The 137,484-nt window shown below is 41.8% G+C and overlaps 1 protein-coding gene across 1 annotated transcript; it reads right to left on the bottom strand.

Annotated features, from left to right (window-relative positions):
• Positions 1–18,577: 18,577 nt before the first annotated feature.
• On the bottom strand, positions 18,578–76,849 carry LOC126419068 (farnesol dehydrogenase-like). The gene is made up of 6 exons (XM_050086149.1): positions 76,671–76,849; positions 67,065–67,227; positions 47,558–47,687; positions 44,321–44,450; positions 30,719–30,877; positions 18,578–18,701 (listed from the first exon to the last, which is right to left on the bottom strand). Exons 1-6 carry the CDS (start codon positions 76,806–76,808, stop codon positions 18,660–18,662), a joined length of 762 nt encoding a protein of 253 aa, XP_049942106.1. The 5' UTR covers positions 76,809–76,849; the 3' UTR covers positions 18,578–18,659.
• Between the last annotated feature and the right edge of the window lie 60,635 nt (positions 76,850–137,484).

The raw sequence follows: 137,484 nt of genomic DNA, 5'->3' as shown, positions 1-137,484 counted from the left end.
TTAATGAATTTAAACGTGGTCGGGCAAACACCGAAGACAAAGCGCGCTCCCGCCGTCCAACTGAGGTCACCACAAAAGAAACCATTGTCAAAATCCATGATGTGGTAAAGTAAGACCGCCGGCCGAATAGAAGTTCGTGAGGTTTATGCATACCAACTGAGCGAGTTCATTATACAGGTTGTTCAAAAAAAAAGAGCCGAATAGAGTTAGTTCTCATCGAAACAAGAAAAACAAGTCCAATAAACCTGCGTCCTGAAACGCATACTTTCCGAGATAAACAGGTGTTTATAGGAAAGACTGCGACGCTTGGTTGCGGCTATTAGCACAATTGTTACATTGGCGCTCCGTCAGATGTGTCGGCAGGGTATTATGATGCCTTACTCACAGTACTCTACCTACCATTAGGTGGTCTGCAGTCAGCTGTGTGGTTCAAGGCGTATTGTAGGCCACGTTAGTTTTCGTCATGTTTGTGTGCCTTATTGTACAGTACTATCAAACCTGAGAATGTGTCATGATGTTTTGTCTTTTTCCAAATGGGGATTCACTGACTTGTTTACTTTTTTACGATGTTTGTACATACAAATGGTGTAGTACATTTACATTTTCTCTTTTACACCACTTTCTGGCAATGGAAGCCTACTGCTCGACAAGTGGAACGGCGGATATGATATTCTGCTATGGCTTAACAAATGGATGTAGCATGCGAGCCCGTGCCCTCTACACTGAAAAACATCCATAGAGCAGAGTGACCTCTGATAAGGTGTTCGCCAGACTTTTCCAGCGTTTGAGGGACACAAGTACCTTCGGTATTCGGAAGACTGACAGTAGAGGGCCCCGGACAGTCCACACTCCTGACTTTGAAGAGCGTGTGCTACGTTTCGCGAAAGAAACTTCCGGGGCTAGTATGCGACGATTAGCAACAGCAGAAGGTGTGTCTCACTTTCTTATCTGGAGGGGTTACCTCCTAAACAATTGCTCTGCCAATATCATGTACAGCACGTTCAAGCCCTAAGGCCACAGGATCATCATGGCAAATGCCATTTCTGCCAATGGCTGTTGCAGAAGCGTGCTGAAGATACACCGTTCATATTCACGATTTTATTTACCAATGAGTCAGGGTTCACAACAGATGGTGTTGTGAATTTCCATAATCAGCATGTATGGGTAGATGTAAATCCGCAAGCAATTCGGGGAAGAGGGCATGAACACCGATTCTCAATCAACCTTTGGGTTGGTGTACTTGGCGATAGATTAATAAAGCCATACGTATTACCACGAAAGTTAATTGGGGGGCATTATTTAGACTTTCTCATTAACGTACTGCCTACCTTTCTGGAGGATGTGCAATTACAACAACGAATAGAAATGTGGTTCATGCATGTTGGCGCACCAGTACACTTTCATCACAATGTGCGCCAACATCTGATGCAGGCATTTAAGGTTCGTTGGGTTGGTCTGGATGGAGGGAGAAGGGGCACATCTTGAACTCCTCGTTCCCCATACCTCAATACCCTAGACGTTTACACCGAGCGAGGTGGCGCAGTGGTTAGACACTGGACTCGCATTCGGAAGGACGACGGTTCAATCCCGCGTCCGGCCATCCTGATTTAAGTTTTCCGTGATTTCCCTAAATCAGTCCAGGCAAATTCCGGGATGGTTCCTCTGAAAGGGCACGGCCGAATTCCTTCCCCATCCTTCCCTAATCCGATGAGACCGATGACCACGCTGTCTGGTCTCCTTCCCCAAACCAACCAACCAACTTAGACGTTTTGGTTTCTACACCATGCCGATCAACGATGTGCGCACACTACAGGATCACGTCCTAGACGCGTGCCAGCGGGTATAACAACAACCAAGTACACTTCAAAGGGTACGTCATTCCTTATGCCATAGTAAAGAGGGATGCATTTTGTTTCTCGCAGAAAGTATACATTTCTGGACCCGTGTTTGGTGGACTTGTTTTTCTTGTTTCGATTGGTACTACCACCTCTGAAAGTATCAGACACTTTATTTTAACACCATGTATATTGCACAGAGAACTGGCTATGAAGAAGCTGTCCTCTTAGACGACAAAAATCGCATCCGACACAGCATTTCAACACAATGTGTGGCGATGTTTAATCGCAGTCTGCAAGACATTTTGCGCCGATTTGTGACTGCTAGTGTAACCTGGATCCATCATTAACACCACAGTCAAAACGGCAATCAAAACAGTTGACAAAGTCTCGTGAAAGTGTACTGAAGAAGGCAAAGACCATTTTGTCTGCTGGTAAGGTGATGGCCACTATTTTTTGGAGTTCCTAAGGGATAAACATCACAAATTGCGTGGATTGAGGCAGAACCATAACTGGAACCTATTATGCTTCATAGTTGGATCATTTGAAACTTTCACCAGACTTAGCCCCAAGTGACTTTTCCCTGTTCCTTAATTTGAAACTTTTGCTTGCTTGGAACAAATTTTCATCAAATGAGGAAGTGATAGTTACAGTCAACGAGTACTCGTATATTGCAGAGTTTGACAGAAATTATTTTTCCCACGGGATTGGCAAGGTAGAGATCTCTGGAACACGTGTATAGTCCTCAGAAGGGACTATGCCGAAAAGTCAGGTGAGTTGTTTACGAAATAAATTTTTTTTCTTGCCTTTTTGCCAGATTTATCAAACCACCCTCATATATATCTTGGGTTTTCTTAGTTGTTACTCTGTTCACTGGAAATTATGGCGATTCCTTGGTGCGACTGCGATTTCGGGGCTTATCTGTAGTCAGGACGGACAGAAACCTTTACAGGACGGGGCCTAAGTAATGACGTCAGTTTTACTCTGTCCCATTCCCGTTCATTCCTTGCCGAAGAACAGAAAGGAGCCGGTCTAACACCCTTGCGCACGGATTCCGTCGCCGATGCCCAACACAATAAACATGGCAGCAGTGTATGTACCAACCCCCTGTCGTCATTTCTCGTACGGACGCTCTCTCCCCTTAATGTGCAACGAAATCACAACTGCAGTTTACCAGTTGCCAGTGGAAAAAGAAAACACATGACGGGTTGCTGATTCTGCATTCAGTTTTACACGACAGCTCTGTCACGTGGTACACTAAAGAATACGACCATGGTATACTGTAGGTCTGTACATCTACATATCTTCAATACCAAACACATCAGTCGAAGAAAGAAAATACCATTTTGTGCACTAGCGGATTGTGGAAAGAGAGTGAAATTTCAAGATCTTAAAAATGTTCTCACCAGGATTGGGACCTTATCAATGACTAGGAATGCAACATAGCACCATGTGCGGTCACAGATCTACGAATTCTGCATTTCAATCGACACGTCGCACAGCAGAAACTGGGGAGACGACAACTGCCTCTGTTCAGTCCTAGGCTGCTAAAAGATGTTTGCACCGGCCAATTCCAGGATGATTTCGGCTGGTTTCCACATTCATCAAGTCGTATATTGGCCCTAGACTCCACTTCACCTGCACAACCCAAGAAATGTAGTTTTCAAAACACATTTCAGTTATACGATATTCCAGTGCTTTTGTTGTTGGGAACTATGATGCAGTGTTCCTTCAGACATGCACGAATGTCCAGAGGAACCGGCACTGCGGTGACTACAGCCGGTATGAAATACATGAAACGTATTAGCAGTTGCGAATATGGACGACCATCCGCTGTATAATGGAATGAAGTCAATGAAAAGTTGGGCCGGTAGAACATGGCGACCACGAGAAAGCACCTGGGAGCACAGCCGACCAAACTGCGGAGGCCCTGAACGGTCCACGTCCGCTTCTTCGGTTGCTCGCGGACCACACGGCGCCACTACAGCATCCACCCATGACTCGGGCAGAGGGCGTACAGGCGCTTTCGTCGTGAGTGCATTGCAAGGCGGCTGTGCTGGAATGCGGGCTGGGCGGTCTGGAGGACTACCGTCGTGGTGTGCTTTACTGCTGGAAATAAACAATTAATGCTACAACTGTCTCACTGTGCGCCCCGGTGTAGATCAGCCCTCTCCCGCACAATTTCTCTCATCATTCCTGAGGCGTAGTGGCCAGAAATAGGCCAGGTCGTTACATTTTATTACTGATGCCGAGTACAAAAATACTGTATATACTTGATATAATTCTGAAGGACAGACACTTATCAGTTTAACTTTTAACTTTGGACACACATCTGACTTATAATAGAAGCGCTGGCGCATCTGAGCTATATTAACGCTCTAGTCTTCATTGACGACCACAGAGTGGGGGCGGGCGGCAGTGCTCTCTAACGTAAGTAGTCTCCTGGCAGCTGCGACGTATGGAATCTCTTGAGGGGTGTGCCCTTCCCGTCTACTTTCATGCGTGGCTGGGTCTGGCAGCGACTGTCTTTAGCTTGTGGTGCCATCGTAAGGTACCAACTGCAGCCTGTGACCTCACTCTTTGGACGACACCACAGAAACAGCATTTCTCGCAACAGGAATTTTTGAGCGAATTTTTGACGCACCTTTATTCATCTTCCTTCTTTATTTTCTTTTTAATTATATTATTAGGTAGTTTAGTCATTGCCGAGTGTCGTGACCTCATCCAGTCATTCATTTCTTAAGCAACTGAATCTTTGACTATACTGTTTGCACCAAAGTAGAGCAATAACCACGCCAGCAGTGCCTTGAGCGTCCAACATTTCGAACGAGACTGACTTTCGCACAATACTGTTGCACGTCTTTGTTGAACAACCTAAGAGAAGTTTCGCTATATGTTGCGCATTATTATTGTACTATATGAAGACGGGCGCATTAGTTGTAGAACTGATTAGAACTATTGCAATGTAGTGCCGCAGTATGGAGGTAACGTTGCCGTGTACCAAGGATGCGATGATGGACGCTGAGGCGCCCCAGTGGGGAAACGTAAACTTCTCGAAACACTCGCTCTACCTGTGGCGGGGCGGGTTGATCTCTCACTATCCTTTAAGTCATCAGTCTACCTACCTGGGTAGGTTTCAAGTTGTCTGCTCCTTCACTCTACGATGGTAGATACTAGTTTAGCCGACAAAAGCAGCGTTGACGAAAATTCAGCTAAATATCTACCATGCAAAAGCCGCAGAACTCCAGTCCGTGGGCAGTAGTAAACTATCGAGCGTTCGTGATTCTTGCATGACTCGTTTGAAAAAATGTCTAAAATTTCGTTTAAGTTGGTTTATTGTCTTTAAAACACGAAAATGGCTATCTAGTCCGTAATTAATACCCCAACATCTATCGTGCAATGTTAGTATGTCTGTTCCAAGTTCACACCCGAAAACAGCCAATGATATTTCGTTCGACCCCATATTTCAAAAGGCCTAAACAGTCACTGACCCATGACTACTTACGAGTTCAAAAAGGGTTCAAATGGCTCTGAGCACTATGGGACTTAACTTCTGAGGTCATCAGTCCCCTAGAACTTAGAACTATTAAACCTAACTAACCCAAGGACATCACACCCATCTATGCCCGAGGCAGGATTCGAACGTGCGACCGTAGCGGTCGCGCCGTTCCAGACTGTAGCGCCTACAACCGCTCGGCCACCCCGTCCGGCACTTACGAGTTAACACAGTTGTTCAGTGGGCTTCTGGTAAAGAAGTGCTTGCCATAATATCTCGTAATCTGCACGAAACACGCCACGCGAATTTTGTGGACGACGTGAAATGTTCACAAGGGAATATCTGCTAAAATAAGTCACTCACAAAGCTCAAACTTTCACAAAATACTCAACACTACAATCTCTTTTCGTCAGCACACGAGAATCGATCAAACGAGCGGATTTCTTCATTTTGGTAAAATCTGATCAGCACTATTTAACAGACGTATTTAGCAGAAGACTGCTCCCGAGCGACTATCTCGACTAAATAGATATGAGGCTCAAAGCCCTACTCAAACGCGAAGGAAAAGCTGAATTCCTACTGGCTAGTATGTTCAGCAGCCAATCAGATCATGTCGAGCACTTCTATACTCGCGGTATTTCTAATGCCAGCCAATCAGATTACCACAAATAATTTAGACTAGAAATCCCGTAATTATGAAAATAAATATAATTTAATGAAAAAGTACGATTCCTTTCCGAAAAATAAATTACTAATAAATTTAATACTCAATTCACCTTCTGGCTGCCTTTTACAAAATCAATCTCACTCGAACACACGTCATAAATTCCCCTATTGCACAACAACTTTCTCATGCATACATTTAAATAGTTTTGATAAAATATCACATTCTCACTTTACGTATGTTCTCCATTCACTCTCAGTCTCTCCAGAACACTAACACAATCAAAACACGATGAAATAATAATTTTCCAAAGTACTTTTAACTACGTCAAAAATCTGTGGTAATGAAACTAAAGAAAATTCCAGAAAATTAGATTATATGAAACTAACCTCTTGGTTGTAGTTTCAGTTGATACTATAGATAAATACATTACAGTCCCTAACTCCGTTTCACAACGTTAGCACGGTTATTATGTGCTTTAGGTAAAAATTTGTGTCTTCGAAAGTATTGAAGTTACTGATTTGAAATATGAACAGTACGGCTGTATTATAAACAGAATTTGGTATACTAAGTATGAAAAAGATTGATTAATATTTGGTAGTACTTCTTCAGACTCATAGAGAGCGTGTGTAACGTACTGCACGCAATGTTAGAGAAGTACACGGCTCGCTCGGCCCAGTGGCCACCGTCAACTGCTTTCCTCTCGACTCCACGGCAGGTTCTCTTTCGATACAAGATGAGAAGTTGTAATAATTTTCCACGTTACATACCGAAACTTCACTATAGCGACTAGTCGACAGCGGCACAGAACACTGGACGGTTAGAACTAACCATGAATGCCTTTATGCGTTTCATCTGCAACGACCCTCTAAGTAACCACGACAGTGCTTCTTATGCGCAGTTCGGTTGGTTGCTGCGACACAAGTTACGTGACTCCCACACAATATGTCAAATTAGTCGACTCCTCAGTGCCCATGCACCGTAGCACCTCGCAGCAGGGATTAAGTACTTGTCATCTCATCATAATCAGAACACAAGATCTCACTGAACTATAACCGTAGGAGTGCCAAGCCATAAAACAAAAACATTTGCAAATTCCTCTGTTGCTGGTATCTGTGTGTGGAACACTCTAAAATATAATCTGCCCACAGTTAAATGCCGTCTTGCTTTTAAGCACAAGCCAAAGCACTTCCTCCAGTCGCCCTCATAGTGTTTCCCGAAAATACACACATATCGCTAGTTTCCCCTTCTGTCAAACAGTAACGCAAGCGAACTCATCTGTTAATGTTTCTTCCTGTCTCATTTCTCAGTCAGTCACGTCACTTTCTTTTCCCCTATGTTCATTCAATGTCTTTTATCAACTTCTTTCTCTGCTTCTTCCACCCTTTCCCAAAGTTCGATAGCTGCTACCGCTTACAGTTTGAAAGTACCTCTAAGCTGTCTCTGTTGTTGTATTCATGAACGAATATAAACTTTGTTTATTCTTATTCCACTTTCCGTACTATAGTAATTGTGGATTGTTTTATAACGTGATACACTACTGCCTTTAAAATTGCGACACCACGAAGATGACGTGCTACAGACGCGAAATTTAACCGACAGGAAGCAGATGCCGTGATATGCAAATGATTAGCTTTTCAGAGCATTCACACAAGGCTGGCGCCGGTGGCGACACCTACAACGTGCTGACATGAGGAAAGTTTCCAACCGATTTCTCATACACAAACAAAAGTTGACCGGCGTTGCCTGGTGAAACGTTGTTATGATGCCTCGTGTAAGGAGGAGAAATACGTGCCATCACGTTTCCGACGTTGATAAAGGTCGGATTGTAGCCTATGGCGATTGCGGTTTATCGTATCGCGACATTGCTGCTCGCTTTCGTCGAGATACAACGACTGTTAGCAGAATATGGAATCGGTGGGTTCAGGAGGGTAATACGGAACGCCGTGCTGGATCCCAACGGCCTCGTATCACTAGCAGTCGAGATGACAGGCATCTTATTCGCATGGCTGTAACGGATCGTGCAGCCACGTCTCGATCCCTGATTCAACAGATGGGGACGTTTGCAAGACAACAACCATCTGCACCAACAGTTCGACGACTTATGCTGCAGCACGGACTATCAGATCGGAGACCATGGCTGCATCACAGACAGGAGCGCCTGCGATTGTGTACTCAACGACGAACCTGGGTGCACGAGTGGCAAAACGTCATCATGATGGCTGCATCCGTGTTTGGCGACATCGCGGTGAACGCACATTGGAAACGTGTATTCGTCATCGCCATACTGGCGTATCACCTGGCGTGATGGTATGGGGTGCCATTGGTTAACGTCTCGTTCACCTCTTTTTCGCATTGACGGCACTTTGAACAATGGACGTTACATTTCAGATGTGTTACAACCCGTGGCTCTACCCTTCATTTGATCCCTGTGAAACCCTACATTTCAGCAGGATAATGCATGACCGCATGTTGGAGGTCCTGTACGGGCCTTTCTGGATACAGAAAATGTTCGACTGGTGCCCTGGCCAGCACATTCTCCAAATGTCTCCCCAACTGAAAACGTCTGGTCAATGGTGGCCGAGCAACTGGCTCGTCACAATACGCCAGTCACTACTCTTGATGAACTGTGGTATCATGTTGAAGCTGCATGGGCAGCTGTACCTGTACACGCCATCCAAGCTCCGTTTGACTCAATGCCCAGGCGTATCAAGGCTGTTATTACGGCCAGAGGTGGTTGTTGTGGGTACTGACTTCTCAGGATCTATGCACCCAAATTGCGTGAAAATGTAATCACATGTCAGTTCTAGTATAATATATTTGTCCAAAGAATACCCGTTTAACATCTACATTTCTTCTTGGTGTAGCAATTTTAATGGCCAGTAGTGTATATTACACGGTCCAGTCAGATTACTGTGACCACCACCTATGTTCGACGACAACGTGAAATAACCGCTCACAGACGGCAGGTGGCAGCACTAGCAACGGAAGGTATATAAAGTGTGTCTGGGAGACACGGAAAAGTGAGTGAGAACGCTGCTCGACTCGCTGCGGCTCACTTCGTTATCGTCGGTCGTCTACGTGTTTAGCACTTCGCCAGTCGAAATACCCGGGCGTGGAAGAAGAGGTCGGCTCGCTGCCGCGCTTGCGTTCCTGTTGGAAGCCATCGGGGAAGGTCGCAGCCGCAGGCGGCAATCGAGGAAGCGCACGTTGCCCCAGTGCTTCAAAAATAGTTTAAATGGCTCTGAGCACTTTGGGACTAAATATCTGAGGTCACCAGTCTCCTAAGACTTAGAACTACTTAAACCTAACTAACCTAAGGACATCACACACATCCATGCCCGAGGTAGGATTCGAACCTGCGACCTTAGCGGTCGCGCGGTTCCAGACTGAAACGCCTAGAACCGCCCGGCCACCAGTGCTTAAGTGTCAGCGCACGGACCATGTTGCGGTAGCTTGCACGAACCGGTACCGTGTTAGAGGTGCGTCCAGGCACACGACACGCGCAACTGTACTAAGCCCAGAGGCGTAGCTGCCCAGTGCGAGAATTGCGGCGGTGCTCACGCTGCCAGTTCCCGCAGTTGCAGCTGCCTCCGAGGATTCTGTAGGCAGAAAGCCGCCCCACGCCCTGCGTCGGTCCCTGACGCTGGGAGGGTCGTTTCGCCTCCTCGCTCTCGTGAGGACGGCAGATCTCGTCCCACCGCCGCCACGGACGAGGCGTTGGCCGCCTTCAATGCTGCTTTCGCGGCCGAGAGGGCCGCCATGCAGGCGGAGCTCGTTGCTGTCCATCGCCAGCTGCAACAGCTGCGCGAGGAGCTGCGAGCTCTGCGGAAGTCGTCTGTCCCTGCTTCCGTCTCCACTGTGAAGCGGCCTGTGGGGGTGGACGCCTCTACCACGACCTGTCGCCCGCTGTCGCACAGGGGGCTCCGTGAACATTGCTGGATATGGATACGTCTGCTCCTCCTCCCAATGGGGAGGCTGATCAGCAGGCGCAAGTCGTTGAGGCGCCCGTGGCGACGCCACCTCTTTCTGAGGCGGTATCTCTGCCCGTTCTGCGGTCTCAGCCAGGTGCGTCTTGGCAGAGAAGTTCTGTTCGGGTCAGTGTGAACAATCTTCGCACAGCCCACCCCAACTTCCAGGTTCTGACCTTCTTCCCGAGTCAATGTGCACAGTCCTACGTAACCAGACCTACCCAGACCTACATCAACTTAGACGAATTCCGTCTACCCAGTCCATACAATCCGTGAGGCTCCCGCCCCCCCTCTCACATCTTTTAGGTCCTGCAGTCACAGCATGCCAGTGCTTATCTTGCACCCACTCGTGCCTTGTGTTGGCATGTTAGTCAGCCACCCAGCCACCCAGCCACGGAAAAGAGTGTACTCATTGTCAAAACGCGAAAACGGAGTAATTCATCTGACTTCCTAACGAGCAAGACCATTCGCTTTCCGGCGAAGTGTGGAACCATTTCAGAAACGGCTAAGTCTGTAAACTGTTCACATTCCATCGTGGTTACGGTATTTAAAATATACCGTGCGTCGAAAACTGTTGCTAAGCAAATCCTGCGCTGAGGCAACTGTGATGCACCACGGGTCGTAGATGACAGGGGCGAAAGACAGTTGAGCATCTGATCACCCAGATGAACCAAGGGGCTACCAACAGTGTTTCCTCAGCCACAGTTCTGGCTATGAGCCTCCGCATCAGGCATCTGGTTCATGCTCCCATGCTGACTGCTGTTCATCGGCGACGCATGTCTGGAATTTGCACGCCAGTTCCCCAACTGGACGTCCACTCACTGGCGACGTGTAACCTCGTCAGATGAATCATGTTTTATGCTCCATTGGACATGCCGTTGGCATGTACGGCATGAACCATTTGAAAGCAAGCACCCTGTAAGAATCGTCGGAAGAGGAATGTTTTCGAGGCATTCCCTGGGTGACACAGTTATCGAAGAAGGCATACTGAATCAACACGGATCTATCCTTGGGGACCACGTCCACCCCTATAGACATTTTGACATGGCATCTACCAGCAGCACAATGCAACGTGTCACACAGCTCGCAGCATACATGCTGGTTCGGAGAGCACCAGGATGAATTTACCATACTCCCCTGACCACTAGCTCGCGGGTTAAAACACAGTCGACAATCTGTGGAACCACTTTGTTTGGGCTGTTTGCGTTATCGATCCTCAACCGAGAAATCTAGAATAGCTGGTCACGGCCCTGGTGTCGGCCTGGATCCATATTCCTGTCGGCACCTTACAGAAAGTCGTTGACTCTCTCCTTGCACGTCTCGCGGCGGTGCACGCTGCAAGATGTGGTCATTCAGGCTTTTGGCGAGTGGTCACATTATGACTAGACAGTGTACATGTAACTTACAACATGCTTGCCGTAATGAATTAATTTCAAAATGTATCGAATGCCAGCTGGTCTCAAGAAAAAAAAATCGCTTCAGGCAGATGCCAGGATGGTTACTCTTTCAAAGAGCACTGCCGACTTCCTTTCCCATCCTTCCTGAATCCGATGGGACTGATGACCTCGCTTTTTGGTCCCCTCCCCCAAATCAAGCAACCTACGTAACGGTATAAGGTATATCCGTAAGCGCCCTGCGTATATCATTCCACAGTTAACCCAGACAGATATGGTCGAAACGTAACATGGATTTTGTGTATGCCATTGACGTGCATCTTAATAAAGTGTATTCGATATCTGAATTGGACGTGGCTCAAAGCTTTATAGAAATAAACGCAAGGGCATCTCGCTTCGTGATGACAAGTGTTACAGCTGAGGTAACGGTAATTTTTTGTTTTGTTTTGGAAAAAGAAGGCACGGATACCGGTACTTTTTCAGTTTTGTATTGCACATCATTGTGTTACTGAATGTTTCTTTTAATAAATTATACTGTGGCGGCGTTGCGAAACTGCTTCGTAGCATGTCAAAATTGCAGCGCCCGAAAAACTCGATTTGGAGCTATGGCATGCAGAAAATTTGCGATTTATCGGACTTAAGCATTTAAGGACGAAAACCTTTGTTATCACTTTGTAGGATAATCTTTTTAACATTTGTTCACCCGTAGGGGAAACTTTAATATTAATCACACATAGTTGATAATAGTACACTTCCCTACTGTGACTGATTTAAAATACGAATAGCTTGGAGATCTATATGCGCCAGTGGAAATGAATAAGACTGTCATATACAAGTCTTTACCTGCATGAGGTCCGCCCTGGTAACTGAGTGGTCAGCGTGACAGACTGTCAATCCTAAGGGCCCGGGTTCGATTCCCGGCTGAGTCGGAAATTTTCTCCGCTCAGGGAGTGGGTGTTGTGTTGTCCTAATCATCATCATTTCATCCCCATCGACGCGCAGGTCGCCGAAGTGGCGTCAAATCGAAAGACCTGCACCAGGCGAACGGTCTACCTGACGGGAGGCCCTAGCCACACGACATTTCCATTTATATTATCTGCATGAGAACACTGCTCGAAAACGAGCCACTTACAAGGATGATGACCAAGATAGATCTATGTGGACTTACCTTTGAAAAGTCACTTTCTGTCATTCGATGTACTTCGATTTGCATCCCTTGCAGCAACAGTTATTCGTCATTGCTGTTATCAACAACAAAAACGTGTGGAATCTGGGCAAATACGTGTAATCTGAAATTTTCAACCTTAGCGCAAAGTACAAACGAGCAACATTATACGAAAGTCACGCAGCAATCCCTGTTTGTCATTGGCTACATGTACAGTACACATGTGCTGTGCTTTGCTCGCGCACGAGAATCCGTGCACATGTAAAATAAGCGAGCTATAGCTACGGCTTCTTCAAAATTAGATAGCTGCTCTTTGCACCGAAGATTATGAAACGTGGTACGGTCGAATGTTTGCATTTCATCAGCTGACAAGCACAGTGCTGTTCGTCTCAATCCTCTCATGAGATTACTAGATTCTGCTCCTGATGTTAGAATTAGCACTGGCCTCAGCATAGTGCCCTGAGCATTTAAATGCTTTCTTTATAACAGATGTGTTATCCCGAATAGGAGTCCTTATCTTAATTTTTTAGACCCTATAAATTTATACGGTGTCATGTTGGGAGTCAGATCTGGAATCTGGAGAGATCTGTAGAGATTTAATAATAATCCCTAACCGTTCTTTCCACCAACCTGTCGTCTTCTAAAGTTGTGTCCCCCAGGGCAAAAGACAGCTCGTCGGTCGTGGATTCTTCTTCGACGGAGGCTGCTATGCTGTCATCTCGAACTTGAACCAATGTTTTTTTTTTTTTTTTTTTTTTTTTTTTTGGGATGCCACTTGCCCAGGTTAGTCTTCGTATCTACAGAGGGAAAGATCTGTAGAACTGACAATGATGGTAGGGGACACCGTTCATTAATGTATCCCGTTTGTTTATATTTCAAAATACCACTTTTTACACTGTCTTCTACAACACTCGACATAGCTTTCTTAATAGTACGATATCATTTCTGACAATTTCCGATATAGAGCACGACATGTCCGTCCAAAACAGAGATACACGCCCGGCTCTGAAGAACGCCCGAAACAGAGTGACTAGCGCAGCCGAAGTTCTTCGTCTCCCAGGCGCGACAAAGTGTCCCGAAGGTGTCCAAAGCACTTCGGTTGTAATATCATTACTTTTACGTTTCTCAAAACTAGTGAAATTTAATAAACAAACACGTTAGACCCGTCGGGTAACCATGAGATACTGTCATACTGAAAACTGGGTTAAGTACAATAAAAAGCATATAAATAATTAACAAGAGAAGTTAAACATTTTGGCGCCTAACACCCGAATGTGCCGACCAATCAGAAGCAAGTTCAGTACAATTGGTGGACTCTCCCACTGGAATGGTACATACTGCACCATCTGCTGCTTGTACCACACTCACACTACTTCACGTGCATCACGCTGCATCAGGCCGAGCTTCTAGCAAAATAAAATACTGGCGGCCACAGCCAGGAATACCATAACCCTCCTGGCCATTCCACGACGATGCGTCCATACTTCAGCAGCACCTGCACTACGGCAGCACAGGCGATGCCGGCACTGGCGCCAGTAACTAGGGTCACGCGCACCTAGTATTTCTCGATGTCTATCACTTTGCGAACTCCGCTTATTGGCTCGGTTGTGGGACTAGTTAGACGAGTCCACGGAGACTGCAAACACTACTGACAGTACCGGCGATTTGCCGATGTAACGATGGCGGTATTACGTCACATGTCAAAGCCACGTGCCCGGTTGTCTCGGAAGCATTGTGTCGGTATCGGCGATGTGTCAGAGTAACCATAAGCGATAAGCGTGTTACGGCACGCGACAAGGTGAACGGTTCGTCTGTCTCTGGAACTCTGTGCAGCCAGCAGTACAGTCCTGTACCCTGCAAACTCTTATACATATTTGAGTTGCAATTATTCTTGTGTCAAGAGAAGTTCTTTTTCCATGTAGCTGAACAGTAGTTCATTCACGACCTAGTAAATGACTTATGCGATGTATCATTGGGTTAATTGGGTTTTAAGGAGATATATAAAGGTTTTTCACAAGTAACGGGATGTACGAGGGCCATTCAATAAGTAATGCAAAAAATGTTTTTCTCGGCCAATTTCGGTTGAAAAAATGCAGCATTTGTTGTAGGACATCGTGGAATATTGTCGCTTGAGACCCTGTAGTTCCATGAAGTTCCGATAGGTGGCGGCGATATACGTATCTTTCAAAACGGCGTCTGAAACGGAGGTATTTTCTCAGCAGAGAGCTGATATGCTTTGGTGGAAAACAAGAGCATTGAAGGTACTCATAGGTCCTTGAAGAATGTCTAAAGAGACCTGGCGGTGAACAAAAGTACGATGACTCGTTGGGCGAGGCGTCGGTCATCATCGCAGAAATGTCGCGTAAACCTGTCCGATTTCCTGTGTGTACTCAAAGCCGTGCGCCCGCTAGGTGCCTCGTGGCCTAACAGAAGACCGTAAAGAACAACGAAGTACCATCTGTGCAGAATCCCTTGCGTGTTACGAGGCTGATAGTGACAGTTATCACTCCGAACCAGAAACAAAACGGCAGTTCTAGGAGTGGCGGCAAACGACCTCCCCTCTGAAGAAAAACTTCAAAGCCGGACCCTCAGCAAGTAAAGTTATGGCGACGGTCTTCTGCAACTCTGAAGGGGTTGTTCTATTTGATGTCCTCCTTCATGGTACGAAGATCAAATCGGAAGTGTATTGTGCGACCCTCAGGAAATTGAAGAAACGATTCCACCGTGTTCGTCGACGCAAAAATGCAAACTAACTGCTCCTTGTCCATGACAACGCAAGGCCTCATGCAAGTCTGCGCGCCCGAGAACAGCTCACAGAACTATTGGACTATGCTTCGTTATCCACCCTTCAGCCCGGATCTCGCACTTTTCGACTTCTACCCGTTTGGAAAAGCAGTAAGTGGACGATGGGGAGGTTGCTGATCTAGCAACACATTGGCTACGACGTCAACCAGTAGAGTGGTACAACGCGGACACGCAGCTTTCCCAATAAGGTGACGTAGGCCGTCGCACTGAACGGAGAAAATGTTGAACAATAGGGTTTTGTAGCCAAAAGAGTGGGGAATAATATGGTGTATTGGAATCTTGAACAAAACTAACCTAATCTCAGGAAAAAATGTGTTGCATTACTTATTGAATGCCCCTTGTATTAATTGTAGTTAAAGTTTGTGATCTCTGTTACACTGCTCTTTATTTTCAATTAGTTATTACTTACATTTTTCGTTCTGGTGGTTCTATCGTTCCTATGTTCCTGGACCCAGTTCAGTCAAGAAGACAAGTAAAATATAGGTACTTGGTGAATTGTAAGACAGAACTGCATATTGTTCGTAAAGCTTTTTATTTCACTACAGCATTTTTTGTCCATATTTAGAATTCGGAAGAACAATACTAGAGAATTATATGAATTGTCAAATTAATTTTTATTTGGCAGACTTCCAGGGTCATCTAGTAATACACTAATTTAAATTTGTTTGTAAAAGAAAGATAAGTTTCCATAACGTATTTGCAGTCACACGAGCTGTCATTGCATGCTTGTTGCTCCTATTCTTAATCACATTAGCACCCCTGCTAACGCAATACCTGACGTTTTTGATTTCCTGTCCCATTACTCGAGAAACATTGGCGCACGAAAATTCCGTTCTTTTCAGAATACTTTAGATATGCTTTCCTTTTTCCTTCAGTCTTATCCCTGGTTTGATGTGGTCGGCCATGTACTTTTCTCCTCCACCAAACTCATAAACTCCTTACTAGGAGTAGTACTTACACACAATATCTTCCATTATTTGTTTGATATATTCCAATCTCTTTCATCCACTTCAGCGTATTCCCTCAAGTACCACAGAATTTATTCCGTGATGTCCTACGATCTTTTTTTATTTATTCGTTCGGCATTTACAAGGCAAATACTAAAAGAGATTACAGCATAAAATAACACAGAGTCAGTACTACATAACACAAAATTTTACACAATAAGACTTATTTTTAGGCCACTCGATGGCATTGTCCGGAGTTAATGTGTGTCCTCAAGTTCACCATTAAAGCCATGCAGAGTGCACTCGGTCAGGTCGTCCATCCATTGGTTGAGTTCACACTGGCACTGAAGGACGTCCGAGAGTTTCCGTATCGTCATAATCTTCCTACCTTCTCTGACGTCTCTCCTCAAGCGGTTTACGGTAGTCCATACTCTTCCCGAAAGGTTAAAGCTCTCTGCTAGTATGTTTGGATCGTAAACCAGGCTTCTATTCTTGACTTTGTGTATATTCCACAATCTTTTCCATTACTTTCCTGGATCGCAGGACAACACCTCTTCACCTATTTTCCATATGGTCAGGCCTTAGCGTTAGGAAGAGTTGGATTCGACAGTATTTTACTATATTGTCTGAACAGTAACTGATTTTCTCTGGTTTCAGGTGGTCCTATTTTAGAAAGGTTCTCTGAAACTAGTATACAAACCGGACTGCGGTTTTTAGACTCGACGAAATTATAGTAAGGCAGAACTTGGGCAAAGGTGCGAGACATAGTTAGAGCGTAGCCCTTGTGCCACTCTATCTGTACTATGAGCGAGCAGTTCAGGATACCAACGAGAAATTTGGAATGGGGATTAAAGTTTAGGGAGAAGAAATAAAAACTTCGAGGTTAGCCAATGACACTGTAATTCTGTCAGACACAGCAAAGAACTTGGAGGAAATGTTGATGCGTGAAGAGTGGTTACAAAATGAATATCAACAAACATGAACGAAGATTAATGGAACGTAGTCAAATTAAATCAGATTATACTGAGAGAATTAATTAGGAAATTGAAACACTAAAAGTAGTAGATGATGTTTGCTATTTGGGTGGCAAATAAGTGACAACATGAGAAGAAGAGCGAATATAAAATGTGGACTGGCAAAAGCAAGAAAGGCATTTCTACGAAGCAGAAATTTGCTAACACTGGCCGGCCGGAGAGGCCGTGCGGTTCTAGGCGCTACAGTCTGGAACCGAGCGACCGCTACGGTCGCAGGTTCGAATCCTGCCTCGGGCATGGATGTGTGTGATGTGCTTAGGTTAGTTAGGTTTGATTAGCTCTAAGTTCTAGGCGACTGATGACCTCAGAAGTTACGTCGCATAGTGCTCAGAGCCATTTGAAGGTATTTGTGTGGAGGAATTGACAAGTGTACGATTAACGGGTGACTCCGATAACTAATGAATAAGTACTGACAATTGGGAAGAAAAGGAATTCATAGAACAACTTGGGTAAAAATAAGTGTGCGACTGACAAGATATAGTGATGCATCAAGGAACTGTCAGTTTGGAGCTGGAGGGAGATGTCGGTCGTGAAAAAAGTTAGACTGAGGTTTAAATACTTCAAGAAAGTTCGAATATTCGAGGTTGTAGTAGCCACACAGAGATGAACAAGCTTGTTCCGTTAGTCTAACGCGAAAAGCTACATCAAACCAGTCTTCAGACTACAAAGATAACAACAACAATGTATGGAACACAAAAATATGAAGTGCCTACTCAGTGTCTGATAACGTGTTTATGTGTGAAAAGAGAAAAATCGACTGTTTGTTCAGTTCCTGCCTTGTACCTACTTGTGCAGAAGTTATAGCTAAATTAGTAGCTATATTTGGCACTTTATACTAAATAACACTTGCAAAGTGTTAGCCTGCACTTATCAATGTGGACCTAAAAGATCACTAAAAACTTGAACCGACAGTTTTAGAAATTTCGGCTGTCGTCCTATAAACATTTTTTGGGTCTACTGATGAAGCAGCTGTCACTCATCTTACAAAATTTGCCACAGAAGGAATGGAAGTCCAATATGTCATGATCTATGCATGAAACTCATCGATTACCTACGTCCTCTTGCCTTGAAACAACTTTGAATGACATAAGTTATCAAATACAATGTACAAACTCGCATAATGTAGACGAACATTCTGAAATGTAGTATACTTGTACCTATTTGTGGGAAGTCTGGCTGGGTATAAAAAAATAACACACAGAGACACACTATTTAACAAGGAACTATTTATTGTATAAGACATTTCCAATTATAAATAGTAATATAGCATTATTGTTCTCACATCACCACTAAGAAATATTTGGTGCTATGCAATCTTTAACAGATGGATACAGGATGTATCTTTATCTTAGATCGGTTGGCCAGTTGGCATTACAATTACATCGTGCACCTGCAACAAGAAGTGAGAATGGTGTTAAGGTCTTGCAAATGATTAAGTTTTATACCTTTATACGCTCAAACAACTGAAGAAAAAGGACTGCAATTTTATTAAAAAATTTGCCCTCTCTATTTTATGGAAGTGAATCGGAAGTGAATCATCGGTATTGAATAAATAGGAAGGAAAACAAATACAAGAAATAAAAATGAGATTTATTAGAGCGGCGAAGGAATGAAAAAGAATAGATAATACACGAAATGAAGATATTTGTAGGCAGTTGAAAATCTGGAGTGCAATAGAATTGGAACTTTAAACCAAAAGGAAAACGAGATCCTGGCAGCCCAAGAAGGAGATGGAACCCGTAACAGACCTCAATTAGCCTAATACTAAAAGACAGCCCTAGTTTTTACAAGACAGTCCCAATTTTTTAAAATAACTTCCATCATATTTGTTTCATGTTTTTATCAGTGGAATCCACTCACTATACCATTTTTCTATCCAGATGTTTTCTGATAACTGAGCATATTAACAATTGCACCACCATAGTAGCCCTTTGTCCATTGAAAATTACTCACCTTCCAGACGAGTCACTGTATAAGCGATGCATAGTCACAAGCAGCAATGCCTGAAGACATAAGACGTGTGACCTAGAATTTTTGGAGCCTGTTACAACTAAATATAAAAGTAAATACTTGATTGGTAGCGCCGAACATTATTGTGGCTAAGAAACCAGCTGTCAGGTCTTTATGTTTACTAGTTGGCTATGAGTACCTGCTGTGAGTCTTGACGATCTCTTTTTAGTGCGCCGAAATTTTCCTTCCAATGCACCTTCCTCTTTGCTACTAGAACTGTGACAACCTACGAACACCACTGCAACGAAGAGTGGTTTCGTCGTCTGAAGCAGGTGTGGTCGAAATTCGGTTCACTAGCTGTGTCCTGGTGTGTGTGCCATGGCGCTCAGCCTTGATGCACACTTCCCCCACCAGCACATCACGCTGTCTAGGCATTAGGAGGGGAAAAACTGTGAGCACACTGCATTTCAATGGCAAAGCAGTCACACTGCAAATGACTTGGTTTTGCATTTCACATTTCTCAAACACAAAACAAATTTTCAGTGCTATTTAATTATTTTTGGCATGCTGAATACTTAATATAATTTTTATCTGGTACAAACTGTCAGCTTGTAGGCAGACGCAGACGATTTGCACTCAAGTTGCGATGTAAATCTGACTTATTCAGATTCATAATCGAGAAAAGGCCTCTCACACACGTATGGTGATCGAAGTATTGTATCCCTTTTGCAATATAATTACGGAGACGTGGAAACTGTACTTGAGGAAAACAAGTAGACGTCCTGCAGAATTTTAGCATAAACGGATTTGTCTATGAAATGGGAATTACGCTGCAGACCAGCCAGTTACATCTACAAACACACAGGGGTGCTTTCAACTGAAAAGGCAAACGGTCTCGGAAACAGCTTAAAAACAGATGTGGGATTGGCAGTGCAGTCAAAAAGTTTAGAAAAAATCCTTGCAATTCTTTCAAGGCGACAATGGACACTTAAGACCTCGAGTTTTGACCTCAGTGAGCTTAGCGATCTGGTGTGTGTTTGTCAGAATTTGTCCCATCTACAATGTGAGGTCTGCAATCCATTCTGGATGTTCTCATTTTCATACTTCTATCTTTGTACCCACTTTGCTGCAAGGGAAGAGAGACCCTCAAGTTAAGTTTCACAATGTTGTTTCAAAGTCTAAATTGCTCTATTATTGCTCTATAACATGAAAAACACATGTGCCTCTCTTTATGGATACTGTGGCTGTAACTTATGCGTTCAGTTATACTTGCCGACTACAGTAGTTCAAGCTTTGCACCCCACTAGGTACGGTGCACATAACCCGCAAATACACTGCTAAAATGCTATTTTCAGATCTAAAGTATCTGTATTATTTGTTATAAAGTCGCCTTAGTCTGGATAAAACTGAAACATCACTTACAAGAGTCTGATGATCAAAGTGCATGCAGCATGTATGTTGATGGGAGGTTCCGCCTGCCCAATACTGGAAGCCACATATACCACTGTGCAACACTTCTTGTAGCTAAGAGAATTTAGGACTTTTAATTTTGATTTGTATCTCATCCATAGTAATATTATTAAGCCATTCCACATTCTCTATGGTGTTTGTTGTCAACTCTTCCCTATACTGTCGCCAAATAATAACCGTTAAATCTGGTTATTCTATCACATCTGAACACTGCAAATGACTTTTCTGTTGTTAGATACGCTGTGTTCAGACCACTACATTAAGATACCATGTGACCATCTTTTTTAAACAAATCAGAAACGTACGAATGTTCATAAACACATGTCATATATCCTCTAATGTAGTATATGTCTTGGATCCAGTGCTTTCTGTGAGTATTTCAAAATATGGCCACTTTCCACAGTATTCTTACTGTAAGTGCTTATATCCTACATTCCCGAGATATGTTCAGAGTTTTCCGTATACGTTGTTTAAAATAATTTATAAGCTTTGCTTGCGCAACTACAATGGCTTGTTCTTTTTCCGACAACACTCTGTATTTTTTGATCTGTTCCATACTTACTTTTCTTTTGTACACACATAAAAAGTAACTGCACTTAAAGGGGTAATTTCTGTACTATGGAACAGTTTATGTATTTCTAATTCATTGCTTCTTTTTCTTAGGACCTGCAGAATAACATTAATTGTTGCAGTTAATCTTGATTTAGCATTATCTGTATTTGATGGAGCTCCTGGTTGGAGAAAGTTAGGTTTCTCCACATTTAATACAACACTTATTTTGTACTTGTTGGAGTCTTTTTTAACAATCACCATATAATTTAAAAGTAAATAATTAAAACTATAGGGAAACAGAACATAGCTTATAATCTTTTCTTAATCTGGACTCTCTGGAAAGTTCACTTGAACGTCAATCAACTTTTGTGTACTCTTATTATCACGATAGGCATATTGCAGAGCTCTGTTAACCACAATGCTGTAAATGTTCTGTAATCTATTTGACGGTTTACAACACAGAGAAGTGATTTGCATGGAGTACAATAGACCACATTGTAAATACGGATTGTTGACTTTTAATACCTTTACAGGCTTTCACAGGGTCGAACACATCATCCATTCCGAAGTTATAAATTATAGCTTCCCCTCTCATCCCTCTTTGCCACATGCTTGTAGCACGAAGGGTATTGAGCTAAGAAATGTATGCATGCAAGTCAGCAAGGAAAAATAACACGCTATTGCAGTTATGCAAGCAAGGCCTATAGATTTCATGTAGTTCAAACACAGTATACGAAAAAATCTGGATACACTTGTGAAATACAAAATATTAGCACTTACTGTAAAAATGCTATGGAAAGTGGTGGTATGTTAAAGTTTTCCTAGCAAACATAGAATTCAAGGACGTTTACTATATTAGAGGAAATACAACAAATTTGATAATAAACCTACATCCTCCTCTGAATTTGAAATATAGGTTTATTATCAGATGTTTTATTTCCTCTAATATAGTAAATGTACTTGAATCGTATGTTTGCTAGGAAAACTTAAACATAACACTAGACGGCCCTGCCCCAGGAGATCCCGTGCCTATCTCAATGACGAACCGCCTCAGGAAATACTGGCAGCGTACCAGGCGCCCGTTCTATAAACTGCACGTCAACAGACTCCACGGTATAATACGGAAAAAAGTACAGACATTTCGAAACGAACAATGGGGACAGGAACTCGCAGGGCTCACACGTCCTGACGTGTGGATGCTAGCCAGACACTTCACCAGGGAGAAACATTACATTCCCATTCTACAAGAACGAGGCAGCCCAGCTTGCTTCGCGACGGAGAAGGCAGAGCTTATGACCACAACACTTGCAGCGTCTTTAATGCCGAATTTGGCTACTTCAGATCGAGTATTCACACCTGAAACGGACCAGGTTACACGACTTGTAGCCCAGCCCACGCGCGACGAGATTAGATGCACTATTACAAATGAAATTACATGGGTTATCAAAAATTACAATGCCAGGAAAGCCCCTCGGCCCGATGGCATTCAAAACCATATCCTCCAGGAGTTCACGGATAGAGCCGTAGAATACCTTGCACACATAACGGCTCAAACGGCTCTAAGCACTATGGGACTTTAGATCTGAGGTCATCAGTCCCCTAACCTTAGAACTGCTTATATCTAACTAACCTAAGGACAGCACACACATCCATGCCCGAGGCAGGATTCAAACCTGCGACCGTAGCAGCAGCGCGGTTCCGGACTGAAGCACTTAGAACCGCTCGGCCACAGCGGCCGGTCACACATAATGAGTGCCATCCTAAAACACCAACACTTCCCTGACTTTTGAAAGGCTGTCAAGGTCCTGATGTTCAGGAAGCCAGGGAAAGACCACTCCCTCCAACAAAATTACCGACCCATCAGTCTGCCGTGCTCGCTCAGCAAGATTGTTGAGAAGGTAATATTAAAACGCATCACTAGGCACTGCGTCGCCAATGACACCCTAAGACCGGAGCAGTTCGTCTTTAGGAATCACCACTCAACAACACAACTCCTCCGCGTAGTCGAACATAATAACACTCGGCTACAACATGAATAAAGCCACAGGGGCCGTGTTCCTGGACATCGAAAAATCTTTCGGCCGTCTTTGGCACAACGGCCTTATACGCAAACTAAGAGAAGCTGGTCTTCCGGACGGTCTTGTACGTCTCATACAACTCATATCTCACGAACATATGTTTCAACACTGACGTGCATGGCAAACAATCGACACAACGCGGTATCCAAGATGGAGTTCCCCAGGAAAGCATCCTAGAGCCCATCTTCTTCAACTTGTTCATTAACGACTTCCCAGCAACACAAAACACGACGTTAGCCATCTACGCGGATGACACAGTCATCCATGCGCAAGATTGGAAACAGTCTAACATTAATTCACGAATACAGAAGACTCTCAGAACTGCCGATCCTTGGTTGAAACGATGGCGCATTTAAGTAAACGTTGACAAGTGCGAAGCAATTCTGTTCACACGTAGACCGAAACTACTGCGCAAACATGAACACTGTAGACAGATAACCCTACATACACGCCCAATACGTTTCCGAGAGAAAGTCAGATATCTCGGTGTCTGGCTGGACCGGAAACTTACATGGGGGGACCACATGGAATACGTTGCCAACAGAGCGCACGCGAGGCTCAAACAAATCTACCCAATGCTCAACACGGAAAGTACACTGAATAGGAGGGTGTCGAGGTCCATATACATGACACTGATTAGACCTCTGATGACGTACGCAGCTCGCGTCTGGGGATATGCAGCTCCTACATGCCTGTGCCGCCTGCAGATCACACAGAACAAAGTGCTACGCATCATTAGCAACGCTCCACGCTACACACGCACCGTGGGTCTTCACAACGAATGGCAAGCTAACATATACCAACAAGCGAGAAACGTCGGCAAGCCCCTGCATATCAGCAACGTTGACTGGATAAGTCAGCTGCTATTAAAGCCGACCAAAAGGCTAAAGCAGGGAAACCGACGAGCTCGCCCACTAACGCACAAACAGATCGCCAACATCACACTAAACTGTTCATCTGACGTTTGACATATCGGACACAAAACGATGATGAAACTGTTACAGGTTTGCTGATGCTGGCCGAGAGATCAACACCGGCACCCAGCGGCAGCCACCGAGTAGCAGCACCGCACAACGGCAAAGGCATGGACATGCATGATACCCTCAACTAACAAAGCCTACCCTTGCATGACCTGTCGCAGGCAACAAGACATCCGCTACTGCTCGTTTTATTCCCTTGGCTCTTGCCTTAGCACTTTTTTCCCTCTGCCCTTCAAGCCGCTAGTCGACGTTCGACTTTCGACCCAATCGATCTCCCGATTAGCGCGTATTAATGGTTAACCTTAACCAGACGTACGAAAACATCGCAATACCCACATCCTGCGATACCTCACTTTAGAGAAAACTAACTCTTTTGCAGAGATGACAGTAGACCTTTTGAGTTGGCCATCATGCCCGTGTGGGCGTGGAGGGGCTCCACCTCTATTTTTTTTAAAAAAAATCTCGATATTCTTTATCTAGCAACAAAGCTGAAAACTAATGGAATAACTTAATTTAATGACCACTCTTTTATTAAAGTGGTAAATTTAATGTTCTATACACAGATTCCGCTGGTATATAGCAAAGAATTGGCAACGTACAACCAAGAGCGCGTGGAATATCTTACTAATATTCATATACAGGAAATAGAAAGCAAAATGAATATTCCTGAATACTTTTGACTAGAAGAAGTGTTGTACACAGGACGTACACCAGCTTTGCGTGGGCTCCAGTAGTGAGGAGGGAGGCTTTGATCACCGCATAATCTGTTCTCTGATCACTGGACTCTTGCATGTAGCGTATCAGTTGTAACCAAACTAAGGTGAGTTTGTGACAAACAGTACAATTTAGATGCGAAAATATTGTGACACCTAACCTGACGCTCACTTGTGCCTTGCATCAAGTGTGCAGAAAGATCGAACAAAAGTTGTTGCATAGTGTACCTTAACCTGTAAGCTGGATCAATAAGAACAAATCATGACGTATTTTGACAAATAATACATACTTCTTTAAAGTGCTATCTTACTTTGCTGCAAAGATCAAATGACAGACATTGTCGAGCGTATACCTTAACCTGTAACGTACACCAGCAGAATCAATGAAGTGAGCCAAATGGACTAAATACTATTAAATGAGGGCGTGCTGAGAAGTAATACCTCCTAATTTTTTGTGTGAAAACTCTTAAAGATTTTTAAATAAAGCCAGAGTTATTAACATCCAGCATCTTTATTCTTCATGTGTATGTATTTTCAGCCCCCTGCCGCTAGAGGGCTCCGAGATGTAGCGTGCAACATGGCGCTGTGTAACGTAGCTCCATTGGCGCGTGAGAAACAGCGTACTACAATCGAGTTTCGAATTCGAAGAGCTCATGCACACATGGAGCAATGGAGCACCCCCTCCTTCATCATGACAACGCCAGACCACGCACGAGTGCTGTGACATCTGCAGCAATACAAAGCCTTCGTTTCACTGTGTGTGTGTGTGTGTGTGTGTGTTGGGGTTTATGGGCGCTCAACATCGAGGTCATCAGCGCCCTGACACACAGTAAAAGGAACGAATGTGGAGAGACCTAATAAAACTGAAGTCATCAATCATCCTCCATAAGGTCCTGACTTGGTCTCATCCTATTTTTATCTGTTTCCAAAACTTAAAGAACTCCTTCGAGGGCTTAACTTTTATAGCGATTAAGCGCTGCGAGCAGAGGTGAGATTGTGGCTCTGTCAACGAAGTCTAACATTCTACAGTGATGGTACCAACAAACTGGTCTCTCGTTTGCAGAAATATGTGCATCGCCATGGTGACTCTGTTGAGAAATAAATACGTAGACATGAAGCACAAAGGTGTAGAATATTAATAATGTTTGCTTTATTTGAAAAGTCTTAACAGCTCTCACATAAAAGATTCAGAGGAGTTACATCAGCATGCCCTCATAGAACAATAACACTGTTCCGTTTTTAATGGGTGGGACAATATTGGACTGTAGTTGGGAGAGCAAAACATGTGTCTATATGTGTTCTATAAGGAGCTCTCTGACTGGCCTGTTTCCAACAAAATAAATGCGGCTTAAGAAGAAGTTGGAAAATACGATTGTGAGGGCAAAATATGGGTGTGTTTTAGTGTAGAATCACTGACTGTCGTCCTTATAAGAAAGAGTCGTGGCTTACGAAGGAGCCAACCAACTCGCCCCTCCATTTGCACAACTGGGGCATGTGGCTTTGTAAGTACATATACCGTGGACCAGAAGCTCCATAATTATACTACTGAAACGAGGGAGGGGGAGGAGAGCGCAATGACCAAGTTTGTTCTGTGATCCATTCACTCTAGCTTCGTTGGTATTTCTTTCTTCTATTCCCTTATATATTGTATTATTGCTGCCTCTCCACATTATTAGATTCTTATTGATCTTCACACAATTTATTAATTTCTCCATTTTCTAAAACTTCCCCTCTGTTTTGTCATCATCAGCTGGTAGCGTGAACATGCAAACTTGGACAATAGAGGTGTGCATTACCTTTCTTTCGAACTTCAGAAGAATAGTGGTGTCACCTAGTCGAAATGTCCTACTCTGTTATCTAACTCTCTATTACACCAGCCGTTGATGTTGTTAGAGCATTGTACAAAGCTCTAATCCAAATTCTGTATTCTCCAGTCATTTGACTTCATTAATTCCTACTGTGTCTTAATTTCAGTTTGGCAATAAAACTTCATGTTTTGCAGGCTCTGAAAAATATTCAGATTTCATAATTGCACTCATAGATTCATACATTACACTCACAGATTCATACAACGTTACCAAACTGTCGTTCTTTTAGTTACGCCCCGCAAAAACTGAATGGGGGAAAACGGTACCTTTCTAAATTTTTACAAAGTTAGAGATTACCATGATACAGCTTCTAGGAAAACATACTCCTTTTCGCTGCACAGTGTGTGTATGATGTGTGGTAGTCTTCGTCGGTTCCAACATCAATGGTGGTTTTCCTATTACCAACTTTCTCTGGCTGCCATTGAGAGGGAACGTCTATCAACTCAGTTAATCGAAGTGTCGTCGCGTGAGCAGACGGTGAAGCGGTGTGACGATGGTGAGTCGGGAAACGCGCCAGTGTTCTACTAGTCTACTACCACAAACCTTTTTTTTTTAGTCTTCTGACTGGATCTGGATCGGTGCCCCCTGTGACGAATTCCTCTCCTGTGCCAACCTCTTCTTGAGTAGCCCTTGCAACATACTTCCTCAATTATTTCAATTATTTGTTGAATGATGTATACCAGTCATCCTCTACAGGTTTCACTCTCTACGACTCCCTCTAGTAGCATGGAAGTTATTCCCTGATGTCTTAAAAGATGTCCTATTATCCTGTCCCTTCCTCTTGTCGGTGTTTTCCATATATTCCTTTCCTCTCCAATTCTGTAGAGAAACTCCTCATTTCTTACCTTACCAGTCTACCTAATTTTCAACATTCTTCCGTAGTACCTCATTTCAAATGCTACGATTCTCTTCTGTTCTCGATTTCCTACAGTCCGTCTTTAGCTACTACAGAATTCTGTGCTCCAAATGTACATTTTCAGAAATTTCTTCCTCAAATTAAGTCCTATGTTTGACACTGGTAGACTTCTCTTGGCCAGGAATGTCCTCTTTGCCAGTGCCAGTCTGCTTTTTATATCCTCCTTCTTCCGCTCATCATGGGTTATCTTGCTGCCTAAGTAGTAGATTTAATTAATTCTGTTTACTTCGTGATCACCAATCCTGATGTTAAGTTTCTCGCTGTTCTCGTTTCTGCAACTTCTCATTACTCTCGTCTTTCTTCGATTTGCTCTCAAATGGTTCAAATGGCTCTGAGCACTATGGGACTTAACAGCTATGGTCATCAGTCCCCTAGAACTTAGAAGTACTTAAACATAACTAACCTAAGGACATCACACAACACCCAGTCATCACGAGGCAGAGAAAATCCCTGACCCCGCCGGGAATCGAACCCGGGCGGATTTGCTCTCAATCCATATTCTGTACTCATTAGCATGTTCATTCCATCCAGCAGATACTGTAATTCTTCTTCACACACCTTCAACTAGGAACACTATTGCTTGGTTTATAGCTAAGTGTTTTCCATGCTTGAGCGGGGAAAGTCAGTCCCTTAGGCCAACGGAATAAACCCCACAGTTCCCGCAGTGACAGTCACATATGTGCCGCCTACGTATTTGATGATCCCTGTCTGTAGTTGATATCAGTTAATATTACATTACGACAGCGTCTGGTAAACAACCTTGAAAGTTGCTGAATGTTTTTAGTTTCCTGGAGTTTGCTACCGGTTCAATCCGTTGCGTAACACAGGGCGAAGGAAAGTGACAGATCTACCAGTAAGCACGTGATGCGGAATACCTGGTGCCGCTATAAGAAAGTACTCCCGTAGGAGAAGTTCGGGTATAGTCGGGCATGGTGGTAAAACTAGGAACCCAAGTACTTGATAACATTCTTTTTTTGACCTTAGAACATGAAGACAGCCAGCAATTTCATTACCGCCATGAGGCTTGGTAGCGTCAGACGCATTGTTGTTGAGCAAAATAATTTGTTAGATTTTTGTGGTTGTTTACCTTATTTTGTGATGTTTTGTACTCAGAAATGGACTTATACCATCGTATTACAAGTAATATAATGAGTAATACCTTTTAACAGGCTTTATGAACGCATGCCATGTTAAACGATTCTTCACCTTCTTTCTTATGCAAAAGGAACTTTGCAGATAAGGTAGAGCTGGGGTACAACGGGTAGCAGCAATGGTGTAAAACTGGAATTTCCTGATACATTACCCCTTGACTTCGTTACATATAGCTCATATTTGTAATATATGAAGTACATGCTTTTAACGGCGTGGTAGTTGTGTGTACACGTCTTAATAACGACAATTTAATAATTATACCCGACAGTTTAACAATTATATCTCGAGTTAACATGATTTTGCGCCAGTTTGGAGATTAATTTTGTCACTAATAATTTGATTAACTACTCATTACTGAAGAGGTATATTTTCATTTGAGCTGGGACCATTAAGCGCTTTATACGGTCAGGAAATTGAGACATGGCTTATTAGCCACATGGGAACGATGGTAACCCAGTATCAAATAGCTCAGTTGTTCGGACTTGCGTATAGTAGAACAGCAACAATGCAAAACGACCTATTTGGATTTAAAGAGACGGGTATTTTCCTGCTTAATGCAAATGCATTTGGCAGGAAGGAATATGCACCATCAGATACAACAGAATGAATAACGGTAGATTCGCAGAATACGATAGAGTCAGTTACTGCTTCTTCTCCACATCCTGGTTCGTCGACTGATGTACAAACACAATCCTAATTCAGTGTTTCACCGCAGAGTGTAAGGCCAGTTCCTCATTACGACGGACCATGACCAACCGGGTGAAGAGGAAAATGCGCCGTGGTCACAGCCTCCCAGCAAAACTGAACTCAGTGCAAGAAAAGCGTCTTCCCGCCGGGTTAAAAGAAATTCTGGACTCCGGGTCTATACCGTAAAAAAGGGTCAGAAGAGTAAGGCAAGCAGCTGTTCTGAAGATGGGAATGAAACACCTTGTCTTCTTAGCAAAGAGACCTTCTCGTCAACAAGAAAATCAGATGTTGGGTAAAATGTTTATAAAGTGTGGCCATGAGGCTCGCACAGGTTGGATCGAAGATGACTTGTGTAAGTATCGGTGGTCCCATGCCTCAGACAGAAAATTGAACATCGCCTGTTTGTGCTCCTCAGAGTACCTGTGTATGTTGTATAACCGTATATTGCACAGCGCTGAGTTATGTTAGATGTAATTTAGACCATCAAAATAAGTCCTCGTAATTCAAATTTGTTGTTCATGCCTTGTTTATCTATCACTGAAATAAATTTGAAGCCCTAACAATAAAAACAGTCATTGTTATCTACCTTTTTCCTAAGCTACCCGATCATACCTCAGCTTTTCCTACAACGCCTCCTAGCTACGCGTCATAAATCCATGGTAATCTTTATGGAAATTCACAGAAGTGCCTGGATTTGTGCTCCTGGATTCCTTAACACTAGATAGTTATCCTATAAACATCTCACCACCCGAGATTATTAGGAAAAGATGGACGAAATCTGAAATTATTTTAGTAAAGATCTGTTGATGACCATGTGTTATTCATCCTGTTTTGTGATAGACACTGCACTAATTTATTAATTGATCGGAAGATGACTGATTGTTCAGCTAAAACCAGTCACCAATAATTGATAAAATATTGCCATCTGAACTATTAAAGTATTTTATGTAAGAAATTCTTAAAATTAGGCAAAGTTATCAATCTACACGTAGTATGAATACAAATTTTCAGCTTACTGATTCTATATTGCAAGTAACGCACCTGAACGCGAGGATGCTGGGACAACATGTAAACAACGGCTTCCGCTATGTCTCCTGATTCCAGGGCGGGCATATCCTTGAATTTGTCAGCCAAATCTTTTGGAATAACAGCCATTGCGTTTGACACACCTTCAGTTTGAACTAATCCTGGAGAAACTTCCTGTAAGAAGATGTGTTACACAAAAAGTAAGTACAGTCACAGAATTCAAATTCTGAAAATTCAAATTTCCTCTCTCTCTCTCTGTCTCTCTCTTTCACACACACACACACACACACACACACACACACACACACACACACACACACACACGCACGCACAGAGAGAGAGGGGGGGAGAGAGAGAGAGAGAGAGAGAGAGAGAGAGAGAGAGAGAGAGAGAGAGAGAAAGCCACGCACACACGCGCTACACACACATATATACACACATATGCCCAAGCTTATATACAGAATACAGATAAACCAATCAATATATTGTCTCACTACGCCACTGTTAGTGGGTATAATTTCAGGGTGCAAAAACAATTTTAATTTATGAGTAATTTAGTATTCAATCGTGTTTTGGGAACTACTCTCAGTTTGAACTAATCCTGGAGAAACTTCCTGTAAGAAGATGTGTTACACAAAAAGTAAGTACAGTCACAGAATTCAAATTCTGAAAATTCAAATTTCCTCTCTCTCTCTCTGTCTCTCTCTTTCACACACACACACACACACACACACTATTCGAAGATGTTTTTGATTTACATTCACTTTTTCTGTCATAGGTTTTTTATGGTAGCCATCACATACCTGACAGGGAGGCGCTGATTTCAACAGCATGCCCCTTCCGCCATTTCTCAAATCCAATCAGTCACAGAGAGTAACATGGATAGCACACATGGGACACATAGGGCACGTGGTTATGAACGCGGATATGGATTTGTCTGGTTTTTTCCCGGGACTTGTAACCAGTGCTACGGGACTCTGTATGTCCATCTTTTCAGAGAGGGTTGGAGGACTCGGCTGTTCAGTACAGAATGTCAAATCAAACACCTTTCAGCTGGATAATTTCCGAACTGTTATTTTATTGGGCTATCAATATCGGTGATTTACTAGCTATCTTCAGGCCCCTTGTTCGCCTACTTAGCTAGGTGGCAACGGGCTCGCCTCCCATGCAAACGGCCCCGGGTTCGAGTCCCGGCCGGGTTGGAGATTTTCTCCGCTCGTGGACTGCATGTTGTGTTGTTCTCATCATCATTTCAGCCTCATCATCAGCGCGCAAATTATACTTGCCCTCGGCGGCCGAACTTCCTCGAATAGGGCCTCCCTTCCAACGACGCCATTTCCATTTTTTTTCAGGCCCCTTACCGACGTGTAGGGAGATACCAACCTCGATTACGGCCAGAATAGGGGCCAGCATTCAAAGACTCGTATCTATAGACTTCTGCTTGATATAGCGATGATTTCAGTCATCATCTGCTGACTCCTGATGATGTTTGAAGTGGTCGCTGTATCAAGCAGAAATCTACAGTGCCGATCTTTGAAAAAAATGTTCAAATGTGTGTGAAATCTTATGGGACTCAACTGCTGAGGTCATCAGTCCCTAAGCTTACACACTACTTAACCTAAATTATCCTAAGGATAATTATCCTAAGGATGCCCGAGGGAGGACTCGAACCTCCGCCGAGCCCAGCCGCACAGTCCATGACTGCAGCGCCTTAGACTGCTTTTTCTTCCCTTTTCTTTTTGCATTTTGTTCGTTATTGATCGTTGTGTTTGGACGTTGCGGACGTCGCAAGACATCCTGATCAAGTTCGGTGGCTGATCCTTCCACTCAGTTTTTTATTACAGAGGCCAACCGGCTCTCTGACCGAACACGCTGAGCTACCGTGCCGGCTACCGCTCGGCTAATCCCGCGCGGCGCCGATCTTTGAATGCTGGCCCCTGTTTTGACCGGAACCGAGGTTGGAATCTTCTTATACGTCGGTAAGAGGCCTTAAGATAGCTAGTTAATCACCGAAATTGATGGCCCAATAAAATAACAGTTAGGAAATTAGATGGCTGAAAGGTACTTGATTTGATATTCAGTGCTACGAGGGCCAAGTTTACTGCGACTACAGCGCCGTAGCTTCAGACTCGCCTGTGTTGTGCACATGGACTGCGCTGCAAATTACGTGGAAGGAGGTGTACGACTCTTCTAGCGACGTCAGAGCCTGAGTTCTGTTGACAGGCACAAGCGGTATAGCAATTACAGTTCACCGTGCGACTTCCAGTATGAAACTATGCTGCAGACGTTTAAACCGTCATACACGGTGCACTTCACGTATATTACATTACACCGTAAAAGAACTGAAAAGGGGAAATAAAAACTCTTCGGAAATATTGCTTTAAATGAAAATTACCTTCAAGGCGATTTCTCGCTTTGTTTTCGATCTTTGCAGCCTTAGATCTTGATCTAAAAAAAAAAAAAAAAAAAAAAAAAAAAAAAAAAAAAAAAAAAAAAACAGCTTTTGATTCTCGTTGTACAGGAGAACATACATTCACGAGGGAAAACTATTAAGGAAAAGACTAATCAGTAAACAAGAATCTGATTTTATTTGGAAAATTTTAGTAATTTCCGTCCGCTATTGTTTACATGTCGGTTGATCCTTATTATATTACTGTATATGAAAAATTTCGCAAAATGTGACATTTTTTAAAGCGATTTCGTTCACGTCTTTACCACAAGCACGTATCTCAGAAAAGCGAGTACAGTCAGTCATTCCAAAAGCTGTTTCAACATTTCTCCGTGACTTGCGCTGCTTAGGAACAAATTTTCAATGTCATCAAATACTAGTGTTTGAAACAGATGTTACCTGTCAACAACACAGATGGAACAAATATGAATTAACGCTGCTGTTAACCCCACTTGCATTGAATTCATCACCACTGGCTACAAGTACTTTACATGTATAGCAGCCGTTTTTGAGTTTTAAAAAATAATGTAGAACAACACACTTGTGTCATTCTTAAATGAATCTGTTTTATTTCCGTTTTCCGTGTTCGTCTTGTAATTTACCTTACAACTTGGTACATAACAGGTACGCCCCATTTCATTTACCTAGATCAAGTAACAAACAGATTTATGATCTTCGAAAGCAGGAAAAAAAAAGCTGCACACAATTAAACAAGGATTACTTATATTAAGAAAAAAGTAACGGATTGTGTGTACCATACACAAATCTAAAAAAGATATATAACTCTGACAATGCTCAGACGCACGCTATGGTTCTTGCACAAACGTTTAATACTGACTGAGAGTATGAAGTGCTCAACCGTATTCTTTCGGACATGTCTGAAAGAGCAGACAACATATATGTAATTAAGGCGAGGCTGGCCAATGTTACCTTCAGGTGCAGATGCACACCACCCTCGAACTCTTGCAGGAATCGGTGAAACGTAGTGGTTAATGAGTGTAATGGGGAGGGACACTACGTCAGTAGTGTCTGGATAAGTTGAGAATTTTGGCCTGGCGGGAGGCGTGTAGGGTAGTCTATGCAGTTGCGAAGACCACTGTGTCCGGATGGCTTAATGGTCAGAGCATCTGCCTAGTGAGCAGAAGACCCGGGTTCACATCCCAGTCCGACACAAATTTTCAACTTCCGCATTGATGTAAATCAGTGCCTACTAGCAACTAAATGTCATTAATTCTTTTGTGTCCGTATCCTTCGGGGTTAGCCGGCCGAAGTGGCCGAGCGGTTCTAGGCGCTACAGTCTGGAACCGCGCGACCGCTACGGTCGCAGGTTCGAATCCTGCCTCGGGCATGGATGTGTGTGATGTCCTTAGGTTAGTTAGGTTTAAGTAGTTCTAAGTTCTAGGGGACTGATGACCTCAGCAGTTAAGTCCCATAGAGCTCAGAGCCATTGTGCACCCACGGGGCTAGGCTTCGGCCGTAGCTCACAAGATTCCACATAGGTCTTACTGGGGCGAGGCACCGACTTCGGGAAGTCACGAGTGTAGCTGCCATTTGTCACTGGCTCTGTATCTCATAGGATACGACTGTGACAAAAGTTATGACAGCCATAATTGCAATACGCCCTGTGAACAACTGCTACGGCCTTGGCTACCTCCGCATTCAGAACTGTCTGTGCTGCGACAGTTCTGCCACAGTTTCTTCACAGATATTTACGACGGGTTTTCTTTCGATAATAAATACAGTATTACACGTGTAAAATCATTTTTACACAACTCTATTTTTACGAATAAAAACTGGACTACACTCACGTGGATATTTATTTTGAAAAAAAAAAAAATGTCAAAAACGTTAACTCACATATACGTAAAGACATTAACAACGACGTGAATTATGTGATCACTATCTCAGTACTGCGTAAAACTATCATATGCAAGCCAGCAACTCTACAACATGTTTATGTCATTTGTAAAGTGAAATCGTATATTTGAAACAAGGATGGCACTTGGTGTTCTGGAAGTGTGGGAAGACGTATGTGAAACCAACTGATGAGAAGGTGTCAATGTCTCAGTAGCTGCCTGATCTGCAGATAAAGCAATTGGTATACTGGAGACACGTAACATGTGGAATTGGAAAAGCTGTCAGATATAGTCACTTTGTGGATGATGGCAATATTTACTCATCACTGGAGCAATTGAATTGGAAACCTCGTCGACTATAGTGGACGGAGATGAGATGTATGCGAGGTGATGTGGGACGAATCATAGAAGAAAGCAGTAGACTCCCTACAATGTGCCGAGTCGACTGCAAGTCAACAGAGGGCCAGTCTCATAACGGATGACTCAACAAGCGAGGTGACACTCGGGAGCATTTCATATTCTGGAGCATGTCAGTTTAAAAACCTAGTTGGCGACACAGATTTAGGTTTCTGTGGATTCACTACATCACAATTAGGCAAATAATGGAATGGCTCCTTCCTCATTCTTTCCCAATTCAAGACAGAACTCTGTTCCAATTGTTGTCCGATTCAAGAACGACGGCGGTTCACGCTGTTCGTGGCATGGACAAGGATTGCCGCGTCGCCTGTTCCAAGTGACATTTTCGGAACGCCCATCCACGTGCTTTGCTCTTGAAGAAAGTGTATATGCTGCAAATTATGTCTCTCGCTTGCGTATATACAATTTGTCGCTTACCACCATCATCAGCGATGACAACTTGCAACAAATGAAATAAAAATTCACTAAATAACGCCACGATCACTTTAATGCTCGCATTGGATACGATATTCAGAGAAGGGGGCTCAGAACACCACTGAACGCTCATTGTCTGTCGGAGAATGCATGCCGTAGGTGCACGAACAATCCTAAATTCGTACCGCCATATTCTTGACTCCAGCTGTAATCTCATCGTACACAGTGAATTCTGCCCTAATCTGCCTCGTTCTTCAGGACTGAGTCATAGATGTGATTGCAAAGTAGCCTGACTCGAACTTTAATCGAAGTGTAATTTCTGATCATTCGTCAGAAATGGGTGAAATTAATACCGTCAAACGAAACATTGTTTCCCAGTGCAATGGTGAATTTTCATTCGACCTGCACATTTACTCATCTTCATGATGGAATTTCAATGTGTTACTCTGCTGACAAGAATTCCTTAGCACTTTTCGAAGTACTCGTGTTTGTTTAACATGTAGCAGTCTAATTCAACAGGGGAACAATGCTCGAACACACAGAGCAAAGAATATTGCTGTCGTTGCTGTTGCTGTTCTTATTATTATTATTATTGTTATTGTTGTTGTTGTTGCGGCCTTCAGCCTGTAGACTGGTTTGTTGTAGTTCTTCATGACAAGTGTGTCCTGTGAAAGATTTTACTCTTATTGAGACACTAGCCGGCCGCGGTGGCCGTGCGGTTCTAGGCGCTTCACTCCGGAACCGCGAGACTACTACGATCGCAGGTTCGAATCCTGCCTCGGGCATGGATGCGTGTGATGTCCTTAGGTTAGTTAGGTTTAAGTAGTTCTAAGTTCTAGGGGACTGATAACCTCAGATGTTAAGTCCCATAGTGCTCAGAGCCATTTGATTTTTTTTTATTGAGACACTGTACTGCATTGTCACGTCAGCATGGTTACCAACGGATTTGCATGGTTAATTTTAAGGGGTGGGGCAATGTCCTTCCTGTCACCACACCATTACCCATCAAAGGGAATACTTGTACTCTGTCTGTGGGCTGTTTTACTCATGTGAAAGTGAGCAAAAGTTTTCTGAATCTGTCCCGTGAAAGATTATCCTTTTTACTGAGCCGTTGTCCAATACCGCCGCAAGGCCGGCATGGCTATGAACGGGTTCAGCACGGTTAATTTTAATAGGTGGTCCAATGCCCTTCCTGCCCCAACACCATTACGCATCAGAGGGAATACATTTACTCCAATTGTCGGCGGGCTGTATTACTCTTGTGAAAGAGAACAAATGTTTTCTAAATCTGTCCTGAGGAAGATTATACTTTTTATTGATCCTTCGTCCCACATCGCCACAAAGTCAGCATGATTATGAACAGATGTGACATGGTTAATTTTAATGGGTGACTGAATTCCCTTCCTGACACCATCCCATGGGTGACTGAATTCTCTTCCTGACACCATCCCATTACCAATCGAGGTAAAACATGTACTCCAACTGTTCATGGATTGTGTTACCCGTGTGAGAGTGAGCAAAAGTTTTCTAACTCTGTCCTGTGAAAGATTATCCTGTTTACTGAGCCATGGTTCCACATCAGCCCAAGGTCTGCATGGTTATAAACGGATTTGGCATGGTTGAATTTAAGGAGTGGCTGGATACCCTTCCTGTCAACATACCATTACCCATGGAGGGAATGTATGTACTCCAATTGTCTGTGGGCTATGATACTCATATCGAACTGAGCAAAAGTTTTCTAACTCCGTCATGTGAAAGGTTATTCCTTTTACTGAGCCCCTGTCCTAGGTCGGCGTGATTATGTACAGATCTGGCATAGTTAATTTTAACGGGTGGCCAGATGTCCTACCTGTCACCACCTCATTACTCCTCAGAGGGAGTACATTTTCTTCGACTGTCTGCAGGCTGTGTTACCCATGTGAAACTGAGCAAAAGTTTTCTAAATCTGTCCTGTGAACGATTATACTTTTTGCTAAGCTTTGTCCAGCATCGGCACATGGTCTGAATGGTTATGAACGAATTCAGCACAGTTATTTTTAATGGGAAGCACGGGGCCCTTCCTGTCACCACGCCACTATCCGTCAGAGGGAATAAATTTACTCCAACTGTCGGCTGTATTACTCTAGTGACGGAGAACAGAAATTTTCTAAATCTGTTCTGTGAAAGATTATATCTTTTATTGATCTATCGTTCCACATCGGCAGAGGACCTGCTATGTTATGAACGGATGTCGCATGGTTAAATTCATGGGGTGGTTGGATGCCCTTCCTGTAAACACCCCATTACTCTCAGAGGGAATACATGTACTTCAAATTTCTGTGGGCTGTGTTATTCTTGTGAAAGTGAACTAAAGTTTTCTAAGTATTTGTAAATTGTGTAACGGAAGTGGGGCTTGTGCATCAGTCCAGTATTCACCTTGTGGCATGTGGGAAACCACCTAAAAACTACATAAAGGTTCTCTGGCGCACCAATACTAGTCGTTCTTCCACCAGTCGTTTTCGATTCGGGACCAACGCAACTCCCCTTCCCAGGATTAGCAGCTATCTGGCAGGCCCTGGGAAAGTTTCTTTCGACAGTCGACAGTCATTTGAATGTGCATATTGTATTCAGGCCTTGGTCTTCCTTAACAGTTGTTACTCCGCTCGCTCCCTCCCATTACGAAAGTGTCGACACTTTCATGCCTCAGGATGCGTCCTAACAACCTTTCCTTTCTTTTAATCAAGTTGTCCCATAAATTTTTTTGTTCCCCAGGTCGATTCCGTACTTCTCCATTATAATTTCGATCCACGCATCCAGTACCAAATTTCAAAAGCTTCTGTTTTCCTCTTGTTTGAACTGACTATCAACCACGTGTCACATCCGTTAAAGGCTACGCTCCATAGAAATTCGCTGACGGGAAAAAATATGGCAACAGTATAAAATAGTTAATGCGGAGTAATGAAATTTTGGGAATACATTTGCCTAGTAATATATTTAAATGATTAACATGCCAAGATCACAGATTAATGTAAGTACACTACTGGCCATTAAAATTGCTACACCACGAAGATGAAGTGCTACAGACGCGAATTTTAGCCGACGGGAAAAAGATGCTGTGATATGCAAATGATTAGCTTTTCAGAGCATTCACACAAGGTTGGCGCCGGTGGCGACACCTACAACGTGCTGTGTGTGTGTGTGTGTGTGTGGGTGGGTGGGTGTGTGTGTGTGTGTGGTTGGAGGTTTTCGGGCGCTAAACAGCATGGTCATCAGCGCTGACATGAGGAACGTTTCCAACCGATTCCTCATACACAAACAGCAGTTGACCGGCGTTGCCTGATGAAATGTTGTTGTGATGCCTCATGCAAGGAGGAGAAATGCGTACCATCATGTTTCCGACTTTGATAAAGGTAGCCTATCGCGATTGCAGTTTATCGTATCGCGTTGGTCGAGATCCAATGACTGTTAGCAGAATATGGAATCGGTGGGTTCAGGAAGGTAATACGGAACGCCGTGCTGGATCCCAACGACCTCGTATCACTAGCAGTCGAGATGACAGGCATCTTATCCGCATGGCTGTAACGGATCGTGCAGCCACGTCTCGATCCCTGAGTCAGCGGATGGGGACGTTTGCAAGACAACAACCATCTGCACGAACAATTCGACGACGTTTGCAGCAGCATGGACTATCAACTCGGAGACCATGGCTGCGGTTACCCTTGACGCTGCATCACAGACAGGAGCGCCGGCCGGTGTGGCCGTGCGGTTAAAGGCGCTTCAGTCTGGAACCGCGTGACCGCTACGGTCGCGGGTTCGAATCCTGCCTCGGGCATGGATGTGTGTGATGTCCTTAGGTTAGTTAGGTTTAAGTAGTTCTAAGTTCTAGGGGACTGATGACCACAGCAGTTAAGTCCCATAGTGCTCAGAGCCATTTGAACCATTTGAACAGACAGGAACGCCTGTGATGGTGTACTCAAAGACGAACCTGGGTGCACGAATGGCAAAACGAGATTTTTTTCGGATGAATCCAGGTTCTGTTTACAGCATCATGATGGTAGCATCGGTGTTTGACGACATCGCGGTGAACGCACATTGGAAGCGTGTATTCGTCATCGCCATACTGGCGTATCATCCAGCATGATGGTACGGGGTACCATTGGTTACACGTCTCGGTCACCTCTTGTTCGCATTGACGGCACTTTGGACAGTGGACGTTACATTTCAGATGTGTTACGACCCGTGGCTCTACCCTTCATTCGATCCCTGAGAAACACTACATTTCAGCAGGATAATGCACGACGGCATGTTGCAGGTCCTGTACGGGACTTTCTGGATACAGGAAATGTTCAACTGCTGTCCTGGCCAGCACATTCTCCAGATCTCTCACCAACTGAAAACATCTGGTCAATGGTGGCGAGCAACTGGCTCGTCGAAATACGCTAGTCACTAGTCTTGATGAACTGTGGTATTGTGTTGAAGCTGCATGGGCAGCTGTACCTGTACACGCCATCCAAGCTCTGTTTGGGTTGACTCAATGTCCAGGTGTATCACGGCCGTTATTACGGCCGGAGGTGGTTGTTCTGGGTACTGATTTCTCATGATCTATGCTCCCAAATTGCGTGAAAATGTAATCACATGTCAGTTCTAGTATAATATATTTGTCCAATGAATACCCATTTATCATCTGCATTTCTTCTTGGTGTAGCGTTGTAATGGCCAGTAGTGTATGAGAAAAGCCATTGCGAATGTGAAATGCTGGTACATTAGTAACCCATGTAATCTTCATAATATCCAATGTAACCATGCAAAAGTGCACACATTGTATTGTACAGTAGTCAGATGCCTGTTGCTGTTGGTCGATCAATACAGGGACGGTTAATGCTGTTTGTGGATGACGCTGGAGTTGTCGACCAATGATATCCCCTATGCGCTTGACTGGAGATGGATCAGGTGATCGAGCAGGTCAAGGCAACATGTCGAAACTCTGTAGAGCGTGTTGGGTTACAAGAGCGGTACGTGGTCGAGCGCTGCCTTGCTAGAAACCATCCTGAGGAATGCTGTTTATGAATGACAGCACAACAGATCGAATCACCATACTGACGCACAATTTTGCACTTACGATGCCTGGCATAACCAGGTGAGTGCTCCTGCTGTCGTGCCCATCGCACCCCAGATAATAACACCTGGTATTGGTCCAATGGGCCTAACACGCAGACAGTTTGGTTGCACGGAACTGGCCTCGTTCTAACCAAAACATGGCCATCTTTGGCACCGAGGCAGAACCAACATTCACCAGGAAACACAACAGACCTCCACCCTTCCCTCCGGTGAGCTATCGCTCGGCACCACTGAAGTCGCAAATGACCGTGATTTGGGCGCAGTGGAATGCACGCCGCAGGGCGCCTGGCTCGGAGCTGTCCTTGGAGTAAGCCATCAGGTGACGGACTGTCTGGAGCCCTTTCTTCTTGCGATCGTACATTCTCGTGATCACCGCTGTCAGCAGTCGTTTACAGCGGCTACATTCCTACGAAGTCTTACTGCAATATCGCAGCTTTTCGTAAAATCTGTTACACGGCCTCTTTCAAATTCAGTGCAGCGTTTGTAAGAGGTCCATGAGTAAGGAATTTATTGCTAGCGCACTCACGCGCTGCCTGCGATATGTAAGCTACAACAGAATCGCAGACCAGAGAGCAGTGTCGGCAGCAGTAGCAGTAGTAGTAGCTCGCAGTCGGCCGGTTGGGTCAGGTCGCTCGTAAAGAGCAGTTGTCGATTTGTATGCACTTGGGTCCTGGAGTTCGGACAATGCAGTACAGTAGTGGTGTTTTGTAGCTCGAGAAGAGCAGTAGAGTTACGGAATGACCAAGGTCGGTCGTGGAGAACGATGGCGGTGCCTGAGCAATGTAGTAAAAGGTAAAAGCAAAATATTATTTTTCTTTATTGCCGCGCGCGTATGTTTTTTGCTACAACTGATTTATGTACTATTGTTATATCAAAGTACCATGTAAATGTTTTCAAAAAATCGTTCAATAATAATTTTTCTTATAAAGATAACTTTTGACAGTAATTCATCAGAATTTAAAGTTTTTACTAATTTCTCGGTGATGCTGAGGGAATTAGATTCGGAAATGAGACACTTAAAGTAGTAAAGGAGTTTTGCTATTTGGGGAGCAAAATAACTGATGATGGTCGAAGTAGAGAGGATATAAAATGTAGACTGGCAATGGCAAGGAAAGTGTTTCTGAAGAAGAGAAAGTTGTTAACATCGAGTATAGATTTAAGTATCGGGAAGTCGTTTCTGAAAGTGTTTATATAGAGTGTAGCCATGTATGGATGTGAAACATGGACGATAAATAGTTTGGAAAAGAAGAGAATAGAAGCTTTCGAAATGTGGTACTACAGAAGAATGCTGAAGATTAGGTGGGTAGATCACATAACCAATGAGGAGGTATTAAACAGAATTGGGGAAAAGAGGAGTTTGTGGCACAACTTGACTAGAAGAAGGGATCGGTTGGTAGGACATGTTCTGAGGCATCAAGGTATCACCAATTTAGTACTAGAGGGCAGAGTGGAGGGTAAAAATCGTAGAGGGAGACCAAGAGATGACTACACTAAGCAGATTCAGAAGGATGTAGGTTGCAGTAGGTACTGGGAGATGAAGAAGCTTGCACAGGATAGAGAAGCATGGAGAGCTGCATCAAACCAGTCTCAGGACTGAAGACCACAACAACAACAACACTAATTTCTCCTATCCATAGTCATGCCAATTATCGTAGAGAAAATCAGTTGTTTTTATATATATAACAAAATCTAGTGACCAGCATTGCACTGGGCTGTGCCAGAAAAATTTCTTACAGGAGCAGATATATGCGCGTTTTCCGGCGACATCATTGATTTCAGAATGATTTTCAGAATAATTTTCAGGGCCATGACGCAGCACTGCTGACGACCAGATTTATTTACCAGTTTAGATTCACAGTCAGTTAATTATTGAAAGGTTACATTAGAGATTTCCTTTGAAAGGTTATATATGAGTCACATTTTTATTGGCAGGTTAGTCACCTTTTTATTGCGAGGTTACGGAATTTATCTGTTGGGAGGTTACACGTTGATAACTGTGTCTTTGTCGTCTTACAGGCATTCTTGACTAACTTCGACTCACCACGTCCATCCTCAAAGGTAATTAACGCTCGAGACCTTTACAGGGTTCTTTACTAGCGCCACTCTTACATGATTGGTGCGACATGTGAAGTGACGTCATCTTTCAGACTTAGAAACGCACCTACCAACTTCCGTGTATGTCGCACAACTCCTTCTTAGTGTAGCCATTTTTTCTGTCAGTGTACCTTCAGAAAAGACTTCCTAACACTTAAATTTACGCAGTGTCTTATAAAGTTCTCTTCAGTAACACGTTTCCTGGTATTGCCAGTCTGCATTTTATATGCTCCCTGTTTCGACCATCATAAGCTAATTTGATCACTAAGTAGCAAACCTAATCTTCGTTTCCTAGTCTAATTCGCTCAGAATCGCCTGATTTAGTTCGGCTATATTCCATTAACCTTGTTTTAGTTTTGTTGATGTGCATCCTACAACTCTCTTTTCAAGACACTACTCAATCTGTTAAACTGCCTTTTCTTTCAAAATGAGAATCCAATCAGCAAACCTTCGAGTTATGATTTATTTTTGCTGAGTTGCAATTCCCGTTCCAAATCTCTCCTGGGTTTCTTTTACCGCATGCTCAATGTACAAAGAGAATAACAATATGGATGGGCTACAAACTAGCCTGACTCGCTTCGCAAGCACTGCTCCCCTTACATGTTTTTCGACACTTATAAAAACATTCTACCTTCTGGAAGAATGTAGCTATTAATTCATTACAAAATATATGAACCTTAATTTTATTATTTGATCTCATATTACATGTTTGGGATGCTCACTATATCAGTGTTGTTGCTCGCAGGGTTTTAATTCAGACCCAAAGCCATCCAAAGACCAGCTTTGTAAGACAAATGGCTTTCACAACGCATGGAGCACACGGAAATCACAAGTAACGATATGTGCTGGGGGTTACGTAAATCCGCTTTGATATTGATTTGTACTAGTTTGTACGTGTACGAGATAGTCTATGTTCAAACACTGATTATTCAACTGGTATTCCTTTTTTTATTGATCATGCGTGATGTGTATTATACTTCAATTATGTACACCCTATTTGACCTATAGGTTTTTTAATTGTTGAATTCGTGTTTTTTTTCTTCATTTATGAGAAGTAGGGTACTCTGTTAGATACATTACAAAGAGCTGCTGGAATGCAAGTTCTCAGATAATTTGCAAGAACAGCTGTGTCTGGAACACACACACACACACACACACACACACACACACACACACACACACACATACAAAACACAGATTCACGACAGTACTGATACTCATCTGTCACTTACGTAAAAACATAAAGCTCCTGGTCTGCTAGGCATGAGTGCCATACAATGGAAAACTTACCCCAACTCGTATCTTGCTGCCCTTGGCGACCAGGTCTTTCCTCAGCCCTTCGAGTAGCACTTTGACGGCGTGCTTGCTGGCGGAATACATCGCCATAACATCTAAAGTCGGTGGTGCGTGTCCCACAATACTGAAAATTACGAAACAGGTTGCAACATTAGAAATAGTCTGCAACATCATAGGTGCGTGTGAAATCAGTACCTGAGCCCAGTCCTGGATTATTAATCTCAAATAATAATGTACCCGTGAAATGTACAATGCTATTTTGCTGCGTATTCCGTAAGGTGCTACTTTATCATTCATCTTCTCAATCTTTTTCCCTACTTTTTGTTATTCCTCTCTCACTACAATTTCTAACTTTTCGTTATCTAGAGCCAGTGCATAAATCAGTGGTGATGATTTACTGGATTGCTTTTAGCCCGTTCTAGGCAATGCTAATAAGCTATGGTCATATTAATTCATACCATTGACAGGAACAAATTACTTGAACTTAATAATCAATGTTGGTTAAACTTTCTGAGAGATGCTTTTGCACTCCACCTCGCAACATTCTTTGGATACTCACGTACCGATAACGTATCAGCTTCGCTTATTGATGGTTTATTGTTTCCATGGGAATAATTCCGACACAGTGTTATTATAGGAACAAAGTTTTTTGTGACGACATCATGTTTAAGATATTTTCTGTTTTCTTGCTGCATCAAATTAGAGCAGAAAGGTAAACTTTCGATCATTATCTCCATCACCTTCGTCAGAAGTAACTGGCTGCTAATGTGCCAAGAAGGCAGTGAATAGTTTATACACAGCATTGTTATAGTTACTGTTGTAAACTTTGATTTGGTCCAGTGATCGGAGAACGTGACAGAGTCCTCTTTGATTTGGTCCAGTGATTGGAGAACCTATGAGAGGTGTCTTTACTATGACCTGCTAGATTTTGCGATATCGTCCTGAGAAAGGATTCACACAAAACTGACCTGACATTTTTATACTCTAGTACATTAGCACTTACAACTGAGGCATCACCCGGCTCTCTGGCAGTTACACAAAGTCACAGAACTTGCTTGAAAGACTTAGTAGCTCGAGTGAAAGCGATTTGCACCGAAATAATCACCTCAGTCCGGAATTAAGTTCTTTACTTGACTGTTACATCTACATCTATCCTCCGCAAGCCACCTGACGGTATGTGGCGGAGGGTACCTTGAGTACCTCTATCGGTTCTCCCTTCTGTTCCAGTCTCGTATTGTTCGTGGAAAGAAGGATTGTCGGTATGCTTCTGTGTGGGCTGTAATCTCTCTGATTTTATCCTCATGGTCTCTTCGCGAGATATACGCAGGAGGGAGCAATATACTGCTTGACTCCTCGGTGAAGGTATGTTCTCGAAACTTCAACAAAAGCCCGTACCGAGCTACTGAGCGTCTCTCCTGCAGAGTCTTCCACTGCAGTTTATCTACCATCTCCGTAACGCTTTCGCGATTACTAAATGATCCTGTAACGAAGCGCGCTGCTCTCCGTTGGATCTTCTCTATTTCTTTTATCAACCCTATCTGGTACGGATCCCACACTGCTGAGCAGTATTCAAGCAGTGGGCGAACAAGCGTACTGTAACCTACTTCCTTTGTTTTCGGATTGCATTTCCTTAGGATTCTTCCAATGAATCTCAGTCTGGCATCTGCTTTACCGACGATCAATTTTATATGATCATTCCATTTTAAATCACTCTTAATGCGTACTCCCAGGTAATTTATGGAATTAACTGCTTCCAGTTGCTGACCTGCTATGTTGTAGCTAAATGATAAGGCATCTTTCTTTCTATGTATTCACAGCACATTACACTTGTCTACATTGAGATTCAATGTAGCGTTGATCGCTATCATTCTGAGTATAATAGCACACATCTACCTTAAATTGCACGATAAAAGACTGAGTTACAATATCTGAGCAAGATTTATATAGCTGATCTCGGCTGGTATTGGGTAGCTTTGGCTTTTTTACTTAGCGTACACGTCGTCGGCCGTATTATACACTCAGATGAGAACAGTCATGAGATAGCAATAAGCATAATGGCAAGAGTGTGCCGAGAATACCAAATTTCAGGCATTACTTCTCACTACGGATAACGCAGTGGCTGACAACCTTAGCAGTGGCGTTTGCATGGATTTGTCAGCGCTAACAGGCAAGCAACACTAACAGCACATTGCCTGGAGCGCCTCTCATGGGCTCTTGAGCATATCGGTCGGGCCCTAGACGACTGAAAAACCGTAACCTGGCCAGTTGAGTCCCAATTTAAATTGATAACAGCTGATGGTAGGTTTCGAGTGTGGCGCAGACCCCGCGACGCCATGGACCCAGTTTGTCAACAAGCCTCTGCGCAAGTTGGTGGTGTGGTGGTGGTCCCATAATAGTGTGGGCTGTGTTTATATGGAATGTACTGTGTCATTTATTGGAAATGTTTATGTTGAGCTACTTTGAGACCATCTGCAAACATTCACAGACTTCATGTTCCGGAACAACGATGGGATTTTTATGGATGGCAATGCACCATGTCACTGGGCCACAATTGTTCGTGATTGGTTTGAAGAACATTCTGTAGAATTCGAACTAAAGATTTGGCCAGACAGATCGCCCGACATGAATTGCATCGAATATTTATGGGACTTAATCGAGAGGTCAGTTCGTGTACGAAATCCTGCACCGACAACAGTTTTTCACTACTGGACGGCTGTAGAGGTAATATTTGTACAGGGACGTCCAATGGCTTGTTGAGTCCATGCCACATCGACTTGCTAAACTATACTGGAGAAAAGGAGGTACAACAGGATATTAGGAAGAGTCTTATGATATTTGTCACTTCAGTGTATTTTAAACTTCATTAACGTTTGTCGGCTTAAAAAGCTAAACAGTTTTGTGTAGATGAGCTTGCTCAGTTTTTTTCTCATGTATGAAGGCATTTTTACCCGTAAAAAGTGTGCTGAATGTTTACGAGATTGTATGTTAGGGCTTTACGTAACACTTATCCGTGAGAAAACATTTTAGCATCGACAATGATCTCTTCTGCTTTTTTGCACCCGATGCAACTGGTGCTCACTAAGCGTGAGAAACTCTTTCAGACGTTTTCTCACGATCGAAAATCTGTGCCAAAACTATGTATGTTAGACTGCAAGCTACAGAAACAACATAAATACGTAACTGAATAAAATTAAGAATACATTCCCGGCATAGGGCCTGCCACAAGCTCACCTGTTGATATGGATGATGAAGCCGTCCTCGACGCCCCTGCTTAGCATGTCCTGCACGGCCTCTCTGGTGCAGATGCTCAGACCCAGCACGTTCACGTCCAGGATACTCTTCCAGTCTTCCGTTTTGCCACCTGGTCACAAGAATAAAAAGAAATTTTACTGTACTAGATTAAATGCGATGTCAACTAACTCATACAACTGCTGTGGCGGACGCTAAAAGACAAACTTACTATTAATATTCAGAGAGTATAGGTTCAAAGAAGGGTCAAACAAAGTATTACTTCCTGCCACATAAACTCTGTGAACCGTCTATGGGGAGAAATTTCAATGATACAGAGGCTCACAGACGTTTGTTCTTTCTGTGCACCATCTGAGAATGGAACATCAAGTCGGGCAGATGGTAGTGATGCCCACCGTACTCCTCACTTCACTTCGTAGGATGGCTTGCAGAGTGCAGCACAATTAAGAAGCCAGGATCGAGGTGTCCATCGACCAGTGTGATTGAGCACCGCAGGATATTTACACATACAGGGTGGTCCATTGATCGTGACCTGGTCAAATATCTCACGAAATAAGCGTCAAACGAAAAAACTACAAAGAACGAAACTTGTCTAGCTTGAAGGGGGAAACTAAATGGCGCTATGGTTGGCCCGCTGGATGGCGCTGCCATAGGTCAAACGGATATCAACTGCGTTTTTTTATATACGAACCCTCATTTTTATTACATATTCGTGTAGTACGTAAAGAAATATGAATGTTTTAGTTGGACCACTTTTATCGCTTTGTGATAGATGGCACTGTAATAGTCACAAACATATGGCTCACAATTTTAGACGAACAGTTGGTAACAGGTAGGTTTTTTAAATTAAAATACAGAACGTAGGTACCTTTGAACATTTTTTTTTCGGTTGTTCCAATGTGATACATGTACCTTTGTGCGCTTATCATTTCTGAGACTTCATGCTGTTACAGGCTGGTTACCTTTAAATACCACATTATTGCAATAAATGCTCAAAATGATGTCCGTCAACTTCAATGCATTTGGCAATACGTGTAACTACATTCCTCTCAACAGAGAGTAGTTCGCCTTCCGTAATGTTCGCACATGCATTGACAATTCGCTGACGCATGTTATCAGGCATTGTCGGTGGATCACGATAGCAAATATCCTTCAACTTAGAAATGATGCTTACTTCGTGAGATATTTGGCCCGGTCACTGTCAATGGCGGTAGTATCATGTACACGAGATATATTGGCAGAGTCGTCACTTGTACTCAGGTGATTCAAGTGAAAAGTTTTCCGACGTGATTATGGCCATACTATGTGAATTAACAGACTTTGAACGCGGAATGGAGTGTGTTCAATATTCCGAGATCTACAGGGCCAAGAATGTACCGAGAAGACAAAATTTCAAGCATTACTTCTCATCACCGACAACTCACTGGACGACGATCTTCACTTAACGGCCGAGAGCACCGGCGTTTCCATAGGATTGTCGGTGCTAACAGAAAAGCAACACTGCGTGAAACAACTGCAGAAATCAATGTGGCACGTACGACGAACGTACGAGACGTTAAGCCCCCTGCACACAGGGACAGTAATGGCAGCCAGTAATACTAGCCACACTGGGAGCAAGTAATTATCCCTCCACTGTCTCCATGTGTAGAAGTATTTCGGCATCGCCGTGGAGTAGTCTGCTCGCGACCAGCAAACTCAAGCAGTTTTGAGATTAGTTGACGTCAAAGGTCCAGTAACACGGTCACATTATCTGGTGGCAGCCATTACTGGACTGTCAGTAGAACACTAGGCACTACCGTTGTGCGTGTTATACTTTCGTTGCAAAATGTCTTCAGTGTATGGAGAAGCGCAGTCAAAACAGACTGCTAGTGTAAAATGGATTGTGAACAATATAAGTATATTTTTAGAAATTTATGTAAACTATGGAACATTTGTCATTGTGATTATGCCAACAAGGCAAAGACGGAGAGTTCTGTGATGAATTTAAAGAGTGACTTAGTGGAACTAGCGGTCTCAGTTCCCGACGTGGGTTTTTTGAGAGCCCGATAAAGGCTACAAAGGCCACGTATAGAGCTGAACTCTTGAAAGTGAGTTCCTCAAGACAAGCGGAGCGGGCACTGCCATCTGCGTACCGAAGCTACCATGGTTCACTGCAGCTGGCCATCTCAATGAGAGATGTAGTCATCACGATGAGATCAGCATCGAATTTGGTTTTTAATCCTTGTGTGTGTCAAATGACAATCGTGAGCCCAGGTAAATTAGTAAATAGATATTCAATTAATTGTCACCTTCTAGTCCTAAGGTCATATAATTTCTATTATGTATTAAAATGGAAAAGAAAGCAACAACTGTATTTATAAACACAAGGAGAAAAGTATAATAACAATTACTTCAAAAGAGAACACTCTTCAGAGTATTTATTTTAATAAGATACTAGGCTACATCAAACGACTATGACTACGAAGCCATACCGTCTTAAAATATTTTGCAGCGTTTTCAGTGTAATCAGCTGTTAACATCTTGTAACCTCTCAACAGATAAATTCCGTAACCTCCCAATAAAAAAAGTGACTAACCTCCCAAAAAAATGTGACTCATATATAACTTATCCAAAGAAGTCTCGTAATGTAACGTTTCAATAATTAACTGACTGTGAAACTAAATTGCACGTCAGCAGTGCTGCGTCATGGCCCTGAAAAATTATTCTGAATAAACTGAAAATTCTTACCTCAATGATGTCGCCGGATAACGCGTATACATCTGCTTCTATAAGAAATTTTTCTGGCAGAGCCCAGTGCAATGCTGGCCACTTCATTTTGTTACGTATGAAAAACAACTGATTTTCTTTACGATAACTGGCATGACTATGGATAGGAGAAATTAGTAAAAACTTTAAATTCAGATGAATGACTGTCAAAAGTTATCTTTATAAGAAAGATTGTCATTGAAAGATTTTTTGAAAATATTTACGTGAGACTTTGATACAACAATAGTACAAAAATCAGTTGTAGCAATTAACATATGCGCGAGGCAGTAAAGAACAATAATTTTTGCTTTTACCTTATACTACATCGCTCAGGCACCGCCATCGTTCTCCACGACCGGCCTTGCTAATTCCATAACTCTACTTCCTTCTCGAGCTACAACACTGGACACAAGTGCTCTCTGTGAGCTATACAACTCGACAACTGCTCTCTATAAGCGACCTGGCCCCATCGCCCGACTGCGAGCTACTATTACTCTACTACTACTACTACTACGACTACTGCCGACGCTGCTCTCTGGTCTGCGATTCTATTGTAGCTTACATATCGCAGGGAGCAATCCATCGAAGTTACATCTGCTCGAGTGCGCTAGCAATAAATTCCTTAGTCATGGACCTCTTACTGTCTAAACAAACATTGTTACCCACTGCACAATAACACTAGTAAGACGTTCAGAACAGTTTATTTTACAGAGTTTGTCGATAACTACTTAGGGCCTAAGTACATCTGCTGTGCCACTTATTACATGCCAGCAGCATTCATCTACCAAGACATTCGTCGTTCACCCCTGAAGTACTCAGCCAGTTCCTTCCTCGTTTCCCAAGTAATTTTGCACTGTGTGTTTATGGAGCCAGCCGCTATCAGTGACGGAAGTTCTGTTCCAGTGGAACGCCGCTTGTTGGGGTGAAACAAACTGGTGTCAGTGTCATCATTTTCAACCAATTCTCTTTCAACATAGGTTGCTGGCGACGTTGTTCGTAACCAGTTTGGGGAGTACATTGTACAGTCAAATTTATTGTTTCTAACTCAACTTTGATTTCTTTTCCAAAGACAATAAATCTTGCTGCAACTATACCAAATTCGTTTTCCACTATTCTGCGAGAATGGAAAAGCACATATGAATTTACGTTCGCGAAATATCAAATATCGTTTCATTAAGTTCGGTGGCAAAGGGAAAGCGTCATCACTCAAAAGAGACTGAGGTGACTAATATCATGGAAAACTGATATACACACACACGAATTGCGGTAGTACCGCGTACACATGGCATACAAGGGCAGTGCATTGACGGAGCTGCCATTTGTACCCATGTGATTCATCTGAAAAGTGTTCGACCTTATTATGGTCGCACAACGGAAATTAACAGACTCTGAACGCTTAAAGGAGTGAAGGCAGCAAAAGACCGACACTAGTCGCCTGCAGCGCCTCACCTGGACTCGTGACCATATGGGTTAGACTCCAGACGACTGGAGAACTGTGGCTTGGTCAGATCAGTTCCGATTTCAGTTAGTAGGAGCTGATGGTAGGGTTAGAATGTGGCGAAGATTCCACGAAGCCAAGTTGTTAACCAGGCAACGTGCACGCTGTTTGTGGCTCTGTAGTGGTTTGGGATGCGTTTATGTGGAATAGGCTGAGTCCTCTGGTCCAACTGAACCGATCATTCACTGGAAATGGATATGTTCGGCTACAAGGAGGCCATTTCGAGCCATTTATGGACTTCACATTCCGATACAACGGTGGAATTTTTTGTGGATGATATTGCTCCATGTCAGCGACCCACAATTGTTCGTGATTAGTCTGAAGAACATTCTGGACAATTCGAGAGAATCATTTGGTCACCCAGATCGTCCGACAAGAAGCACATCAGACATTTATGAGACATAATGGAGCACTAATTTTGTGCACAAAATCATACACAGGCAACGCTTTCGCAATTATGCACGGCTATAGAGGCAGCATGGCTCAGTTTTCCTGCAGCGGACTTGGAACGGCTCGTAAGAGTCCATGCCTCGTCGAGTTAATGCACTAAGCCGGGTTAAAGTAAGTCTGACATGATATTAGGAGGTATCCGATGACTTCTGTAAAGTGTTTATTAGAAAAATGTTATGTAGTATTCAGTATTTTAAACATAGCTGCGCAACAGCAACGGTTCCACGTAATAAGATTAAAAACAGCCGACCAGTTGCAATGGACAAAGTAATCTTTACCTAGGTTTCGACAGATTTAAATCTATCTTCTTCAGAAGGCGGCAGTATTACATTAATATGGAATGATATGTCATTGTCGTTTTTACAAATATCTGCATAGATCCATTAGTCCAAATAAAATATAGCCCCGAAAATAGGGTTTGTCAAATAAAAAAATAAAAAAATAAATAAAAATAAAAATAAAAAAACCCTATTTTCAGGGCTATATTTTATTTGGACTAATGGATCTATGCAGATATTTGTAAAAACGACAATGACATATCATTCCATATTAATGTAATACTGCCGCCTTCTGAAGAAGATAGATTTAAATCTGTCGAAACCTAGGTAAAGATTACTTTATCCATTGCAACTGGTCGGCTGTTTTTAATCTTATTATGTAGTATTGTCTTATGCTGACTAAAGCGAGAACAATCGGAATACATTCGCGTCATTCGTTCTTCCATTGGTTGCTGTGCCCACTAACGATAAGTCATCAGGCCTCTAGTTTTGGACGGGCAGGAATGGCATTTCTCATTCCCATACCTGCTTTCGATATTTTATATTCAATTAAATTACACAGTTTTTTAAATTGTCCCACACTCATTCTCATAATTCTCTTGTATTCTAGAGAATCCTGCTCGGAATCTTCCCGAAATACTGTAGACAAAGTTCTCAGCTGATCTCTATGATGCACCGAGTCTTTAATCCAGCACGACCTATTATTGGTTTATGTTTCTTGAAGCTCTTCACTAGCACAATGTACAGTTTCAGCCTCTCACTCACAGCCTCATCAACAGCTCCCTCATACTCTTGGTCAGTCTCCTGAATGTTATCACACATCCTCGGACACACTTGCACTTATTACATCCGTATACAAACCAGCTACTGTCTATCAAATGGTTCAAATGGCTCTGAGCACTATGCGACTCAACTTCTGAGGTCATCAGTCGCCTAGAACTTAAAACTAATTAAACCTAACTAACCTAAGGACATCATACACATCCATGCCCGAGGCAGGATTCGAACCTGCGACCGTAGTACTGTCTATCACTAGAAAAGTTTCACTGGAACCCATTTCTGTCTTCTTATGTAAGCCCACTGTCCCAGCCAGTTCTGGTCGCCAGTGTTGTTCCTGTGTAGAGTGGGCTTTAGAACAGTATGGCGAAATTTCGTGTTAATGGGCTAAGGCAGTAGGCGGCCGACGCGACTGCCTTTGCCAGCAGCACGTTGCCTGCAGCACCTCTCCTGGGCTCGTGATCATATAGATTGGACCCTAGAAGACTGGAAAACTGCGGCCTGATTAGGTGAATTCCGATTTCATTTGGTAAGAGCTGATGATAGGGTTCGTGTGGCGCAGACTCCACGAAGCCATGGACCCAAGTTGTCAACTAGGGTCTGTGCAAGCTGCCAGTGGCTCCATGTTGATGTGAGCTCTGTTTACATGGAATACGAGGTGCGCCAATAAAGTAATGAGACTGATTTTCTTTGCAAGATGTGGCAACCCTGCAGGCTTGCGTAGGCACAATATCTTTCACCTTGGTCTATAAGCTGCTTCTAGTCCAAGTGGCACATCGATGCAACTGCTCAGTCTGAGTTGTGCTGTAATAAATTAACACGTGTTTGTGTCTCTCGTCATGGAAATGGAACCGCATAATATTTCGCAACGGTGTGCCATTTCTTTTTGCGTTAAATTGGGTGAAAACGTGACGACAACTTATAGTAAGCTTCAGAAGGCTTTTGGAGAGGAGGTTATGTCAAGAGCTCAAGTTTTTCGTTGGCATAAAATGTTTAGTGAACGCAGAACGAATATTGAGGACGAAGACAGCAGTGGACAACCATCAACCTCACGGTCGGTTGTCAACTTGGCCAGAGTGCGTGAACTCGTACGATCTGATAGAAGATTATGCGTGAAAATGCTTGCAGAAGAACTGAACATCAATCGAGAAACGGTTCGTCTAATAATATCTGAAGATCTTGGTATGAGAAAGATCTGTGCAGAAATGGTCCCCAAAAATCTCACACCACAACAGCGAGGAACACGAAAAAATGTGGCAGCCGATCTGTTAGAGCAAACGGAAATCAATCCAGAATTGTTGAGCCGTGTTATCACTGGTGATGAAAGTTGGTGTTTTCAGTACGATCCAGAGACGAAACGCCAAATTTCGCAATGGTGCTCAAAGGGATCACACAGACCAAAAAAAACTCGCATGTCAAAGTCTAAAGTGAAATGCATGCTTGTGTGCTTCTTTGATTCCAAGGGAATTGTTCATAAAGAGTGGGTGCCTCCTGTACAAACAGTTAAGCAATATTACTACAAAGAAATCTTAGAAAGACTTCGTAAAAGAATTCTTCGTGTCCGTGCCAACAACGCTAATAATTGGATTCTTCATCACGATAATGCGCCATCCCATACTGCTCTGTCAGTACAGCAATTTTTAACCTCAAAACAAATTTCAGTACTACCACAGCCACCTTATTCACCAGATATCACTCCGTGCGACTTTTTTCTATTTCCAAGAGTCAAGGGACACCATTTTCCAACCCACGATGTCCAAACAGCTGTGAGGAGGGTCTTGGAGGATATTACAGAAGATAAGTTCCAGAAATGTTATCATCAATGGCAGAAGCGCTGGAAAAAGTGTGTGCAATCAGAAGGGAACTACTCTGAAGGAGATAAAACTAACCTTGACTAAAACGGTAACCAACTTTTTTTTTACATCAGTTTCATTACTTTATTATCGCATCTCGTGGAAAGCGTCCTCTGGCTCAACTGAGACAGCTGAGACCATTTGCAGCCGTTCATGTACTTCATGTTCCCGAACCACGGAATTTTTATGGATGACAATGCGCCACAACTGTTCACATTTGGTTTGAAGTGTATTCTGGACAATTCTAGCGAATTATTTGGCTACTCAGGTGACTCGACATGAATCCCATCGAACATTTATGGGGCATAAACGAGAGGACAGTTCCTGCACAAAATCGTGCGTCGGCAAAACGTTCGCATTTGTGATCGGCTATAGAGACAGCATAGTTCAATATTCCTGCAGGGGGCTTCCAGCGACTTGCTGGGTCTACATCTACATCTACATACATACTTCGCAATCCACCATACGGTGCGTGGCGGAGGGTACCTCGTACCACAACTAGCATCTTATCTCCCTGTTCCACTCCCAAACAGAACGAGGGAAAAATGACTGCCTATATGCCTCTGTACGAGCCCTAATCTCTCTTATCTTTGTGGTCTTTCCGCGAAATGTAAGTTGGCGGCAGGAAAATTGTACTGCAGTCAGCCTCAAATGCTGGTTCTCTAAATTTCCTCAGTAGAGATTCACGAAGAGAACGCCTCCTTTCCTCCAGAGACTCCCACCCGAGTTCCTGAAGCATTTCCGCAACACTCGCGTGATGATCAAACCTACCAGTAACAAATCTAGCAGCCCACCTCTTAATTGCTTCTATTTCCTCCCTCAAACCGACCTGATAGGGATTCCAAACGCTCGAGAAGTAATCAAGAATAGGTCGTATTAGTGTTTTATAAGCGGTCTCCTTTACAGATGAAAAACTTCTTCCCAAAATTCTACCAATGAACCGAAGACGACTCTCCGCCTTCCCCACAACTGACATTACGTGCTTGTCCCACTTCATATCTCTCTGCGATGTTGCGCCCAAATATTTAATCGACTTGACTGTCAAGCGCTACACTACTAATGTCGTATTCAAACATTACGGGATTCTTTTTCCTATTCATCTGCATTAATTCACATTTATCTATATTTAGAGTTACCTGCCATTCTTTACACCAGTCACAAATCCTGCCCAAGTCATCTTGTATCCTCCTACAGTCACTCAACGACGACACCTTCCCGTACACCACAGCATCATCAGCAAACAGCCGCACATTGCTATCCACTCTATCCAAAAGATCATTTATGAAGATAGAAAACAACAGCGGACCTACCACACTTCCCTGGGGCACTCCAGATGATACCCTCACCTCCGATAAACACTCACCATCGAGGACAACGTACTGGGTTCTATTACTTAAGAAGTCTTCGAGCCACTCACATATTTTGGGAACCAATCCCATATGCTCGTACCTTAGTTAGGAGTCTGCAGTGGGGCACCGAGTCAAACGCTTTCCGGAAGTCAAGAAATATGGCATCCGTCTGATACCCTTCATCCATGGTTCGCAAGATATCATGTGGAAAAAGGGCGAGTTGCGTTTCGCAGGAGCGATGCTTTCTAAAGCCGTGCTGATGCATGGACAGCAACTTCTCTGTCTCAAGGAAATTCATTATATTCGAACTGAGAATATGTTCGAGAATCCTGCAACAAACCGATGTTAAGGATATTGGTCCGTCATTTTGAGGATCCGTCCATCTACCCTTCTTATATACAGGCGTCACCTGTGTTTTTTTCCAGTAGCTCGGGACTTTACGTTGGGCAAGAGATTCGCGATAAATGAAAGCTAAGTAAGGAGCCAATGCAGTAGAGTACTCTCTGTAAAACCGAATTGGAATCCCATCAGGACCTAGCGATTTATTTATTTTCAACCCATTCAGCTGCTTCACAACCCCAGGGATGTCTATTACTATGTCCTCCACTCGGGAATCTGTACGAGACTCAAACGGCGGTATGTTTGTACGATCCTCCTGCGTGAAAGATTTCTCAAATGCAAAATTTAAAATTTGAGCTCTCGTTTTGCTGTCTTCCATTGCCAGGCCAGACTGATCAGTGAGTGACTGGATGGAAGCCTTCGACCCGCTTACCGATTTTACGTAAGACCAGAATTTCCTTGGGTTTTCAGCAAGATCTTTTGCTAAGGTATGACGGTGGTAGTGGTTGTATGCTTCTCGCATCGCTCTTTTTACAGCGGCACGAGTCTCTACTAACTTTTGCCTGTCCTCATTCTCACGATCTTTCTTGTACCGCGAGTGCAACTGTCTTTGCTTCCTGAGCATTTTCCGAATTGCGCTATTAAACCACGGTGGGTCTTTTCCGTCCGTAACCCGCTTTTTCGGCACATACTTCTCCAATGCGTGATTTACAATGTGCCCATGCCACGTCGAGCTGCTGCACTACATCAGGCAAAAGGATGTCTGACACGATATTTGAATACATACCATGGCTTTTTTCACCTCACTGTACGTCCCACAGATGGCTGCGACAACAGATGGAAGTAGCGAGGAATAGTGTCTCCAAAGGTGGCATCCGGTGCCTCTAAGACACACACTACCTTGTATGTTGGGTCCCATCCATGTTGCATCTTTGATTTCATGGTTTAATGTATCTAACCTGATGAAGTGGTTTGTAGGCTATAAAACCAGTGATTAAATAAATTAATTACAATAGCTGCGGTTATTACTCAAGATGTCTCTAAGATAATCTCTACTAACGATTAGTGCAGTTGTAAATGCATCAGACTATACAAGGTAGTGAAAATGCTGTCCAATGCAGTGTGAAATTGTTGTCCAATAAAATGCAACTATGCGTGCATAGCTCTCTCATTGCAAATAGTTGAATCTACAACATCGTCACAATGTAAAAAAGACGTTATTTGTGTGGTCTTATAGTTGCACGATGATAATTTCTATTTTCATATTTGTCTTACGGGGACAGCTGTTTTTCTATAATAGTGTTTTACTGATCACAGTACAGGCAACTGTAATGAAAGGAGGCTTCATGCCTCATTGTAGTATAACTTGTCGCTCACACGTTAGTTATGGTAACTGAGCTCACGGCAAGTGAAATTATAGTAGATCTGCGACATAACAGCTCCGACACAAGTCCAACATGTTTTTTCCCCATTGACGCTGAAAATCTTCTGCTGCCGACAACTTTCACGTCATGTATTCATTTGCGAGTCGATAAACACACGTACGTCTCAAAGAGCCTATAATGAACGGTTCCGTCTGCTAGAGTAGTTTTATCTGTGCTTGGGAATTGCATTGCGTATCTCTAACCTACCAATCGTACTTTTTTTCGTCTTTTTCTCCCGTCAGTCTTCTGACGGGTTTCATTCAGCCTACCACGAATTCCTCTCTTGTTCCAACCTCTTCATCTCAGAATGCGCTTGCAAAGTACATCCTCAATTACATGTTATATGTAGTCCAGTCTCTATTTTCCTCTTCTTCTTGTCACTGTTTTCCATATGTCCCTTTCATCGCCGAGTTTGCATAGACCTCCTCATTCGATACTTCATCAGTCAACAATTTTCAACGTTCTTCTGTAGCACCACATATTAAATACTCCGATTCTCTTCTTTTCCAGTTTTCCCACTGTCTATAGTCCATAATTCACTACATACATTATTGTGTCCCAAACGTACCTTCCCAGAGATTTCTACTTCGAATTAAGGCCTATGACTAATACTAGCAGACTTTTTAGGCCAGGAATGCCCTTTTTGCCTGTGCTATTCTAGATTTTACGCCCTTACTTCGTCCGTTACAGGTTATTTTGCTGCATATCGGAATTCCTTAACTTTCTCTAATTCGTGACCAATATTTTTTATGTTCAGTTTCTCGCTATTCTCATTGCTGATACTTCTCATTACTTTCGTCATTCTTCGGTTTACTTTCAATCCACATTATGTACTCATTAGACTGTTCATTCCATTCAACATATCCAATAATTCTTCTTCACTTTCACTGGGGACAGCAATGTCATTCGCGAATCTTATCATTGATATTCTTTCACCATGAATTCCAATTTCACTCTTGATCGTTACTTTTATTTCCGTCATTGCTTCTTCTGTATATACATTCTTTTTAATACAAGATCCCCTTTCTTCGTCTTCCAATATCACTGCTCCCTCGTGGTTCTTGTACATATTGTATATTACCTGTCTGTCCCTATAGCTTACTCCAATTTTTCCCAGACTTTCGGTCAGCTTGCACCATTTTAAATTACCGTACGCTCTGTCCTGGTCGACAAATCCTACGACCGTGTCTCGATTTTTCTTTAGTCTTGCTTCCATTGTCAAGTACAACGTCAGAACTGCATTCAAGATGCCTTTACCTTTCCTAAAGCCAAACTGGTAATTGTCTAACAGATCCTCAATTTTCGTTTCATTCTTCTCTATATATTATTCTCGTCAGCAACTTGTTTTCATGAGCTGAAAAGCTGATTGTGTGATAGTTCTCCTACGCATCAGCTCTTGTTGCCTTCGGAATTGTGTGCATGATGTATTTTCGAAAGTCTTGTGGTACGTCGCGAGTGTCATAGATGATGTACACCAATCTGAATAGTCGTTTGGTTGCCACTTCCCCCAGTGATATCAGAAATTGTGATTGTATACACTCCTGGAAATGGAAAAAAGAACACATTGACACCGGTATGTCAGACCCACCATACTTGCTCCGGACACTGCGAGAGGGCTGTACAAGCAATGATCACACGCACGGCACAGCGGACACACCAGGAACCGCGGTGTTGGCCGTCGAATGGCGCTAGCTGCCCAGCATTTGTGCTCCGCCGCCGTCAGTGTCAGCCAGTTTGCCGTGGCATACGGAGCGCCATCGCAGTCTTTAACACTGGTAGCATGCCGCGGCAGCGTGGACGTGAACCGTATGTGCAGTTGACGGACTTTGAGCGAGGGCGTATAGTGGGCGTGCGGGAGGCCGGGTGGACGTACCGCCGAATTGCTCAACACGTGGGGCGTGAGGTCTCCACAGTACATCGATGTTGTCGCCAGTGGTCGGCGGAAGGTGCACGTGCCCGTCGACCTGGGACCGGACCGCAGCGACGCACGGATGCACGCCAAGACCGTAGGATCCTACGCAGTGCCGTAGGGGACCGCACCGCCACTTCCCAGCAAATTAGGGACACTGTTGCTCCTGGGGTATCGGCGAGGACCATTCGCAACCGTCTCCATGAAGCTGGGCTACGGTCCCGCACACCGTTAGGCCGTCTTCCGCTCACGCCCCAACATCGTGCAGCCCGCCTCCAGTGGTGTCGCGACAGGCGTGAATGAAGGGACGAATGGAGACGTGTCGTCTTCAGCGATGAGAGTCGCTTCTGCCTTGGTGCCAATGATGGTCGTATGCGTGTTTGGTGCCGTGCAGGTGAGCGCCACAATCAGGACTGCATACGACCGAGGCACACAGGGCCAACACCCGGCATCATGGTGTGGGGAGCGATCTCCTACACTGGCCGTACACCACTGGTGATCGTCGAGGGGACACTGAATAGTGCACGGTACATCCAAACCGTCATCGAACCCATCGTTCTACCATTCCTAGACCGGCAAGGGAACTTGCTGTTCCAACAGGACAATGCACGTCCGCATGTATCCCGTGCCACCCAACGTGCTCTAGAAGGTGTAAGTCAACTACCCTGACCAGCAAGATCTCCGGATCTGTCCCCCATTGAGCATGTTTGGGACTGGATGAAGCGTCGTCTCACGCGGTCTGCACGTCCAGCACGAACGCTGGTCCAACTGAGGTGCCAGGTGGAAATGGCATGGCAAGCCGTTCCACAGGACTACATCCAGCATCTCTACGATCGTCTCCATGGGAGAATAGCAGCCTGCATTGCTGCGAAAGGTGGATATACACTGTACTAGTGCCGACATTGTGCATGCTCTGTTGCCTGTGTCTATGTGCCTGTGGTTCTGTCAGTGTGATCATGTGATGTATCTGACCCCAGGAATGTGTCAATAAAGTTTCCCCTTCCTGGGACAATGAATTCACGGTGTTCTTATTTCAATTTCCAGGAGTGTATATCTTTTCAGAATCTCTGTTCGACCATGATGTAAGCGAGCTGGAATCTTTCTGTATCTTCTGATTTTGTCCAGGTGTACCACCTCCTCTTGTGATTCTTGAACAGAGTATTCTCCATTACTAGCTGAAATTTATTGCAGAACTCAATCTTTCTGCTCTCTCATTCCTACTGCCAAGCCCATATTCTGCCATGGCTCTTTCTTCTACTCCTTATCCCAGAACTACACTCGAATCCACCATGATTATTAGGAATTCATCTCCCTTCACGTTCTGAAATACTCATTCAATATCCTCGGATACTTTCTCTATCTTTTCGTCTTCTGGTTGCGACACCCGCATGTGTAACTGAACTGTTGTTGTCGGTGTTGGTTTGCTGTCGATTCTGATGAGAATATTTCTATCACTGAACTGTTCACTATAATTCATTCTCTCCTCTGCCTTCCTATTTATAAACGAATCCTACTTCCATTGACACATTTTATGCTGCTGTTGATATTACCTCTATTCGTCACGTCAGAAATCTCTGTCTTCTTACGATTCCACTTCACTGACACTCATTTTGCACAGTTATAGCCTTAGTATTTCCCTTTTCAGATTTTCTAGATTCCCTACCAGGTTCAAGCTTCCTTCCACGCCGCGGCTCGTAGAATGTTACCCTTATGTTCAGTATTGCGTCTTTTTCTCATAGTCACTTCCCCCTTGGCAATCCCCTCCCGGATATCGCACTGCTTAACGCGCCTAATTTCGTTAGCTAGTTGGGCGTGGTTGAGTGTACAGACACTCTCTCGTCTTCCGACTGCCGCTGTGAAAAACTTTCTTCGCTTCCTGCCGTGAACGTGCCGACTTGTAAAAAATAAACACATTGTCTTTTGATATTGACGTAGATACACTGAAGCTACATCGTCCTGGATTTTTTGTGTGTTGATTACTTGTTCACATTCCATTTGGGTAAATATGTATTATGGATTTCTTCTTCAGGTTTATGTATGTGAGGTACTCTGCAGTTGTATTGCCTGAGAGCAATGCTAGCTGTTTGTTATAATTTACACCTTGATTAGTACACTTGGGAATCATCATCTACTCTCCTTTCCGATATTTGACGATGCAAGTCGCTTATTCCGTTATCTTCCCACTCATTAAATAATTTTTCAGGCATTTGTATGGATATGAGGTTATTTTTCTGTCTTGTATAAAAATACCATTAATTTTGGCGAGAGAGAAAGGTATGATGGTAATACGGTGCTCAGCAGCGCCTATTAATGGGCAAAGTTTTTTCTTTTACACAACACCATGCAGGACTTGACAGATACTGCTTTCAATCTTCTGCAACATGAATTAGAAATGATTAGTCTTCACAGTTCTCTTCCTATTAATGATAATACATTTTCTCTCTCGTAGTACGATAGTGTCGATGACGATGCGGCTGTCGTCTTCTTGAGGATTATTCCCGCGCATCCGAAGATTTGCTGCAATGGTTCATGGTGTGTACAGAGGGGAACAAGTGTACTTGAAGGTCGTAGAAATAAAAATACTTTTCTTTCACGAGCTGTCCACTTTTTAACTGATACATAGCGAAAAATATTACTCCGTACACCACGATGGACGAGAACAGAAGAGCGTTGTTGCTTGCATTAAAACAACAGTGGCGCTCAGGGGGGCGCAGAAAGCTATGCGCAGAAAGCAACGTGTTTTCTCAGTTGTGCGCATGACGTAACGGTGGAAGCAGCTGTGCCAAACAGTAAACAGTTCGAATTGTGTGTGACTGTTTTTCTTGTGTTGTTTTGTGTTTGAAGGAGTATTTTGATTGAGTTCTTTCTTCTGAGGTACTCAGTCAACAGCGGAAACATTCGGAATTCGGGAGTGTTAACGGTTTTTGCTGTAACTGATATTTGATTCGGAACTGAAATAGTTAGCGACAGTGGACAGCGGAATCAACATTGTGTTCGCCAGCTCTATAGTTTATGGTTCGTCCTGTGAAATTCTTATTGGAGAATCTACTAGTGAGTGAGAAAACTAATTTTTACAATGCCAGGCTGTGCTCTAACGGGCTGTTTTTCCTACAACTGGAGCACAAAGGGAACTGACGTAATGTATCACAGTTTCCCGCGTAATGAAACATTACAAAAACTATGGTTGTCGAAATGTTGAGGGAAAGACAGTGTAAATGTAGCGCATGCAAGAATATGTTCTCGACATTTCGCAGGAACAGATTACTTCAGGGATTTACAGTCTGAATTGCTTAATTTGCCCCGAAAAAGAATGCTCAAGCCAGATGCAGTTCCTTCGCGCAATTTGCCGTGCAGTAGTGCGACTGTCAATGTGTCATCCGCAACAGCAGACAGAACCAAACGGTATAAGAAACGAGAACTACATAAGAAATCTCTGGAAACTCTGGAAAAGCTGTCACCAAATAAGGAACATCATAATAAGAGCACATGTACAGATGACAGTATTTTTTTTTTCAGACACAGATAAAGTTACTTTGATGAATACTATAGCGGCTTTAGAAAGAAGGAATGCTGTTCTTACAAACAAGTGTGTGTAACTTCGAGCTCTTAAGTAAATTCATTTCAATGCGATTAAATGAATAGTTTCTGATTTATTTGAGCCGAGGTTTCGAATTTCAAGTGTGTGTCAGTGTGGTTGTGATCTGACATTTTACCGATGTGTGAGGCATAAGCTGCGAAAGAATATAACTCATCAGTTTTAACTGTAATATTTTAGCAGCAGAAAAGCAGTTTAGACATCTCATTTCTGGTATAAACAAAATCTTCCGCCAAAAACTTGACGTAAACGCCCATGCCTTGTCGTCTGCTTGTGAGCGCTTGCTTCCACGCTGACGTCACTAGGCCAGCCAATGGCAGAGCAGAGCGCTTACTGTCCAACCTTATTATTTAGTAACTTTGGAGGCGCTGTATAAAAATATGAAGGTAGATTACATTAATACGGCGTAATACGAATTTATATATCTTTGGTGCAATTAATCGGCGTCTGTATGATTTAATATATCTCATTTTTCTATGCAGAGAAAACTTACAGACACCTACACAGTCTCTTGTAAATGATGTTCTGGAAAGAAACATGGTCTACCAAAAGATATTTGTACGTATAATTCATGTGACTTTGTAGCCGCCCTCGTAACAATATAACAATTCATGTTTAATTTTCATATATTTTGGTTCTGTTAAGGTATTAGTTGTCACTCCTCTGTCATTGTACAGAAATTCTGAGATGTGCTCACTTAAAGCAGGTTGGTGAAAGAACCACATTCGAGCGCATCATATTCAAATAAGCGAGAACGCGGATTGTCTTCAGCAGAGATAGTGTTTCTGATTTTAAATGAAATTTTCAGTTAACAAGAGAAGTGTGGGTCGCAGTGTATTTTCAAGACACGTTTTTTGCAATAACGGAGACCTCGAGATTTTGCTATTAAATGAATAATTTTGAATTATAAACAAGAAATGTTTCGTGTGCTTATCTTTACTGCGTATATCCTGCAAGAAATTGACAAACATTTGCAACACCATTCGCGAAATCTGCCATCTGGTCCTCCCCCTCCCCCCTACCCCCGGAAGAAAGCGACTGTATTCATCACTGCTCCAAGGCATTTATTCAGCTTTTTCAATAGGTATCGCTAAGAGGTTTTACGGTCATGTGTGCGTCCTCCAAATTCCCCGTAGACGCAGAAAAGAAATTTGAAACTTCTTGAACTGTTCTCAAAATGTTGAGGAAATCATTCACGACAAGTTTATACGTATTACCCCCACAGCAAACTTTTTAAAACTTCATAGCAATGCTAACTTTTGGCCGGAATAAGTTACTGATTTTCTTCATACAGCTTTTTACTAAGAAGCAAATCCAGTTGTAATAGTAGCTATGACTGGTACGCATTCATATGGTTTAGGATTTTTTCGTGTCAGCGTTGATATCCCGACTTACAGCTCCAGGCTCAAAGCCCTGACATGCCTGCAAGTGACATATGAGCAGTTCCAGCTCTGGAAAACTTGTAACAAAAACAAAAAATCCAATTTTGTAAAACAAAATAAATGAATCATTCTTTGAAGATGTCTTCGGAGCTGGTTGGCACAGTAAATCTCCTACGTAACTTACCCTGCAGGAAAGTTAAACATCAGTTACTTGAAAAAGACCTCGTTCTACACGATTCTGTCGTCAGTCATCAGTTATTTCATCTGACTATTGACTACAGTCAGCCGATAGGTTAAAATGTGTGCAGTAGATGTGAATGCATTATAAAATACAATTTTTAATATGTTAAGTAATTTGATAAGCAGTTCATACACCCGTCAAAGAGGCGAGAAAAGTATGTTTATGCACAATGGAAACCAAGGAAGTACTTTCCTATCATTCTACAGTTGCCTGTCCTAAGGTATGTCACGGAACAGGAATAGATTTTGGTATAACTGTGTCTTTTGACATAATCAAAGAGTGAAATAATTCCAACAAGTCGTTAAAAGTTGGTTTGTCTATTCACCGAATATTAACAAGGCAGTAACCACAGGGTTCGGCGTTATATTTCTTTCATCAGATTTTCACAGTTATACTGATCTCTATCTCTTAACTTTAATCAATGACTGCGCCTGGACCAACGTATTTTATATTATTGTTAGTACACAATGCTATAATCAATGTATGTAATGTACTGCATGTATTAATAGACATTTTCACTTGTCAAAACAACAAAATATGCTAGGACAGGATTAAGTAATGACACAAAAAGAAGAGAACAGTTAATTAAGTGAAGCCAATTGTAAATTAGCGTGTTGTTTGTCAAACCTCTCAACAGGTAACAGACACGATTAATGCTTTACAGGAAACGTATTGCAGGCTACTCCAACCAGTTCCCCATAAGGCAGGAGCGCTGGTTTGTACATAGAGTTCGTGTCCAATGAAAGTGTGGCTTGAGGTAATCCGTCACACTTCGCGACCGAGACAGAGGAACCGAGAAACACTCTCTTCCATTGTCACTGAATGATGGCGACATTAAAGACAATTCGTGGAAGCTAGTTGACCATTTCATTGGAGATCTACATTCTTTTGACAAGCAGTGGCCTCTGCAGAATCTTGAACGTCACAAAATTCTCCAAAGACGTAGTTCATAGGCTAAAGTTCAACATTCGAGAGACTCCAAGTTTTAAAGTCACCTACGTAGGGCAAATTTGAGCCCAGTTTGCTGGGTAATCTGGAAGTTTACATTTCAAATGCATTTATACTAAGTGGGACACTATTTGATACTGAAGCAAGCGGCACCTCGGAACCACATTATCTCTTGAATGGCTCATTTTCAGACCAGTGTTTACTGGAAAATTCCTGCTTCTCTTATAATATACTGTCACCGTGTCAGTTTTCGCTATTAACTGTGATATACCTCACATACAGATCTTGCACTTAGACCTCTCTGGCACCTCTATCAACGTGGCGCCCCAAGGAGAGCTTATGTCATTTGGGCCATAAACTGGCACCGTATTACTAGGAAAGTTGACAGAACTAACATTTGCGACAGGCTGCAGAACGATCCTATGGCCACCAGCATATATCTCGCGGAAGGATGTCGACGACAAAATAAGTGATATCATGGCTTGTAGGGAAGCATATAGACAGTTGTTTCTCCCTTGATCCACTTCTGAATGGAACAGGAAAGCGAATGACTAGCAGTGGTTCAAGGTACCCTCCACAATGCACCGTAAGGTGGATTGTAAAGGGTGTAGATGATGAGTACATAATTAGTTTCAAATTGGTTGATTTTGCATGTACCTTTAAATAAATGACACACGATACTCCAGAAATGCTGCTCATACCTGTAAGACTAGTAGTCGGGAATACACCAGCGTTGTTGATGAGGATGTCGACGCCACCCAGGTTGTGCTTGACCCACTTGAAGGCTGCCAGGATGCTGGACTCGTCACTCACATCCCCCGCGATCGCGTGCAGCTTACCTGGCGCGTCCTTGAGTACCAGCTCCTATTGCGAGGCACAAATACATTACTGTATACGAGAAAAGAAAAAATAAAAGGAGTCTAGTTACTCAAGTTTTGCTCTGTATGAGATTGCGAACGTACTCATGATTATGTAAGTTTTTTTAGAAGCGCTTTTTCCGTGATCCTTATAGGTCGTGCAGATAAAGCAACAAGGTATGCATTCCCTGCAATTGACCACGTCTTGTCCAGATGTGTGTTTACAATAATTGTTTCGCGAAACAGGATATTTCGTGAGACGCCTCTTTCGTCCCTTCATTGACACGGAGCGAAACATTTCACGGAACCAGCAGGGGAAGGATAAAGCCAACAGTTAGGGCTTGACAACCAATTCGACGTACTCTGTCGTACTTCCGGATATTACATCCACGATCGCAGTCATGATGATGCTGTACACATATTTCAGGAAGAGAATGGAAACAAAATAAGGCCGCCACTGAAGGAACAAGGATTTACTCCATCGCCGATGCCAGCCTGGAAACCAGTTTGTGGGGGAAACGTCAGAGGAAATTCTTGTAATTACCATCAGTAAACTCATCTGCATCGTTGCAAAAGATTCTGAATGGTTTGTATCATTTATGGATCGGAATATCGAAAAAAAAACAAGAATACGAAATTGAGAGAAGAAGTAACTGTTGAGATAGACTGTCTGTGACACTGCGATTCATTCTAAAGTTGTTCATGTTGTTGTTGCGGTCTTCAGTCCGAAGACTAGTTTGAGGCACCTCTCCACCTACCCTATGCTGTGCAAGTCTCTTCATTTCCGAATAACTACTCCAGCCTCCATCCACTTCAATCGGCGATTGTGAACCAACTCGTATCTTGGTCTCCCTCTGCAACTTTTATCCCCCCCACACTTCCCTCCAATACTACACTGACGTCTCCTTGACGTCTCAGAATACGTCCTATCAACCGGTCCCTTCTTTCCCTGTAGTTACGCCAGAAATTTTCTTTCTCCCCTATTTTGTTCACGACCTCTTCATAGGTTACGCGATCTGTTCTCCAGAAACGCTTTTCTTGCCATTGCCATTAAATTTTTTTCATCTCCTCTACTTTGGCCATCGTCCCCTATTTTATTGCCCAAATTACTAAAATTACCTACTATCTTTAGTGTCCCATTTTCTTATTTAATTCTCTCAACATCGCACGGTGTAATTCGATTACGTTCAATTACTCTTGTTTTGCTTTTGTTAATGTTATTTTATATCCTCCATTCAACTTTATTTACATGTCCTCTGCTGCCTCTGACATAATTACGTCATAGGCAAACCTCAGATGCATTATTTCTTCTTCCTGTACCTTAAATCTTTCTCAAATTGTTCCTTGGCTTCCTTTACTATTTACTCAGTGTAGAGATTGAATAACATCAGGGACAGACTACAACCCTGTCCTGCTCCTTCTCAACCACTGCTTCCCTTTCAAGCACTTCGACTTTTATAACTGTCGTATGATTTCTGACCCGTACGGAGCTTCAATATGAAATCTAAAGCGCGATACAATCTCTCTGCCTATGTACCTAAGCAACCATCTTTTTCGCGTCCCAACGGGGGTCAAGCACGCTCTTTACCGTGCTTCCTTCACCGCTATGCGCATGAGCTGAGTTTCAGCCAGTTTTCCACAGCTAACTGGGCGATGGCCAAACAAGAAAACGAACTATCAGTCATGTGGGACGTGGATACAATAAGCAGTTGCCGAAGATGAATATCACTTTTACATGCTCGAGAAGAACGCCGCTCGAATTTGGTGCAAGACGGTTTTGAAACTTTGTCTGCTGTATGGTCTTTACAGAATTCACAAGAAATGTGTGAGTGTTATTACTGAGCCGTCATCATCGTTGCCTGTTGGACTTCTTTTGTGAGCACTTTAGTTAATGGACCGCACGAATAGTTACGTGTAGCTGTCCACTGTGCCACATAGCTCTTCATACTATTTGTTTTAGGTGTGAGTTGACCCTGACTTCATTTAAAGAATCTGTCGGCTCCAACGTGGGTATGATTTTATCCATAACGGATATGAGGTCTTGGCTGTGAAAATCAATTTTAAAATGTCAGATCAGCCACCTATTTACACCGTATAAACATTAGAAGTTATGAATTTCGAAGGTCAAGGCTTTATCTCTAGAATTACTGTAAATAAACCTCTAAGAGCGTCCAATATAAAATATAAACAAAACCAATAAAAATGACAAAAAGTGCCTATTTTCCTCGCAGCAGTGGCTTCCTAATATGTATATCCACATCATCGTCAACTAATAAAACAGATTAACATGGCATGGCATATATTACGGCATATGTTATTGTGACGCTGCCAATACCTGTGGGCAACATAGGCCACTCCATTTTAATCTATTTTTTCAGTTGACAGTGATGTGGCTGTACATGTTAAATGACACGACATCAAAGAAAGTGGTCAAGTTGTTTTATTATCTTAGAGACTGAAACGTCCCCTTAGAATAATTATACATGACTGTGCTTAAACTGACACACAATATTTTTAGCGCAACGCAATCTGACTTTCAATAATCCCTACAAAAGAGTGACCCTGAGTAACATTAACCTATACCTTTCACAAATCACTTACCTCACAAAAATCTTCGTTACTCGAACTACTACATTACAGCTAGCGCCACTACTGCCAGCTAAATAAAAGATTCAAACTACGGAAGGCACTAACTACTCATAGGCATAGTTAGCAAATGAAAGATTTTAATAGAGAACAAACAATGGATTTACCTTAATAGTGTTGAAAAATCATAATATACATAGCAGTTCATGACATCCAGTCTTACAAATTTCAAAACTCCGCCATTTCTCTCCCCACATCCACCACTGCTGGCGGCTCACCTCCAACTGCGCAACGCTACGCGCTGTTCGCATCCAGCTGCCCAACACTACAATGGCGAGTATTACAACAATGCCAACCAGCCACTGACTGCACACAGCACAGCCAGTGATTTTCATACAGAGCGCTACGTAACGTTGCCACTAAGAAAACATAAACAGCCTACTTACAAGACCTCTTAGAGGTCTCTTGCACAGTAACTCTGAAGACGAAGTGTCGATCTTTGAAACGCGTCAGTTCTAGTGTTTTTTTTCAACTGTGAATATATGGTTGAGCCTACATTTTAACATCCAACTTGGCTACATTGCATTGCTAGAAGTTTTCTGCCTGTTTATCCGGCTGTTATTCCTATCTATTGGGTGTGAGCCCGCTTGTTAATTTATGAACATTATTGGTGCTGGTTTTGTGTAATTTATTTGGTATTCAGCATTAATGTAAGTTAGTTTTACTACTTGTTGTTTTAGTTGAAGTCTTGTGGGCATTGGGATTGATGAGTTCGCCGTTTGGTCCAATAACGTCCTCAATTAATCAGTCGATCAATCATGTGGGTGTTCTTGTTTAAATTTTATTTATGAAGTCTTCTATAGAAATAGCTTGAGTTTTTTCATTTTTATTTAAAGAGTTCCAGTAATATTTCCTTGATATACATAAAGCTTATATTTTAAACTGCTTTATAGGTGCTCGATGGTAGTTCTAATCCGCTGTGCTTACAGCTGTGTGGTAACTAAATGTATCGTAAAGCTTAAAGTATTTTTTTGGGAACACGTGTTAACTGAAATCTTTTATGTCTGCTCCATTAGTGCCTGAATTTATACTGTGCTTTACCGGATTTCTTCTGAGACAGAACAATGTCAAACCGCAGCTGAAAAGTGTTCAAAGTTCAAATATTGATGTTTATGGGAGTCTCTCTTGCATCAATTCGAGGTTGTCAAGTTTTACGTGTTAAAAGTAAATTCATAATAACGGATAGGAGAGCTTTAAGTAAATTTATCTTTTCTGAATGAAGCGTTATGTTTTTGGTAGCCTCACATCTTGTCACTCCAGCTCCTCGCTTCTTAATGAATTTTACCTCGCTCGCTGTATTTTACCCTTGATACCTTCAAAATTTCAAAGAGTGTATTCCAGTCAACATTGTCAAAAGGTTTATCTTAAGTCTACAAAACCTATAAACGTAGGTTGGTTTTCTTTAACCTATCTTCTAAACAATGTCGTACGGTCGGTATTGCTTCGTGTGTTCCAATATTTCTCCAGAATCCAAACTCATCTTCCCCAAGCTGAGCTTCTACCAGTTTTACCATTCTTCTGTAAATAATTCGTGTCAGTATTTTGCAACCATCGCTTATTAAACTAATAGTTCGGTAATTTTTCACACGTGCCAACACCTTCTTTCTTTGAAATTGGAATTACTACGTCCTTCTTCAAGTCTTGGGGTACTTGCTGTGTCTCACATATCTTGGACGTCAGGTGTAATAGTTCTACGACGACTGGCTCTCCAAGGCTATTAGTAGTTCTGATGGAATGTCGTCTACTTCCGGGGCTTTGTTTCGACTTAGGTCTTACAGAGCTCTGTCAAATTCTTCTCGCAGTATCAAATGTTCCTTCTCGTCTTCATTTGTTTTCTCTTCGCTTCCTATAATATTGCCCCCAAGTTTATTTCCCTTGTACAGCCCCTCTACATGTTCCTTCCGTCTTTCGCTTTTCCTTTCTTTTCTTAGTACTGAGCTCTTGGTTTTCATACAGCTTCTTCCCTGTAATCTAAGGGCTATTTAGTTTTCCTATAGGTGGTATCTATCTTTCCCTTAGTCATACATGCTTCTATACTCTCACATTTGTCCTTTAGCCATTCCTGTTTAGCCATTTTGCACTTTCTGTCAATCTCATCTTTTAGAGGTTTGTGTTCTCTTTTACCTGTTTCATTTGCTGCATTTTTGTATACTTCTCCTTTAACAAATTAAATTCAATATCTTCTGTGATATCTGGTTTTTTCTACTACTCGATGTCGTTTTACCTATTCGAACCGCTGCTACCTTCACTGTTTCATCTGTATAAGCTCCCATTCGTCTTCCACTGTATGTCTCTCTCCTGTTTCAGGAAATCGTTTTTAATACTATCTTTGAAACTCTCAACAGCGCCTAGTTCTGGTTCTTTCAACTTATGTAGGTCTCATCTCCTTATTTTACTAACTTTTTCTTCGGATTCTTCAGTTTTAATCTACACGCCACAAAATGAAAATGTCCGCCCCCGATAGCTGAGTGGTCAATGTGACAGAATGTCAATCCTCAAGGCCCGGGTTCGATTCCCGGCTGGGTCAGAGATTTTTCTCTGCAAAGGGAGTGGGTGTTGTGTTGTCCTAATCATTATCATTTCATCCCCATCAACGCGCAAGTCGCGAAGTTGCGTCAAATCGAGACTTGCACCCGGCGAACGGTGTACCCGACGGAAGGCCCTAGTCACACGACATTTACATTTACAACATGAAAATTGTGATCTGAGTCCACGTCTTCCTCTGGAAATGTCTCACATTTTGAAAATCTGGTTCCGAAATCTCTGTCTTGCTACTATACAATCAACCTGCCATACGATATCTGTTTAAAATCTCAGAGTACGATATCGGGAACTATAATTCAAAATAAGCAGATGTTTTGATGCAGATGTTTTGATGTCATCGCTGCCAATACCATTATGTGAGGCTGTTTCCCTTCTTACTCGACTGTGCAATGAGGATTCCCTTTGGCCCAAATGACGATATTTCTAGTGCTGAGCTGCGATAAGTGGCACATTCATCTGAAAACATGGCCTTGGCACGGTTCAATGAATTTGTAAATTGAGTTAAAAACGCACAGCATGCTAAAACTCTCTTATTTCGATCTGTATCCGATAACACGTTCACGAACGTCAGTCGAAAAGGTCTGACCTTTACGTCTTTATTCACGTGATCTCGCATCGTCGTCCTCGGTATACTCTGAAGCACGTTTGTGTATCCACTTCTTAGGAGATTGTTCGGTCTTAGTGCAGACTCCGCGGCCTGTCTTTAACACTGAAAATAGCAATAGCATGTCTTTCCCGATCGAAAAATGTTGGCTTTCGTGGTGCAGCCTTATTAAATCTTTCCTGGAATGTCTCATAATCTGTCTTATTGTCAACCCTGTGTGCTGTCGTTCGTGCACGCCCTCGCTTGTCACTAAACATTCCTCAATAGTGTAACTATGACCGCTCTCATCTATCACGCATCTAGCTATGCGTTCATACTCCATAGCTATGGAGTATGAACGCACGAGGATTCTGGTACAGACGTCGAGATACTGGGACAGCGTTGTTAGAGAGGCCATCGAAATTCGCACCAATGACGACCTCATAAACCGTGACTGTGGCTATAATCTTAGCAAGGCTTGGGAACCAGCGATTGGGTTAATCAAGAGTAAATCGTGCAAACGTATAGTTGTGACGACCACGGCGGACAGAGCCATCACACCGACGTCGTCTCAGACGCCGTCGCAATCTGTTCCACCGCGCGACCGTGGCGCGGACAGCGGAGTGAGCGCTCCGCGGGCGGAGGGTATTTAAATCGGCCCCGCCGCGACCGAACCCAGTTCCCTCTGAGCAGCCATAGCGTACAGATCTCTGTGCCGGCACGTTCACAGGAGCTCAGTCCGTCAGTTCACCTGATGATAGCGACATGTATGATCGCCGAAATATTCCGCCCGTTGGACACTGTAGACCGGCAGTACACCCGTGGATATTTTGATTATCAAATACGCCGGAAGAAACTCAAGAATCAGAAAATACCACACTGATTCTGCGTATCAAGGATCGGACAGTTTGTTGGTAGGTTTGTGGAGGTATGTAGCAGTAATCCGCGTAAAAAACGGGCCATTGATTTGCGTGCACTGTTATAGCGCCCGATAGCAACCCAGATGGTTTCCATAGGATTTACATCAGGCGAATTTGGTCGCCGAGACATCAACGTGAGTTCCCTATAGCGCTCCTCAAAAAATTATAGCACGGTTCTGGTTCCGAGACGCGGACCATTATACTGCTGAAAGATGACATCGACATCGGGGAAGCCGACCGGTGTGGGCGAGCGGTTCTAGGCGCTTCAGTCTGGAACCGCGCGACCGCTACTGTCGCAGGTTCGAATCCTGCCTCGGGCATGGATGTGTGTGATGTCCTTAGGTTAGTTAGGTTTAAGTGGTTCTGAGGTCTAGGAGACTGATGACCCCAGATGTTAAGTCCCATAGTGCTCTGAAGGGATGTAGGTGGTTCGCAGCTGTCAGCGTGTATTAGATTACTACCACCAGTCCAATGCAAGTGCAGGAGAATGTCTCCCACGGCATAATACTGCTCCAACCAGCGTGCGCCCGTGGCGCGCTGCGTCTTTCGAGCCGGGGTTCACCTCGGTGACGGCGTTTGTGGAGGCGACCATCGACCTAGTGTAGCAAAATTCTGATTCACCCTGTGAGGGTACTGGTGTGTAGTATCTGTAAGTGGTTGTTCTTTGGAGGGCGACAATGCCCAGTGGCACAGAGAGTCGCAAGCAGAGGCAGTTGTTGAGAGGCTGTGGAAGGTGTAGGCTGCGTGAGCCAAAGGCGGTTGCGTAGCGAAGGATTTATCTCTAAGTTTAATAGTAGTGGCACACAGTTTGAATAATAGTGTGTTTATGTTTGTGCAGTGTGATAAAGGAAATAAATTAAATTTTACCAATTCTTAATGCGTCTCCATCAATTAGTACCACACCATTGCATTTAACAATGAACGAAGTCTCGATATACACTGTCAACTACAACATGAGGATTGTAACATAATAATCATTAATTAACCCATATAATCTCCAAGGAGACGGGAGCTTATAACTCGAAGAGCAGACACGTTTCCATTGATCGACGGTCGAATCGCGGTGGTCCCGTGCCCACTGAAATCGTAACTGACGGAAGTCATTGAGCCATCATGAGTAACCACGGGTGGTCAGCTGCGGAGCTCCATGATCTAGGTACGATGAATGGAGCGCTCCGAAACACTTGTGCGTGCACAAGCAGAGAAGCTACTGATCGTCTACCCTACTTCACAGGCTAGACAAGCATCTGGACACCACGTTCTGTGAAGAGTCGTGGAAGTCCAACCATTTAGCGTCTATTGGTAGTTTCACTGTGATTCTACCTCTTTCCGTAGTTGTTCACGACAGTAGCACACTAGACCACCTTCGCCGTTTACAAGACACTCGTTCACAACTTGTGCGTAATAATAATCTGCCCTTTGTCAAAGTCGCTTATCTCAATGAATTTTCCCATTTGAAGCCCACATCTTCTCCAGAGTGATCCCCCGTCCGTGTCTGCTCCGCTTACATACTTTTGTTACACGTCACGTGCCCGCAACGCCACTAGGCGGTATCGAGCATCGCAGTGGAAAGTGGTCACTGTTGTGGCTGATCATCGTACAAGGGACGATAGAAAAGCTTCGTTTGAGCGCGTTGCTGCAGCCTGTGCGTATGGTAGGGCGAGTCCGATGCGGGTATATAAGCACCTATGTGTAGGCAAGGGACTAGTGTGGCATTCATGCTTTTCTGATGTTCGTGAGGTAAATGCAGAAACGTGAACTATGGCGACGTTATTACCAAATGCATCCAAACAAGACCGAAGTGCTGTTATTCTTTTCTTGACTGCCGAAGAGCAACACTGGTAGACATCCATTGGAGAATGAAGGATGTGTATGGGGCAGCAAGTCTCTCGAAAAACACCGTTCTGGAATGGTGCGGGACAAAAAGTGGTTCTGGTTCGTAATAATGCACGTACCCATACCCATATCTTATGTTATGCTAACTCAAGTGGGAGACACTCCAGCACAGGCCCTATAGTCTTGGTATCTCCCCATGCGATTAGGACGCCTTTGGTCTCTTAAAAATGGCCTTGAAGGTTCGACGATTCTTGTTGGAGGAGCGGGTATCTGCAACCTGGTGCGTCGGTGAGATTATTGCCTCAATGCTCACGGCTATTTTCCCTGGTTAGCATACCAGTTCTGGAGTGTACGTCCTTCGAACGGAAACTTTTTGATTGCTCCTTATATTTGTATTTAATAAAAAATTTATCCACTTGCTATTACCAATCTGCATTTCATATCATCTCTACTTAAAGCCGTGTGACATCGAATGAATGTTTTCGAAATACCCGAAATAACTTAAAATAATTTAGAGAACATCACTTAACACCTCCGGGCTGAGATGCCATGGTCCATACATAAGACTCTCCACTGACGTTTCGCGAACGGTTGCTGTGGGACTTTCATTGTTTTGTGAAACAACTTTTTATCACTTGGATGCTTTGCTCAGTTGTCACTTGCTCCATGATGAAAATAAACATCTAACAACAATGCTCATAATGCAAAAGCTATCAGGATACTAATGGGTAGGATCACAGATAACAAAACGTGAAAAAACCACGGTTGCTAACCGTCATACGACAAAATGACGGAAAATTCAGATTCGTCCTCTCTTCCCGATGGCCTCAGCATGGCGCCTTGAGCTACATCGCGATCTAATCGCTTTCTTGATAACATCAGTGTTAACTCGAATATTTGACAGTGCCGGAGAGCCCTTACCTTAACTTTTTCGACCCTCCTGGCCATTCCCACGACGGTGAGTCCATGCTTCAGCAGCGCCTGAACTATGGCAGCACCGATGCCTGCGCTGGCGCCAGTAACCAGGGCTACGCGTCCCTTGTATTTCTCGATGCCCATTGCTATGTGGACTGACTTATTGGCGCTGCTGTGCAACTAGCTACACGGGTCTGCGGAGACTGCGAACATTCGTGCCGGTCCCGGCGATTTAAGCACGTAACGATAAGCGTATTACGTCAGGCGTCAAAGTCACTCATCCGTTTTATCTCTGGAAATCTCTGTAGCCGGCAGAATGACCTTGCACTGGGTAAAAGCTCAAATAGATTTTGCGCTGAAATTATTACCATGTCAAACGAAGTTCTTTTTCTATGAAGTTCCGCAACAACTTCAATCAGGACCTAATAACTGATTTATGTGACATACCATCGGCTTACTTGTGTCGTAAAGAGCTGTACAAACCTTTCTGATAGGCAACAAAGTATACCAATGGTGCTTAAGGGTTTTGATCTCTGTACACTCCACTTCATTTTCATCTGGTTTCTAGGCCGAGATTATACTGTCAAGCTTTCTTTGAAAAAGTTCCTTTGTCAAATAAAATTTGGTAGTGTGATAAGCAACTTTATCGAAGTTAGCCTATCGTCAAATTTTCTTTGATGAAATCTAGCGTCTCGCCTTCGATTTGATGAAGGAAAGCGTTCGTCTTCTGTTAACTGAATGGAGAAATGTAACCGTTTGTAGCGTTAGCATCGCTCCAACTGTTTGCCGTTTAACGTAGTGTTTATAAATATAACCATAGCCGCAAATTCTGTGAACACACGTGATGTTGGTGCATGCGCAGTGTAGAAACTATGACGTAATATTTGATCAGAGTGTAAAACTCCGTTTAGCGCCACGTCAAAGAGCTGGACGTGGTGGCCGAGCGGTTCTAGGCGCTTCAGTCCGGAACCGCGCGACTGCTACGGTCGCAGGTTCGAATCCTGCCTCGGGCATGGATGTGTGTGATATCTTTAGGTTAGTTAGGTTTAAGTAGTTCTAGGTTCTAGGGGACTGATGACCTCAGATGTTAAGTCCCGTAGTGCTCAGAGCCATATTAACCATTTGAGCCACATCAAAGATCTTTGTCAAAGAAATATGGAGAATATGTGATCAAATTTCTTTGCCAAAGAAAATCTGATAGTGTAGTAGCGCCATTAGTAACATTTTCCGTTCTGATGATTCTGTCGTTACAATCTTCTGACGCGATTCGGTATAGAACACAGGTAACAGGCCTCAGAAGAGTAATAAGGAAGAACTACATATATTCCATAAAACTTTTTATTTTATTTGTTTCTTTGCCCCGAATTTGCCAGAGAACAGTGGTAGGGAATTAAATTTGCTAGAGAACAGTGGTAGGGAATGATCTGACTACTGGAATTAATTTTAATTCACGAAACTTTAGAAATTATCTGGAAATACAATAATTAAAATTTTTGAAAGAGAAGGACAAGTTTCTGTAATACATTGCCAGATACGTGAGGTCTTACTGGGGACTTGTTGCTCCTGTGTTTAACTATATATGACATCCCCATCTGTTGTCATAAAATGCATTTCGACGAAATTTATGTGAGATTGTACGAAAGTAGCAGAACACATTATGTAGATGTAAGGACAAACCTATTACCAAAAAATACTTAATTTTGTAAATCTTTGTACTGAATAACAGACGATATGTATCGTATAGATATATTACAGTAATTGCATTAGTGAGGATTATTGTCTAAGATTTTTCTATATAAAGAGGAGGCAATGTATGCTCCCGTTCTCTTGTTAAACAATGTACTTTCCGCTTCTCTTGTTCGTCGTCTTGCTAGTTCCTTTGTTCTCGTAAATGTGACAACAGCGTTATCGGGTCTGTAACCGTATGTGCAATCAGTTAACTGGTAAAGTAGACAATTGTTTAAAACTCATTATTCCATGCCTTTATTCCGGAGTTTTGTGTGCCCTGTGTCAATACATAACTTCAGCAGCATTGCTGAGCGAGGCTGTCGGGGCAACACGGGCCCTAGTATTACTAGGCCCGTGTTGCTGGAAAATCAAGATTGCGCAACACTGATAAGGCGCGCTGGCTCTGTGCGCGCGAGTGGGGGCCGGAAGTTCTGACGTCATGGTGCCTGATAACTGTGTCGAGATGAAGCAGCATGTTCATTCGACTCGAGTCAGCCGCACGAAGCACACAGCCATGCCGTACCGTCGTAGAAGATACAGGAGGAGGGGCACACTTCCAGTGTACAAGACAGTGGATACATTTTCAATTACACCATGCGGGAAGTTCGGCTGCCGTATTGCAAGTCCTTTTTAGTTGACGTGTTCGACCACTTGCGAGTCAATGTTGATGAAATGGTAATGAAAGACACACAACACCCAGTCGTCACGAGGTAGAGAAAATCCCTACCCCCGCCGGGAATCGAAACCGGGACCCCGTGCGCGTGAAGCGAGAACGCTACCGCAAGACCACGAGCTGCGGACTCAGCACCATTATTTCAGCGTTTATAGCAGGCCGACGGCAAAACAACCTAGCAGCGCCTGATCGAGCAGATCGCCGCCATTAAGAGGAAAAATTGAATTAACCATTTTCTTATAGCAACGCTCATATCACCGCAACTAATACTAGTACTTTCCTTCATATGACTAGGCGGATCTGGCGCGGCCAAAAATTTTATGGTTTTTTTTTTATCCAAGTAGGTGGATTTTAAATAATTTTTTGTGTTGCTTGCTGGGCTATGCGTAACGAAGAGCCATTACTACTACTTCCTCAGTTAAATAGTATGAGACCAACTAAATGAGAACTGAAGTTAATCCAAACAATCACTGTTTGCTATTTAATTTCGGTGAGAGATTTCACAGGGAATTTTGTGTTATAATGTCTGTATACGACGTAGTTGTTAGGACTAGTCACATATGTTTGTTACCCCCTGATTTTAAAATCAAGCTCTTATGCTAGCTAAGACGGAAAGAATTGTTAACTGCAATAATTCATTACAAGACTCAATGAAATAACACTGTGGCAAATTAGTAAACGACACGTTAGGTATATGGGCTCGAACCCAATGAAATTACATCAGTCGAAATTTGTAGTAATGAACTTCAACTACGGCAAACTTAAAAAGTTAAATAACAACCAAAAGTATTAATCAATAGTCGTTAAAACATTTTCCCATTAACTATAACTTTTTAGAGACATTATATTTGATGCATGCTGCAATAATTCCTCTCCTGTTCCAACTTCTTCATCTCAGAGAACCAGTTGCAACCTACGTCCTCAATTATTTGTTGGATGCATTCCAATCTGCCTTCTTCTAGAGGTCTTGCCGTCCACAGCTCCTTCAAGTTCCATGAAAATTATTCCCTGTTGTGACACATGTCCATCATCTTACCCCCTCTTCTTGTCAATGTTTTGCATAGGTATCTTTCGCCGACTATTCTGTTGGGATATTCCTACTTTATTACCCTACTAGTCCACTCAGTTTTGACCGAGCGAGGTGGCGCAGTGATTAGACACTGGACTCGCATTCGGGAGGACGACGGTTCAATCCCGCGTCCGGCTATCCTCATTTAGGTTTTCCGTGATTTCCCTAAATCATTCCAGGCAAATGCCGGGATGGTTCCTCTGAAAGGGCACGGCCGACTTCCTTCCCCATCCCTCCCTAATCCGATGAGACCGATGACCTCGCTGTCTGGTCTCCTTCCCCAAACAGCCCAACCACACAGTTTTTTATATGCTTGTCCAGCATAAATCTAAATTCTTCGAGTCTCATCCTTTTCGGTTTTTCCAGAGTACCTGATTCACTTCTCTACTACGCTATGCTCCAGATTTCGTCTTCTAAGGCCTATGTCTGACACCAGTAGAATTATTTTGCCTGTATTTATCTACTTCTCATTTCCTCCTTGCTTCGTCCGTCATGAATAATTTTACTTCCCACGTAGCACAATCATTTAACGTCTTCTATTTCGTGGTCTCCAATTTTCATGATAACTTGATCTTTAATCTCATTTCTGCTACTCTTCATTACTTAAGTTTTTCTTCGGTTTACTCTCAATCCGTTGCGTGCGCTCATTAGACTACTTACTACATTCAAGAAGTTCTGCAATTCCTGACTTTCAGTGAGGACAACAGAGTCACCAGCGAACCTTACCACCTATATTCTTTAATCCAAAACTGTAATCGTACTCCTGAACGTTCTTATTAGAGGTCCGCATCCATGAACAAGCGGTTACAACGGATAGAACACGAGAGAATGGGCATAGCATGCCAACTGCGTATTTTTAGGTTCCCGTATCTGTCAGCAAAAACAGAAACCTCGTAGGATCACTTTGTTGTCCGCAGCTCGAGGTCGTGCGGTAGCGTTCTCGCTTCTCATACCCGGGTTCCCGGGTTCGATTCCCGGCGGGGTCAGGGATTTTCTCTGCCTCGTGATGACTGGGTGTTGTGTGATGTCCTTAGGTTAGTTAGGTTTAAGTAGTTCTAAGTTCTAGGGGACTGATGACCATCGATGTTAAGTCCCATTGTGCTCAGAGCCATTTGAACCATTTGATCACTTTGTTGGCCGTCTGTCTGTCACCCCAACTGTTCAAGATACTTTTTCCAGGAACGGTTAGACGTATCAAGTTGAAATTTATGTCGTATGTTGAGGTCTATGGTCCCTTGGCGATGTAAAAAAAGTGAAGCTTCTAAGTCAGTACAATCCAAAGATACGGCCATTTATGTCACACGTCTTGGTACTCGCAAACTCACTCAACGAAACCTACAGAGTACTTCCTAATGACTGTAACCTTCCCGGAGAATTTTTTTTTTTTTGAATGACAATAATCAAATGTTAATGGGAATAGAGCCAAGTGTAACCTTCCCGCAAAAATGAAAGAGAAAATTATTTTACATGTGAATATACATCGTGCAAAGTGTAACCTCCCCGTAATTATTTTTAAATGATATGAATTGAATAAAAAATGCAAATAGACCCAAATGTTAGCTTCCCACAGTAATAAAACTCAATGATAATAACAATGTGCAAAAATATTAAGTCCCCACAAAATTAACGTTAACATCAACCTGATAAATTGATTGTGGGAGGAAAAGCAAAGGAAATATTGTTTCAATTGTAATGATTATTTTCTTAAAAGGATTGATTTGAGAACAAAATTATTATTGGGGCAGTTCTTGAACAAATTAATTACAGTTAACATACATTACATTATCAGATGTGCGCAATGCTGCTTCATTACCTTATTTAAAAAATATACCTCGTCCTAAACCTTGACCAGAGACCCATGCCGACGCCCACCAACTCCTCACACACAACTCCGACTGTCTCTCGCGTGCTACTAGCACGAACGAACTACATGCTCTCGCGACTCGCTACGTACAACAACTGCTCGCAACTGCACTGAACTCTCGCGTTGTCAAGCGCAGACTAGCAACGATAAATAACTCTCTGGTCAGAGATTCTGTCATGCCTCGCCATCGCTGTTACAGAATACATATGGAACGTACTCGTTTCATAACCCTCCACTGGGGGGGCAAAAATTTGGCAGCGATGGTGAGTCATTTGGACTTGCCATGAGCAACAATTTTTTTCTTAACTAATTAACTTTTACAATTCACAGAATATACAGATGTAGTAAATAGACAATAACAAAAAATATATACAATGAGTACATAACATATTAGCAAATCAGAAAAATGTATATACAGATCATATTGATAAATGACAAAAGTGCACACTTACTGACGTTCAGCACAAAAACATATTATCACATGACATAAGTGCACATGCACTGAAAAATTCTTCAACTTTTCTCAACAAATCTCATTGACAAATGACATAAGTGCACGTGTACTGTAGTTCAGAACATATCAGCAAATCAGAAATGTATATACAATATAAAAGACAAGAGTGCACATATACTGTACTTCAGAATATATCAACAAATCGAAAAAAAATGTCTTTAGCATTTTCACAACAAATAAACATAATGGCAAAAAATCATGTTGACAAGTGACATAAGTGCACTTGCACTGGAGTTCAGCAAATCGAAAAAATGTATAGGCCATGAATATAAATGATGTTAGCAAAAAAGATTTTCACTATGTTACAAGAATTAGGACAGGAAAGGGAAGGATTGCATCATGGTTGTAGCACTTTAGGTTGCACGGAGCTGCTCTGAAAGTCCATATCTTTCCACAGAAGTACAACACCAAGTGACACAATCTGAAGTTCTTTTCCCAGAAGTATTTATCAGCGTAACCAAGACACTGAAATGTCGTAGTAATATTCCATGTTATCATTTTGGCAGTACATCAGGTACACCAAACAGTGGGACCATAATAACGTCTCCATCGCTCACGGTGGTGGACAGCATGTCGTGTCAACACCACGCTCTTACAAGGCACACCAACGTAGAATTAGTGCAAAAACCAAATATAGTGCTCCATGATCATGAGGATGGACAGGACAAATGGATATTGCAGTAATTCAGGGTAGTTAGGTCAGTAGGTGAAGGACATTAAGTCACATACTAGTCATCATTGAGAATTACATTAGTCTAACAGCTGATTTAAGTAATTGGTGGCACTCATCGCCCAGTTACTGAACATTTCTGTACCATGTATGAAGTATTACAGAATAATGTTCATAAATCATCTGATTATATTGAACATCAGAAGTCATCATTGAAAATTAGAGTCAATTATTGGCATAGCATTAACATAATTCATTTAGCTATACTAATTATTGGCACTCATTGGCCAGCAAGTATAGTACAAAACATTTTTAATTATTCAAGTGACATATACTATATTCAAAATATAACACACTGTAATTATTACTCAACGTCTGTGACTAAAAAAAAAATCATTCAGTATTACTCAGAACTCTCTTAAATGGGTAGCATTATTTGGAACTGGTAATACATTTTTTTTGTTAGCAATGCATTGCTTTGGGTAATTATAAGGGAAAGCAAGAAGAGAAAAAGAAAAAAATTTGCTTCTGGGTTGTTCCTGTAAATGAAAATGTGTCACGTCATTCGTCATGAGTCAGCGGTAACAAGGTTATGAAACAAGTAGTGTATATGTAATGACATAGATTTAATGAACAACTGCTTATAGCACATTAATTTCATAAATAATGTCTCCTGCAAAAATATATAAAAAATGGATTATTAAGCTGAAAGAAGAAATGCATTTTGTGCTGAAAAGTAGTGAACTTCGAATTAACAGGTAGTGAAATGTGTATAAAAATGTGTTCCATAGCTGTCCTTTCCAAAACCTTCAGTCATTATACTATACGATATAAAACATACTGTCAAAACTAACTGCAACAAATACTTAAATAACTACATAGCATCTCTTAACTAACAGCAAATATATAAACTTCATCATCATTTTCATCTGCAAAGAAAAACTTCATTATCCATCACTTCATTACTTATATTATCATAACTCCATTATTATCATCACCTGTAAAGAAAAACTTCATTATCCATAGTAGCATATTCTTCATCATTATTCATCAGCATTCATTATCATCTGCAAAAAATCACTTCATTACTCATTACATAACTATTCCTTATCTCTAGCATATTTCATCACTAAAAACTAAGATGTGTAGTTCTGTCTGACAGCCTGCATCAATCGCTTCGTATTCTGACAGAAAAAATTAGTTAAGACTGCTATTCTGCGATGTGTATAGTATATTCTTGTTAATGCTTGTTAATTCTGATCCATTTACTCTTCCTCATAGGGTTTTTGCATCTTCTTTCGTTTATTACGTATGTGAACTTCCCATTTCTGTTTAATTTATTTCCTTCACACGTTATTTCTTTCTGAAAATGATGAACAAAGATTAATGTCGTGCATTTACATCATATACTCACTAAATAATGACTGGTTTACGGTAACACAATTAAGCATACAGCATAACATGACAGAAAACGTAATATGTCAAAGACATTGACAGTGTTCAGATGCAAAAAGTGTACACAGAATATCACAATGCAGCAGCAAAAAAAAAAAATCTTGAGATGTCATAGGGCAAAAAAAATGTCAAAGTCAACTGGTGTTTGTTATATCTTAACCATTTCATAGTGCATACAAACAAAACATGAAAACAATCGTACATACATAAACAAATGATGACAACTTGCCAAGAAAAAATGCGATAATCATCAATAGGTAGTCATGTGAATATAATTGCATAAGTAGTCATAAAATGTGTAACTTCATCTGGAAAAATGTGCACGGTCTGATGTGTAACGACAAGAAGAGCGACCTGCTAACCTTATCTTGTCGGGCACTTGCCAAGAAAAAATACGATAATCATCAATAAGTAGTCATGTGAATATAATTGCAGAAATAGTCATAAAATGTGTAAATGGCATCATAGCATGTTAAATCATAAAGTGTCTTCATTCAATAAAGGGTTTAATGTTAGAGACATGGTGGTTGCCTTTACTTTTTCTGGTTCTCAGAGTTTCGACGTGTACAACATTGGGGTGAGGAATGCTGCGAATCCGATATGGACCTGCGTATAGAAGTTCAAATTTCCTGCACTTACCTTTTATTCTGCTGGATAAATAGTGTGTACGTACTAATATCTTCTGTCCAATGTGAAAGTCACGGCGTGTACAAACCTGTTTTTGCTGTCTTCTCCGGCGCTCTGCGGCACGTTTGATGTTGTTCAGCGCAATGTTAATTATTTCATGGTGTCGTAGTCGACGAGATGTAGGAAAGTTTACTAATTCTGTAATTTTGTTAGGTGGTTCAACATTTTTCAGTATAACAGACGGAGATAGCATAGTGGATTCATTTGGAATGGAATTAATTACATCTTGGAATGAGAATATGTGTGTGTCCCAATCAATATGTCTTTTGTGGCAGTATATTCTACACAGTTTACCAATTTCTTTCATTAATCGTTCACAGGGGTTCGAAGAAGCATGGTACTTGTATATCTAGATCGGAGAAATGTTTCTAGCTCGTAACATGCGTGTCCATATAGCAGAACGAAATTGTGATCCATTGTCAGAAATTACTTTCATCACATGCCCTACATGAAATAGAAAATGTTTTACAAATGCTTTCGAAACAGTTTTAGCAGTAGCTTTGCGTAACGGAGCGAAAGTAACAAATTTTGAAGTGAGTTCAACAGCGACAAAGATGTAGCAAAAACCTCTATTAGTTCTGGGAATCGGACCAAAAATGTCTACAGCGGCCATATGTCTCAATTTAACAGGTACAATGGGATATAATGGAGGAATATGTGAAGTGGTGTCTGACTTAGCTTTCTGGCAAATTTTATATGACGCTAAAACTCGTCGTATACGTTTCTCCATGTTGGTAAAATAACAGTTCTGTGTCAGTATAAGAAAACATTTTCTCGCTCCGTAATGTGCATAACTTAAATGAGTGTACCAGATTAATTTGTTAACCAGTTCGTCAGGAATGCATAATAACCAGTTGTTGCTGTCAGGGTGAGAGCGGCGAAACAGAATGTCATTGCGTACAGTGTAATGGTTTCTAATCGTAACATTATTCTTATTTTGCCAAAGGTGTTTAATTTCTTTCCACACATTGTCTTTACTTTGCTCTTTTGCTATGTCCTGCAATGACGACGAAATAAAATTTTCAAATGCAACTTGCTGAATGTACATGACGCTGAAATTTGCTTTGCAGAAGTTGGTTGCGACGTCTTGCTGATTATTGCTGAGAGAACGAGATAGTGCGTCTGCTATAACATTTTGTGTGCGGGGAATGTGAACAATTGTAAAATTAAATTCCTGTAAATAAAGTTTCCATCTGCTTAACCTGTCGTGTGTAAATTTTGCGGAAAGTAAAAACTGTATCGCTCTGTGATCTGTGTAAACGGTGGTGTGTCTGCCATAAAGAAAGTGCCGAAATCTCGTAAAAGCCCAAACAACACATAACGTTTCCAGTTCTGTAACAGAATAATTTCGTTCAGCAGGTGACAGAATGCGACTTGCAAATGCGATGTTTTTAATTACTGTACAACCATCTTCTTCAATTTCCTGAAAAATATGTACGCCTAAAGCTGTGTTGGAACTGTCGGTGGCAATGAAAAAATTTCTGGTAAGATCTGGGTGCGATAAAAGTGGAGCATTCAACAAGGCTTCTTTCAGGTTCATAAATTCAGAATGTGCTTGCTTATCCCAGGACCAAATACTGTTTTTACCTGTTAATTGGCATAATGTAGGTGTGTCTAAAGCAGAATGACGAATAAATTTACGAAAAAAGTTAATTAAGCCCAAAAAACTGCGTAGTTGTTTCTTCGTTGTAGGAACAGTAATGTCACGCAGAGCTTGAAGTTTTTTCCGGATCAGGCGCAATGCCTTCTGCTGAAATTACGTGACCAAGAAATTTTATAGAAGTTTTGCCAAAGTGCGATTTACTGAGATTAACTGTGAGTCCTTGAGCATGAAAAGTTTGCAACAGTTGTTTTAGAATCAGATTGTGTTCAGTCCAGTTAGCTTCTGCGATAAGAATGTCGTCTACGTACGTCGTAATTCTGTCCTTAAGTTCTGTCGGAAGCATAGTATTCAAACCGCGAATAAAAGCTGCAGAAGAAATAGTTAAACCGAATGGTAATTTACAAAATTGATAACAGTCGCCAAAACAGAGAAAAGCTATATACTTTCTGCAATTCGGATGAAGTTGAATTTGCCAAAATCCCGATTTCAAATCTAATGTAGAATAAATAGCAGTACCGTGAAATTTCTGTAGAAGTTCCTCTAATGTCTGTGGTCGATCTGTTTCATTAATAATAATGTCATTAATGTGACGTGAATCAAGTACGAGGCGAAGTGAGCCATCTTTTTTCTTAACAATATGCAGCGGGTTTATGTACGGACTAACTGCCGGTTCAATAATTCCTTGGTCAAGCATATCCTGCAACTCTTTTCTAACTTGTTCTCGGTGGATATATGGAATGGGATAATGTTTAGCTTTAAATGTATCGTGCTGTTTGACTTGAAATTCATACATAAAACCGGACATAGTACCAGGAATGTTGTCGAAAACTGGAGCTTGCTGTAAAAGAATTTTGTGTAGTTGCGTGCGTTCGTCGTCTGTATTTGCACTACTTTGTTTAACTTTATCAGAAATCATCTGCATTACGTCGTAGTCAGCTTCGTCTGGAGTATCCGTGAACAATGTGGAATTACAGTCTATGTTACGTGATACGGAAATGACCTCTGTGCGATTAATTGTTTGTTCTTCCGCAGATAGTGAGTGCTGAAATTCTAAAGCCAATTGCACATTTTCATCTTTCAACATTAAATAGGAATTCTGAAAATCGACAACTGCGTCGTGTTGTACCAGAAAATTCGTACCTAGGATAACGTTTGTTCTCAATACAAGAACAATCCAAAAATTTGAGTGAAATGTGTGACCTGCAATACAAAATGATAAATGCGTCTGTAATTTAACATCTACACCTTTACTCGATACTGCTCCTTTTACTTTCGTTTTGCCTAAAGGTAATGTAGGATATGTATTCTCTTTGTTACACTCGTTGAAAGTTTCTTCATTTATTACTGACATAGGTGATCCGGAATCGATTACTGCTGAAAATTTCGATGAACCAATTTTAATTTCGATGACAGGATGTGAAATAGTTTTCTGAACAACTGGTCTTTCCTGCAAGAGAGTGTCTCTGATGTCGTCAAAAGTAATAACATTTTCGTGAACAACATTTTGCGTGTCAAAGGTAGTGCTTGTGTTACTGGAAGATGCGACCTGTACAGTATCTAGTCAGATTCTATCTGACGTGTTATTATTATCAGGAGGATGTTGTGGCATTTCTACTATTTGAACTGTTCTATTACTTCTTCCAGACGTATTACGCTCTGGATGATACCTACTGTCGGGTTCATTCATGAGAATAGGTTCTTGTGGATAATTTTGCTGTTGGTATGACCGACTGTTGTTAGATGTACGCTGAAAGTTGTCCTCATTATTTTTACGTCTGTCGTAATAGTCATTCCTATATGGTGCATTGCGATAGGAATTGAAATACTGTGTTTTCTGTACGTAGATGTTCCTTTGCTGCCGTGCGTTACTATTTGTTGTACCAGGGACTATACGTCCACGTGGCGAAATATTAAAGTTATGTTGACTTTGTGCATTACATTGTTGGTTAGGTATGCTAACCGACTGGTTTTGACGCTGTTGTTGTGAAAAACCTCTTTGTTACTAAAATGTGGCTCCTGTTGCTGAAAATTTTGACGATATTGATAATCAAAATTTTGTCTGCTATTAAAGTTCTGGTGGTTGTCGTTCCTAAAGCGTCTGTTACCTTTCCTATTGAAATTACATGTCTGATCATAATTGCTGTACGTTTGTTGGCCTTGGTTGTTATATGAAAAATTTTTGTTTACGAAAGAATAATCTGATTGCTGCACTTCTAAAAGCTGCAGCAGATCCCTGAATTCCGAAATACTTTCTTTTTGCTGACCTGTTAAAAGTGACACTCTTAATGACTGCAGTAATTTGGAGATACATAATTGAATGAATGCAGATTTACTATATGGTTCACTTAAGTATTGGTTTTGTTGGACCATATGCTCAAAAAATTGCGTCACACTGGGAAAATTGGAGTTCTCATAATTTGGCAAACTAATTAGTTGATCTTTAATTCTGCGTTGTGTCGTCTTCGACCAGTACGCTGACAGAAAAGCATTCTGAAATTCTTCTACCGAGTAACATTGCCTCGCGATCGGTCTCATACGAGTTGCCGGCTCGCCTTCCAAAAAACTGCAAATAAATTCAAGTTTGTGTGTTACGGGCCAAGTCGGTGGAAAAGCAAAGCTAAATTGTTGTATCCAATCTAGCGGATGAATCTGTGTTCTGTCATTTTTAAACACTTTAAATTTTCTCACTGACAGAAGATGTTTGTAATCAAAATTATCGTCTCTGTATGTTGGAACAGGTTCATGATTGTAAGAGAATCTATTTGTCTGTGTCTGTTCGGCATCTAAGTCATATACTCTCTGTTGATTACCTAAATTATACGCACTGCGTGAGTCTGACAAATGTTCACAAAGTGGCATCTGTTGTGATACGTTGTTAAGTGAAATATTTTTCATCTCTGTTACTTCTTGCTGTAAACATGACAATTTTCTACGTAAGGTGTTATTAGATGAATCGATCTCATTAACTGTCTGCTGTAAATTTTGAAATTCAGGTGTTTGATTAAATGAAACCGGTGAGGTATCGTCTGATTTGCTGTCATTATTACTTTCAATAACGTCAATACGACTGGCCAATTCATCATATTTTTCAGTCAGTATTTTTACCTGATCATCGGTTTTAGTGTCAGAGGCATTAATCTGTTTTTGCAATTTACGTGTAGTTTCGTTCAGTTTTTTAACGTCAGCTTTGACGACATCGGAATCCTGTGTTAGTTCTAATTGTTCGAGTCTGTCAGTCACTGTTTGAAAATCTACTGAGTGTGTATCTGTTTTTGATTTAAGGTCAGAAATCTCATCACGTAATTCGGTGTTCAACTGTTCGATAGCATTAATTTTGTCCGATACTGTAACAATATTGTTGTCTACATATGTTTTTGCCTTCGCAAACATTTTACGTTTGTCTTCTTGTCTCTGAGCAGTGATTGTTTCCATGACTTGACGTTTTACTTTATTTTGATCCTGAATAAATTTACGGAAACGCGTATCATTGTTTTGTATGTGGTGATTAAAACGTTCGTCAATCTGAGTGTTCTGTTGGTCGAATTTCGCGTCTATCTTTGCATCCATTGTCCGCCAAAGTTCTGCTGTCATTGCTTTAAACTCGTCGTGTAATTGTGTAGCTTTTTCAGAGCATTGTTTAGCGACTCCGCTAATTTCGTCTCTAAGTGTTTCTGTTGCAGCTGTTTGCATTTCCTTTAATTCCTGAGCAACAGACCTAATTTCTTCGCTACTTTTTCTTGAACAAGCCTCAATTTCCTCGCGCAACTGTTCCTTAGTATCATGACATTGTGCGGCAATGGCTCTAATCTGTTCACTAAGCTGTCTGGAATTGTTGTAGAATTGTTCATTTAACTGTTTGGAATTGTTGTCTAATTTTTCATTTAAGTGTTGTTTGAGATTTTCGTTATCTTGTTTGTTCTGTTCTCTAAGTTGTTGTTTGAGATCTTCTTTAAGACTGTCTTGTTTTTCATTCTGTTGTCTGACCTGTTCACTAAGTTGTTTGAAATTTTCTTTAAATTGTTTGTTATCTTCACTCTGTTGTTTGGAATTGTTATCAAATCTTTCATTAAACCGCTTAGTCATTTGTAGCAACAATGCCATAATTGGATCCGACCCAAAATCAGCATTCCTATTCTCTGTGCTGTTTAGTGCCGTACCTGCGATTATCGCGTTCTGTGTGACCATTTGGTCATTCTGTAATTTACAAAATTGTTTGCCACTCAAATGTACACTGTCGGTCACTATTTCAGAATTAAATAAATCCGTCCTACTTTGTGTATCCTGTTCATTTTCATTAGACAAATTTGTGTGTTCATCACGTGAATTTAGTAAACCGGTTGTGTTAAGGTGGGAAGCGCTCATTACAATAGAGCGCCCCGCGTCATCAATTGTCGTCAAATTAACAGAGGAGACAATTGAGTTCGTTTGTTCATCATTAAGATAAAAATCATCATTAGTGGTTGGAACGCACTGATTGTCAGTGAACGCAGGATTGTCATCATTACACTGCGTATCACAAGTACTATCGGTGAAGTTGTTTAAGTCGGTAATTTCATTCATTATACTTCGCGATACACTATTCACAGTCTTTCACAGCATTTTTACAATAGTCACAATTATTCACAAATGAAATAAGCACAATGCAAAAAGCAACAAACACAAATACAACAGAGCAACGAATTGCCGATGATCTGAGGAAAGAAAGTCATAAAATTAGTAAAAGCGTTGCGCCAAATGCTAATTATATTAAGTAAATAAGAGCAAATATCTGACTACTTCTCAGAAGATTCTCAACGAAATACGATCCTGGACCGGATGTCGCCAAGTGTAACCTCCCCGGAGAATTTTGTAAATTGACATATAATCAAATGTTAATGGGAATAGAGCCAAGTGTAACCTTCCCGCAAAAATGAAAGAGAAAATTATTTTGCATGTGAATATACATCGTGCAAAGTGTAACCTCCCCGTAATTATTTTTAAATGATATGAATTGAATAAAAAATGCAAATAGACCCAAATGTTAGCTTCCCACAGTAATAAAACTCAATGATAATTACAATGTGCAAAAATATTAAGCCCCCACAAAATTAACGTTAACATCAACCTGATAAATTGATTGTGGGAGGAAAAGCAAAGGAAATATTGTTTCAATTGTAATGATTATTTTCTTAAAAGGATTGATTTGAGAACAAAATTATTATTGGGGCAATTCTTGAACAAATTAATTACAGTTAACATACATTACATTATCAGATGTGCGCAATGCTGCTTCATTACCTTATTTAAAAAATATACCTCGTCCTAAACCTTGGCCAGAGACCCATGTCGACGCCCACCAACTCCTCACACACAACTCCGACTGTCTCTCGCGTGCTACTAGCACGAACGAACTACATGCTCTCGCGACTCGCTACGTACAACAACTGCCTCGCAACTGCACTGAACTCTCGCGCGGTCAAGCGCAGACTAGCAACGATAAATAACTCTTTGGTCAGAGATTCTGTCATGCCTCGCCATCGCTGTTACAGAATACATATGGAACGTACGCGTTTCATGACTTAATCATGAAATTTGACAAGAAGGAAGGGGTATTAGCACAAGTAAAGGAAAAAAATCAGAGGATTATTAGTCTGTAATTATATCACAATAACAAAGATATTTTTTATCATTTCTTATTCTACTACAAACTCGAAAATAAAACATTCTTGAATGTCTTCGAATCCTTGGGATCGACATCTTGACAGTATCAGTGTCGATAACAGGCAAAACGTGATGACTGGGTGTTGTGTGATGTCCTTCGGTTAGTTAGGTTTAAGTAGTTCTAAGTTCTAGGGGACTGATGACCTCAGATGTTAAGTCCCATAGTGCTCAGACCCATTTGAACCATTTTTGATAACAGGCAAAAATCGTCAGTATCCTCGATTCCAGGAATGAATGATCTGTCTATATACGTGGTGGTTGGAAATTCCCGTTACAGACTTCGAGGACTTGTAGAGGGGAGTGAGTACATCGTATTTTGAATCATCCAACGAGACTACAGGGCGTCAAAGTTATAGGCGCGGGCGTCTGTAAATATACGCATACACGGGGTGATTCCGTGATGATGTTACAGACTTTCTAGGATGATGAAGAACGATAAATGTAGTAATTTGAAGTAAGGATCCCTGTACCGGAAAGGAACGGGTCGAAAGTTATAAACGAAAACCGTTCTGATACCTCTGACAGTTGAATACATGTACCGGTTCTTGTGTTGCGAAGAGTGTAGGGTTGGTAACTTTCAGTGGTGGTAGTGTGGAAAAAAAACGAGAAAAAATGTCAAATAAACGTGGGCTCTAAAGTGCGTACCTTAACAGCTATGAACACTTGCTCAGTAGAGGAAATGTGTTTCACATTAGCGAAGATGAACGAATGGTCTCAGCTCCTCAGTTATGCAATTTAGAGCCCACGTTTATTGGACATTTTTTCTCGTTTTTGTCCACACTACCACCACTGAAAGTTACCAACCCTACACTCTTCGCAACACAAGAACCGGTACCTCTATTCAACTGTCAGAGGTATCAGAACGCTTTTTGTTTATAACTATCGACTCGTTCGTTTCCGGTACAGGAAACCTTACTTCAAATTAATACATTTATCGTTCTTTATCATCCTAGAAAGTCTGTAACATCATCACGGAATCACCCCGTGTATACGTACATTTTCGGACGCCCGCGCCTGTAACTTCGGCGCTCTGTAGTCTCGTTGGATGACGTTTCCGGACCTGGGTTCCTATTCAAAATACGATGTACTCACTCCCTCTACAAGCCCTAGAAGTCTGTAATGGGGATTTTTCGACCACTCTGTCTATAATTATGTTTCTACGGAACCCTTAGTACTAGCACCTGGTCAAATTTTTCAGTAATTCCTCGTTCAATTTATAGATTTAACAGTAGAGACTGAAGTGTACATCCTAATCTTATTTCGTTTCTAATCATGGCACCTAGTTATTTTCCTTCAGCCTCATTTTTCCCAGTGCGCGTTGCACTACTGGGTAAAGGAACCTCTTCTTTAACAGGAAATTAATGTCGTTATGATGAAATGCCTCGACAGATAACGTTAACAGTCCAAAAAAAAGACTAAACAGTGCACTGAAATGGCTATATAGGATATGGCTGTGGGTTCCTTTGCCATGTTTTGCTCAAGACGCTGCGTTACAAATGTTAAACTGACCTCTTAGATAAAGACGCCTTCTCGAATGCTGGATAATCTGTTTTAAATTTGTAGCTCCACCTTACTCATTTCAGATGGTCGATATCGCTTCCAGGAACTGTGAAGTATTACAATTTTCTCGGATTGCACAATGAGTGACGAATGTTGCACTGTATATGCAAATCGTGTTTAGTAAGTTACATGCAGCTGTAAAGCATTCATTATGTGTATCGTTTTCTTCAGAAAGGTCGCAGCCGATTTCTCTCCATACTTTTTTACTCTACCTCTGATGAATTGGATGTCAGTGGGACATTTAAATATCTTAACTTCGTCTCTTTCGAAATTAATAAATTGTGTAGTATCAAGAAAGTAATAACGTAATCGTTTACACGAAAAAAGGTCTTATCTCAATGTAATAAGAATACTGAGTAGCACTGATAACGGAGCAAAAATCTTTATTACACCATCTTCAGTAGCAGAAGAATGATTAAAAACAGCCATTTCACAAAAACTGCCGGATAAAGGACAGTTCCGAAATTACCGATTGAGGTAACTCAGTGGTGGAACGCTGGACCGATTGTAGGAGGGCCGGAAATTCAATTCCCCGTATGGTCATTATCATTTAGTTCTTTTGTGATTTCTCTTTATCGTTTAAGCAAATTTGGGATGGCTGCTTGCAAGAGGACTGATTTTTCCATCCCTACTCTTCTTGCAATGCGAGGTTGCAATCCGCCCCAATCTTTGTGACTCCTGCTTCCGGACTTCTCCGTGGAATATGGTTGTCAGATACACGCATCCAAATTGCTTCCTCATGTCTTATGTTGTCAACCCCCATTCTGCCCGAAAGTAAAGTCACCTCACTCTAGTCTTTCCTCTTGAAATCCAGCAGAGAACTTGCTTGTCCCAATTACCATCCATTCGCCTAGCTACATATTCTGCCAAACATCCTTCCCATTCTAATTACAGTAACAATTTCACCTCTCATCCCAGTCACTTCTGCGACCCATTACTCTGTTTCCTGTATCTTTTACAAGTTCTCGACAAGTATCTCTTCATTGCTCACTGAGTCACATAAGTTTCTAAATAATTTACGGCACAAATCGAAAGTAGTAATGCACACAGGTTTTGTACTCTCCATTAAAGACATACCGGAAGCTCTGTTATGTAAACTGTACCCAAAAAATCTTAGTGTGCCGTTTCAATTCCTCTTTGTATTTCTTTTCTCGGTCTTCCATTCTCTGTAATCAAATACCCCAAGCACAAAACCTATCAACTGGTTCTCTGGTTTCACTGTTGATTTCTACTCTTATCTTCTCATTATGTTATTTTCCAGGATTATTTAAAAACCCGCTACAGTAATTTCTTCCGTCACTGAGAGGCAAAAAATACAATGTCTAAGCTCCGCTTAAAATTAAAACTGTGTGATACATAAAGACTTGAACACGAACCATAGGCTTTTTCGAGAAAATGCTCTTACCGAGTGAGCTATCCAGAGTGAGCTATCCAGAGTAACGAGCAGATTAACAGTTTTTACTTCTGCCAGTTTACGTCTTTTCCTACCTTCCACAGCTGCGAGGCGGGTTGTGAGTCGTGTCTGCAGACATCAATCGGCAATACTATTTGGCCCGGTTCGAGTTCCAGTCCGACACAGTTTTAAACTGGCAGGACTTATCAGGTAAGCACTCAATCAAAGGCAGAGTGAAAATTAATTCAGTGTACAATGTGAAGCATGTGCTTCAGATATACTCCGTTATCACGCATTTCTTCTTCGTTCCCGCAGTTACAGTATTTGGTAACTTCCTCTAGCGCTGCTCAAGTTAGTTTCGGTAGTACAGAAACTCCTTGTCATATACGTGCTTCAGATCTAAAATTCCCTCTGTCATGATGCATTCTGACGAAAGCTGTGTATCGACGTGTGTATTTTTTCACTACACTGACAATGACATTGGTTGAACCAGCGAGTAATTTCTCAAGATCTGTCAATACAAATTTGGTTGACACTGAATATTCTCGAAACTTTTGAACCTCATATTCCCATTTTGAGACCTGAGAAATCTTTTGCTGTTCACTAAAATATGGATATGTTCAAATGAGCAAGAACTACAGGATTTTCGTTTTGCAGACTCTTTTGCACTGGGTACGAAGATTCAATTACGATATTTCAGTGTGTTGAGAGTTTAAGGACTAGCTGTTGATGTCAGAGCATGCGTCCTTCCGTCTTACATTAATCGCATACAGTTATATATCACGTTGCAAACTTAGATCGCGTCGATTATAAACTAATAATAACTGAAGAAATGAGTATTGTATGATATGTTGAAAGTGTGTATATTCTTTAGCCTTATTTCTAAAGTCTCTGTATCGTTCGAGATGTAATTGATATATCCAAACAAATCGTTGCAATCGCCACGAATTAAATTCCGACACCAATGGTTCACAGTCGCGCAGGTGTTTTCAGATTTTCTGTTTCTTTGAATCTGTGAAAGGCTATTTACTGCGTCATGATGTATTGTACGTTTCCAACTGGTATACTGTGGTGTTCTGGATATACATTAAAATCTCCAGGAAAGCTGTAAGCAAACGTATTGACTGTTCATCCACTATGCATTCTGTCTCACTCAAAGACGTTTCAGCGTTAACTCGCCAGCAGCAGTATTACATTATGCATAACCTTGTACCTAATCCAAACACCACTGAAAATTATTCTTGCTCTACTAACAGTCCTAATTTCATGTGTTTTTAAAATAAAATAACCTTTTTTGTTCTAAAAGGCTTCAAATACAAATTGTTAACAATGGAAATAATTAATTTTTTCTCTTTTTAGTGCATTCACATTTATTTTCAATATTGTACATTTTATTTTTTCTGTTTCTTACACATCACTCATTTAACGACGTATTGTGCCTTTCTCGTATGCCATATCGTCCTTAAAATGAGTGCCTGTAGGAAATTAAACTTATTTTTGACATTAAATAATGTCTGTATTTCAGTATGTGATATTTAACTGCCATAAAAGTGACTAGTTAAATGGGACAGTAAATCTATAGTTACGCATACTTACAGTATCAAGCTGCGGAATAGCTGTTTCGAAGATTTTAAATATCTTGTGTCGGATGTACACATCTAAGATGGAAGCGAAGCGGGTTACGATTTGATAAATGGAAGTATATTTCATCAAAATATTGGGAGTTTAAAGAATAAAGTAGATGAGCTTCTGGTTTGTTTAGAAGATTTAGAAGCTGAGAATGAAATAGATATACTATGCCTGTCTGAGCATCACATTGTTACTGATATGGATAAGGTAAATGTAAGTGGATATAAGCTCTCTGCACATGTAATGAGAGAAAATATGGAGAAAGGAGGAGTTGCCATATATGTCAAAAGTTATCATTGTGCAAAAAGTATAGATACAAAAAAGTTTTGTGTAGAGAAACATATAGAAGCATGTGCCTGTGAGCTTAAATTAAATAAAGGCACATTTATAATTGTAACTGTATATAGGTCCCCATCAGGAAATTTTCACCTATTTCTGAAAAATTTGGACTCCTTGTTGTGCTATCTGTCAGACAGGGGAAAGCAAACTATTATTTGTGGGGACTTCAATGTAGATTCTCTGAAAGAGGGTAATAGGAAAAATGACCTTGAAGTATTACTCGGTTCTTTCAATTTGACACCCGTTATTGATTTTCCTACTCGGGTGGTAAAGGATAGCAGCTCACTGATAGATAACTTCTTTATAGACCAAGATAAGTTTAACCAGATAAATGCTCAGCCTGTTGAGAATGGTCTTTCTGATCATGGTGCACAGCTAGTTACAATATATGACATAGCTCCATTCAGCAATACTAAACAGTCCTCCAAAGTAGCACGTTCAGTCAACGATTTAACAATTGCAAATTTCAGGGAAAGCCTACAGCAGTTAGACTGGGATGAGGTGTACCATGAACCTGATGCCAATTTAAAATATAATTTATTTCATGACATTTTTGTAAATGCATTTGAAAACTGCTTCCCCAAGAAAATAGTTAAATATACTCGTAAGAAACCTTGTAACAAACCATGGCTTACTAAGGGTATAAAAATATCTTGTAACCAGAAAAGGGAAATGTATCTGACAGCAAGAAAGGGTAGTGACCCAGAAACTATCAAAAATTATAAAAGCTACTGTGTTATATTAAGAAAAGTTATTAAAAAATCCAGGAGTATGTGTATCATGTCTGAAATCAGCAACTCTGATAATAAAATTAAAACAATTTGGAATATTGTTAAAAGAGAAACAGGTCAACCAAGAGCAGAGGAAGACAGTATTACCATCAAATTGAATGAAAACTTAACGAACAAAAAGTCAGAAGTTGAAAATATTTTTAATAATCATTTTCTAAATGTTGTGGATATAGTAGGATCCAGATGTTCATTAGAAGATGCTAGGCTGTTAATGGAAGAGGCCATACCTATGCAATTTGATACAATTTAAATCTCACCCACTTCTCCCTCTGAAATTAGGAAAATAATAAACTTGCTTAAAAGCAAAAACTCACATGGAATTGATGGCATTTCCAGCAAAATACTAAAAGCTTGTTCTCAACAGATAAGTAAGAGTCTCAGCCACCTGTGTAATAGCTCTCTGGAACAGGGCATTTTCCCTGATAGACTGAAATATGCTATTGTTATACCTTTGCATAAAAAGGGGGATAGATCTGATGTCAACAATTACCGTCCAATCTCCCTTCTAACAGCTTTATCCAAAATTTTTGAGAAAGTAATGTATTCAAGAGTAGCTTCACATATCTGTAAAAATGAAGTACTAACAAAATGTCAGTTTGGTTTCCAGAAAGGTTTTTCAACAGAAAATGCCATATATGTTTTCACCAGTCAAATTTTGAATGATCTGAATAACCGAACACCACCCATTGGGATTTTTTGTGATCTCTCAAAGGCTTTTGATTGTGTAAATCATGAAATTCTGCTAGACAAGCTCAAGTATTGTGGCATGAGTGGGACAGTGCACAAATGGTTTAATTCGTACCTAACTGGAAGAGTGCAGAAGGTTGAAACAAGTAGTTCTCGTAACATGCAAAGATCAGCACATTCCTCAAACTGGGGAACTATCAAGAATGGGGTTCCACAAGGGTCAGTCTTGGGTCCTTTGTTGTTCTTATTATATATTAATGACTTGCCATTCTATATTCATGAAGAGGCAAAGTTAGTTCTCTTTGCTCATGATACAAGTATAGTAATCACACCTGACAAACAAGAATTAACTGATGAAATTGTCAATACTGTCTTTCAGAAAATTACTAAGTGGTTCCTTGTAAACGGACTCTCACTGAATTTTGATAAGACACAGTACATACAGTTCCGTACAGGGAATGGTATGACGCCATTAATAAATATAGACCTTAATCAGAAGCATATAGCTAAGGTAGAATATTCCAAATTTTTAGGTGTGTCCATTGATGAGAGATTAAATTGGAAGAAACACATTGATGATCTGCTGAAACGTTTGAGTTCAGCTACTTATGCAATAAGGGTCATTGCAAATTTTGGTGATAAACGTCTTAGTAAATTAGCTTACTACGCCTATTTTCACTCATTGCTTTCATATGACATCATATTTTGGGGGAATTCATCACTGAGGAATAAAGTATTTATTGCACAAAAGCGTGTAATCAGAATAATAGCTGGAGTCCACCCAAGATCATCCTGCAGACATTTATTTAAGGATCTAGGGATATTCACAGTAGCTTCTCAGTATATATACTCTCTTATGAAATTTGTTATTAACAACCAAACACAATTCAAAAGTAATAGCAGTGTGCATAACTACAATACAAGGAGAAAGGATGATCTTCACTATTCAAGATTAAATCTAACTTTGGCACACAAAGGGGTGAATTATACTGGCACGAAAGTCTTTGGTCACTTAACAAATAGTATCAAAAGTCTGACAGATAACCAACAAGTATTTAAGAAGAAATTACAAGAATTTCTGAATGACAACTCCTTCTACTCCATAGAGGAATTTTTAGATATAAATTAAGAAAAAAAATATTTAAAAAATAAAAAAATAAAAATTGAAGATAAAGAAAAACAAAAACACAAAAAAATAAAGTTGTTATATTAACTTAAGTATGTTGTTAAATTAACCTAATTATGTCATGTATTAGAAAATTCGACTCGTTCCACATCATTACGAAATATCGTATTCATGATCCATGGAACTAGTATTAATCTAATCTAATATAATCTAATCTTAACAATGAATAAAAAAATAGGAGTGCGGGTAAGCTACTACAAACAGCATAGTGAGCGTATTATAGAGCCCAAGATAGACTCGAAGCCCATGTCTACTACAGTAGCACAAGTTTATATGCCAACTAGCTCTGGCGATGACAAAGAAATTGAACAAATGTATGATGAGATAAAAGAAATCATTCAGGAAGTAAGGGAGACGAAAATTTAATAGTCATGGGTGAGTGGAATTCGACAGTAGGAAAAGGGAGAGAAGCAAACATAGTAGGTGAACATGGATTGGGGCTAAGAAATGAAAGAGGACGCCATCTGTTAAAATTTTGCACAGAGCATAACTTAATCATAGCTAACACTTGGTTCAAGAATCATAAAAGAAGGTTGTATACATGGAAGAATCCTGGAGATACTAAAAGGTATCAGATAGATTATATAATGGTAAGACAGAGATTTAGGAATCAGGTTTTAAATTGTAGGACATTTCCAGGGGCAGATGTGGACTCAGACCACAATCTATTGGTTATGAACTGTAGATTAAAACTGAAGAAATTGCAAAAAAGTGGGAATTTAAGGAGATGGGACCTGGATAAACTGACTAAACCAGAGGTTGTACAGAGTTTCAGGGACAGCATAAGGGAGCAATTGACAGGAATGGGGGAAAGAAATACAGTAGAAGACGAATGGGTAGCTCTGAGGGATGAAGTAGTGAAGTCAGCAGAGGATCAAGTAAGTAAAAAGACGAGGGCTATTAGAAATCCTTGGGTAACAGAAGAAATATTGAATTTAATTGATGAAAGGAGAAAATATAAAAATGCAATAAATGAAGCAGGCAAAAAGGAATACAAACGTCTCAAAAATGAGATCGACAGGAAGTGCAAAATGGCTAAGCAGGCATGGCTAGAGGACAAATGTAAGGATGTAGAGGCTTATCTCACTAGGGGTAAGATAGATACTGCCTACAGGAAAATTAAAGAGACCTTTGGAGAAAAGAGAGCCCCTTGTATGAATATCAAGAGCTCTGATGGAAACCCAGCTCTAAGCAAAGAGGGGAAAGCAGAAAGGTGGAAGGAGTATGTAGAGGGTCTATACAAGGGCGATGTACTTGAGGACAGTATTATGGAAATGGAAGAGGATTTAGATGAAGATGAAATGGGAGATACGATACTGTGTGAAGAGTTTGACAGGGCACTGAAAGTGCTGAGTCGAAACAAGGCCCCGGGAGTAGACAACATTCCATTAGAACTACTGACGGCCTTGGGAAAGCCAGTCCTGACAAAACTCTACCATCTGGTGAGCAAGATGTACGAGACAGGTGAAATACCCTCAGACTTCAAGAAGAATATAATAATTGCAATCCCAAAGAAAGCAGGTGTTGACAGATGTGAAAATTAGCGAATAATCAGTTTAATAAGTCACGGCTGCAAAATACTAACGCGAATTCTTTACAGATGAATGGAAAAACTGGTAGAAGCTGACCTCGGGGAAGATCAGTTTGGATTCCGTAGAAATGTTGGAACACATGAGACAATACTGACCTTACGACTTATCTTAGAAGAAAGATTAAGGAAAGGCAAACCTACGTTTCTAGCATTTGTAGACTTTGAGAAAGCTTTTGACAATGTTGACTGGAATACTCTCTTTCAAATTCTAAAGGTAGCAGGGGTAAAATACAGGGAGCGAAAGGGTATGTACAATTTGTATAGAAACCAGATGGCAATTATAAGAGTCGAGGGGCATGAAAGGGAAGCAGTGGTTGGGAAGGGAGTGAGACAGGGTTGTAGCCTGTCCCCGATGTTATTCAATCTGTATATTGAGCAAGCAGTAAAGGAAACAAAAGAAAAATTTGTAGTAGGTATTAAAATCCATGGAGAAGAAATAAAAACTTAGAGGTTCGCCGATGACATTGTAATTCTGTCAGAGACAGCAAAGGACTTGGAAGAGCAGTTGAACGGAATGGACAGTATCTTGAAAGGAGGATATAAGATGAACATCAACAAAAGCAAAACAAGGATAATGGAATGTAGTCGAATTAAGTCGGGTGATGCTGAGGGAATTAGATTAGGAAATGAGACACTTAAAGTAGTAAAGGAGTTTTGCTATTTGGGGAGCAAAATAACTGATGATGGTCGAAGTAGAGAGGATATAAAATGTAGACTGGCAATGGAAAGGAAAGCGTTTCTGAAGAAGAGAAATTTGTTAACATCGAGTATAGATTTAAGTGTCAGGAAGTCGTTTCTGAAAGTATTTGTATGGAGCGTAGCCATGTATGGAAATGAAACATGGACGATAAATAGTCTGGACAAGAAGAGAATAGAAGGTTTCGAAATGTGGTGCTACAGAAGAATGCTGAAGATTAGATGGGTAGATCACATAACTAATGAGGAGGTATGAAATAGAATTGGGGAGAAGAAGAGTTTGTGGCACAACTTGACTAGAAGAAGGGATCGGTTGGTAGGACAAGTTCTGAGGTATCAAGGGATCACCAATTTAGTATTGGAGGGCAGCGTGGCGAGTAAAAATCGTGGAGGGAGACCAAGAGATGATTACACTAAGCAGATTCAGAAGGATGTAGGTTGCAGTAGGTACTGGGAGATGAAGAAGCTTGCACAGGATAGATTAGCATGGAGAGCTGCATCAAACCAGTCTCAGGACTGAAGACGACGACAACAACAACAACAACAATTATTATTATTATTATTAGTATCATTGCTATTATTTTTTTAATCTTCAGTTGTCTGACTGATGCGGTCTGGCACGAGTTCTTATCCTGCACCAATTTCTCTATCTCAGAGTAGTGGTTACACGCAACGTCTTCAATTATGTGTGTGATATATTCTAATCTTGGCCATACCCAACACTTTTTACCCTCTACAACTCCCTCTATTTAGTACCAAGCCAGTTATTTACTGATGTCTTAACCAGTCCTATCATCCTGTCCCTAATTCTTGTCAATGTTTTCCACAAATTTATATTTTTGTCGATTGTGCAGAGATCCTCCTCATTACTTATCTTAACAGACCTCCTAAATTTCAGTCTCCTTCTATGGTACCACCGCTCAAACATTACGAGTCTCTTCTTCTTCACTTCCCCCATATTTTGCTTCCATGCAGCGCTATACTCCAGACGTACGTTCTCAGAAATTTCTTCCTGAGATCAATACCAATATTTAATGCTGATAGACTTAACTTTGCCCTGAATGCCCTCTTTGGCTGTGCCAATCTGCTTCTTTTTTTTTTTTTTTTGTTCATATACCATCCTTGCTTTGTTCGTCATACGTTATTTTGCTTCCTTGATACCATAATAACTTCGTTCCTTCAGGTCTCCAACTTTGATGTCAAATTCATCATTAACCTCATAATTTTGTCTGTCTTCGGTTTACTCTCAGTCCACATTCTGTACACAGTAGACCAGTGGTCGTCAAACTTTTTCGCTCAAGAGCCAGTACTAATATTGTAGGGCGACATCTCCGGCCGCGTAAGCATTGGGGGAGTGGGGGGGGGGGGGGAGGTGCGGGGAAAGAGTGCGGAAGAGAGATGACGGTAAAGAGGCCTATCAACGAAAAATTGCATTTTTACCAAACCATGGGTATCGACAGAAGCTTACCACTTACAAGCTTTGAATCTAATGTGTGTGTTTTTCTAAGGGACGAAACTGCTGCGGTCACCATTCCGTAGACTTTACACACTGCGTAAACTAACTCACACTAACTTATGCCAGTGGCGTAGCGTGGTTGAAAAAGTTGGGGAGACTCTGCAGTGATTATAGGGAGACAAAGTGGTACAATAAACAATAATTTAAACAAATGAAATAAAATGTATCAAATGAAACAACAACAACTACTACTCCTACTACTACTACTACCACCACCACCACCACTACCACCGCCACTAATAATAATAATAACTTGTTCAAGAAACGATGGCAAATTTGTAGAGCTCCAGCAGCAAGAGACGAAGCACTTATATTTTCTTGTACACAAGTGCAATGTGCCCGTCTGTTCTTTGCACGAATAACTCGATCGACAAAGATCTGATCACTGGATAGCTCTCCAAGTAGTGCCTTTTCTATTAATAACGTGCTCAAACACGACAGCCGGATATTGGACATTGAATTCCTTAAATAATTCTTCACTCGTTTAAGAGTACTCATGCTTCGTTCACTGCTTGCTGTAGTTGCGGGTAGGGTCAAAACCAAACGCAGGAACTGTGTTATTTCTTCATAAACGGAGTTTAGATCATTGTTCACAATGTACTTTAAGAGGATTCTTGTAGATAGTGTTTCTTCTCATCAGCGTATATGTTCCACAGTTCATTTTCAAGTTGCTCTTGTTTGAAAAAAGGGTACTGTTCTAATAATTGAAGCAGTTTCAACTTTGGGAATTCTTTTTGATAGTTCGGGAAACACTTTTCGTTCAAAAGTTCAACAAACTGAAGTTAGGGAAAGTCTTCAAACCTTCTTTCCATCTGAATAATTTGCAAATCCAGTATCTCGTAAGTTAGTGTTCTGAGAGATGTGTCTTGACTGTCACAGAATGATAAGTTTCCATTCAAACACAAGCTGCATTTAATGCATTCATCAACGAATGTTTCCGCTGTTAATTGTCGTAAGTTTCTCAAAACAATTCTTATTTCGTCGTAGCAAGCAGTTGACTGAAGAACTTTAAAGAGATGATCAACATAAACAAAGCACCCTCGGTAGAAGCAAAGCAAGTTGACAAACGTAGGATCATCCATCCTTCGTTTCATTACCACAGCACAGCTCACAGATTCAAAAAATGGTTCAAATGGCTCTGAGCACTATGGGACTTAACATCTATGGTCATCAGTCCCCTAGAACTTAGAACTACTTAAACCTAACTAACCTAAGGACATCACACAACACCCAGTCATCACGAGGCAGAGAAAATCCCTGACCCCGCCGGGCGCGGGAAGCGAGAACGCTACCGCACGACCACGAGCTGCGGACTCACAGATTCTGGGTCCCACTGAGAGTCTGTATCATCAAATATATAAGCAAAACCTCTATATAGCCCTGAGAAATGACTACATGTTGTTGAAACTGCCCTGGAACGAAAGTTCCGGCGAGTGTTGCCTGCATGTGGCAATTTAAATCCTTTCTCAGTTAACAATACAGTTCGTTTTAATGATTTGCTGAAAACCGAATCGAATTCAGTAAGATCACTTACAAACATGCGTACTTGTCGTATGATTTTGGAGGAATGTAATAGTACCAAATTCAGTTGGTGTGCCTAACAATGAATAAACAGCGCATAGGCACAGAACTGCTTTACCAATTGCTGTAGTCCTCTTTCTCTCCCCGCCGTTACTGAAGCGCCATCATATGTTTGACTTTTCCTTCCACATTCCATTATTTCAATACTGCATGAATAATATTTGACAAACCTTCAGCAGTTTTATCTCCAGAAACATCGTAAAATCCAACGAATCTTTCCTCAATTTTGTCTGCAATACAGTACCTGAATATTGTACTCATTTGACTCTTGCATGACACGTCTAATGTTTTATCAGCCTGAATCGAAATGAAATTGCAGTTCTGAATTTCAGATTTTATTTTCTCATTATCTGCCAGAGTTATCATTTCTATTACGTCATTCTGTATATCTGGAGAAGTTCCTTTAAAGGTTGAAGATGATGACAGATAGTCTCGGATTAAACGCTCTCCTTGAACTAGTAAATCCAACAATTCCAGATAGTTACCTTTGATGCTGGAGGATTCGTCTCCTCGATGGCCGCGAAAGGCTAGTCCTTGTTTACAAAGAAATACAGTTGCCTAAATAAGACGAGCCAATACTCTCCTGCTGGATGCAACTTGTTTGTTGTATTTTATTGCTGTCAGACGAGCGGTTTCAGAAAGGGCGTGCTCAATTCTACTTTGCCTAATAACTGAAATGATTCTTTGTTCTGCAGGTGACGTTTTGATATCTGATGAATTTGTGCTTTCCTGTCAAAATTCTTTATTGTACAAATTCCCTCATTGCATCATTCCTTTTCACCACCAGAGGACATATTTAACAATATAATATATTATTGGCTACATTCGCAGTCAGCCAAGCACACTTTTCGTATCAGGCTGTCTGAAAAGTGCGTTTTTGTTTGGTTTCACTTAAAACTACACTGAATATAGGTGTAGATCATTTGTCCTTCCATTCTCACTTTTTTTCGTGCGTTAATGTAGAAAAAGGCGTTTTTAATAAAAATTCTATAAGGTGTTCAGTTGCTGGCTCACTCATGTTGGCGACACAACGAAAATATGCACTAAAATCACACAAGAATGAGTATGAACACAAACTGCGCGACTTCACTTCCGTGTGCAGAGACTAGTCTCGATATCTGTTAGCAAGTGCAGCGCACCGGCCGTCGTTGAAGGGGTAAAGTGGAGGGGAGCCGAGAATGCTCAGGCGCACACAGCCAGGTAAGGGAAGGGAGGCAGAGACTAAGAGCAGTCGAGTCTCAATCAAGTAGATACACCAATACTCAGAGTGCGGCGGCGTGGGCTAAAAAGCTGATGTCTTCGCACATTTAGTGCTCTCAGTAGAAAATTGTTTATATTTTTGTTATGAATTATTGTTGCATCTTTTTTAGGCACGAATACAGGGGAGACTTACTCTCAAGTCTCCCCTCACGCTACGCTACTGACTTATGCTAAGAACAACATATACGTCAATGCCCGAGGGAGGACTCGAACCTCGGCGGGAGGGGCCGCGCAATCAGTGACATGGCGCCTCTAAGTATTAAAAGTATTATAAGAAACCACATTAAATATCTTTAAGTGAAAAAGAAAATAACATATAGGAACTAGACACAATTTTGAAGGCTTGCGTACTTACGTAGTGAACTACTGTCCGTACCTAAGTGAACAATGTGGCCGCTGCTATTGTAACAAAATCCCATGTTTGTTGACTTGCAGGTACATTTTCCAGGCATCTTCAGGTTTATTATCTGAAAGGATACCAAGCGGTTGCAGAAGATCGTTTTCAATCGAACTTTTCTATTAGGCCAAAAATAACACAACAGAGACGGTTTTAAATAATATAATTATTTCAAAACTGTCACAAAGGGATAGGATGGTGGATGATAGCTTTGTGTATAAAAGGGCTTAGAAGTCAGTTTCATCTGTTGTATGACGCGTGTGTTTGGAAGTAACTGACTCTTAGTTTGATAACCAACTTGGTCACATTTCCCGACGAGTAGTGTGCAGATTCTTAATAGGACGCCATGTTGGCATTAGTGATCCCGAGAAGATACTAACAAACTAATGCAAATAAGAAGGAACTACATTTGTAGGCCAAAAAACGTTGTTTAAACTTTGATATACAAGTAAGGCAATAATGATAATAAAAATATAAATAACTTACCTTACATCAAACGACACAAAATAAAAAAAAAATAATAACAAATGACGGAATAAGCTTTCTCTGTCAGACTCACTGGAAACAATGGCCATAAGTATTAGAACTAGTCTGACTACTTCTCGGCTGGCAGCATTTCTGTTCAGGGCAAAAAATATGCTGTGACATTTTTCCCGTCCTGTCGACGTTACCAAACATTCCCCTTGCTACTAACTAGCATGTTGTAACCCTCAATTGTCAACGGCGTTCCCGCAATGGTAACACCGATTCCCGTCAGATCACCGAAGTTAAGCGCTGTCGGCTTCTCTAGCACGTGGATGGATGAGCTTCCGGTCTGCCGAGCGCTGTTGGCAAGCGGGGTGCACTCAGCCCTTGTTGAGGCAGACTGAGGAGCTACTTGATCGGGAAGTAGCGGCTCCGGTCACAAAAACTGACAACGGCCAGGAGAGCGATGTGCTGACCACATGCACCTCCATATCTGCATCCCGTGACGCCTATCTGCAGGGTGTGACATGGTGGTCGCTCAGCACCGTTGGGTCTTCCGACGCCTGCTCAGATGGAGTATAGCTTAGACATTACTTAATAAGAGTAACTGCAGTATCAGACAGGATCAAAAATATTTACTAATTATTTTGAATGTCTTTTTCCTCTGCACTTTGCAATGTATTACGGTTGCCTTAATTTTAGTTCATATTACTTGCCACAAACATGCACAGATGTGTAACTCTTCAGTCTTTCCCGGCGGATATGTTGTCAATAGTCTTCATGGGTTTGCTGCCGGATCACGTTGTGCAAATTCCACAATATTTTCTCGGAGCAACTGTCCGACATGTTCAGGTGGTTCAACCTTGCTGGTGGCTAGGTACGACTGACGGTATCCGCAAGTCGAGACCGCGTTTCTAGAACACGCCCGCGAAGAAGGCGCAGGCGCGGAAATCGCGCATGCGCAGTGATTTGCAGACAGATAGTGCCATATTCATAAATAAAAATCATTCATACAGCCAGTGTGGAATTTTCTTTGAAAAATGTCGAAGTTTGGCTGTGGTTGGCCGCCCTACATAACAACATATTCAAACTCCCTCTAGAGAAAATCGCAGAGCGGCTCTCCTGCGCGTGCGCTGTACACTGTGTTTGCCAACATTGTGGCCAGACGTTACTCACCAACGGCCGTACTAGACCAATGTTATGACGGGCTTGTTATCGAAGAATCTTGATTTGGGCGTCGTGATTTAATAGCAGCTAATGCAGGGTTACAGGCTGTGCTCAGTTGAAATCCCGCATCTCCTACTCGACAAGTGAAATGACGAATATGATATCCTGCTATGGTTTAGCAAATAGACGTAGCCTGCAAGTCCATGCCCTCTACGCTGAAAAATACCCACAGCGGAGAGTGCCCCGTGATAAGCTGTTCGGCAGACTTTTTCAGCGTCTGAGGGACACAGGTGCCTTTGCTCTTTGGAAGACTGACAGCAGTGGGCTCCGGACAGTCCATACTCCTGACTGGGAGGGGCGTGTGCTACGTTTTGCGGAAGAAACTGATAGAACTAGTATGCGACGATTTGCAACAGCAGAAGGCGTGTCTCACTTTCTTATCTGGGGGGTTACCTCATAAACAATAGCTCTACCCATATCATCTACGGCACTTTCATGCCATAAGGCCACAAGATCATCATGGCAGATGACATTTCTGTCAATGGCTGTTGCAGAGTGCGCCGCAGATCCACCGTTTGTATCTAAAATTTTATTTACTGGTGAGGCAGGGTTAATAAGAGATGGTGTTGTGAATTTCCATAACCAGCATGTATGGGCAAATGTAATGCGCAAGCAATTCAGGGAAGAGGGCATCAACATCGATTCTCAATCAACCCATGGGCAGGTGTACTTGCCAATAGATTAATAGGGCCATATGTGTTACCACAAAGGTTAACTGGGGCGCATTATTTAGCCCTTCTCATTAATGTGTCACCTACCTTGCTGGAGGCTGTGCAATTACAGCAACGAATACAAATGTGGTTCATGGATGGTGGTGTACCAGTACACTTTCATCGCAATGTGCGCCAACATCTGACTCAGGCACTTAAGGATTGCTGGATTGGTCTGGGTGGAGGGAGAGAGGGCACATCTTGGCCTGCTCATTCCCTTAGAGTTTTGGCTATGTGGACACTTGAAGGAATTGGTCTACACCATGCCAGTCAACGATGTGTAGACACTAAAGGGTCGCGTCTTTAATGCGTGCCAGAGCAGCGGCGCGGTTCTTTCCATCCCATTACGACGGACCTGCACCTACCTGTGAACATTGTCTCAGCAGATCATCAGTAGGGAAGCCGAGTCAAACCTACTGTACTTCGGCGTGAACCAGGCTGCAATGAAAGTCACTAATCTACGTTTCGGGAGAAAGTTTTCATATGAAATGAAAGGTTGGAAATTTTTGTCCTCAATTAATATATTCTGAAACTTAGGTGAACAAGTGTGACTGCCAAGCCCGTGCTTGTCTTAACACAGTCACTCACAATCCCTTTCACTCACGTTAGCAAGTTTGTGGTGTTGCATTTCCCGAAAACGTAATAGCTACAAAAATAGTGATTGTTTTGGATCGATAATGCTCGCCAAATATTAAGTCTGTCGGTACCAGATGCAGTCACAGTTTTTAGCCACCGACCTGCTCAATACGCCACGTGGGATATATGTCTTTTCTCGTCACAAAATTCACTTAAAAATTCCGGAATTTCTACACGCCCATCGGAGTAATTATGCCGTCACTTTACCACACTTTTGATGTATGAAACACTGCTAGATCCGGCCACTCATCATTTCCATCGGAACTACTACTACAACACGTCAGAACTGTTTCATGGCTACGCTCCCACTCTTCTCTAGAACACTCTAAGTCTTCTCTACCAGCCGAGAAAAGCGCGCGAAGAATATTGCTTTACCAATGGTCAGTTTACTCAACAGCCAATAGCAAAACAACATTCTCCCGCGTCAGTCCGCGCTTTTCACCAATAACCAATGGCAAAATAGGAAACCCAACGACTGCACCTTTTACCGACGTAATTATCTAATGTGCTGTAGTTTTGCTTATGCATAAAGTTATTTACTATTGTTATTTATACCTGAATTAACTTTCCCTTTACCAAAACTTACTTTACAAATCTATTCTAAAAAAATCCCCTTTGTCCATATCCATACTTCTTCGAAATGTTCCCACACTAAATCCTACCACACAACTCGTTAAACAATTATCTTCATATTAACCTTAAACCACACTCACGCATCATTCATACTGCAAAAACACATTTATAACGTTTTACATACACAAAAAGACATAATAACACTTTATGAAAATACTAGAACAGTTTATGAAAAACATTCTATTACTTTAGTACACTATAGTGGGCACAAACAAAACTAAAATCACAGTCTCCCTATCTAATATTGTCCTCTATCGGCGGATACATAAACTACGTGCGCGTCCAGTCTCGCGTCACCATCTGTCACTCTCCAGCTCTGAGACACATCTCCCACTTAACCGCCTCCAAGGCAGGAGTGTTATACGGCGCTACGTCTCACCAGCAGGTACAACAACAACCGGGTTTACTTCAAAGGGTGTGTCATTCCTTTGCCAGAGGACAGAGGGATGCATTGTCATGAACAGACACCACGTTGAACACCTCCTGTAAATATGTGATTCTCGTAGAAAGTATACATTTCCGGACCCACGTTTATTGGACTCGCCTCACAAAGTATGTATTTCCGGACCCACGTTTAGGGTACTTAGTTTCCCTGTTTCGATGGGTACTACGACCTCTTAAAGTATTAGACACTTTTTTTAACATGGAGAACTGGCTATAAGGAAGCTGTGTGTGAGGTGGGCACTGCAATTCCTCTTAACTGACAAAAATCGCATCCGGAGCAGCATTTCAGGACAATGCGTGGCGATATTTAATCGCAAAGTGCAATACTTTTTGCGCCGATTTGTGACCGCTGATGTAACCTGGATCCATCGTTACACGCCACAGTCAAAACGGCATTCAAAACAATGGACAAAGTCTGGTGAAAGTGTACTGAAGAATGCAGAGACCATTTTGTCTGTTGGTAAGGTGATGGCCACTATTTTTTGGTTTTCCCATGGAATAAACGTCACAGATTGCTTGGAATAAGGTAGAACCATATCCGGGACCTATTATGCTTCGTTATTGGATCATTTGAAGCTTTCACTAGACTAGCCTCGAGTGACTTTTTCCCATTCCTTAATTTGAAACTTTTGCTTGCTGGGAAGAAATTTTCATGAAATGTGGAAGTGATAGTTACAGTCAACGAGTATTTTGCAAAGTTTGGCAGAATCTATTTTTCCTATGGGATTAGAAAACCAAAGGATCTCTGGAACACGTGTGTAGTCCTCAGAAGAGACTCTGTCGAAAAGCCAGGTGAGTTGTTTACGAAATGAACATTATTTTCTTCCTTTTTTGCCAGATTTGTCAAACCAACCTCGTATATATTGAAAGGTGGCTACACTGAGTCACAGCGCCAGAGATTGCGGCACAGATTATTATTCCGCCGCCTCCACTGGTGCAGTAGTAGTTCAGAGGTTGCCGTGGGCAGTACTTGTTGAGAGGATGTCGAGGGCAGTACTAGTTCAGAGGATGTCGAGTGCAGTTGTTGTTCTGTTGGGCGTGAGAGTAGATGCTGTTCGGTTGCTGTAATGTATAGATGGAAGATGTTGCAATGAGACAGTGTATTTTTCGTCAATATATACGGAGGTAAAAAAAAAATTATTTCACATTTCTTTAATGACAATGCCTCTTGATCACCGGTTCAGTCAACAAAGCATCTGGCTCGTGTTCATGTATTAGACTTGTAATTCTGGTTTCTATGAGCAATTATAGTATTTCTGGTTTTTCAATTAGTTCATTGTAAATGGTGTTTAAAATATCTTGTCGTATTGAGGAAGAACGGTGCCAGATACGTGTACGTTGAATCACACTACCACACACAGAACAGTTACACTTGTGCTTTGTTGTTTCGTAGCTTTTATAGTTGCAGGGGACTTAATTAATCAATTGTGTTAACGGAAATTTTTTGTCATTCTTTATTGTTATTTTATGCTGTTAGATTGCGTACTAATACTACTCAGGGCCAACCGGTTACGAGACTTCGTAACCGGACACACAGCTACTAAAATTATTGCATTTTAATTAAGCCCCCCATGCAATATCTCGGGTTTTCTTGGTTGTTACTCTGTTCACTGAAAATTATGACGATTCCTTGGTGCGACTGCGATTTCGGGGCTTATCTGTAGTTAGGACGGACAGGAACCTTTACAGAGCGGGGCCTAAAGAATGGCGTCAGTCTCATTCTGTTCCTTTCTCGTTCAGTCCTAGCCGAAGAACAGAAAGGAGCCGGGCTATCACCCTTGCGCACGGATTCCGTCGCCGATCCCCAATGCAATAAACATGGTAGCAGTGTACGTACCTACCACTTGTCCCCATTTCTCATACGGAGGCTCCCTCTCCTTAATGCGCAACGGAATCAGAACTTTAGTTTACACTTGCCTGTGGAAAAAGAAAATTTATGATGGCTTGCTGATTCTGCGTTCAGCTTTACATGACAGCTCTGTCATGTAGTATACTAAATAATACAGCCATGCTATAATGTGGGTATGTACATCTATCTTCAATCCCAGAAACATCAGACGAAGAAAGAAAATTCCATTTTGTGCACTAGCGTAAAGTGGAAAAAGCGTGAAATTTCAGAATCTTAAACATGTGCTCACCAGGATTGGGACCTTCTCAATGTCTAGGAGTGCAACATAGCATCACGTGCAGTCACTGATCTACGAATTTTACATTTCATTTGACATGCGGCACAACAAAAACTGGAGAGACGACGACTGCCTTGGTTCAGTCCTAGGCTGCTAAAAATAGTTTGCACCGGCCAATTTGAGGATGATTTCGGGAAGTTTCATCTAGTCGTATGTTGGCCCTAGGCTATGCTTTACCTATCCAATCCGAAAAACGTTGTTTTCAAAACATGTTTCAGGTACACGATATCGCAGTCCCTTTGTTGTCGAGAAATATGATGCAGTGTTCCGTCAGACATGCATGCACGACTGGAGGAACCAGCACTGCGGTGACTACAGCCCGTATGAAATACATGAAACGTTTTCGCAGTTGCGAATATGGACAACCATCCGCTGTATAATGGAATGAAGACAAATTTGTGCGGTAGACCCTGACTTCCCTCTTATCGCGAGCGGTCGCCATACCAATTTTTTTAATTGTTCGTTAGTGTTTGTTGCAATTGTCACATGACTCCCGTTCAGTTTCATCGCTGATCCCTTCACTCGGTTTCTTTTTATTACAGACGGCAACCAGTCCTCTGAACAAACACTCTGAGCTACCGTGCCGGCAATCATTAAGCTATCCGAGACGCTTCACTGCCAGACCACGTGTCTAAAACCATCTGTCTAAAACCTGCACTTATGCATTTGTTCTAAAACCTGCACTTGTGCATTCGTTATGTGTATTCTCATGCAAGAGAGACAATTCACCTGAAAGTTTCTTGCCCGGTGTTGGCAAGTAAACGCAGGTCCGTAGGAGAATTGCATCGTACTTCAACAACACAGGCACTGCATTAAGGTATTTATGCGCCGACATAAGGCAAGCGATTTTCATTTAAAATGTCTCTCCCATACGGGAATATACATTATGAATGTACAAGTGCAGGCTGTAGACACATGGTTGACGACTTAGATGGATGTTTGGGTCTGGCCTTGGAGCATGCTCGGATAGCCTAATGGTAAGGGGACCGCCCGCGACAAGCGGAAAATCCGGGTTCGAGACCCGGTCCTGCACAAATTTTCATTGTCTATGTAGACATCACATGACAGCTGTCCATATTCGTAATTGTGAATACGTTTCATGTATTTCATACATTTCAGTTACGTCAGCCGACACTAAACAATAGAAATCATAAGAGTAATGCAATAAATTCATCTACGTGATGTTTTATATGCGGGAAAAGTGTCGTAGATGGTGCCAAAGCTGAATAAGCTTTATTTAAAACTTATTTCTTTTTTTACTGCTTAGAATGCTATTAAAGCGTCATTTTTGTTGATATCTTCACAGGATTTGCTCAATTACTCTTACTTTTTTTCCTATTTCATATTTTTTATTTTCTGTTTCAGCCGAACATTATGGATGTGTAAATAAATTATTTTTATGAATATTTTCTAGCTTTGCTTCATAACGCGTACATAGCCCTCATTTAATCATATGAGGATGTAATTTCTGATCTGAGTATAGAAAAGGTGGTATGCATATTCACATTACTAACCGAGAAACAAGTTTATATATCTCCAGGATGCCAGGAGTTGAAGTGGGTCCACAACTTTATCTTTAATGAAAGAAATCGTTGAAATACATTGTAAGTTGTTTTAGGAAATTTATTTTATTTATCGATGGTGACTAGTTTCGAACTTGGGTCCATTCTCAAACGATCCGTCCTCGTAAGTGACTGAAAGCAGTTACATATACATGTGTGTAACAACCACAGCAAATAATCCAAATGGTAATACAGATACTTTAGCATATAGCAGACAAGTTACACTCAATTATATCTTGTCTACTGTATGATAAGGCATCTTGAGTTGCAGTACTTGTTTTGAAGCTGTTTCCATTTCATTTTTATCGGCAGGTTTCAGTTCTTCCCATCCCAAATTCACAACATATCTTTGTGATTGATCACGCGGGCTCTGGCTTGACAGTTACTGACTGTAGGGCTTCCGATGCAAGTCCTCGAACGTTTTTATAACCTTGTGTTTATCGGTATCAACATCTTCTCGGCCACTCCGAACGTTGTTAATGATAAGCTTGCCTCTTGATTCACTGGAACGAAGGACTCTCATGTTTACATTGATTTTGATGGTCTCCTCGCTCACCCTTGTGTTCTGTGGTCACGATCTCTTCTCAACGCCTTCATTCTGTTTTTGTTGAGGTCTCTGTATTTGGGCCAGTTTCTGTCAGGGTTTCGCCTTTCTTCTGAGCAGTTCCTGTTTCGAGGCTAAATGTTTGTGGAGTGCAGCGACATTCTCTGCTGCTGTTCGAATACTGTTGCTTTCCATCATACGTTTTCTCTCGAGTTGGATATTAATATGGAATCTGGCTCTCAACAAGCCTATGGTCGCTACCTATGTTGAAGCGATTCATGAGTGATACATCTGATCAAATTCGGTTGTTCGATGTGAGGATGTAATCTGTTTCATTCTTAACTGTGTCCTCAGGCTCTTCACAGGTACACTTCCTTTTTGGACTTTCCTTGTAAAATCTTTTCGTGCAATATAAACGCTCTTCGTTAAGAAAATTTATCATTAATTAACCTCTTTGGTTTCGTGTTGAAAGTCCAAAATTTCTAATGAAAGGACGGTCTTCTGTGGACTTCAGTCCTACCTTATTAAGGAAAATGCGCTGGTTTCAGAATTTTTTGCAGTTGTCAGATACTCGTTGAACTGTTCTAGTTCTTAATCGATAGGGGTGGAAATAGGTGCGTAGGCAAAAATGATTTGAAGGCTAATCTTGGCATTCAACTCTTGGATCATATAGATCACTCTGTCTGGAAAGGACGTGGTCTTTGTGATAAGATTTTCCCTCCTGTCGTGAATTAGCAGGGCTGCGCTACCAATATATGAATATACATATGGGTTATTTTGAAAAAAGGGATGCCCAGACCTCGCTTTTGAGCCTTGTGCCATCGATTCCGACTGTGCCCCAATTGATGTACTGCAATTCATATTCTAAGCAACCGAGAAGTCCTTCGAGTTTTATAGTGTGAATATTACATACTGCAATATACAAAATTTCTTTCAAATTATTCCCATTCCCTTTGGGTCTGTTTTGTTGTTAAATTTGATTAGTCGATTTCTTGTAACCCACTCCTCTTCCCCAGAATCCATGGGGTACTATTTCCTTTGTGTTTAATTTGTTATTAAATTTGATTACTCGATTGTTTGCTATTCCTCTCCCCTTCTCCAGAATCCACAGGCCAGTCTGACATTTAAGTGCAAGATTCTGAGGCTCCATCTCTGCTTGCCTGGGGTATGATTGTTTTAAAGTTTGCAATTTTCGTTCCGGGAAGGTTTCGACCATACTTTACATACTTTTAGGTTGAGTAGAGGTGGAGAGCTGTGTAGAAATTAATAGAGATTTGGATCGATAAGGGTTTAATGCCACGTTCCTCTCTGTACATGCAGGTGAGAAAGAACTAGCGCTCGTACAGGGCAGGGTCGCCACTCCATGAGAAGATCCTTCTCCCACTGGACCGTGACAGGGCACCACTGCGACCATGGTAGACGCATTATATGCTGATAATTGTTCTATGAATGCTATAGTAGGTAGATGCATCTTTGGGGACTAAATTGATAATACTCTGCGCCGACTGTGGAGTGCTGAGCGTGGTTCTCTTTGTTTGAAAAGCTCTTCAACACAGGTGCTCTTAGATTTTATTGACAGAGCATCGGAAGTAATAATATTGTAATCAATATGAGGAGATTATTTTTGTCGTGCTTTCAATATTTTTAGACTACATTACAGTTTTGCTTAAGGATGACTTATTCTAGACATTACTGTGAATGTTCTCTGTTCGTTTTTACGCTTCCTTTCAAGTTAGCTGGTTTGAGTTTTTCCATGGCTTTTTCAATCCGCTTTTTGGGACTGTATGTTACTCATAGCTTGCAAAGTCTCTCTGTGGATGTTCACGTGTTGCTGTCAATGCCGTGTTGTTATCTATTTTCCGTGTTCCTATTTTATGAGGATAGTGCCAGTGTCAGTGTTCTTACGAAAAAATGTCATCAAAGTCTATAACGTTCAAAGGCAAGAAAACACAAATAATTGTAACAGTTACTGATTTATAACGTTTATTCTGCAGGTGACCTATGGCGTCACTGGATGCGGATATGGAGGAGCGTGAATTCAGCACACCGCTCTCCCGGCCGTCGTCGGTTTTCGTGACCGATACAGAAGCATTGCCCCAGTTTAATCACCACTCCACTGCAGAGATGACTGATATACAACAGATATTAAATGGAAACATAGTGCAGCATCAGTTCCAATTTCATTTTCTAACAGCACTACCATTTCCAAGCACCAAGGCCATTTTCATGTTGTTATGAGCTCAGCGTCGTGTAGGTACACAGATGCAGCCTGCATTGATGTCTACCCATTGTAGAATCCTTGAACACTGTAAGTAGGCTGTTTATGTTTTCTTATTGGCAACGTTACGTAGCGCTCAATATGAAAATCACTGGCTGTGCTGTGTGCAGTCTGTGGCTAGTTTGCATTGTTGTCTGCCATTGTAGTGTTGGGCAGCGGCAGCTGGATGTGAACAGCGCGTAGCGTTGCGCAGTTGGAGGTGAGCCGCCAGCAGTGGTGGATGTGGGGAGAGAGATGGCGGAGTTTTGAAATTTGTCATGAACTGCTATATTTATATATGATGATATCAAGGTAAATACATTGTTTGTTCTCTATTAATATCTTTCATTTGCTAACTATCCCTATCAGTAGTTAGTGCCTTCAGTAGTTTGAATCTTTTATTTAGCTGGCAGTAGTGGCGCTCGCTGTATTGCAATAGCTTGAGCAGCGAAGATTTTTGTGAGGTAAGTGATTTGTGAAAGGTATAGTTTAATGTTAGTCAGGGCCATTCTTTTGTAGGGAATTTTGAAAGTCAGATTGCGTTGCGCTAACAAAATATTGTGTGTCAGGTTAAGCACAGTCTTGTATAAATTGTTCAAAGGGGACGTTTCATATGTCGACCCTTAGCCTAGGATACCTCACTGGAATCTTCTGATTTTTTCTTGTAGTTTGTGTAATTAGTGTAGCTATTGTTTATTGCTAGCGCGTAATTGTAGAGAGAATCTCCTTTGTAGTTGCAGTCTTTCATTGTTGTACAGTAAAACTGTTGTGGCATGCATGTAGATTTGCACCAAGTATTTCGCAGCTGCAGTTAACTAGATATTATTTTCAGTGCTATTTTAATGTGTTCTCTTATTTTTGATCTTCAAATTGTGTTTTTCTGTGTTGTCGTGTGAAATACTGTGACAATAATGGCGTGTGAAAAACGTAATACTAGGCTCCAAAGTAAACTGAGAAATGACAGTGAAAATGAAAGCAGAGTGTTGGCGCCACAGAGTAATGAATTAACTAATGTTCAAAGTAGTAATTTGGTAACTGTGCACAGGGAAATGGAGCGGGCGTCAAACAATGGCGTGGACAGTGAAACAATTAGTGAAGAGGGAAGCATTATCGATCGATCGGTCGGCAATAGCTCGCCTCAGGAAGCCGAAATGACACGACACGATCTCGCAAATACTGTAGATTCAGGTTTTGGATCCTCACCGTTTTCTCAAATAAGTCAAGACACATTTTCTGCTTGTCAAAATGTGAATGTTTCCGGTGCAAATTCACTGCCGAAAAGCACTGAGGAACATGTTTCAGACACCAGTGCATTGTTATTACAATTAATGCAACAAATGGGACAAAAGCTTGAAAAGTTAGACACAATGGAACAACATCAGAGACAAACACAGCAACAGTTAGACGCAATGGAACAAAATCTTCACACCACGCTTGAACAAACACGTGAAGATTTAACTACTGAGTTACATAACATCGAATCGAAATGTCAAAAAGTCTGTAATGACGTAAAAACACAAATTTGTGAGCATTTCCTACCTATTTTTTCGCGTCATGAAAATGCATTACAGAATCATGAAGCAGCCATAAAAGAACTGCAAACTATTGTTCATGAAAATCACGACACCTTGCAAGCTAAAATTGACTCAGTTGCATCTACCGATTCGGTTACGCAACTTGCAAAAACTCAGGAAAACTTAAAGGACACAGTAGATTCGATTTCAACACAAATGGACACTCTGAAACTTGGTTCAGAAAAACACACTGAGGAAATTTGTTCACTATCGGAGAAAGTAGCCGAACTTTCGGATCAGGTCACTAACTTATCTACAAAGGTAGATGATGATCTGAATGACACAAGACCCGTAGCCTTCACTGACACAGAAGAGTATGAACAAATAAGAAAATTCAAACAAAATCAGAATCAAATTAATACACAACACCAAAGAGAAATCCGGGAAGTACAAGATCAGCTGACACAGGTAATACAAGAATTACGTATTTCAGAGGACACTCGCGCTCCAACACGGGAAGAGGGACTTAGAAACACGGAAAAGCCGCAAAATAATAACACAGGGCATTTCGGAAGTTATGAAAGAAATTGGCAATGTGCACCGAATTTTGAGATGGAACGGCCGACACGACCTAACAATGACCGATATGCGACTCGCCGACATGACGATTTTGACTATAAGCTGTTCATTACTACACGTAAATTCAAAACATTTAAGAATTCTGGCAACGACATTCATCCACAAGCATGGCTCCATCAATTTTCTCATTGTTTTCCTCCCAACTGGTCGTTGGAACACAGATTAGAATTTATGTGTGGCTACTTAGAGAATGAACCAGCTGTAAGAATGCGATCGGTCATTCACGATTGCCACAGTGAAGGAGAATTTTACCATGCCTTCCTCTCAGCATATTGGTCTCAAGCCACACAAGACCGAGTAAAACATGGTATCATAATGATGAAACATTTCGAACAATCTGAATTCTCCAGTCTTGTGAAATATTTTGAAGACATGTTGCACAAGAATCAGTACCTGTCAAACCCATACAGCCCCTCAGAACTCATCCGCATTTGCTTAATCAAATTACCTGAACATTTACGGCATATCATTTTAGCAGGACGTTGCAAAGACGACATTGAAGCTTTTCAGGGACTGTTACAAGAACTAGAAATTGACACTGATAATCGCGGAACGCGAAAACAAGGACACAACAATTACAGGTCACATCCGTCACAATTCCGTGACGACAGAAACAATAACTGGCCACGACAAGCCTATTCTTATAACGCAAATCGTGACCAAAACAGACACCGCCCATATGACAACCATTGGCAGAGTAATAGTTACAGAGAAAGATCGCATTTCCGTAGTAATGAATATGACAGAGATAACCATAGAAACAGACAATATGGTAATCAGAACTATTATTATCAAGGGAGACAGAATAATTTCAGACGCAACAGTTCAGCGCGCAGTTACGATTCAGGGAGAAATTCTCCACCACATGACCGACACGAAAGAAACTGTGTAAACTACCGACAAAACGACAGACCTGAATTGCATCAGAACTGGCGGGATTCAAACAGAGCAGGGCCCTCTCAAGGAGGTGAATTTGTAGAAGTTAGGCCTCCTAATCCCAGTAACGACGCGCGGCAACAAAGAGACAGACAATGACTCGCACCGCAGGCATACACGTGCGCCGGCTGGCTCCGAGAAAAATAACATTATATCTGGTACTGCTAATGAGATTTTAATGCAACATTTTGGTTTACTTGAAAATACATTCTGGGTTTAAAGTACTTTCTGTGAGATACCAGACGACACAGTGGTTAGTTTAAGTGACAACTACACGGTTTTATCACGACGCTTCTAATGAGTGACAATTTATAATGTTGCTTTTGTAGTGTTTCTGTTTTATTTCTGCACAGTTTTTCTGTTTTATTCTGCAAAGTAAAACATGTTTTAGTAGTAACTTTTGTGGTATAGCTACAATGAGATTGCCTTTTCCGTAGCACAACAATACGTTACAGCACAGTACTTTCATCATCACAACAGTAAGCGTAATAACTAAGATATCTCTACACAAAGCATTTCACTTTTGTTTATCATGAGGTAAGTACATTGACTTCTGCAGAACTTAGCTTTCGGAGGACGATAACTACGACACTTCCACAGAGATTATGTTGCAACAAGACGCACATTTAGCGCTACAGGACACGTATTTGAGTGATTAATTTTGTACTTAAAACATTTATTTTTAAAGATATTTGAAGTACAATGATACAAAGGTTTTCAGTGATACATTTCATTTCATTGCTGTAATCTGTAACACCTGAGGGTATAATTACATTAATCCTCAGGGGGGTACACGCTTACTTTGTGTACTATGTGTGTGGCAACCACAAGGAACCCTAGCTAATATGGTATTTGCTTATACAACTTTACACACCGGTACCATATTTCTCTAACACACAAATTACACAGCTATCTGATCATTTAACTGAGAGATAAACATTTTTTTACTACATCAGTGACACATGTTTACGCAATACACAGTTGGGTAACTTCATACTTATGAAACTGTATTTTGTCTGTACTTTGTAAACTGTTCATATTTTTTCGGAATCATTGTGATACTATGAGAGCTTTGAATGATGTATTTGGTATGGATTCATGATTTTTAAAGTACGTTTGTGGCAGATGACACTTTTGACATGAGCAGAGAATTTTTTTAATTATTGGAGGAAGCTACTACGATTTTGAGATTTGACTGAGGTGTTATGATGTTATTTTTACGACGACGATGTGTATTATGCTGCTGAGGTATGTTTATGATTAATAGGCTGAGGCTATATGAGTTATTTGATTATGCTTCATATTTATAATGACGAAATATTGACGAGTGTCGATGGATACGTATATGTGTAATAAGGTAAGGAGTAATGAATAGTGATTAGGGACTCTGACTTATGGAAAAGGATGTTGGAAACCAAGAATCGTACTTTAAGAGTTATGAAATGTGCGTAAATGCGTGACTGTATCACAATGCTGACGAATATTTTATTTGGACACTTATATTTATAGTATTTTCTTTCTACAGATTTGCAACGCTAATTCTTCACCTGTGAAATATTTTTATGTGAGACTGTCACTGTAGCGGAAACTGCTGTCGTAAATATTTCTGTAAGAAAGTTAAGTGACCACCTGCACGTAATGCGTCGTGGGCACCCAGCTGTGTCGGACGCCTGGAGAGAGGGCCATTGGCGCGTGCCTTTCAGAGCACAGGAAGAAAAAAAAAAGGGGATGCCATTAGCCTGGCCATTGTCATTCCTTTAGAGAAAGCATCGCAAATCCGACACGCTGATTACTTGGAAACATATCGTACTTTATGATATTTACTGAAATGCCTAATAAAATGACAAGAAATATTTTTACATCTGCACACCTGATTATGACAAGCGTCTTTCTATGAGAGTTGAGAGCTACTGACTTATGAAATGTCACATGACTATTGAATTATATTTTTATGCTTTGCTTTTTGTAGTTGCTTATTTCACTTGATATCTGGTTTCCAGCTGTGTTGCAGCATTGCTTTTATAAAATGAAATGTATTTGCTAATGTGAACACTTTCTGTCAACAGATCTATTAAATAATTATTTTATGATCCACGTTCTTTAAAAAAGGAGCACTTGGAAAGGAAAGAACAATAAGAAGGAACTAGTAACAGTAACACATAATTTTCTTTTCAAGTACATGGTAATATTTTTTTTTACAATAAGTTGTTGTGGTGCACCACTTTAATTAGTTAGACATTAAGATGTGATTATACATTTCCCTTATCTGCATTGTTATCTTTAGTGTACTATTTTTTCTGCTTGAGCTATGTCATGTTTAGGTATAAGTTACTGCTGTTTGCCAGGCATAGTGTTACTGAATTTGACTTTGTGTTACTCTGCTAAGCCAGTTTTACTACTCATTTATTTTTATTGTTGCTGCACATTGGCTCATATTAGTTGTAATTTTGCATTTTTTCTGGTAATTTAGATTTACTGTAGCTTGCTTTGCGATTTTCCATTTTTTTTGTTGCTGTTTATATTAATTGTTTTATGTGCTGCTGCATTGCCTCGTTCCTTAGTTTAGCATCTGAGCTCAGTAGATTTAAGTTAGCTTAAGAGGGGGTAGACTATATAAGAAACGAACTATGGAGAATAGGGGAAGAATGCTTTGAAAGTTACATGAAAACGGTTTGGGCCTAAATGAGTATTGTACAATGAGCCATATTTATTTTGAAAGAAATATGAATAGAATACAGAAAGCAGGTATAGATAGGACTTTTTGGGAATAATGACGAATGAAGGGAGATCTCCGAGAAATAAAGAAAGTTTTGTTTGCAAAATACTGCAGTACAACAAACCCTGTCCTTTCCTTTTGTATTATTCCGCTATATGTTTATGTACCCTTGTGTATTTGTCTTTTTCCTGTCTTTATGTGTTTAGCTAATAAGATTTATGTTGTAGAATTTTTCAAATACCATGTTATTTTCTTTGTAAAGATGTTTATACATTATTTATTCTGTTCTGTCTTAATGCTCATGTGTGAAGTTGATGTTTCGAAAGTTATTCTGATCATTTATGTATGTACTCATTTCATAATTCCTGTAACACTGACGTCTATGTCTATTTCTATTCTTTTGTAAAGCCTGTACTACAAATGTTATCTGTATTATTATGTTCTTTAATGATGTATTTTGTACCTTTGTAATTGTATTTTCATGTTGTAAATTTATAAAATTGTAATTGACACCAGTTCATCTTATTATTAACTTGTAAGTTACATTTCACTGCACACGTTTCTGTTGGTCATAGTATATGGACAATATGTGAGAAGTAGGGACTGTTAGTGTTTGCACGTGTGTTAATAATTCAGCAAGGGACTGGATAACAGCATTGCTGGTTCTAAGGACAATTCCAAAAACTTTGTGAGTGCACAAGTGGTGGTTTATGGACTTATCCGCAAGACTCTTCAATGGTGATTGTGCACCTGCACAGTCACAACAGATGGCTGCTGGCTATCTCTACAAGGACTACAGTGGGTCTGCATCTTTGATGATCCATCAGTACCGTAATCTCTACCAGGACTACAGTGGGTCTGCTCTGTGATGACCTACCTACCAATATTCTTCAAAACTTCGAATGACTCTGCTGTGGGTTTGCTCTGTTGTGGCCCATTACCTGTATGCATGTCAAGAGTCAGCACTGTCTTTCCGTTGGAATGACAACACTACTTCTTCAAGACTGCATGGAAATCCACTACTTCCGTGTGCATTTTCTTCTACTGCTCAGACTTTGAGAAAAACACTATATTTTACCGTAATGAATGATCAGGACTGTCTTTATGGACTGTGAGAAAATTTTAGCTTTTGACCAACATTGTATCAATAAGTGTGTGCATTTGATTTCTTTGTTATTGTAATTATGAAAAATTTTATCAAATCATTATTGGCCACTGCCCAAAAAAAAAATTTGTAAAATTTTTTGTGGGGAGCATGGGGGCTATGTAAGTAGGCTGTTTATGTTTTCTTATTGGCAACGTTACGTAGCGCTCAATATGAAAATCACTGGCTGTGCTGTGTGCAGTCTGTGGCTAGTTTGCATTGTTGTCTGCCATTGTAGTGTTGGGCAGCGGCAGCTGGATGTGAACAGCGCGTAGCGTTGTGCAGTTGGAGGTGAGCCGCCAGCAGTGGTGGATGTGGGGAGAGAGATGGCGGAGTTTTGAAATTTGTCATGAACTGCTATTTTATATATGATGATATCAAGGTAAATACATTGTTTGTTCTCTATTAATATCTTTCATTTGCTAACTATCCCTATCAGTAGTTAGTGCCTTCAGTAGTTTGAATCTTTTATTTAGCTGGCAGTAGTGGCGCTCGCTGTATTGCAATAGCTTGAGCAGCGAAGATTTTTGTGAGGTAAGTGATTTGTGAAAGGTATAGTTTAATGTTAGTCAGGGCCATTCTTTTGTAGGGAATTTTGAAAGTCAGATTGCGTTGCGCTAACAAAATATTGTGTGTCAGGTTAAGCACAGTCTTGTATAAATTGTTCAAAGGGGACGTTTCAACACATTCTGAGCTCAAACATAATAAGGCATCTCGACAGAATGACCCTCTAATTAACCCGTATGGATTCCTAAAACGTCGGTCATGCGAAAACAAAAAAATGGTTCAAATGGCTCTGAGCACTATGGGACTCAACATCTTAGGTCATAAGTCCCCTAGAACTTAGAACTACTTAAACCTAACTAACGTAAGGACATCACACACACCCATGCCCGAGGCAGGATTCGAACCTGCGACCGTAGCAGCCTCGCGGTTCCGGACTGCAGCGCCAGAACCGCACGGCCACCGCGGCCGGCATGCGAAAACAAACTCGAGCTTTTTGCAGATGACGTTCTGAATGCCATGCAGCAAGGCTAACAGGTAGCTGCAGGATCTCATGACTCTGAGGCACACCAAGGTTTATATTCACAGATACCATTACATTGGCTACAAAACAATATTCGTGGCTGGACTGAAAATTTTTGCGTAGCCCATAGAAGTTCATTGTGCCGTTTGCTGTTCATACTGTGTTAACAGACATGGCAGAGAATATTAACGTTACTGTAATCTCAGACTATTTGTAGATGATGCAGTTATTTGTAATGTAGTACTATCTGAAAAAAGTTGCACAGATTGTTCAGCCATGCCCGACATATTCGTAATAAGGAATGAGGAAAGCGGCATTTGTGTAGTTCATTATTATTTTTTTGCAAAAACTTTTAATGCCTAGTCCTCATTTCCAAAAGATAACTAGCTATTTTCAGTTTAAGTGACAACCTTCTTCAAATCTATAAATAAGTAAAAACGTACAGAAAATCGCCTTAGAAGAACGAAGTGAATATAAAGGATAAAAATGTTTGAAGAAACAAAATACAAAAGTATACCCTACTACTCTGGTAAAAAATGACAGTATAATAACGTCGTAGGTTCAATTACAAAAATGAACCTACGTCGCAGTCGACTTTACAGTGTTTATCGACAAAAATTTTATGGCTTTAATGTACCCTACCAAAACTAAAAGCGGCCTCAATACGACTGGATACACAACAGTAATTATCATTCTGTGACAAGGCTTCGTGTAGAAAGCAACGTTAGTAAGACAACAAGACTGACCCGGGCTGTACATCTGCAGAAATCCACAAAAACACATATCTTAGCAACAAAACTTTTACGCCAGACCAATTAGTCTTAGACATTTTAAAATAACTGAAGATGACAGCGTTACAAAGTTAAGAACGTATCAATCACAGTAAAACGTCAACATCTCACGTATACAATAAATATCCTATGTAACAGTCATTTGAAAATGAACACAACAATTGAAAGTTTACCGTCTTACCTTCTTGCCTAGGGACACCAGATGAAAGTTGATGCGGTCAAGCCCTGAATCAAAATTGCGCAACGGATAACTGGGGAGAGGAGCTTGAGAGCGCTACCTAGAGAGCGTGTCCTTTCTGTACGATACTAGGCAAGGGGCTGGAGGGCTCACACGCTGATGTGTGGGTCCCTGCATTCTATAGCTTTTATTTTAAATAAATTCCTTTAACTTGACTTCTTTGTGATTTTTAAGGTATGTTAAAGATTGATGACAGTTGATTTCCTATTTATTTTAAACATTATCACTCGACTTTACAGCGATAGCAGCAATTGTTTCAGCTTACAGATATTACACTTTTACAACTTATAGCTCGGGTATATTATATACGAATATGCACGCACATTTCTACCGGTAAGACGGAATTACGTTGGCCAAATGCATACCACCAATGTCTCCCAATATTTGACATAGGACATTCACTATGTGAGGAGGATAATGGGCAAACTGGGGACCAGATACTTTAACACAGGGGGTCAAATTTCCGGAATTAAACGAGCACATTCATTACCTTACACAATCCGAAGCTGGACATAAAAGAATTAGTACAAATATTCATCTCTTCCACGCGTGAACATTGAGACAGACGCACTGAGGGCACGTCTGCTCACTTACCCGTCTTCTGTAACACTCCTAGAATATGGCGGGCACCCGGAGGTCTTCCTGGGCCCCGGTGGAGGGGGTGGTCGAACCACTTGGTCGTGACCAACCTCTCCACCCAAAATCTTGTGACACTGTAAAGTCTTTGACTTTTACCTGCCTGTGCTGTCTCTCTGATCCCCTAGCCAGGAGTAAGGTTGGCACTACTATACTACAGAACTACTTCCCAACAAAGATTTGGCCACGCTTTACGGAAAGGTGTGAGGAGGATTGGGAAAGTTCATGTGCAGATTCACATCCACGTACAAGAAATGCACAATACACGACACATATAGATACGTATTATGAAGCCTGACACATTTCTTTCCACCCGTCCACATGGGTTCTGTTGCACTCGCGGCCGGCCGCGACGTGTAATAAAATTGGCTGCGGAGCCGCCTCTGTTTCTATTTCCCGGTGCGAGCGAGCAGCGAAACCTGCTGCTTATAGAGCGGAAACTACTGTACCGTTTCACAATATACCGTAACACCGAAAACATCGATGTGACACTGTAAAGTCGACTGTGACGTAGGTTTATTTATATGCATGAAGGTCTTTACTTACGACGTTTTATATTGTCATTTTTTACCAGAGTTGTAGGGTACGCCTTTGTGTTTTGTGCCTTCCTCAAACAGTGTTGTCTTGTACATTTACTTTGTTAAGCAGTTTTTCTAAGGCGACTTTCTGCATTTTCTCTTTTTTAGCTTGTTCATAGGTCGGAAAATCGTGTTACTTACAACTGAAACTAGCTAGTCATTTTAATTATCTTATGAAAATGTGGTCTAAGCATTAAAAGATTTTTGAATTATTTTAGGTTTTAATGAACAAAAATGGTTCAAATGGCTCTGTCCACTATGGAACTTAACATCCGTGGCCATCAGTCCCCTAGACTTAGAACTACTTAAACCTAATTAACATAAGGACATCATACACATCCAAGCCCTATACAGGATTCGAACCTGCGACCGTAGCAGCAGCGCGGTTCCAGACTGAAGCGCCTAGAACCGCTCGGCCACAGCGGCCGGCGTTTCAATGAATATCTTCATAAGATTTTAAAGTGGTGTAACGATTGTGAGTTTGCTTTAGATGAGCAGAAATTTAAAATTTTGTATTTTACAAAACACAGAAACGTCGTATCCCATGATATCGTATCAGTGAGTCACATTCGGAATCAGTCAACTCATACGTATGCTTGGGTGTAAAAATATGTATGGATATGACGTGGCATTATCACATAGGATCAGTAATAGGTAAAACAGGCGATAATATTTGGTTCAATCGCAGGCTACTGGTAAGTGTAACGTGTGTACAAAGCAGACTATTAATAGAATACTTGCGCCCTTCCTTAGAAAATTTGCTCTAGTGTGTGGCATACACGTCAAATAGGATTTACAGGCACTTACAGGACAGCACAAATTGTCACAGATCTGTATGGCTCATAGAAGAGCATCACCCAAACGTGAGAAACCTGAAATGGCAGACGCTTGAAGGAGAAAAAAAACGGAAGATTTGGATTTAGCGTCTGATCGATATCGAGGGTATTAGAGGCCGATCCTCAGCAGTTTGGTCCCATAGGAACTTAACACCACCTTCCTTCCAGCGGTAGCACAGTTGTACCTCTCTAAGACATTGGATGAATGAGACAGCTCCTCAGGTCGCCGCCATACTCGCCAAAGATGGTCACTCGGGGTGGCACAGAAACGCGATTCACTGTTGAACACAATGCGACGCCATTCATCGGCAGTCCGCACTTCTCAGTCACAACAGTAATCCAAACGTAGCCATTGTGATGTAAACTAGGGCTGCTGGTAAAATAACGATTCTTCTCCAGTAGATATCGATGTATAAATGTGGTGTTGCCCGCAATATATCGATAGCAAAATTGCAATATCGAGTGCTGATATTTGTATTTTACATTAGATTTTTTCACAATTTTCGGTACATATTTGAAGTTGTTCTTTTGAATTTGTAGCAGAACATAATTTTACTTTCACTGTGTGAAGGAGTCTTACTACTTTTTGAGCTTCCGTCAAGTTGAATTCTCTTTGACTGTGTGAAGCAAGTATATGTGGCAAAAAAGAAGAAGTCCGATTGCACTGGTGTGTGTGTGTGTGTGTGTGTGTGTGTGTGTGTGTGTGTGTGTGTGTGTGTGTGTGCCGGAGGGGGGAGGGGGGGGGTGAATAGATGACAAGTTTTCCGATGTGAAGAAACAGCCACCAGTTGCATAAATGAACAACTTTTTGACGCAACTAGTGTGCTATTTCTTCACATTGGCCTTCTTTAGAAACAGTTGTTGAAAGTGATGAACAAATATCTAAATGACATGATTGGTCTCTGTAGTGGGCGGAGACGTGTGAGCCGAAATGCTGACGAAATAGGCGCTTGGCGCTACCAATAGAAACTGTAACGTTTAGTTTCACCACGCAGCTTTTGACACTACAATTGCTAGGTCACTGTCGTTGGCAGAAATAAAAAAAAAATTAAAAAAACAGGAAGTCGACATGAAGTGTTCCGGATTAATCCGATATGTTACGAAACTGGGCGAAGGACCTATCGGACATCTTTTATTGTGCCACTTACATGCAGTTACCATTGTTGGCATCTACCCTGATAGCTGAATGTTCAGCGTGACGGACTGCCGTCCTAGGAGGCCAGGGTTCGATTCCCAGCTGGGTCGGGAATTTTCTCCGCTCAGGGACTGGGTGTTGTGTTGTCTTCATCATCATTTCATCCCTACCCGGCGCGCAGGTCGCCCAATGTAATAAGTCCTGCACCAAGCCGGGGGACCTGCCCTGTAAGGGGCCTCCCGGCCAATGACGCCAAACGCTCATTTCCATACCATTGTTAGCAAAGTGGTTGTCGTTAGGCGTGACTGCGCATAGTTTTCCTCCAATTCTTGCTCTAAAGGCGATAGGTAGGCTGCTAGTTTGTTGACGTACAGAATATAATAAATCAATACTTAAATACACAGCTCTAAAATTGGCGCCGGCCGCGGTGGTCTAGCGGTTCCAGGCGCTCAGTCCGGAACCGCGCGACTGCTGCGGTCACAGGTTCGAATCCTGCCTCGGGCATGGATGTGTGTGGTGTCCTTAGGTTAGTTAGGTTTAAGTAGTTCTAAGTTCTAGGGGACTGATGACCACAGATGTTAAGTCCCATAGTGCTCAGAGCCATTTGAACCATTTTTTTTCTTCTAAAATTGGCGGTATATTTACAGTGTGAAGCCGATATTTTCACGCGCCTGTGCGTCGATATTTTTTCGTCGATATATCGATATATTGACACTTTTCTACATCTACATCCACATGGATACTCTGCAAACCACACTGAAGTACCTTGCGGAGGGTTCATCGAAACACCTTCACAGTTCTCTATTATTCCAATCTCGTATAGCACGTGGAAAGAACGAACACCTATATCTTTCCGTTCGAGCTCTGATTTATTTTATCATGGTTATCGTTTCTTCCTATGTAGGTCGGCGCCAACAAAATGTTTTCGCACTCGGAGGAGAAAGTTGGTGATTGGAATTTTGTGAGAAGATTCCTCCGCAACGCAAAACGCCTTTATTTTAATGATGTCCATCCCAAACACTATATCATTTCAGTGACACTCTCTCCCCTATTTCGCGATGATACAAAACGTGCTGCCCTTCTTTGAACTTTTTCGATGAACCCTTTCTGGTAAGGATCCCACACCGCGCAGCAGTATTCTAAAAGATGACGGACAAGCGTAGTGCAGGCAGTCTCCTTAGTAGATCTGTTACATTTTCTAAGTGTCCTGCCAATAAAACGCAGTCTTTCGTTAGCCTTCCGCACAGCATTTTCTATGTGTTCCTTCCAATTTAAATTGTCATAATTTCCTCGATATATCGAGAGCCGGTAATTATACTTTTTTAAGATATTGTTGTACAGGATTTTCGAGATTTTTAAAAATATCCACAGTTCTAATGTAAACGCCAGCCTGCGCTTGCGGCGGTAATTTTCTAGCTAGCCTCCGAGCAGTGGTGTGGGATGACACAATGTTGGAGACAGTCCATTTTTTGCTTTCGGACGGCTGGTGAAGATCTGAAGAGATTATATGTGTTTGGTGCTCAATACTGTGTTCTTCTTCCCTTGTGGTGTAGAGACGTCGTTGATCAGAACATTAATGATGAGTATGCCTGCCCTCAAGTTTCCTTGCAATCCAGCATCGGGTCACTGTCCCATCCGCATGCCCCACAAATCTGGATATTGTACGATTCGACCATCCAGCCAATAGGAGACCCATAATGAAATCCCATTCTAACTCCATCATCTACTGCTATTGCTCACACGAGTAAGCGACATCTCCATCTTCTTCACAGTGATCACTCAACATCCGACTTTTTTTTTTCTTTAGCGGGCTGGCAGCAGCTTATTACGCCGCTCTTCAGCCTACAGAATTTTGTTTAAAAAGATGAAGATAATAAAAAATAATAACAGTTGGCGATAAAATCGGTGACTTAAAGGTAAAATGGCAGAAAATTCTGGAGCTTAAAACATAAAACTCAGGGTTGATGATGCTAATAAAATACACAGGAAGCAGAAAAATAAGACAGACAATTAAAAAACACGGCGACAGTCTGGGTTCTGTTCGCAAGAGATATAAAATGCACACCCAACGACAGCATTATTTCTGTTCGCAACACTGTGGAAAGACGCACAACACTGAACACTCCCTTAAACACTGCACTAAAAAGTTGGCACAAATATGACATACCACACCCGAGAGCAGGTGGAGGGAAACTGGTTAGATGACGGGAAAAAAAGGGGGGAAGGAGAGGAAAAGTGAAGGGGGAGGGGGGAAAGGAACCAATGGAAGATGAGGATCCAGAAGAGGGGTGGGGGGTGCTGAGCAGACGTGACAGGGAGTGGGGAAGGCGGAGGAGGGGAGTACAAAAGGATTCGGGTTGGAGGGGGGGGGGAGAAAACATCCGACTCTGTTCACACCCCTTATATACCCTAACACGCCTGATGACAACACCAAACTCGAACAACACGAATGCACTCTGGTGGAGGTTCAACCTGTCACAGACAGTTGCAACTATAATCATATACATACTTGCTAATGATGTATGTCTGTACAAAGTTACATTGAAGTCTTCCATGCCTTCGTGCGCTTAGGTATTTCTTTTTTTCTTTTTGTAAGGTATTGTAGTTACGAGTAACGCCACCTACAATCTCTATATAAAGAAGGATTACACAGTGGGCACCTCATTCAGAAACTAAATATTAACTTTGTTTGTTTGTGGGAATATCGTGTTATGCCTCGTGTAAGAACGATAACTAACCATCATCTCGCGTCGGAATTCGACAGTAGCAGCTTTGTCGTCCGTTGACTGTGATTATTTATGTTATGTATGAGGCGGAACTATGGGCCTCACGGAAATAGTTGATGACTGGGTGTTGTGTGCTGTCCTTAGGTTAGTTAGGTTTAAGTAGTTCTGAGTTCTAGGGGACTGATGACCTAAGATGTTAAGTCCCATAGTGCTCAGAACCATTTGAACGGATAAAGGGTGACCCGGCTGAGTCACGCAATTTGACCTTTAGTCTGATCAAGAGGAGTGACCATTAATTGCACGCGTTGACCACGTAGGCTGATGTGAGGATCAATGAACTATATTTGGCGGGACGTATCTGGAACATCTTAGGTGATAAGAAAGTTAGTAGACAGGAAAACAATTAAATTCAGCATCAGCGGTGAACGTCGATCTTGACTTTGTACAATAATATTTACAAGTGCAGTTATAGAATGAACTGCGAATACTTCTCTACAATTCTGATTGCTTCACACATATAAATCAAGTGTCAATGCATAAACTGTATGTGGCGCCTGGCTAGGTCGTGGCTACTGACTTAGCTGAAGGCTATGCTAACTACCGTCTCTGCAAATGAGATCTCTGAAGCTATAACAAGTGAACCATTCCTATTAATGTCGGCTGTAGAACTGGCCAGTGCTCTAGCTTGTCTCGTAAGACCAGCCGAATGGCGGCCTTGGTCTGCTAGGGTCGACAGTGGCGACTCGCGGGTCCTATGTGTACTGACGGACTGCGGCCGATTTGAAGCCAACAACCTAGCAAGTGTGGTGCCTTGCGGTGACACCACAATTTAAGCCGTGATGTCGCTGCTTGCGTTGGTCGGGATCGCACGACTGTCTTGCACTTACGAAACAGATGAAATAAGGAGAGCCATACTCAGTACCACACAGGATCTCAACGGTCCCAAGAGGAGAGACATATTGATAGCTCACCAGGATCGGGCAATTAGGTCACATACCTTGATTCGGGAAATGGGCTTCCTTGCTGTGAGACAAGCACCCAGATGGACAGTGTGACGTCGTCTGGAGCACCACGAATTGTCTGACTCAGAGACTGGGTGTTAGTGTTGTTGAAATCATGTTATCTCATCTTCATGGGCACACAAATGGACAAAGTGACATCAAATATACTGCCAGAAAAAAAATTAGTACACTCTTTTAGAGGTTTCGAATTTACTCAAGATTTGTTGTTGCAATAGAGCATATGTTGTATATGAAATGATTATATTTACAGATCAATAGCACAAGCGAGGTATCGAGCCATGGTGAAACACTCATATTAATACGTGGTGTAGTCTCCACAGACGGCAATGCAGGCTCTAATTCTGGCATCCAGCCGATCGTACAAACGGCAATTACTTTTCTGGTATACGTTATGACACACTTGCTCCAGCTGTTGACCACAAGGCGTGGGGTTGGGCCAGTGTGTCTTGCAAAAATGCTCTCTACGAGGTAGTGTTCACCAGGTCTATGTTGGACTGGAAACATACATCACTAGCCTGTAGGCAGAATCTGCTTTCGTTGCTGAAGACCACAGTGTGCCATTCTATCTTCCAAATGATCCTCTGATGGCACCAGTCGAGCGGTGTATGTCGATGCTGTGGCTAGAGGTGTGTGTGCCCATAGTCCCACTGCTAATAGCCAGTTCCCAACAGTTCGCGTTGACACGTCTGGGCTCACAATTCCTCTTATCGGTGCTGTGGTAGCTACACGATCTGCCACTGCTGCCCTTACTACACGACTATCCTGTGCTGGTGGATGTCTAGAATCTCGCTGCTCTCCACGGATGATGCTGTAATATACAGAGAAGTTGCAGCATTAGAAAATTTCAGCAAAATGCAAGAATATCAGCAGCGGATAGGCACTTGGTGTAGGGAGTGGAAACTTACCCTTAACATAGACAAATGTGAAGTATTGCGAATACATAGAAAGAAGGATCCTTTATTGTATGATTATATGATAGCGGAACAAACACTGGTAGCAGTTACTTCCGTAAAATATCTGGGAGTATGCGTACGGAACGATTTGAAGTGGAATGATCATATAAAATTAATTGTTGGTAAGGCGGGTGCCAGGTTGAGATTCATTGGGAGAGTCCTTAGAAAATGTAGTCCATCAACAAAGGAGGTGGCTTACAAAACACTCGTTCGACCTATACTTAGGTACTGCTCATCAGTGTGGGATCCGTACCAGGTCGCGTTGACGGAGGAGGTAGAGAAGATCCAAAGAAGAGCGGCGCGTTTCGTCACAGGGTTATTTGGTAAGCGTGATAGCGTTACGGAGATGTTTGGCAAACTTAAGTGGCAGACTCTGCAAGAGAGGCGCTCTGCATCGCGGTGTAGCTTGCTGTCCAGGTTTCGAGAGGGTGCGTTTCTGAATGAGGTATCGAATATATTGCTTCTCCCTACTTATACCTCCCGAGGAGATCACGAATGTAAAATTAGAGAGATTCGAGGGCGCACGGAGGCTTTCCGGCAGTCGTTCTTCCCGCGAACCATACGCGACTGGAACAGGAAAGGGAGGTAATGACAGTGGCACGTTAATTTCCCTCCGCCACACACCGTTGGGTGGCTTGCGGAGTATAAATGTAAATGTAGATGTACAAGTGTGTGAATGTCGACATGACCACCGATATCAGCAACTTGTGTGGCAATCCTCCGAAAGGGCCATCCCCCTGATCGGAAGGCCACAATTTGACCCCTTTCAAACTCGCTCAGTTGACTGTAGAAAGTATGAGTGCATGTACGTGACATGGTTGCCTGCTTTCTTCACATGGCTGTGAGCAATCTCTATTGAAAGGTAGACACAGATGGTGCTCTAGTAGCTATGCCACTGCGCTATCTGTTTGTGGACGACGTTGAAACCATTATCAGTACATCCTCTATCCCCCAGGTGTCATATATCGTCATCAGATCAAATTCGACTTTGTCTTTCCCAGCTCCAGACTGTGTCTTCTGGCCAATAATACCATACGGCCATTTCATCACTGCGGACATTGTTGCAGCTACCCTTGACGTGGCAGCCGAGAGAGGCCACGACAGTGATGCACCCAACTGCAGCGGTGGACACGGGAGTGACACCATGTCGTCTTTGCAGGTGTCTCCCATTTCTGCGTACTGCATCATGATAGACACATTCGACAATGAAGGCTCCGAGGAGAATGAATGGTGTCAGACTCCGTTCGTCATCATCTGCTGGGCCCTGCATCTGGCATGATGACATAGGGAGTCACTGGGTATGCAGCACATCACCTTTGGTTCGCAAATGCTGAAATTTGTATAAAAGGCGTTACACTGTTGACATTTGAACAACGGTGGCCGTGCTCTGTCCTCGAGTCTCCATGGCATTACCTATCAAGAAGATAATGCAAGACCGCATGTTAGCTGTGCTATCCTGACCTAACTCGATACAGATGGTGTCTGGCAGTTGCCTTGGCCAGCACATTCACCCGATCCCTCACCCACTGAAAACATCTGATCGTGGGTAGCTGAGAGACTGGTACACCACCACTCGTCAGCCACTAAGGTGACGTAGCCGCATCCGTCATCGAAGCTCAGTTCGACTCGATACCCAGCCGCGTTAGAGCCAATGCTGCTGCCATACGTGGCACCTCTGTGCACTAAATTTCGCACCGTATATACCCCCAAGCACAAAAATTTTAATTGTGTTGTCTTCCTACGGTACTGTATACTGTATACGTACAATAAGTAAAATTTCATTGTTTATTGTCATTCATAGTGTTGCAACGTAAGGTTATCAAACGTTTCGGGGAAGAAAATACTAGGCTTTATTGGAATGAATAGTCACTCTGCAGCGGAGTGTGCGCAGATATGAAAATTCTTTCGAGACTGAAACTATATGCTGGAATGGGATCAGAGCCCAGACCTTCGCCTTTCGCACGCAGTGCTCTACCAGCTTCTTTTCTTGTCTTCTTTGTATCTGTTTCTTTGTCGCTACTTCATCAGCGGTTCCTTGCGGACGTCACATGACACATTTCAAATTCTATCGATGAGAAACTTGATTCAGTTTTATTGCTGCAGAGGGTGGCCAGTCATCTGGCCGATCAGGCTGGGCTAGCGTGCCGGCTGCGAGCTACGCAGTAGCACTTCTGTTAAGTTTGTAAGGTAGGAGAAGACGCACTGGAGGAGATAAAGCTGTGAGGATGCATCCTGAGTCGTGCTCAATTAGCTCAGCTGATAGAGCACTTGCCCACGAAAGCAAAGGTCCGGGTTTGAGTCGCGGGCCGGCACATGGTTTTAATCGTCAAGAAAGTTTCATGCCGGCCCTCACACTGCTTCGGAGTGACAATTCATTCCGGAAACAATTCCCCACGCTCTGATTGCGCCATGTCTCTGCAATATCCTTTCTTCGATGAGTGCCGATATGTAGTAAAACTTCTGTGAAGTTTGGGAAGCGGGAGATGAGGTTCTGATGGAAGTAAAGTTGTGAGGAAGGATTGTGCTCAGGTAGCTCAGCTGGTAGATCAACTGCCTGTGAAAGTCAAAGGTCCCGGGTTTGAGTCCCGATCCGGCATACGATTTCAACGTACCAGAAAGTTTCACTATACTTATTCATTAAATCAGTCAAGATCGCTTAAAATATGTCCTTATTTA

Source organism: Schistocerca serialis, chromosome 9, assembly GCF_023864345.2.
Source record: "Schistocerca serialis cubense isolate TAMUIC-IGC-003099 chromosome 9, iqSchSeri2.2, whole genome shotgun sequence".
NCBI lineage: Eukaryota > Metazoa > Arthropoda > Insecta > Orthoptera > Acrididae > Schistocerca > Schistocerca serialis.
Note: the sequence above shows the minus strand (reverse complement) of the source record. Positions and strands in the feature narration are given on the sequence as shown.

What these genes read in the sequence shown, in the direction of transcription:
- LOC126419068 (XM_050086149.1), bottom strand. Translation starts at nt 76,808, where the DNA reads ATGGGCATCGAGAAATACAAGGGACGCGTAGCCCTGGTTACTGGCGCC. An exon ending in CCCGACTACTAGTCTTACAG is followed by an intron (nt 47,688 to 67,064) that starts GTATGAGCAGCA and finishes TCTTGTGACCAG; the next exon opens with GTGGCAAAACGGAAGACTGG. An exon ending in GCAGCAAGATACGAGTTGGG is followed by an intron (nt 30,878 to 44,320) that starts GTAAGTTTTCCA and finishes ATCTTCTTACAG; the next exon opens with GAAGTTTCTCCAGGATTAGT.